General features: G+C 35.6%; 13 protein-coding genes, 1 long non-coding RNA gene, 1 other non-coding gene and 1 pseudogene across 20 annotated transcripts; 9 read left to right on the top strand and 7 right to left on the bottom strand.

Annotated features, from left to right (window-relative positions):
• Positions 1-9,476: 9,476 nt before the first annotated feature.
• On the top strand, positions 9,477-12,618 carry LOC132598889 (transcription factor bHLH18-like). The gene is made up of 5 exons (XM_060312033.1): positions 9,477-9,747; positions 9,846-9,893; positions 10,204-10,782; positions 11,417-11,797; positions 11,958-12,618. The coding sequence occupies exons 3-5, from the start codon at positions 10,207-10,209 to the stop codon at positions 12,030-12,032; spliced, it is 1,032 nt and encodes a 343-aa protein (XP_060168016.1). The 5' UTR covers positions 9,477-9,747; positions 9,846-9,893; positions 10,204-10,206; the 3' UTR covers positions 12,033-12,618.
• A 14,376-nt stretch (positions 12,619-26,994) lies between these two features.
• On the top strand, positions 26,995-27,068 carry TRNAV-AAC (transfer RNA valine (anticodon AAC)). The gene has a single exon. It is a non-coding gene; the product is annotated as a tRNA-Val (tRNA).
• Positions 27,069-27,357: 289 nt separating this feature from the next.
• LOC132598890 (protein TUNICAMYCIN INDUCED 1) lies at positions 27,358-30,227 on the top strand. The gene is made up of 3 exons (XM_060312034.1): positions 27,358-27,636; positions 28,097-28,432; positions 29,235-30,227. The coding sequence occupies exons 1-3, from the start codon at positions 27,508-27,510 to the stop codon at positions 30,057-30,059; spliced, it is 1,290 nt and encodes a 429-aa protein (XP_060168017.1). The 5' UTR covers positions 27,358-27,507; the 3' UTR covers positions 30,060-30,227.
• A 264-nt stretch (positions 30,228-30,491) lies between these two features.
• On the bottom strand, positions 30,492-33,541 carry LOC132598891 (malate dehydrogenase, glyoxysomal). Its single transcript, XM_060312035.1, has 9 exons — positions 33,242-33,541; positions 32,931-33,146; positions 31,975-32,289; positions 31,602-31,691; positions 31,414-31,497; positions 31,257-31,292; positions 31,069-31,158; positions 30,833-30,927; positions 30,492-30,756 (listed from the first exon to the last, which is right to left on the bottom strand). The coding sequence occupies exons 1-9, from the start codon at positions 33,314-33,316 to the stop codon at positions 30,684-30,686; spliced, it is 1,074 nt and encodes a 357-aa protein (XP_060168018.1). The 5' UTR covers positions 33,317-33,541; the 3' UTR covers positions 30,492-30,683.
• Positions 33,542-37,643: 4,102 nt separating this feature from the next.
• Positions 37,644-41,241, top strand: LOC132598892 (receptor-like protein kinase 7). Its single transcript, XM_060312036.1, has 2 exons — positions 37,644-40,395; positions 40,493-41,241. Exons 1-2 carry the CDS (start codon positions 37,827-37,829, stop codon positions 40,882-40,884), a joined length of 2,961 nt encoding a protein of 986 aa, XP_060168019.1. The 5' UTR covers positions 37,644-37,826; the 3' UTR covers positions 40,885-41,241.
• Positions 41,242-41,496: 255 nt separating this feature from the next.
• Positions 41,497-43,370, bottom strand: LOC132598893 (uncharacterized; annotated as a pseudogene).
• A 297-nt stretch (positions 43,371-43,667) lies between these two features.
• Positions 43,668-44,196, top strand: LOC132598894 (DNA-directed RNA polymerase II subunit 4-like). The gene has a single exon (XM_060312037.1). The coding sequence runs from the start codon at positions 43,679-43,681 to the stop codon at positions 44,075-44,077; it is 399 nt and encodes a 132-aa protein (XP_060168020.1). The 5' UTR covers positions 43,668-43,678; the 3' UTR covers positions 44,078-44,196.
• A 1,696-nt stretch (positions 44,197-45,892) lies between these two features.
• Positions 45,893-47,137, top strand: LOC132644660 (uncharacterized). The gene has a single exon (XM_060361261.1). The coding sequence runs from the start codon at positions 45,893-45,895 to the stop codon at positions 47,135-47,137; it is 1,245 nt and encodes a 414-aa protein (XP_060217244.1).
• An 881-nt stretch (positions 47,138-48,018) lies between these two features.
• LOC132598895 (uncharacterized) lies at positions 48,019-57,412 on the bottom strand. Its single transcript, XR_009566719.1, has 2 exons — positions 53,608-57,412; positions 48,019-53,486 (listed from the first exon to the last, which is right to left on the bottom strand). It is a non-coding gene; the product is annotated as an uncharacterized LOC132598895 (long non-coding RNA).
• Positions 57,413-63,725: 6,313 nt separating this feature from the next.
• On the top strand, positions 63,726-66,143 carry LOC132598896 (uncharacterized). The gene has a single exon (XM_060312039.1). The coding sequence runs from the start codon at positions 63,831-63,833 to the stop codon at positions 65,925-65,927; it is 2,097 nt and encodes a 698-aa protein (XP_060168022.1). The 5' UTR covers positions 63,726-63,830; the 3' UTR covers positions 65,928-66,143.
• A 14,061-nt stretch (positions 66,144-80,204) lies between these two features.
• On the bottom strand, positions 80,205-82,404 carry LOC132598897 (putative F-box protein PP2-B12). Its single transcript, XM_060312040.1, has 3 exons — positions 81,876-82,404; positions 81,668-81,786; positions 80,205-81,155 (listed from the first exon to the last, which is right to left on the bottom strand). Exons 1-3 carry the CDS (start codon positions 82,170-82,172, stop codon positions 80,405-80,407), a joined length of 1,167 nt encoding a protein of 388 aa, XP_060168023.1. The 5' UTR covers positions 82,173-82,404; the 3' UTR covers positions 80,205-80,404.
• A 5,429-nt stretch (positions 82,405-87,833) lies between these two features.
• On the bottom strand, positions 87,834-88,991 carry LOC132644661 (uncharacterized). Its single transcript, XM_060361262.1, has one exon. The coding sequence runs from the start codon at positions 88,989-88,991 to the stop codon at positions 87,834-87,836; it is 1,158 nt and encodes a 385-aa protein (XP_060217245.1).
• A 356-nt stretch (positions 88,992-89,347) lies between these two features.
• Positions 89,348-93,271, bottom strand: LOC132598898 (uncharacterized). The gene is made up of 9 exons (XM_060312041.1): positions 92,963-93,271; positions 92,104-92,168; positions 91,836-91,897; positions 90,794-91,735; positions 90,612-90,687; positions 90,387-90,509; positions 90,262-90,306; positions 90,049-90,144; positions 89,348-89,928 (listed from the first exon to the last, which is right to left on the bottom strand). Exons 1-9 carry the CDS (start codon positions 93,129-93,131, stop codon positions 89,578-89,580), a joined length of 1,929 nt encoding a protein of 642 aa, XP_060168024.1. The 5' UTR covers positions 93,132-93,271; the 3' UTR covers positions 89,348-89,577.
• A 4,149-nt stretch (positions 93,272-97,420) lies between these two features.
• Positions 97,421-100,501, top strand: LOC132598899 (uncharacterized). 4 transcript variants are annotated; one of them, XM_060312043.1, is made up of 4 exons: positions 97,421-97,524; positions 98,478-98,655; positions 99,455-99,680; positions 99,858-100,501. In XM_060312043.1, exons 2-4 carry the CDS (start codon positions 98,487-98,489, stop codon positions 100,204-100,206), a joined length of 744 nt encoding a protein of 247 aa, XP_060168026.1. In that variant the 5' UTR covers positions 97,421-97,524; positions 98,478-98,486; the 3' UTR covers positions 100,207-100,501. The 4 variants fall into 4 exon arrangements, with proteins under 4 accessions (XP_060168026.1, XP_060168027.1, XP_060168025.1 ...); XM_060312044.1 differs by lacking the exon at positions 97,421-97,524 and adding an exon at positions 97,572-97,990; XM_060312042.1 differs by lacking the exon at positions 97,421-97,524 and having other exon boundaries at positions 97,572-98,655.
• A 2,496-nt stretch (positions 100,502-102,997) lies between these two features.
• On the bottom strand, positions 102,998-109,220 carry LOC132598900 (DUF21 domain-containing protein At4g33700). Of its 2 annotated transcripts, XM_060312046.1 has the most exons (11): positions 108,632-109,219; positions 107,541-107,617; positions 107,361-107,444; positions 106,510-106,623; positions 106,284-106,370; positions 105,886-106,025; positions 105,704-105,791; positions 104,852-104,925; positions 103,719-103,840; positions 103,365-103,630; positions 102,998-103,241 (listed from the first exon to the last, which is right to left on the bottom strand). In XM_060312046.1, exons 1-11 carry the CDS (start codon positions 108,807-108,809, stop codon positions 103,197-103,199), a joined length of 1,275 nt encoding a protein of 424 aa, XP_060168029.1. In that variant the 5' UTR covers positions 108,810-109,219; the 3' UTR covers positions 102,998-103,196. The 2 variants fall into 2 exon arrangements, with proteins under 2 accessions (XP_060168029.1, XP_060168031.1); XM_060312048.1 differs by lacking the exon at positions 107,361-107,444 and having other exon boundaries at positions 108,632-109,220.
• A 5,562-nt stretch (positions 109,221-114,782) lies between these two features.
• LOC132598901 (probable pectin methylesterase CGR3) lies at positions 114,783-120,186 on the top strand. Of its 2 annotated transcripts, XR_009566720.1 has the most exons (8): positions 114,783-114,963; positions 116,491-116,619; positions 117,725-117,764; positions 118,042-118,080; positions 118,627-119,001; positions 119,200-119,255; positions 119,754-120,007; positions 120,057-120,186. XR_009566720.1 is itself a non-coding variant. In XM_060312049.1 (7 exons), exons 2-7 carry the CDS (start codon positions 116,509-116,511, stop codon positions 119,907-119,909), a joined length of 777 nt encoding a protein of 258 aa, XP_060168032.1. In that variant the 5' UTR covers positions 114,783-114,963; positions 116,491-116,508; the 3' UTR covers positions 119,910-120,186. The 2 variants fall into 2 exon arrangements, 1 of the variants encoding a protein (XP_060168032.1); XM_060312049.1 differs by having other exon boundaries at positions 119,754-120,186.
• The last annotated feature ends 804 nt before the right edge of the window (positions 120,187-120,990 follow it).

Below are 120,990 nucleotides of genomic sequence, written 5' to 3' on the forward strand. Positions count from 1 at the left end.
CTTACAAAAATAATTACCATACTAGTATTGGGATGACACCGTTTGAAACCCTTTTGAGCGAAGGTGCAGATCACCGATTGGTTAGCTTAAAATTGGGGAAGCAGAGTTGTTAGGACCATATTTGGTCTATCAGGCTATAGAGAAGGTCAAGTTGATTTAGAAGCGTTTGTAAACGGCTCAGAATTGCCAAAAGTTTTACACAAATGTGAGATAGAGAGATTTAGAGTTTGAAGTTAATGACTGGGTATTTCTTAAGCTCTCACCTAGGAAGAGTGGCATGAGATTTGGTAAGAAGGGGAAGCATAGTCCCGCCATATTGGACCATACAGAATCCAATGAAAGGTTGGTCAATTGGCTTATGAGCTTGAGTTTCCACATGACTTGATTATTATGCATCCAGTGTTTCAAGTGTCCATGTTGAGAAAGTGTGTGGGAGACTCGTCATTGATTGTCCCGATTGATAGCATAACAGTCAATGATAATTTGACTTATGAAAGAGTCCCAGTGAAAATCCTTAATCACCATGTTTGCAAGTTGAGGATTGAGGAGGTAGCCTCAGTGAAGGTTTTGTGGCGAAGTCAGAAAGTTGAAGAGGCTACATGGGAAACAGAAGAAGACATGAAGTCCATCTATCCCTATCTCTTTGAAGAATTAGCAGAAACCGGTGAAGGTATTATACCTTCCCCTCTCAGATCTTTCCTTCTACAGTTTCTACATTATATGTATTCAGCCTGTTAGACAGTCATCTTAGTAGTTGTTTAGTTCAATAAATAATTCAGTTCAGACCCTTTTCAGTTCAGTTTTCATGTGCTCAAGACAGTTAGTGTGCACATGTCTCGACAGTCACTCTTTATCAGAATCCATCATTCGAGGACGCATGATCCCAAGGGGGAGATAATGTAACACCCCGTATCTTGGAACTAAGTTTAGACTCATATCATTAGAGTTTTAGTCGAAAAACTGAAGATTTGAACGTTTTGCGAAAATGGTTGATAGGCCTACTTCGGGAAGAGATAACTCCTTGATTAGTTGGGAATTCGGGAAAGTACCCTTAATGAAAGTTGTAGTATGTAGAAATACATTTCTAACGATATAAGGACCAAGACAATCAGAGATCGGAGCAAGGAGATATGATCGTCTCAATATGGCTAATAGTAAGGCACTTAAAATTCGATAGAATCGGCTAAATTTTCGATATGTCTGTCTTCCAGTCCAATTTGGTGAATATCCGTTGGGAATTTGAGGAAACTTAAAACATGAAAGTTGTATCCCTTTGAAATAGCTTTCCAACGGTATATTATGGAGCCCAAACAGAGCTCTGTACAAGACGTTATGTCAATTTTACCGAACGCTGTGTAGAACCAACACCCGTAGCTCTTTCAGGCGCGTGGGGGCGCGTGCAATGTCCCCGCATCGCGGGCCGATTGCGCAAGTCTGAGTATTTAGCTGCAGACCATTGCGCGATGGTCCCACATCGCGGACCAATCGCGAATCGGGTCAGATTCTGGTCAAAAAGTCGGGTTACGCGTTTTTAGTTATATCTAAGGTTTGGGGTTTATTTCCCCAGCACCTCATTCACGAAAAATTACCCTAAAGTAAATAAGAACAAGTCCCAAGCCTCAAGAACCATACAAGGTAAGTGTTATCATGATTCTAGGTTGAATTCAAGTCCCCAATCTCTTTCTAACTTGAGTAAACCCTTCTAATCAATAGATTTGTGAGTGAAACATTATTGTTGGGCGTGGAAACCCTAGAACTTGAATTCAAGAGGATTGACCGTCAAAAAGGTAATGTTTCTAGACTCTAATCATTTATAATAGTGAATTGATGAGTTCTTGGGAGAATAGTAAATGGGTTTAGTAAAGAGAATTACACGAACTATAGTAGGGTTTTGAATTGTTGACTTGAGATTGTCATAATGATATGGGTGATGGAGAATGATGTTAATTACATCTAATTGAGATTGCAGAATCACCTAGAAGTAATAGACTGGGAATTGGGTGAAGAAACACCATTAATGGAGATTGTGGAGCTTTATGCCCACTAAGATTTTGATAAAATGCTTAGATGACCAAAGCATGAATATTATTGCTAATATAGAATCTCTTTGGCTTGTATTGATATAGATCAAAGTTGAAAGGGGTGACGAACATTGTATTACACTCAAAGGCTGGAATTAAGGTATGTGAGGCTAACTATCTACGTTAGGGAATGTTCATGATTCTCCCTACGCCTCATTCTTCATACTTGTCAGCAAATTGACTCAGAATATAGTTAGCCCTAGTTTCATGATATGATGTAGAAATGTTATCTTCCAGGGTTGCAGTTACAGAATTCGTTCATGGTTGTCACTTTGAACATCATGAACTCAACACGTAATCTTTATGGACTTATGCATTATTATCACATGAGTCTCAGTCAGTGTATAACCAGTTATTTGCAAGAGTCCCATAATCAGAAACAGTTATCATGCTATCAGCTATAGCCAGTCTCAGTTTTGTAAATTGTTAATGTTGAACACCTGTATCTGTATTTTTGGGCCCTAGGTCACAGTTTATGCATACGTATTGCTTGGGCCTGAGGCCACAGTTTTTGTGCACATTATTTGGGCCCTAGGCCACAGTTATATTTACAATTTTACAGGTGATTCTTCATCCAAAACAGGGAGTACTTCAGCTTCTTGCTTTCCTGTTTAGTTCAGTTTCAGTTTCAGTTCCAGTATTTTATTGCTTCAGTTGCTTTACATACCAGTACAATTCAAATGTGTTGATGTCCCTTTTTATTGCTTGGGGGCCTGCATCTCGCGATGCAGGCAACGATATACAGATTGACGACTCAGCTATTTAGGAGTGCACGTATCAGCTACTGGTGAGCCCCAAATTCCTTCGGGGCATTGTCAGCTATCCAGTTATTTCAGTTTATAGACAACTCTATTATTCAGTACTCTTAGAGGCTTCATAGACACAGTTCAGAAAGTCAGATATTTATTATGTTTGCCTTGTTGGCAGTTGTTCAGTTGTTTTGGTTTAAGCCATGTTGGCTACGTTCAGATATTTCAGATTGTCTAAGTATTTCCGCATTATGATTTCAGTCAGACCTTTAGTATATCAGCATGTGTTTAGTTGTTTCCACATTCAGTTATGTTTTTGATATCACATGTTGATTCAGCCAGCCAGTTGGTTCGCTCGGTCACATGCAGTCAGGCACCGGGTGCCGTGTTACGTCCAGGCCCAGGTTCGGGGCGTGACAACTTTGTTCTTTTGTAAAGTAAACTTCTACCTCCTCCGGCAGACTTGTCTAATTCTTAACACTTGTGTACTTTTTTATTTTGTTTATGAAAATGAAAGTTGCCTCTAACAGCATACTTTGTGCTTTTGCAAAGTGAACTTCTGCCTCCTTCGGCATACTTTTCTAGTTCTTAACACTTGTATACTTGATGTTTTGCTTATGAAAATGAAAGTTTGCCTCTAACAGCATACTTTGTTCTTTTGTAAAGTGAACTTATGCCTCTTCCGGCAAACTTGACTAATTCTTAACACTTGTGTACTTTTTTATTTTGCTTATGAAAATGAAAGTTGCCTCTAACAGCATACTTTATTCTTTTGTAAAGTAAACTTCTGCCTCCTCCGGCATACTTGTTCAAAACTTTGTCTGATTATTTTTTGTCAACTGAAGTTACTGTAATTTCAAGTCTAAGTCATTGAGCATTGTATACTAATCAAATGGAACGTATAAACTAATCAAAATCAGAACAAAGCAATAAATTTGATCAATTCTATGTTGAGTAAAATTATGATTTGCAATGTTGAATCTCAACTGAATACGAGTTGTTTAGTTCATAGAAGATGATTTGTTGTTATTTTCAAATATTAACAAATCTAAACTTAATAAAGCATCAAATTGAGTTAAATTACGTTCAATTGAAACGCTATATATTATGTATTTATCTTTTCCGACGTTGTAGCAACAAAATCAATGGAGATATCTCCGATGAAATGTTGGAACGATGGAACGATTGAAAGGTTTGTTGTTGGAATGATGGATAGGTTTAATTGGATGTTTGGGGTTCGTTACAGACTTTCAGGTTTTTATATGTTATGGGTAGGGGTAGTAACGTCTTTTTCTTATTATCTTTTAGCTCAGAAGGGCAAATATTAAAGACCACGCATTACAGGGGCAAAAATTAAAGACCAGCGCATTTGAAGGGCATTCGCGCCAATTGCCCATTTCCTTCTAACACATTCATCTTTAATTTTTGCCTCTCATATCTGTGGTCTTTAATTTTTGCCCTTGCGGCTTATTTAATGAAAATATTCAGAATTGTTTGCTCGACATGAGTTCTGTAATATTCTATAGGAATTAAGTTATGCTGCTGGCATAGGTTGTGTAGGAGTAGTATTTTTCAGATTATGTTGAGTGTTGAGAGTTTTATCTTTTCCGGCATATACTTGTGTGGATATTATGACACATAAGCAGAAGCTAAATGTAAGCTTTGCCGAGCGAAATCTAAACTTACGTCGTTTTCATATTATGTTGAGTATTGAAAGTTTTCCCTTGTCCGGCATGACTTATAGGATAGTATGATACATAGCCAAAGCTAAACGCTAACTATCCTGGCCAAAATTTAGGCTATGCGGCGTCAAAGTGCTTAAGGGAAAACATTAAAGATCACCAGAAATAGAGATATTTGTGCGAATGACCCGTGATCGATTGGACTGGATTGTTCGGCCTGCTTGCTGTTGAAGGTGGAATGGACTCTTGGCCCTGCTTGTTATTGATGTACAATCTGAGCTTTTATCTAGGGGAAGAAATGGGCTTATTGGGCCTCAATTTTCCCACTGGTCAACCGAAAGTGTGTACCCGGCCTTTTGGTGCTGCCACTTCCCAAGTGTATGGATGTAGTTAACATCAGTCGTTCATTTTTGACATAATACATACGGAGACACCTTAAGTTGCCACGATTTTTCATTTGACACCTCAGGCCTCGTACCGATTGAACATCCTTAGTAAAAGCAGTGACTATCAGAATTTTTCCTCGTTAATCAATGATTATACCTCAATTTCAAACTAGTCGGAGTTTTCGAATATATATAAATCATTTGTCATCTCCACTTGATTCGGACATCTCATTCAAATACTAAATAATTTATCTTCTGACACAAACACTTGCAAGTTTTTTTTTTTTTTTCCCCGTGTATATGGTGCTTTCGGGGAACTTTCAGTACTAAGAATTAGGGGATGGACACATGAAAAGTCCAAGATGTTAAGGTTGGCACCAACATCACAGGTTGTCATTTGAAATGTCAGTATCTTATATAGAATTGGCAGTGGACAACAGTCGCAGATTAATGTTAAATCCTCATCATAATTAGCCCCCACGAACATATTAAAATCTTCTCCAGCTATACCTATCAAGCTATGTTAGAACATCACTTCATTAACCCACTAACTTTCGTCAACAACCTTCTTGTTTAAAGCTAATTGACAGAAAGAAAAAAGGATATGTTTTTTTTCTCAAGATTCTCCCCAACAAAGTTTGAGATTTGGTTGGATATTTCTAGACCTGATTATCGTTAGACTCAACACACCGACATTTTAAAATCCTTTTTTTGCCTAAGTTGTTTCATGATTTAAAAATTGTGCCATATTGTCATAGATAAGGATCAACAAAGGCGCATATAGAGAGGATCTTTTATGGATTATATTTAACTAAACATATTGCTTTTGTTTGTAATGACTTTAAATCCTAGATTTATCTCTACCGCTAAATGCTTCTAATTATTCCAATCGCACTAAGCTAAATGCTTCTAATTATTCCAATCGCACTAAGCTACGCTCTCTCCGGCACCTAATTTACATCTCTACCCGAAGTTAGAAGCTGGATGATACCTGCTCTTACGTATGCCCAACAACATTTTATTGACAAAGAGTGGAGTTTGGACCTGATTTACAAGGAGACAAATGATCCACATCCCTATAGATGTGGAACTCAACACCCCGATGTTCAGAACTAGACATCTAGAGTGTGAATAACGTAAGATGGGATCTCAATATTGAATAATCATGAATTGAGATGTGCCTGATTTTGATACGATACAACATGAGCTGAGAATTGTGAATTGTCGAAGAATGTACATGTAGTCAAACAATTTACATCCCTACCGTGTACCGACCTGGGAGCTCAACATTTATGTTTGGTCAAAGTCTGCCCATGATTCCCAAATTATTTAATTGGGTAAATGGACCTTTTATAGTTTACTTTTGACTGGAAAATATCCTGTTACGTACACATGGTCTATAGTAATGAGAGGGATAACTTTTATATTTCTGCCGAAATTCTGCTAGGTAGTTCATTTCACAGTCTCACTAATGATTCATTTTTTTAATATCGTATTTTTTAATCTGATCGTAACAATATGTTGTTGGTATCGTGAAAAATGGGTAACAAGTATATATATTTCTATTAGATATAAGTGTGGTGGGAGGACTAATACATCATCACCAGCTTGTACCAAAAGCTTTACAAATTGTACATGCAATGAATGCTTGTACTATAAATTATATAACTTGTACACTTTATCCAATTATTTTTTTATCCCACGTGGACATATGTCATAATACTTAATATTTATTCCTTTCTCATGTATAGACGTATGCACTTCAATTTTAATTCTCCGACACATTTATTTCCTCCGTGCACTTTTACTTGTTCACTTTTGACTTTTCACGTTCTTTAAGAATTAATAAATCTCATGTGAATACATGTCATATTACTGAATATTTATTCTCTTCTCAAGTATACACGTATGCACTTCAATTTTAATTCTCCGACACATATTTATTTCCTCCGTGCACTTTTACTTGTTCACTTTTGACTTTTCACGTTCTTGCTGAATATTTATTCTCTTCTCATGCATACATGTATGCACTTCAATTTTAATTCTCCGACACATATTTATTTCCTCCGTATACTTTTACTTGATCATTTTTTACTTTTCACGTTATCTAAAAATTAATAAATGAAGTACTCCCTCCGTCCCACATTACTTGACTTTTCACGTTCTTTAAGAATTAATAAATGAAGTACTCCCTTCGTCCCATATTACTTGGCCACATTACTATAGTTGACTTTTCACGTTCTTCAAGAATTAATACTCCCTCCGTTCACTTTTACTTGTCCACTTTTGACTTTTCAAGCTGTTTAAGAAATAATAAATATAGTGTATATTTTACATGATGCCCCATATTAATTGTTAGAGTAATTGTATTGGATTTGGAAAATGATTTGGAATGAGTAATTAATGCTAAGGGTAAAACAGGAAAAAAATAATTGTCTTATCTTGATATGTAAAAAATGACAAGTAAAAATGAAAATCTATTTTAGGAATAGTGGACAAGTAAAAGTGAACGGAGGGAGTAAAAATGAAGTATTCCCTTCGTCCCATATTACTTGGCCACATTACTAAAAATATATGTCTATTTTATTCTATATTTTCCTTCTTCTTATATATAAACGTCCAAGGTGGACGAACACAACAACAATAAATTGTACAAAAAGCAATTGAAATTGTGCTTGAAGCAGGGACTAACATGTGTACATTTCAGAAGTTGAACATTAATTTTACCTCTTGTGTGTTTACTTTTTAAGTCTCCACAGGTCCGCAATGTCTTAATTGTCCTTTCATTTCCTTCATTTGGCATGTACTCCCTCTGTCTCAATTTAAGTGTCTACGTTTGATTAGACATGGAGTTTAAGAAATAAAGATAGACTTTCAAATCTTGTGGTTCTAAATTAAAAATGTGTATAATATAATAAAATATCCTTTGAATCTTGTGATTATAAACTTAACATGTAGGATGTTTGAATTGTCAACGTACTAATTATAAAAAGAGGCGGACATAACCAAAATAAGACAAACTTTTTATTTTTATTTTTTAACAACAAACACCCAAGTGGACGAACACAGCAACAATAAGTTGTACAAAAAGCAACTGAAAATGTACTCTAAGCCAGAACTAACATGTGCACATTTCATAAGTTTAACATTAATACTACCTCTTGTGTGTTTACTTTTTAAGTCTCCACGTGTCCGCAGTGTCTCAATTGTCGTTTCATTTCCTTCATTTGACATATACTCCCTCTGTCTCAATTTAAGTGTCTACATCTGACTAAACACGGAATTTAAAAAATAAAGATAAACTATCTTGTGGTTCTAAATTAAAAATGTGTACAATATAATAAAATATTTTTTGACTCTTGTGATTATAAACTTGACATGTAGGACAAATTTTAACAACAATTGAGAAATTAAGGGAAAAAATAAGACGAAAAGAAAAAAAATACGGAGACTCACTAAGGAGAATCGCGGTATCTTTTGCAAAATATACAAACCATAAAGACTAACTACATTGAGTAACCAAATTAATTATGTTGAATCCGTGCATCATAGTTTGCTAGTATATATATTTGTGCTTAAAGATAAGCAACTAAATGAAACAACACATATCCAATTGACTTCTAATTTGATTCTTTTGGTTTGTGGAGAGAACTGAGAGGGGGTACACTGTCCATATGAATGAATAAAACAAGATTAAAGAGATCACATAATGAACCTTCTAAGAAAAACTTTGGATACAGAAATAATTTTTCAAAGTATATCTGACAAATGAAATAATATGACGTATTAAAATCACGTATAGTAGACTGACACTAGTAATTCTTTCCACCTCAAAATACTTATTATAATTTCTGTTCTGGAAATGTCAATACAAGGAATGAACACAAGAAAGTGTTATATTATTAAGAGAAGTTCTAGAATATTTTAATGAAATTAGGTGAAATGCACGGTGTTAATTTTTTAAAACAATCAAGTTACTTATTGAGTAATATAATTACAAGTAAATCAATCAATAAACATTAAAATGATAATCTGGTAAAAATAATAACTAACCTACTGTGTCACATGTTAAAATGATGATCTGGTAAAAATTCACTGTCAGTTTATAATCAATAACCTAAATCCTATTTTAATTAATACGTGCACAACATATATATTTTCACTGGTATTAATTAATAGTGTTGCTGTGTCTGCCATGAAAGAATATTAGCTTTTCCTGTAATTATTTACTCTAAATACTTTTTCAACTTATATTTTAATTATTATTATTATAGTCAAAGGTTCTTATCAGTGTCCCGCGAAATATGGAGGATGATCTTTTAGGATAGAGACACAGGTTGTGGGAACATTATGGGGTAGTTGACGTAGCAGCCAACGAAAAGAAAATTGAAAACTAAAATCCAAAAAAAGAAAAGAAGAAAAGATAGGGCTTTGTTGTATAAATTTCAATGGCTAGGTGGAGGAAGAGAAAATATTACAGTAGTACTAGTAGCCCCAAAAAGTCTTTAAAATTCCAAATAAGACAAAAAAACAGATTATTTAAATCTTAGCTTTCACCAGCTTAAAAGCTACCTATTAAGAGTACTTGCAAATTTTTAATGTTCACACACAGTGGTTTGAAATTGAATTAGTAATTATTACTAATATTCTATTGCCAAAAATTAAAGCCAGTTCACATCAACAACCCCGTGAAGACGGAAGAAAAAGGAGACAGCGATACTTATAACACTAGTATATATATGGGGAGAAAATTAGTAGTAGTATTAATGGTAGCCAAAAGGTCTCCAAGTTTAGAGGAGATTGAGATTTGTAAAAGATAAGCTTTGTCCTCTTCTAGCTCTTAATTAAAGTAAGTACCCAGTTCCTCTTAAGCCCTTATATATTCAACCTTTATGGATATGCACTTCACAGCTTAATTAATTTGCTAAACTTCTTTGATCTTTCCAGGAGTTCTCCAATTTGCTTCTGGGGATTACAACAGAAAAACTTTTACAGGTAATTATTTAGTGCAATAAGTTGATTGCCGGTAATTTATTCTAAAACGTCTAATATTATCGGCTATTGAACATTTGCTGCGAATGAATTCCTTTTTACTCGATAGAATTGTCATTAAAATCTTTAACGGCCTGAGTTATAGTGACACATAGTCAATTGCAGGTAAATTGTTTTGCTAAAGACTATTTTTGTCGTAGACAGTTTCAGAGTCCAAACTCTTGAAAACCTAGACAATTTTCGCGTTTTTTTTTTTTTTCAAATTATAATGAAAGATGGAACTCAGAATCGAATCTATATGTTATTTTTGCAGGAAATGGAATATTATGGCTTTAATCAACAGTGGCCTATGAACTCATTTGATGAGCTAAGTGCAATATCTACAGCTGCTTCATTTGGTGAGAATTTGCATGAGTCTTTCCCCTCTCTGCCAATATTAGGTCATAAAAGGCCTATAGAAATGTCCCAAGTTGTTGAAGAAAGGCCACTAAAGAATCCCAAAACTAGTCACAGCTGGAATAATAATAATTCCTATGAAAATGATCAAATTTTGAGCTCACAATCTGTGGCTTCTCCCAACTACCATTTAATCAACTCATCAAATAATTACACTAACCAACAAGTTGTGACAATGAAGCCTAAGGAGGAAACAATTTTGTCATCCAGCAGTATAACTTTTGCAGCTGAACACAGCAATATGGTTTGTCAACATTCTTTTGCCAATCAGAATTACATGTTTAAGGCTAATAACCATCAAGGAACTAATAAGAGTGTTAGTACAAATGGAAAATTAACACAAGCTCAAGATCACATCATTGCTGAGAGGAAAAGACGCGAAAAGCTCAGCCAAAGGTTCATTGCTTTATCTTCTCTAATTCCTGGACTAAAAAAGGTAGAAGCACTTTTCCCTATCAACCTTATGAATGTGTTTGGTATGATAGAAGTCATTTTTCATATTCTACTTTCTCTGAAAATGACCTATTTCTTGAAAATATGTTTTGGTGTATATATGGTTGGAATTAAAGTGAAAGATATTCTGAAAAAAGTTATTTACTAAAGATATGATAATGAATTAGCACATCGTCGGATAACGCTTTGATGATTTCTCTTTTAGTCTTAAAGATTGATAGTTATGTTTACACTACCAGAAAATTGCTACATATCTTAATCTCGAAGGATGTACATTCCATCAAAATTGAAACCCGTTGAAAATGTTACCAACGAGCCAAATTCCTACAAAATTCGTTGGAAATTCCTATAGGGAATTAACAATTTTTTAGTGTGTAATAAGTGTTAGTTGGAATACTAATATTGCTTAGTTAGATAGCTATGAAGGAAAATGATTCCGCCCAAAAGTGAGAGAAAGCATTTTCCTCGAAAAATTATCCGACCAAATATCATAAGATGACTTTTTGAAAAATATTTTTCTTCATTTCAAACACTCTGTATAAGTAATACTTAATAATCTTAATTTCAGTATCTAAGGTTATAAAATATCCATACTAAAAATTTTATTTGGTGAATAGATGGACAAGGCTTCAGTTCTTGGAGATGCAATAAAATACTTGAAACAACTCCAAGAGAAAGTGAAGACACTTGAGGAGCAAACAAAGAAAAAGGCAGTGGAGTCTGCTGTATTTATCAAGAAATATGAACTTTATGGAGATGGTGAAAATTCTTCATCAGATGAAAACTATTCCAGTGGTACTCTACCAGTTGATGAGCCACTTCCAGAAATTGAAGCAAGAATATCTGAGAGAGATGTGCTAATTAGAATCCACTGTGAGAAAAAGAAAGGAATTGTTGACAAAACTGTGGCTGAAATTGAGAAACTTCATCTATCAGTCATCAATACTTGTGCCTTGTCTTTTGGAACTTCTGCTCTTGACATTACTATCATTGCTCAGGTATACATTATTTTGAGTTTAAGTCCTATATATGCATTGGAGTTTAAAAAAAATATTACACAATCAAATCGTTTATAGGTTGCGTAATTATAACTTTGTAACATGGTAATTATGTTGACTAATTTGAGTTAATATAACTTAAAATCTTAATTCCATGCAGATGGATGAGGAATTTGCAATGACAGTCCAGGATCTTGTCAAGAATTTGCGCTCATCTCTTAAAATGTTTATGTGAAGGACGTGTTCGACTGTTGGAGTTTTTTTAATCATAGTGAATTTGGTAAGACGGAAGTCATTTTTCATGAAAAATGTTTTCCTAAATACTTTCTCTTTTTTCAAGTTAATTTCTTGGATGTTTAGGCTTGCGAAGTCGAATTCACTCTTTTTCAAACCATGTCATTTGAAGCTTGTTTGCCGTGGGGTTAATTAATTCATTTTGTAGGGAGGATTTTTTTTACTACTCTTTTCTGCATGGTTAATTTGTTAATTAAGCATGTTCGTTTTATCCCCCTATTGTAAAGACATAGATGACCCCATGGCTTAGGCTTTTTTTTCTCCTTTATACATATTTTTCCACGAGGAAGGTTGAGAAATTCAACGAATACCAAGTGGTCGGAGAAAGGGACAATAGAAGGTTTTAATTTTTTTTTTGAGGGTGAAGAGGCAGGCTGCAGGCTTTGTATTTACTTTCATTTGTCAATGTTTTAGACATCCTCTTGAAATTATCTTTTAATTTGGAGGGTCTCTTTCGTTGTTATTTAATGTCATTTAGTTTATGATATGGAATAAAGCCACATTATTATCAATATCTACTTCTTTGATATATAGAGTTGATTCATGAATTAATAATGCACTTTCCTTTTTTAAGTAATTGTTCTATCTTATTTTACCTCTACAAGACGAAATATATAACGAATTTAAGTTATATACATCATCAGTGTAAAAATATATTATTTCATTAGGTAACATTTATTTGTTATAGCAGGAACCTGACTTATTTTAAAGAATACAAGTCCAACATTTAAAGAGATTTATCTGTAGATATCGTATCGTTCGATCTAATTGTATAAAAAATTCTTTATCACTGAGTACAAGCATGTATATAATTAACGTAAGCTCGTATATACTTTCATCTAATTAATTGTGTTGTTTTTTCAACATTACATTGACAACTATATTCCTCTGATGTGAATAATATTCCTGGAATCTTGCAATTATTGAGATGATTACTCACACTTGAACAGTTGAACTATCTGAAACCTTCTCTAGTTCACTTTATCTGGATATGAACTTCATAATGATTTGCAAAGCTTGCATAATCTGGAGATCATTTCTTATAAGAATTAAATTAAACTAATTCAAAAATAATTCATCAAAAATGAAGTGAAGAGAGCTATATGAATCATTCCTTTCTCCAATTGAAAAGTTGAAAAGGAAATACTCTTTAGGTCCAATTTAGTATGACATTTTTTTTTTTAACGTCGTGACACAATAAAAAAGTGTATGGTGCTTATTTGATACACAAGTAAAAGAAACCTAAGAAAGTTATTTTACCTTAACATCTTAATTTTCCATACTTAGTGAGACATGTCGAATTACAACAGCACTTTAAATTTGTCAGAAATCATGTATAGTTTCATTAATATTAACAAAATATTCCTATGTGAATTTTGCCGAATTCGATTTTCGTGTTCCAAGAACTACCAAACTAAGACCGGTTCGGTTTAATACTGTTAGATATTTTTTAATATTTGGAGGTCTTAAATTAAAAAGATACATCTGTTCATGAAAAGACGGGACTATTCTAAAAAGTCATCTCTGAAATTTATAAATATAAGAACACTCCATAAGTCATCTGCAGGTATAACACGGGTTTTGTTGTATCCTGAAGGAAATTGCTTGTATTTTCCCCAAATTGTATACGGGTAATATCCACGCCTCAAAGCAATTATCTTCTTCGCTTATGTTTATTTATTTATCTTAAAGAGATATTGAATTGAGAAGAAGATACAATTTCTGCAATGGGCGGAGACTTCCAAAAAAAAAACTGATCCAGTGATTGACGAATAGATAAAGAAGACAGCGCTAGATGAATTGGGTTGCCTGACGTTGGATCATTTTTCCACGGAAGATGGGATCATTTACGGGGGATTCAATTTCATTAGTCAACGTAAAGTGCTGGACATCAATATGGACTACTGTGATACAGTACTTGGAAATGGAAGCATCATTGTTTACTGATCATAAAATCCACGGTCAAACAATTTGCTGGTGGAAAGTTTAATTCACCAAATTAAGTGAACGAGCCTATGTGTAATGAAAATGGTCTATAAATCTGATTTGAGAGGGGAAGCATCCATTAGATAGAAGTGAAACGGTGTGAAACCAAATGGTAAACCCACTGACTTTGTTGGCGTGTCTGTGGATACGAAAGAAATATTGACGAGGAAGTGATTTGATTTTTCGAACAAGTCCCGCCACATATTCTCTCATGTACTAACATAGTTTCATAATGTACAACGGAACGAATAAAATGACCATGATACATGAGCAACATATACATGGTCGATGTGATCAGGAAGCAATTGCCTGTTATCAAAGAAAAAAATCGAGTTCTACTTTCTTAACTCTACTTATTATTTCTTTATGAATTTCTACCTTTCTGACTTTTATGAAATTTATTTTCATATGTTAAGGTAGATAATCAGCGCATGATGATCTTGAAATGCATTCTAATTAAGTATAGGAGTAACATATTTGATATGCTTATTATAAATTTGTTATTCTGCACCAAAGAATATTATCATGGCATAACTATGTTGCATAAAGATCATATAAATTTTAGTTTCAGGCTGTGGGATGATATATATGAATTCCTTTATTTTGATGGATAATATTTAGGCTTGAAAGTTGTTAGAATAATTTAAAATCTAGAGAAAAGGTACTTTATTTGTAGATCATTTTGGGTACATTAACGGTTGAAGAGTTTTTGTAATTAACGTCTTCGTATTATAACAAATAAGTTTATAACGGTGAATGCTTTAATTGGCGCCAAAATGATTTACAAAGTAATTCTAGTTCATATGGATTGTGAAAAGGGTAATTTAAAAGACATTTTATATGAATTTGATGTCTTAATATAAAATATTGATACTTTGTGCATTACCATTGACAACAATATGATATTGAATTGTCTAGAATATTTCATTTAAAATGTGGAGGCGTTTGACTTATGATTAAAAGTCAATATTGAATTCAATGTTAATATAATCTTGAAGAACTTGAGACATAAATTGCATAGCTCTTCAACTCCCACAAAATCCTTAGTGGATATTGATATGACAATGAATGAATTCATAATTTTGTCGGTCTTGGTGATGTCTAGTTGATGAGACAACTAATTTGAAATTTGAATATGATTGACCATACGTCTTTTCAGAAAAATTGTGTTATTTTATGAAAGGGTGTCACTTGAAATGTTATGTTCTCTCGGGTAAAGATGTCACTTCATATGTTCTTACTTTTAAAATAAGATTTCAAGTATTTAGTATTATTTGGAAATGACACTTAAAATATTTAAAGTGTGGGGGGTGCTTGGCTTATGATTCATAGCCAATATTATTTGAAGAAGTTTAAGATATAAAATTATTTCTTCAACTCCCACAAAATATATTTTAATTTTGGTATATATAGATATAGTAGTTAGAAATTTACAACTTCACAATTTTTGTGATGATTAGTTGATGGAACTACCAATTTGATAGTTAGATTGTGAGCCTTCCTATAAATGTTGTGTTCTTTCATGAAATAGTGACACTTAAAAGGTATTGATTTCTCATGAAAAAATGTGTCTGTTAGACAACTCTTTGTATATAGAGGTATGATTTTCATGAACACAGGCCGTTTTGGTCTATAAATTTAAGAATCATTTGATTAAATGATAAGGAAAAAAAATCCACTTTAAAATGGACTTGTACCTTGAATGGAGGTGTTACTTTGGGAGTGAAGCCAAACTGTTATTCCACAATATATGAAACGGAAAAGGGCCTAAAATGCCCTTGGACTATCGAATTTGGTACAAAAATACCCTCCGTCCACCTTTTCGTTGCAAGATGCCCTCGCCGTTAACCTTTTGGCTCAGAAATGCCTTTATCTTTAACGGGCTCCTTAAAATAAAATATTTAAATAATTATTTATTACGTGGCCTAATCTGATTGGCCCAAATTTAAACCCTCCCAAATTTTTAAAAAAAATCAACCCATGACTTTGATCCGATCCGACTGAAAAAAATCTCCACCACCACCATGTCAAAGATCCAATCTCTTTTCTTTTAAAAATAACATGGGGTCTTCTTATAAATTGAAGCTTCAAGCTCCATTAATGGCTTCTATGGAGTTTTCAACCTTTTTTTCTCAGGTTCTAAGCTCCAATTCTATGGTTATTCATTCTAACAACTTAAAAAGTAGTGTCACCCAATTGATTTTGACATCCAAATTTACAAATATGGAAATTTCGAGACAAGCTTGAATAGCTCCTCTAGTGGCTGCTTTAGTTCACTTCTTCAATGGAGTTTTTTTTTCAAGTATATTCAATCACACTTGAGCTCCAGAACCAAATTCCAATAGACAGGGTGCAAATCGCCAACAAATCTCGAAATCAAAATTTCAAATTGAGTTGAATGTTCATCAAAGAATATCTAAATTTATGGAGGTTTCATAAGTTTAAAAGGGGTAATTATTTCTTTCGAGTATTCAATTAGATTTCTAACAGAAGGATATGTTCATCGGAGCAAAGGGACTGATCTCCGGCTTTAATTAGGAATTTATCGTTAAATCATTGGGGATTTTAATCGGGGCAGGTACGGGCTATTAGGTGGATCCGGATTTTAGGTTAATAATAAAACTTACCAATAAGAACATGCCACGTATTAAATGAAATTCTTAATTATATTGGTGTGAAAAATAAGGGCATTTCTGAGCCAAAAGGTTAACGGCTAGAGCATTTTGGAGCAAAGAGGTGGAGTGAGGGTATTTTTATACCAAATTTGATAGTTTAGGGTCATTTTAGGCCCTTTTCCGTATATGAAATATTGAGCATACATATGCTAGAAGAGAAGAGAAATGATTGAGAAATGCATATGTTATTAACTGGTGCAATCCTTCTCTTATATTATTTTTATAATGATGCTACATTAAGATCATCCAACAATCATATATGTAATGGAAAGGCTAGACGTATTGGTCTATGACAAGCATATATGAAAGATTTGCTTTCAATCGGTCGCGATAATGATTTATGTTGAGCTTGCAAGATTTATTTAGAAGAAATGCAGTGCAAATAAATTGTGAGGGAGTAAGGCTAAAATCCTTAAATTAAACACAAGTAATGGGAACCCAACTTTGAGTTAGTATACACTCTAACAACACAAGTTCAATGGGTAATAACAAGTTAGACTTAATGCATATGGAGCCCCCTGAATTTGTCCCTTTTTTCCATTTTGGCACCTTAACTAAGTGTTGTTCCTATTGAACCTCTAAACTCGTCCTCAAGTGTGTCTATCAAACACAATCTGACTTACATAGTATTCTATCTTCAATGTAGCAACATGCTAATATATATTCTAATTTAATTATGCCATCTTTTAGCTAAGATTAACCGCAATTGAGCGGGAAAAAAAGAGTAAGCTCCTAATTAAGCTGACAATGGAAGAGCAGAACCAGCAGAAACTAACACATCTATGACCTAAAGAATAGCTTACCACACGTCTAAAATATTACTTCACCTTTATTATCACAGTTCAATTTTTGCTTCTAATAAAAAATAGATTTAAATGGTTTGATAGACACACTTGAAGACGAGTTCAGGAGTTCAATAGGAACAACACTTAGTTGAGGTGTCAAAATGGAAAAAAGGACAAATTTAGGGGGCTGTATATGCATTAAGTCAATAAGTTACTTTGTGTTGCTAAAGCATGAGTCTCCTCATTTAGAGCCTTAGCTTGAATCTAATGTACTGCATATTGTTATGTGAGGAGTTAAGGAGATGTAAAATGCTTGAAATAACAGGAGCACAGTGACAAACTTCACAGTGCAAACTATTACGAGAAGAGGTTGAATTAATTCTTATTGAAATTAGTAAATGTTTGCAGTAACAGGGACATAGTAGCTAAATTTCGCCTATGTGAATATTGAAGTGTTTCCGCTTCAAAGCAAGACTTAAAGTGTTGGTCTTGTAAGTATTCATGAAATCAGGATGAGCACATGGCCATAAACGTGCTAAAGCACAATACTTAGTTTTCTAAGATACTAAATAATATTATGTGCGTGATATTTTTGGTTTTGACACATGGAGCTGTGGTTCAAATCTTTAAAGATACCAATAACTTCGTCAGAACTTTAAAGTATTTGCACTAATGAAAAGTTTAAATCTATTATAAGATATTCTCCAGTATGCATAATATTATAAGAAATATTCAAATTAGTGGGGGATTGTTAGATATTTTGTAATATTTGGAGGTCTTAAATTGAACAGACTCATTTATTTATGAAAAGGCATGACTCTTATGAAAAATCATCTCTCAAATCTATAAATATAAGGACACTTCAGAAGTAGCATAAGAAAAATCTGCAGGTATAACACGGATTTTGTTGTATCCTCAAAGGAATTTCTTATATTTTCCCCAAATTGTATACGAGTAATATCTCTTTAAAGAAAGTCGATTTTTCACACCGCAAAGCAATTATCTTCTTCGATTATGTTTACTTATTTTTCTAACAAATACTTCAGATGCTTATGTTCCGTCTAATATCAATCTCGTAGCTGATCAATTGCAACGGGCTTTTAATTTCAAACTAGTATTATGAATAATCGATTCCAGCTTGTTCGATAAACGCTGATTTTTCAATATAAAGTTTTGAATTTGTGTAATACAAACCTCGCTTCACGCTGACTACAATGTGACGTCTATGCCTCAGCCTTTCCTTGTATCTCATATTCTCATGTCTCCCCCATGAATTATAAAATGTCCAAGTTGACAATTACGTATTTACTTAAGAAGGGCTCTGATTGTCATAGATATTTGAATAAACTACTTACCGACGACGTTTTCCTGCATTTTTTTTGCCGTACTAAATAATCAAGCCACCATTACTTTATGCTAATCAAACTTAACTCGCAGACTAATGTGCAGCCAACAAATGGATAGTTTGCTTAATGAAAAAATCAGTGTTAGAAAATTTGTTTTCTTTAATTATCTTTTAATGAGATTTCAACCCTTACCATTATGCAAATTAAAATAACCATTTTGAAACTATAGCCAACTTGAACTTATAATTAACAAGGAATAAAGTTGGTATATCGATGCGTCCCCACAAGATATCGTAATCTTTCTGGACTCTTCAAGATTCCACGACTTTTGCTTATGTAATGACAATTATTAGGCAGCCAACTGATGAGCATGCTAAATTAAGTGTGGGAAATAATTGTGATACGTAGAAGTTGCTTAGGAGATTTTTTTCATTTTGAACAATTTGTTGAAAATTTTCTAACTTTGATTAAATATATAAAAGAACATGCATGTTGTCATTCGTTTTTGTCATTTTTAGGCAAATGTTGAAAAAAGAACAGATAATATTTGTAGTTGGTTTAGCTAATGACATTCAAGGCAATAATTGAACTTAGGCTTGAAAAACTTGTATGATAGCAGTAATATAATTAAGCTCCTTTTTTTTCTTTTTTCGGTGTACTCTTTTGATACTCTACTATCTAATCAAACTGCTAAAAAAGTAAATTGCTCAATTTTAAATTAATTCCTAAAAAATATGGAAAGCTTGCCTACGCGCAAAGAGACTAGTAGTTATGCAACTTTTATCCCTTCACTCATGGAAGTTTTGTTGGTTCAGCCAAAAGTCAAAACAAAGTAACGTAGTCTTTCTTCATTTTAATTTATCTGGCATAATTTGTAACAATAAACGTTTTTCATTAAAAATAAATGGTAAGTTTATAATTAGATGTTTTCAAACATAAAATTGTGTTATTTTTTTTTTTCAATGGATTAATAAGAAAATAGTATGTATCATAAAAATTAAGACGAAGGGAGTAAATGGTTTCTAATTAAAGAAATAATATAAAGTAGATTTGTATATAATGGTAGTAAAAAGTATTTTTTTGATGTCATAAGAAAGTCTCCTTAAGGCGATTTGGCGTTACTTTTTTTTTTTTTCGAGATTCTAGTTTGATCTCACAAAAAATAGGGTAATCTTTACTTTTGTGTGTTTAGTTTCATCTGTAATACCGTTACAAGTGCAAATTTTGTGCATCACTCCATGAAAGAAAATTATGTTTAACAAATATAAAATGTCAGAAAAAAGTAAAAGAAAAGACAAAACAAAAAAGTTAAAATGTGAAAGAAAGAGATAACAAATCCTAAAACAGCTGTCGTATCAGCTGTCGTATTTAACCATTTACACAAGTCCACGTCCTAGAAGGGCATTCTACACTGATGAGTTAGAACACATTCTAGAAGGTCAAAAACAGCACACATTTGGGTGGAGAACTATGACCAAAAGTTTATACGTGGCAGATTAAGAGAGCTTCGAGTTGAAATTAAACATCTTCCATTTTGGCATTTACGCTGCTGTACCTTTTGTATCACTTTTGACCAGATTTGTGGTCGGTCATTTTGACTGGAAGAAAGCAGGGAATATTATACTGCCATAATTTCAATACAATTTAAGTTATATATGTCAGTGAAATTTTAAGAAAACTTACATGTAGATAGATCATTGGAATTATCTAATCGCGTAAAATTCTTTATACAAACTGTGATATAACTTAAACTCATTTCAATATTCAATAATTTGATTTTATCAAATACTAAGGCTCTTTACAGCTTACACTGACAATACAAGGCATTTTTTTAACATTTAAAATTTCCTTACACTATCAAATTATCAATGATGAAAAATTAAACTTCTTTTTTTACATCAGATTGCACTGAACAGGCTCAGTGGCATGTGCAGAGCGATCACTCAATGTTGGAGATCATGTCGGCTTTGCGCGCATGTAGGGATGGCAATTGGGGCGGGGCAGGGCAGGGCGGGGCGGGGCAGGGATTTCTCTTAATGGGGCGGGGCAGGGGAACATTTAAATGGGGCGGGGCGGGGCAAAATTTATTTTTTGTAAAAAGTTGATGGGGCGGGGCAGGGCAGGGCAGGGCAGGTCAATATCTGGGTTGGTTAAAAAAAAAGATGACCCTGTTACAAAGACAACCTTTCCTTCTCTGCTCTTGCTTTTCAAAATCACGCTATGGCCTCACTATGGCTGTGGCTCTCTGCAATTTGTGCCGGATGTTTCACACAAACAAAAATATAAATTCAGAAGAACTTTACATTATATATAATTAGAACATGATGGTCAGTAAATTAATGACATGCATTTGCTTGTGGAAAAACATAATAATTTTCTCTTGTCAAGAAGTGGTGTTAGAGATTTTTGAAAGAAATTTATTCTTCATTGTCAAGTATCCAGATTAAAAAGCTTTCTCCAAAAGTTGTCCAAATAGTGTCTTAAAAATGATAACAAATCATTTAAAACTTAAAAGTATTGAACTTGGGTAAAAGTGTAAATCAGATACAATTTTTTCTACGTTATGTCATATGTAACTGGCACAAACTAACATGTGGTATTATTTTTCTCTTAGTAATATGCAAGTATACAATCAGTCAGAGAAAAGAATTAAGAATAGGGGTTTCATGGACCAATTACAAGATGTTAATATTAAAACTCTGCATCTACATGGGAATATAAAAATGGGAAAAAAAAATAATTCAGAAAAATTTATTTAGAATACTACAGAATAAAGAATAAAAAAATTATGTAAAAACATAAACGGGGCGGGGTGGGTCAAAATTGTCACGACCCAACCTAGGGCCATGACGAGTGACCGAGCTTAACATGCCCGATAATCCAACTTATGTTACCTGTACTCAAACATGGCATTCAATATGGTCTATTTAACTAAGTTTGAAAGTTGTAAATAGAATACCAAAGTCCATCTGTAACTCAAAACATCTCAAAACATACTTATATATACGTAACATATCACAAGGCAAGCCAACAAGGCTGCCGATACTTCTGTACAACAAAACAATGGCCGGCAAGGCCAAACAGTATCCATGACACCTACGTTGTCCGCAGACTACTAGGAGAGTATGACCGTGCATAAGTGACGGGACAGGGCCCCGTCGTACCCATAATGTATACAAACAAAATTATACCAAAACAGGAACAGTCTCCGAAGCAAGTGGAGTTGTCTGACTCTCAATGCTGACTCCTCCTAGGTGGCTGGATCGTTTAACCGCATCCCTGAACCTGCGGGCATGAAACACAGCCCTCGAAGAAAGGGGGTCAGTACGGAATATGTAAGGCAATATTGAATCATAAAACAAGGAAAAGCGTAACAGTAAGGAAGTCTATAAAGCAACCTGGGAGTAACCTGGAACAGCACTTTGAACCATGTCATAAGGTCCCTTACACAAATTCTAGCATACACAATATAAATATAGAATATCCTACTCGTAGTCGCTTCCGGCTAGTAACACAATAGTCCCTTCGGACGGCCGCTTCCGGCGTAGTCATGATGGCCCTTTCGGGCAGCCGCTTCCGGCTTAGCTAGGGTGGCCCCTTCGGGCAGCCGCTTCCGACTTAAGAATATCATAATCCAGCTGATCAGGTGGAACAATAACAATACATATGATATACAGTATGAATATGTAATGAAGTTACAAAACGTTGCACCCCTTTAGGAGTGGTTTCTATTACAACTCCCTTTGGAAAGATTTTGAGAACAGGTTTTAAAGTTTCCTTCATTTACCATTTGCTTTGTGGTGAACATGTAAGTATAATGTATCGCAGAAGCTTCCTTCGAATTATCAACAAGAGTATAGCATGAACGAAACAAGACATTGGATATCGACTCCAAATCCAACTAAGAATAGAGTACTTATGTTTTACGTTCTTTAGGAGTCATAAAAAAGGGATCATGCCAAAATATGAAAGAAGGGTTAGCCTTACATACCTTATTTATGCCTCAAGCTAATCTTCGAGTCCCTTCCCGAGCTTAGTCAACTAAAATACCATCAACAATATAGGGATTAAGACTAGGCCAACTAGCTTATTCTAACTAATCATTTATTCTGTCGCCTAACGGGATTTGGACAGCATCTCCCCTATAATCCTACCAACCCAACAATTCCAAATTAAGCTAATAACCAACAACAACAACAAATCTAACAATTTACAACAATAATATGACTAAACTCATCTTACAATTCTATCCAAAACAGCCCCTAAACCACAACGCCTTAATAATCGGTATACGATAATTATAACTATATTTCTAACACTTTAATCCGTTAAATCTCCACGTAATAATCTCAATAACAAAGATGAGAAAATAATACATACCTTAGCAGCAGCTCAACCATGAAAATATCATCCCCCAAGCTCAATATTTAGCTTGAAACGACGACGACAACTTGTATTACACTTTATCCTTCACGAGCCTCGGGATTCGGGGCCTCGAACTTGATCGAACCCTTGCTTTATCTCTCTAACTCTCCTCACACTCTCTCTCTAAAATATTCTAGATCTTTTGGCATGCAATGAGGAAGATAATGGGTGAAATTTTTCCTTAAATAGCCAAGGAAGTGGGCCTGACCCGACTTGGAGTCGAGTTGGGCCGAGCCCACTGCCAGTTTGACCTTTCCTCCTTAAAACGTCCATAACTTTTTATCCCTATGTCGCATGAAGGCCCACGACCTATGGTTGGAAAGGTATTTCAATTATCTACAACTTTCATTTTTTGTGTTTTCCCAAATTCTCAACGTATAATGGTGTGTTGGCCTCGTAAAACTAGATCACCCGAAAACGTATCCTTAAATCATCCTTTTGGAGTGCTTATGCTCATATTTGGCTTAAGTGTCCCTCTTAAGACTTTCTAAACTTCCTATGTACTATTCATATAACTTGTCATATGTCTTTTTATAAAATCCCGACATGTGGGCCCTACCTTAACTTACGGTTACGAGGGTTATTTGTCAAGTAACGTATTAACCAACTTACACCATATGGCCTCCACTGTCGTCTATATGCTATTCTTATACATATATAACAGAATCTTCATCCCTAATCCTTGTATATCTTTACCCTCCCCTGAGCCCATACTAAGTCGTCTGCAGTCTTGGTAACACGAATTTTTTTTCGGGGTGTAACAAAAATCTTAGCAGGTCAAGGCTTAACCCGCCCTATTGCCATCTCTACGCGCATGGGTCTCTTCATTTACCTGTTTAATACTAATAAATTTGATAAGTCCCCATTTAAGCGTCTTATTTTTCTTTTTAGTTTGTCCTAAAAAGAGTGTCTCTTTTTATTTTTAGTAAGTTAACAATTCAAACATCCTATATGACAAATTTAAAATTACAAGATTTAAATGACATTTTAGTATATTTCACACATCTTTATTTTAGGATCACAAGATTCTAAAATCTCTTTTTATTCCTTAAACTTTGTGTCAATCAAACTAAGATACTCAAATTGGGACGGAGGGAGTAGCTTATTCTTCTGCTAATCGTAATCTTTCAAAATATACAACAATAGAGTAGATGAGTGTGCAAACATGTAGTTCCAGAGTTATTTGGGTTTTGATGGCCCACGTGTACGATCAAATGTTGTTGAGTCCAGTCTAGAGTTTCCCGTGTAAAATGTGTGTCCCAGCCCAATCAATAGAGCCCCATTATTAGTCTCGGTGAATTTTCAAAGAGCAAGTTTCAAATTTGTCCGGACGGTAAAAAATATAATTACTTTCTCTAATTAAATATACAATATATATATATTATTATATATCAAAACGTATATTTTTTTGAACATTATTCATTAATATATAAAAAATATACATTTAATGAATATTATTTTCATGGATGTTTAGTCAATTTCTCTTTTATAAACGGACTCAATGTTGTGCAGAGGAACCCAGCCCCTTGCTCCGAGTTTCGGGTGAAGTGCACGTTAGCCAATTTTAGGATCCCTATTTAACATATAATCACAGTGTATAAGATTTTGAAAGTTTAGTGGCTTCGAAACAAATTTCAGGCATTTGTAATCAAATCTTTGTGTTTGAAGTATGAAGTTTGGCCACAAACTTCCAACATTTTGCCTTAAACTTGGCATGACAAGACCAAAATTGTTGATATTTTTTCCTAAAGTTGTAAGATAATTGTCAAGTGAAAATGGAATGTGTGAACTTTAGGTATTTTTTGCATGAAGCCATATATAACTGAAACTCGTCTTTTTTTTTTTACATGCAAATATGTTTTAGCATTCATATAATTGATGAGTTGTGGGGGTTAGCTAAAAAAATTGGCAATTTGCAGAATTTTGCCCCTTATATTTGAAATCTTTAAATTTTGCCCTTCGGCTAAAACTCATGGGTTCCAGGTTCGAAGCCCCACTCAGTCAAAATTTTTTAAGAAAATCGCAAGGCAGAGTTTAAATTTCGCTATGCCCCCACCGGCATACACTTGTTAAGGAATTACTAATGTTATGTCGGACCCGACATACTTATGCCTTATGGGCAGACTTGGCATAAGTATGCCGGGTCCGGCATAACTTTGGTAATTCCTTCACAAGTTTATGTCGGGTCCGACATACTTATGGGCATACTTTTAGCTATGCCATAACTAAAAGTCTTTTCCTAGTTATGCCTTATGCCAAGTCTGCCCATAAGGCATGAGTATGCCGGGTCCGACATAACTTTAGTAATTTCTTAACAAGTGTATGCCGGGTCCGGCATACACGCGACCCAAACCTTGCCTTGCATTTTTTTTTAATTTATGCTTGAGCGGGGGTTCGAACCTAGAACCTCATGGTTTCTGTGTGAACGCTCAGGGTTGCAACGCGAAGGACAAAAATTAAAGACCAGCAATATGAAAGGCATAATTTAAAGACCACAAATATGAGGGGCAAAATTTAAAGACCACCCCAAAAGAAGGGCAATCCGAGCAAAAAAATGAAAAAAATTCAAGTTTGAAAGATAAGTACAGTCAGACCTCTTTATAATGGCACCCGCATATAACAATACCTCTCTATAACAGCTAAGATTTTTCGGAACCGATTTTTTATGTTATATTTTACTTCTCTATAACAGCATTTCACCTATAACAGCAACAACCAATTTTATAGCAGTACGCTCTTTGTAAAATTACCCCCCCCCCCCCATTTAACAGCTATCTTCTTTTTTTGGTAATATAATAATTAACCATCTTTATAAAAATAGAATATCTATGATTACCAATAATAAGAGTGGAAATTTTGACCAAATATTTGATCATTTAATACACTATTTATGACAGAAAAATATCATATGAATATATATATTTTCATCATTAAACGATTTTCCTTCGTTAGACAAAGTGTGATTAAGCTTAGAAATTGACAATTAAAAATGAAAATTAGATTTTATGCATCTTTTTTGCCTATAATAGCGAAGTATTATTTAAATGTCAATGCTGTTATAGGTGTATAACAGCCATTCTCTATAACAACCGAAAAGTTTTGGACTCAACCATGCTGTTATAGAGAGGTTTGACTGTATTATAATTTCAGTATCACGAGATTTTATTCTAAGCGATACTTTTCCAAATTTAAGGCAGTCTTTGTTTTTTCAAAAACAAGCAAACCATTACATCTTCAAGCTATACTTATGTTTAACACATGATATTGCTACTACTTTAAAGCAAAATACAACTATGCAAATATGAGTATGGAGTTATATTATTAGGACGAAATTGGAGAGAAATATGATTTCTCAATATCGTAAAACTAGTACAATAATAAATATTAAACACCCAGGGGAAATAAGAAAAGAAAAAGAAGAAGAAGAAGTGGAGGAATAATAGTTTTGTTTGAAGTTGCTTGTACTACAATAACAACATGTCTGGTGTAATCTCACAAGACTAATAAAAGATTTCAGAAAAACTGAATAAACTTAGATTTTTTTTTGCCGTTTGAGTTTTTGATACTAATAAACGAATCATCATCTCTTGCATATCCATACTTTGATTGAATTCGTTTTTTATTGGAATTTTCATAATTAAAATGGTATAGAATAGATGGAGTTCTTCCCTTCAATCACCACAATAGGTTTCGTGGTGTAGTTGGTTATCACGTCAGTCTAACACACTGAAGGTCTCCGGTTCGAGTCCGGGCGAAGCCACTTTTTTTTTTCAAAATCAAATTGCCCCTCAGAACACGGCGTCGTAATATACTGTAGACAATTTTTTTATCCAATTATTAATGCGTCGAACACGGATAAAAGGGTCCCACCATATGAATAGCCGTAGCTATTAAAAAAGCGCCACTTCATTCACCCAATTATATTAACCTCCCACATAAGTTCCTCACTTCTCATTGGTCAAACTGTTCCACGTCATCATCTCTCTAGATTCTCCACCACAAATATCAACCAAAAAATCAGTTAAAACACATCACACCCTTTTTCATTCTAAACTCAAAAAAAAAAAAAAAAAAAAAAAAAAGAAGAAGAAGAAAGAAGAATCAATTTCTTAAGCATTACTTGAGATTTGAGAATTTCCAATTCCATAGCGATCTTCTGAGGAATTAATTTTTTGAATTTCTTGTAAATTTTATCAACAATGGAATTGAGGCGAGCATCGTGTTATTTCTTGGCCATCTTTCTTGTTGTAACCGCTGTTCGATTTTCTCCATCTTCAGCTTTGGTCTCTAGTAAAGATATCAATCCTCCATATCCTAAAGCTATTTCTGTAAGTCATTACCTGAAGTTTTTTTTTTTTTTTTTTTTGTAATTGTTTTCTCAATTAATGAGAGACAAAATCGATTTTGTAAATTTAAGATTTTCTGGGTCTCAATCATGTGAACCGCCGACTCAATTGAGCTGATGGTTCATTTAATTATTCATTTATCAATTTTGCCTTCTCTGGTTATAATCGTAGCACAGATAATGAGAGGCAAAATTGATTTTAAAAATTTAAGATTTTTAGGATCCCAATGATTATATTAACATCAGTTAGGGGTCTAAATTAATTTATTGTTTTGAATTCGTTAGACTGATTGAACTGCTGTTGCGATAATTCCGACTATGCTACCTTAACAATGCAATAAGGCAGATATTTAGACGTGTGATTTGGTTTATGGTTTGTTTTCCGTATTAAAGTTGGAATTGTTTTTGGAGTTTCTGACTTTATTTTCCTTATTGTTTTCTAGGACTTGAAGGAGTCAATTGTAAAGGGGTTAGGTTTCCAAGCTGATGATTTCAAGATATCCGGGTTTGATTTGAGGGATGCTCTTGTGGGTAGGTCGGTGTCGTATGAGTTTGATGTTGAAATTGATAATAAAATTATTCCCTTGAAGCTTTTGGAGGATGTGAATAGATGGGAGTTTGTAGATTTGCCCATTTTCCGGGTACAACAAGGTGAAGAAAATGGGTTGGTTGAAAGGCGGAGATTGGAGAATGAGCTGCCTGTTTTGGCGCCATTTACTTTGGCAGGTCCTATGGAGCTCTGGATCCAGGATGCCAAGGACATGAGAATTTCACTACCTGTAAGTGATACCTTGGCTTGAATTTTGTATAATATTGTACACTATGTTGAAAGTTAGCCTTTTTATTTGATATATTCAGCAACAATTTTGCTTGTCAATTGTAAGTACTAAGTACCCTTTAGGGAACTGTTGAATCTTTCCCTACTCATTTTGCTCTCCTTGTCATCTGCTTTGTTATTAACTTTAATAGCTTAGGATGCAGGAAATTCCTATGAATGTTTAGTTTTCCAGGGGCTCTCTTCCCGTGTTCGTTTTCTTTTGGTGTTTCAAGAGAGTCTGCTGTTGCTGTTTACCCAGAAAAGAGACCCTTCTTTTGCTTAATTAGTAATGGAATGCTCCTCTGTTTAGACTTGTATGCTTTTCCGAGGAAACATTAAGCTGGAAGCAGTTTCTCATTGACAGTATAGGCTTCCATTGTTTCATGTTCAATGATGCTCATTGCTATTATTGATAAACATTAATATGTTGTGTATGACCTTGGTTGTTCCTATCTTTTTGGTGGATTTAGCTGAATTAGTTTGTACATTAGGTTGACGTTTGTATTTTTTTCCCTGGGGAATAGAGTCACTCTACTGAAATCTTGATTCATTTGAAGTTGATGGATGTAGCTTAACTATCCAAAATTCACTTACATTGGCTTACTAAGAGTCAATGTGTTTGATGTGGTGTTTGCCTTTCTTCAGTGAGTTGTCAGCACTACCACTTGTCTAGTAATATAAAAATGATTGTAAGTTATAAACGTTCTAATTCTATTTTCTTGCTAATTTTCATGTCACCTTCTGTTCTCGGTAATTACATGCAGCATGATGTGGATGCTGGCGAGCTGAGAAAAGTGATCTTAGCCGATGGTGCTGTTGTTACAGTCAAAGGTGCCAGATCTGTTAGTCTGCGCCACCCTATAGAACTTCCACTGCCCTTCAACAGAACGACAAATGGATTTGCCTCCGGTCTGTTGGCATTAGCTGAATATTTACGTCAAGCTTCTCTCACTCAAGGGGAACCTCTCCTTTCTCTTCGAATTGTTGGTCCTACATCTCTTACATCCCCTGCCTCACCGTCTTCCCCTTCTGCAAACAAACTTAAGCTTAAACGGCTTGCACCTGGTCTTGTTGAGTTGTCATCAGTGTCAAAACTGAAAGCCATGGACGCGATCTCCACCATCGATCTCCAGGGAGAAGCCACTGCACTTCTTACACCCAATCAATTCACTACTTTGTGGCCTGTTACATCTATCAATGGTTCAAACTCGAACTTGCTCGGTTTTGAGGCTTTGCTTTCTAATATACTGGGTCCTAAAGCAGGTAAAAAGGGCTCTTTCAAGTTACTGAAGGCAGATGTATCAGCCCAGACTTTTGTGAAGATAGGTTTTGGAGTTGAGAAGAAGTTGAAGGAAGGAGATGGGTTCAATTGGGACGGTTATCCAGAGTGGAGAACTAAGCCTGAATCCGTGAGGATGCATTTTGAAGTTCTGGCAAAGGTAGATGGGGACAAAGTTGTGCCAGAGAGAGTCGTGCAGATTGATCCGATAACTATCGAGGACACAGTGGCACCAAGTGTGCTCTTGGGCAATGTCTCGATGTCAAAGACTCCAATTGTTCACCAACCTCCAAATCCATTCACTTTGTAAACTCCTTAGACGGGCTTGGTTTGTGTTGAGCAATATTGTATAGATAAAATTACCTTTTACTTTTGTCCTCTCTTTTCATAGCAATTGCATATCTCAGGTGCTAAGAGACCTGACTTTGTAAGAGTTTATCGAAGAAGTATCAGGAATATATGCCGGATCTTTTTGGTATTCGACACAATTTTTTAGATTCTGTTCATGTTTGCGGTCTTAAAAGTTCACCGATTTAACATGAGAAAGCTTTCCATCAGGCGGAACACAGAAGTGTTTGTTCTTCTTTTACCAAAATTAGCAAACCACACGAAACTTACATTTCGAATAATATTCATTTCAGAGCAAGAAAGTGGAGACTTTATTAGCATACTACTTGACAGACAACCATTTCATTTCTAATACTTACCGGACAACCAGAAAAAGTATTACTGAATTTGGAAATCAACACAGAAGTGTTCGTTCTTCTTTTACCAAAATTAGCAAAACACATGAAGCTTACTTTTCGAATAATATTCATTTCAGAGCAAGAAAATGGAGACACTCTTTATTAGCATAGTACTTGACAGACAACCATTTCATTTCTAATATTTACCAGACAACCAGAAAAAGTATTACTGAATTTGAAACTCAATACTAATTCCTGATGAAGGAAATTCCTTTCTGAATGCTCTCAGCAAGCTCTTTCTTGGCCTTCTCCAGTCCAATCCTGTTGGAAATTACTCAGTCAGAGAACTAACTTATCTAATACCCGAAAATTTGCAAGTCAAGCCTAGCGTTCTCACCTCTCATACTCGTTTAGGGGACCAAGTTGATAGACTTCTTCAGCTCCAATACGGCCAAGTCGTACTTTGGAGGCAAAGAAAGGTAGTTCTGTGACCTGTGTCAAATTGTTATTGGTCAGTCAGGAAAAAATTGACAGAAAAGAAACAATTAGACTTGTTAGGACTTTTGCACTTATGTCTAGCCTTCTGCTCTTGATTGGCTATAAATGGATTAGCCAATAAGTTCGAGAAAGTACCTGAGAAGCTACAAAAGCACAAGCCACCACACCGGCATCTCCTCTTAAGCCCTTGAGGCAAGCATCTGCAAATTTTACAGCTGCATATGCCTATAGGTACGTACCGCATTAAATTCAGTTCTACTCAATATGCCTATATTCAATGTGCAGAAAGCATTAATTGAAATAATTCAAGGAGTAATTCTAACCATAGATAGAGTTGCAGATCCAGCCCCTTTCTTCGCCTGCAAAGATAAAAATTCTTGAGGTTAGCAGTGACAGTTCAAATTCTGTTGCAAGAAACTACCAGTATATGCTGAATTGCAAGTAGTCCACGCGTTGTGCTAGATGGCAGTTGCACAATACCTCAACAACCTCCGTTCCTCCATCTTGAATGCGCTTAGTCAAATATTCTGTTTCCTCCTGTGTGAACGAGCAAGGAGGGTTGACCTACAATGCGTTACAAAGTTCAACATATCAGTATCAGAAGAAATTTCACATGCAGGAAAGTTTCTCTTTGTGTATCTGCTAAAGTAAAAATTTGTTATTTAGACCTGTGAGAGGAGAGGCAAAATTGTCACCCCAGCATGACCTCCAACAACAGGAACTTCTACTTCCCTAGGATCTAGTCCCAGAACTTCTGCCTGTAAGGTTCTCAATCAGATGTAAAAGAGAACCCAAAAAAGAACAAAGGTCTAGTAGTTAGTGGATGGAGCCGCAAAAGCAGTGACAGAATTGTCTGATGAAATTCCATAAGCACGAAAATCGATCAATAAACAAAGCCGAGACTCTTGAGAAGGATTAGAATTATATGCGGTTAGCTGATATAGAGGATACTAAGAAATAAACAGCGAAATCAAGCTAAGATATTGAAGGACAAGGAAAATAGAAGAATGTTAGAAAAAAGTTAAATTGGGAAACACTTACCACAAAAGTATTGGCCCTCACAACATCTAGTGAGGTAACTCCAAGAAGCTTCTTTGGATCATAAGTACCGGCTTTCTTGAAAACTTCAGCTGCAATAGGAACTGTGGAGTTCACAGGATTACTAATCAAATTAACAATAGCATTAGGACAGCACTTAGCAATTCCTTCACAGAGGGTCCTGACAATCCCAGCATTAATCTTAAAAAGATCATCTCTTGTCATTCCTGGTTTTCTTGGAATACCAGCAGGTATGATCACAAGGTCCATTCCTGTAAGTGCACCCTCAAGCTGACTTTGCCCCAGAAAACCCCTCACCTAAATGCAAAAAAGAAGAAAATTTCACAGTTTCAGAAGAATGGGCCATAAGAAGGATTAATTTCACGTAAAATTTCTGAAGTTTGTCGATTATAACAGTAAAGTCACAAAACTATTTTTTGTCACATTAGCTAAGTGAACTATACCCACTGTAACAGTAAAGTAACGAAACTATTTTTCCTCACTACTTAAGCAACTGAACTCTATCTACTATAAGGGGTAGTTTGGTTGCTGGTTAGAGTTATGCAGGTATTAGTAATATAGGTGTAGTTATGCAAGGTTTAGTTATTCATGTATTAGTCATTCCATCTTCTGCCCTGCTTAAAACAATACAGAGATTCCCTCACTTATACATGTAGTAGTTAAGCAAGGTTTTAAACTTGTAACGGAACACCGTACTTGAGTGTTGAATTTTATACATAGCAACTAAAATGCTACCAAATATGGTACTACTAGTTATGCTGGTCTTAATACATGAATAACTCACTTTCTAACCAGCAACCAACTGACCCTTTACAATATAGTTACAAAACTTTACCTTTAATAATAGTAATAAATGATGGATAAAGTCAGTGACTATACGTGAAACTGACCCAACAAAAGTAGAAAAAGAAGTGAAGATTGTGGTGAAAAGAACTCACAACAGCACCAGTGTCCATGTGACTAATATCAGCAGTAACACCAGGAGCATTAACAACATCATAGAGATGAAGAACTGAGACTAAAGGGTTCATCTTCATCAACATTGCAAGTGGCTGTCCAATACCTCCAGCAGCACCCAATATAGCAACCTTGAATCCAGGTGCTCCACCTTTTGCTCTGCAATTTCCTCTTTCCAACATAGACCCATCTCCCATCTTATATTTTTCAAATTAGTAAAAAAAAAAGAAATATTGTCAGGTGTCAACCATAAACATTTCAAGAATTAAAACCCAATAGAGAATGAACAGACCTGGGGATTAGAAGGGTAGAGATGAGCTGAAATTCTGGCAATTCGTTGGTGAACTTCTGCACCTGATGGCTGCATCTTCCTGATTCTTTGGAACACAAGAGAATATGTGTGAGCTTTGTGTTTCTAATTAGGAAGTAGCAGTAATGATATTTCGACTCTTTTTTAAAAAGAGGGAAAAAAATGTTGTGTGGATAAAATGGGAATAATATAAGGTGAACGGTGAAGGAAAGCTAATTGCAATTTAGAGGGTGGTTTTTTCTTTTTTTCTTTTTTGTGGAAAACAAATTTTCTCAAGAATTATCCTGTGCTCTAATGTTTGTGGCACATAAAAATTTGTTTTCTTCCCTACTTGAAGCTATAATTTCTTTGGCTCTTAGCACACCTGGGTGATTCTCAATCAGTATTACCTTATTAGACTGCAACTCATACGCGTTCACTGTTAAGGACTTGGATTATATTTTGATCCAAATGTTTTTTAAGTATGTTGGATATTTTTGCTAGTTTAATCATTTTTTTTCCTATAAAACCAGTCTCATTGATTATTATCTATTTATGATAATCACCATGCAAAAACATATTTTCTTTAACTAACACTAGTCACATATTTCTGAAATAGAAGTGTTTAGATTAAAAAATAAATTTTCAAATACCATTACTTTTTATAATCAGGATCATTTTATTGTCCACTCGAAAATATTTTCAGCCTGAACCATTTTGTGTCCTCACATGGAGGATGCATGCTAAAATCTGATAGAGATTAGAGAATAGAATAATTTAGTTGGGCTGCAAACCAATGGGCCTAAATTCTGTAAAATCTGGGTCCAAGTGAATGCCAAGCCTAAAGAGTTGCCTCGTATTTCCTAGAAGGAAATAGGTCCCCCAACTATTAGGGGGAAATAGGTGAAACTCTTGATTATTTTTGAGAATTTCTTTTCACGTTTGGATCCAGTCAAATGGTAATTAACTTACATTTATCACTTGTCTGATTTGGTACAATTCTACAAAACTTCTTTAACTCTTCAAAGAGCAATGAACTTTCTCCAATTTGTGTCATGAATATCTGTATATTTAATTAAATAATAAGTGTGAGTCCTTTGGACGATCAAAGATATTCGTGTAGCACTTATTTTCATTTTATCATAACTAAAATGAGATAATATTTGAACGCTAAACTCTAAATCTTAAATCCTGAACGACCTCAAACATTAATTGGACTAATTAGCTAAATAATAATACTATATTGATTTATATGTTCTAAAGGTTTGCATATTAAAAAGAAAGTGGCTGAAAGTTTATTTCAAAAGTCTAATGAACCATTTTAATAAGTCTTAACCAACACACACATGCATCGAATCTTTTGATTTCAGGAATAATGATCATCTTGTCTATCTATACCCAAGATTTTGATGCATCAACTATACTTAAAGTTATAATTCTCTCGTGTCAACAACCACTTTTTGCAACTAAAATACAAGGCATTGTCAATACTTTATTCTTATCAACGACTTACTTTGAATATCCCTTAATGATAAGTCAATTATGTGTTATTCTTCATAAAACTAAACATCCACTAGCAAACATTAGTTTTCTCTTTTCCTTTCGTGTGTTTTCTCATGTAATTAACATTAGAGTAGATAAAAATATTATTTCGATTCGAACATGTAACACCACAATTTAAATTGTGATATATTGATCAGATTGTTCTTCTAAGTGTATACGGTAAAAACCGGATGTATGCAAGACCGGGGACCGGAGTTTGGAAGAAACAAGCATGAGTACGAAGTCTTTCCTTCGGACCGGTGGGATTGCACCAGGTGTCGTTGATCCGAGAGAAGTGGAGCAAATCTGTTTGGTCCGGTATTTCCGGACCAAACTCTACATCAACGTTAGTTCGGTTTCTCCATGACCGAATTGATCGTGACCGTTAGTCCGGTTTCTTCATGTCCGAATTGGTCGTGGCCCTTGGTCCGGTTAACCAGTTGCAAAGTTGCCACGCATCAAGACCGTTCTGTCACGTTGTACTGACGGCCGTACGGGTGTCAGACCGTACGGTCCAACCTTATCCTTTCAGGGTTTCTTTATTCTAAAAAGGATTTATGTTGTATGCAAGACCCATAAGGCAAAACTATAAATAGAGGACATCTCCTTACTTTTAGGGGTTGACTTTTGAGGATCAAGAATATTGTAATAGCAAGTATATATAAAAGCATCATTTCTCTCTCTCTCTCATTAGCCCGAATCAGTGGATTTTTGTGGCCTTAGTTTATTCCCCTAACACCATTAGCTTAATCATCTATAGAAACATATTCATTCAAAGCATATATATATATTCGCATACACGTATCAAAACACGCAAATCCATAAATATTTCTCATGAGCACAAAATAGATTAAAATTATCCACATATCCTATACCTCACTCATAAATTCAATTTTTACCCAAATTCAGTTTAAACACTAAGATTTTTTTTTTTGTGTTCTTATTTGGATAAATGTACAAATCTCTTTACCCTGCTTTTGCTTTTAAGGTGACTAAAGATCACTATCAAATGGATGTGTAGACGCAAAGTATTCATCATGTGATGATAAATTTGATAATATCAGTTAGGCATCCGATTCCAATTTATTATTTCTACTTCCATATTCCGGTGTAGTTCTCTCACCTTCGATTATGACATTGCCGTAAGTCCTGTAGAAAATTGAAAATAATCCCATTTGTGTCATAATCAAAGAAATTACTTCCAGGGAAAGAATTATGATTAAAAAACGTTACTAGCTTGCTATTGAATTTTAGCTTATTTGTGATTTATTCAATTAATAAAAGTTTTCACTTGCTACAATAGTTTGTATATCATTGTAGAAGTTTCACCTACCGTTTCCCCTTTTTGTCTAAAGTAGCACATGGTTTTCATGCAAATATGACCCAAAAAAATTCATGTAAAATGAACTACAGCATTGACTAGTATAATATGGATAACCAAGAGTCCAAGGGAGAAGATTAATTAAAACGAATGTGTAGTTTATGAATAGTGCACTACAACAAAGTAAGAATACAATGACATTTTTTAGTCATTTGAAATACATATCGAGAAAAATATTCTCGTCATTTATTAAAAAAAATGTAATAAGTTATGTAACACATAGAAATACACATACAAGACACTGAATCTGCATTTGTTTTTAGGAAAGAATAACAATTCAAGTAATATTTCATATTTATTGATTTGAATTTCTGATTTAGTTCATGCTGATAATTCGAATTAAAAAGAGTGCATTTGATAACCACCAAGAGCTTGGATTGCACTTTAACTAGTCAAGCTGCTGACTAATGTAGTGACTGAATAAAGTTGTAGAAACAAATCATGAGTAGAAAAAGGTAGTAAATCATAAATAGTCACTTATCAATTAGAATTTGCATTTACCTAAGTCCAAAAAGAAAGCCACCAAAAGTCCTACTATTATAGCATAAAGTTTCAAACAACAATAATGTCTTGACGAAAAGAATAAGGAGCCGTGCGAAGATTGATTTGTAGCTGCTAGCCTGCTACTCCCTTTTTCTCAAATATGGCAGCTACAGAGTCAAGCTCGGCGGCCATTATTAGCTTTCGCCATGTCACATTGTCTGTCTGTTGTTGTACTGACTACTCCCCTTTTCAACTTCTTATCATTACCAATTAAAAAGGACAGATCTTATTTCTACAACTAATACGAAGAAAAATGAATGCTTAAGTAACCTTCTCATCTCCTAATTCCTACTTAATTCATGGGGCATGCATATATGATGGATCCAACCATAGGTTCATCGACTTCAAATCGATGAATCTAACGCACCGAGATCGAACTTTATATCTTATGTGCGAAAAAATAAAATATAAAATAGTGTTAAATATGCATTTTAAAACTCACCTTTTTAATTCAGATCACATAATATTTAAATTCTGAACTCGTCATTGTATGAGTATACATAAAATTGAATCTATTTCAAGATTATATTTTTGGGATTAATTTATATTTTACGTTGAATTTATTTCAAGATTATATTTTTGGGATGCATATATAAATAGTGCTTAGATTGTGCCCCGCTGTGATCATTCTTTCTAAATGAAACTACATTTCCTAAATTTAGTTTCTTGAAAACTAAACATACTTCATTTACTAATATTTCAATCCAACTTTTTTTAAATACAATGTATCTATACTGATTAAAACATATACTAGTAAAAACAGAGTCAATTTTTATGTTCATTTTTCTATTACTAGTTCACTTCCAAATGTTTATTCTCAGTTGATTTGACGTTGTTGATTATTCAAGTCAGAGTGATGTACTAAAAGGGAAAATTAAAAGCTTGAAATCAATTGGGTCGGCATAACATTTGACCAGCATGTAAATCTTGCAAATCTGCATGTGAACTTTTGCCAAGTGTGAATACAAAGAATTGGAAACTTCCTCATGGCCACCCTCTTGAGGAAAAATTCTCATACTTTTTCTTTCTCTCGTGCATTTTATGCTCCCACAGATTAAACCAAACGTCAAATATAGCCTACCAAACTTTCTTCCCTAGCTATTCTTCTTACTAGCCAAAAAAATGTCAGCCGGTGACAACTTTTTCAGGCCATGGCCAATTTTATTTCTCTGTTTTTTCATCTTGATGATTTCTCCTTCTCATCAACAAGATGAAATTCAACTCCTTATGCAATTCAAATCCACTCTGAAAACAACACGAAGTTCACAGCTTTTTGACACGTGGACACCTCAGAATAGCATTTGCAACTTCACTGGAATTATCTGTGATTCCACCAGCCAACTGGTTAAGGAAATCAATCTATCTGGACAGAACTTATCAGGGGTTGTCTCTTTTGATTCATTATGCTCTTTGCAATCACTAGAAAAGCTTTCTCTTGGTTCTAACTTCTTGCATGGTAGAGTCACTGATCACTTGAAAAACTGTACAAAGTTGCAGTATTTGGATTTGGGTAACAATTCTTTTTCAGGTGAAGTTCCAAATTTGTCTTCTTTAAGCCAACTGAAGTTCTTGAGTCTCAACAAAAGTGGTGTCTCTGGTTCATTTCCTTGGAGTTCACTTGGAAATCTTACTAGCCTAACTTTCTTGAGCTTGGGTGACAATTTATTTGACAAGAGTCCATTCCCTCTTGAAATTTTGAATCTTGATAAGTTATATTGGATTTATCTTACCAATAGTAGTATTGAGGGTCAAATTCCAGAAGGTATTGGAAATCTAACTCTCCTTGAAAATCTTGAGCTTTCATATAATCACTTGTCAGGCAACATACCTGATGGAATAACCAAACTTACCAAGCTTCACCAGCTTGAGCTCTATGAAAATGGACTCACTGGAAAGTTTCCTGTGAGATTTGGGAATCTCAGTAGCCTTGTTAACCTTGACGTTTCAACTAACTATCTTGAAGGTGATCTTTCTGAGCTCAAGTCTTTGTCTCTTCTTGAATCTTTGCAACTGTTTGAAAACCAGTTTTCTGGTGAACTTCCTATTGAATTTGGAGATTTCAAGTTTCTTACAGAACTATCACTGTACCGCAACATGTTATCTGGTTCTCTTCCTAAAAACATTGGATCATGGACAGGATTTCTGTACATTGATGTTTCTGAGAATTTGTTCACTGGTCCAATACCACCTGATATGTGCAAGAAAGGGAATATGACTGATCTTTTGCTGCTCCAGAATAAGTTCACTGGTGGGATACCTTCAAACTATGCTAACTGTTTGACATTGAAGCGTTTACGGGTTAATAACAATTCACTTTCAGGAATAATCCCTAGTGGAATTTGGAGTTTGCCAGATTTGGGCATCGTTGATCTCACATCGAATCTATTTGAAGGCCCAGTAACATCAAATATTGGCAAAGCAAAGTCTTTAGCACAGTTGTTCCTAGCCAACAACAGGTTCAATGGTCAATTACCAGGGACAATATCAGAAGTTTCTTCATTAGTAGCCATCAATCTGAGCTCCAATCAGTTCTCTGGTGATATTCCAGAAGCAATAGGTGAACTTAATAAGCTAAATACTCTTCATTTAGAGTATAATTTGTTTTCTGGAAGTCTTCCAGAGTCCATCGGATCATGTGTTTCTCTCAGTGAAATTAATCTTGCTGGCAATTCACTTTCTGGTGCAATACCCGCAAGTCTTGGCTCTTTGCCCAACTTGAACTCTCTCAATCTATCTGATAACAGTCTCTCAGGTCAAATTCCAGTGACCCTTTCGACGTTAAGATTAAGCCTTCTTGATTTGTCAAACAATAGGTTGAGTGGTCGCATACCTGATTCTTTATCAATAAAAGCTTTTGGTAATAGCTTTTTGGGAAATCCAGACCTTTGTAGTGAGAATTTAGGTAGTCTCAGGCCATGTTCATCAGATTCTCACACATCTAGAGATCACAGAACCATCATGTTGTGCTTGATAGCTGGAGTGGTTGTTCTGGTTCTGTCAGTTACATGTTTCGCGTATGTGAAGTTTAAGCACGATAATCAGGATACTCCCATAAAGAGACTTGATTCTTGGGATATCAGACAGTTTCATATATTGAGCTTTAGTGAAGATCAAGTCTTAAAGGCATTGAAGCAGGAAAATTTGATTGGTTCAGGTGGTTCAGGAAATGTTTACCGATTAGTCCTGAATTGTGGAAAACAGTTAGCTGTGAAACACATTTTGAAATCTGAATCTAGTGATGAGAAAATTTACCGGAGCAGCTCAGCCATACTGGGGAAGAAGAAGGGCAGATCAAAGGAGTATGATGCTGAGGTGACCACGTTAAGTTCCATTAGGCATGTCAATGTTGTCAAATTGTACTGTAGCATCACAAGTGAGGACTCAAATATGCTGGTTTATGAATACTTACCTAATGGAAGCTTATGGGATCGGTTGCACATGTCTCAGAAAGTCAAGATGGATTGGTTGGTGAGATATGACATTGCATTAGGTGCTGCTCAGGGGCTTGAGTATCTACATCATGGATATGACAGACCCGTGATACATCGGGATGTCAAATCTAGCAACATCTTGTTGGATGAACAGATGAAGCCCAAAATTGCTGATTTTGGACTAGCCAAGGTCTTGCATGTCGACAGGATTAAGGACTCTTCTCATGTTGTCGCAGGGACACATGGCTACATTGCTCCTGGTACATATTTTTCTCTGCCCTTTTGATTTCATTGTCACTTGAAAATAATTATGGCAAATTTTAATTTTTGTTCTTTCTCCATTGTTTGTCACAACAGAGTATGCTTACACAACCAAGGTGACCGAGAAGAGTGATGTCTATAGCTTCGGGGTGGTACTAATGGAATTGGTGACCGGAAAGAAGCCAGTGGATGCAGAGTACGGGGAGAACCATGACATAGTCCAGTGGGTATGTAGCAAGATAAGAAACAAAACTAGCATGATTAACTTTGTGGATTCAAGCATTTTGGAAGGGTTCAAAGAAGATGCTGTTGAGGTTCTTAGAATTGCAATTCATTGCACAGCTAGGACACCAGCATTAAGGCCTTCCATGAGGATGGTAGTTCATATGCTAGAAGAGGCTGAGCCTTGCAAGCTGACAAGTGTAGTTGTGAATTCACCGAATGAGAATGCCAGGAACAAGGACTTGCTAACTAATGGCAAGTTGTGATGTTGAACTCAAGTTCTTGTTGAGAGCAGAAGAATTTTGCAGAATATTGAACTTTGTTGCAAGCTCAGAAAGAATGCATAGTGTACATATGACACTCCTGGCATTAGTAAGTAATGTATTTCATATCCAAATGACTAATAGAACTAAGCAGTTAATTATATTTGATATGAATGGATATTTTCTTATCAGGATTGTTACTTGTTAGCTTTGCACCACCTTCATTCCTATCTACTTACATTTCACTCTTAAAAGAATGCCTCTGTGTGCTCCTATACATCCAGTGCGGGTATTGTATATCTCAAATAATATTCTTGTCAGCAAAGAAGATGGAATTATGATTACCTAATTTTTCCACAAGACCAGTACTACCCTCCCACCAATTTTATTTTTCTCTGGTTCAGCATAAATTAATTTTGCATGTCATCAGTCAAATTCGGTTCTGGCTACAAGAAAAACAATGGCTTTTGCTTTTACCATCAGATGCTAAAAAGAAATATCGACAAGTATTCTATCAGGAACCAACACATGTTTAAGGATCATATTCACACATGTATCACATAGCTATTTTTGTACAGAATTTATAGCATGATGTAGCATTAGGGATATTACATCGTATGGTCATCTTTGATAAAAACACCAGAGTGCCTAGTTTTTTGGTCCAATTGCAATATCAGACAACAGAAATGAAATGATATTCAAAAAACATTTAACTACAACATCAAACTTAAAAGACTTTGGTAATCTAAAAGCCCTAAGCTCTCCTCCTCCGCTTCCTTAGACGATTGTCTCCTTCACTGTCACTACTGTCAGGTTCTGAATCAGAACGAGAACTATCAAACTCACCTGATTAAGAGACAGGCTTTTGTTCTTTCATTATAAGCCTCGACATGTTTTTTAAATGCTCTCGCAAATTTTCAGTTATCCCACCTAGACCAATGGAAGTGAAAAAGTTGATCGCAAACCTCATATTTTTTGGATTATCCTTTGGCAGTATCCACTCAAACGACTGTTGCATAGAGGGGTCATTAAGACGCTCATTCAACAAGCGGATGCCAAGGTGCTCTGCCAACTCTTGGAACAGGATTTGATAAATATACGAGAAGAAGAGGTAGTGTCCTCCTTTGTGAGACATATGTAAGCCAAAACATGCCAAGGAAGTGCATCCGTGGCGAGTAAATGAGCGAAAAACTTAGCCACATTGCGCAGCTTATATGTTTCAAGACGGTGGATCATGGAGTACTGCTGCACAAAGCATTTATCAAGATTCTCCTGGTAAACTTTGTCGATCATACAAAACCGCTGCCCCAAATGTTCGTAGTAACGGTGATAAGTCCTCTCTTGACTGCAACACTCCAATAACATTATGCATAATTCCATCTCCTGACCAGGCTCTAGTTTAATTTTCAATAGCTTGTGCCCTGCTTCTTCAAAATCAACACTTGTCATAATCGTCTGGTAGATTGTCCTTCAAAGATTGATCAAATTTTGTCTCCGTCTCGTCTTTTATTTCCGTTTGCTCTTTGTCCTCTTCTTCATCAGAATCTTCTTTCCCAGATTCTTCACCTAGTAGCATCTTCTTTAATTCTTCATACTTCTTTTCGTTCTCTGCAAAATCAGGATCCGGATTGAAAACATCTAGAGCAATTTCTGAATCTACCTTGTCTCTGAGAGAGATTTCATGAGTTAACTGATCTTCCAGCTCAACTAGGTCAAGTTCTGGAACGAACAGCTGAATATCCCTGAAACTTTGCTTTTCTCAATCGTAAAAGGTTTTTGAGTAAGAACTGAACCCTTTTATCAATTTCTCCTTCATGAAGTATCCCTCTGAACTGCTCAAAAATAACGTGCAGCCCTAACGGACACAGGTCCTGAAGAATCAACCCACATTCAGTAACAAAACTAGCAGCAACCTCAACGCTAACATCAGTAGGTTTGTCCAGAAAAACAGTAAGTAATTGGAGAGCAATAAGTTCGTGGACAACTTGCTGATTCACAAGATGCGCAATGAACTTGACGGATGATAACAACTGAGACTTATTAACAGGTCTTTTCAGTTAAAGTATCAATCTTTTCAACAAAAGATCTCCAATTACTGGGATTTTACTGTTAACGACGCAAACTAACGCAGCAAACACATCAGTGAATATTGGAGAAGCCATTTGGGACTTCATGGCGGATCTACAGAACAAGCCTCTCCCTCGAATTAAATTCTCCGAAAATAATTCAGGGATAACATGTTTAATGTTGATTGCGTTCACCTTATTCATCAAACTGTTGATGCTCTTCCTCAATGCATCCCAACTCAGACTCTTGTATTCAACAACTGTACCTTCTCTTTTCTCCATTTTCATGATCATGGCCTTGTTAATGTTGAGAGATGAAGAAAAAGAACACATATTTAATATGAACATAAATTTGATGGACAAAACACGTTTTAATACACGTTGGTCTTGTTTTCTACTTCCGAAATAGGGTGGGATTAGGATACAAATTATTTCTTTTTTGGTTTCCAAATAAGAAAAAAAGACTGATATGGAAATATTATTTTCGAGCACTACATGTTTTCCTAAATTGATTGGAATCAGGAATTAGGCATAGAAATTTAATAATGGAAGCTTCCAAATACAAATCCTTTTCCTGAAGGGAAAAGGCTAAAAGCTTCCTATCCGAAATCCACTAGGAAAGGGGTTGCACAACTAGTATATATTGGACTCCATACAAACAATAAAGCACCTTCACTTTTGCAAACACAAACATAATAAGCATTGACCAGCCAAGTGATCTAGTCTCAAAGATGTCATGGAAAGAAGAAGAAAACGCGGGCGAGCTCAAGATTGGTGATGAGTTTTTAAAGGCCAGATGTCTAATGAATTGTGAAGTAGCATTGATTCTTGAACACAAGTATAAGCAGATATGTGATGATCCAACGAATCATGTTTCTCAGGTATTTGAAAAGTCACTGCAATATGTGAAGTGTTTCAGTCAGTACAAGAACCGTCATGGTGTTAGACAAGCTCGAGAGATACTTAGTAGGTATCAACTTGATGAATTCGAGCTCTGTGTTGTGGGGAATCTTTGCCCAGAAACAGTTGAGGAAGGTATTGCTATGGTCCCATCTATCAAGAATAGACTTGACGAGGAAGCAATTCAAGAAATACTAACAGACCTTTCTTTAATAAGGAAATTAGAGTAGTATCACCATTGTACTTGTCTGGCAAGAATAGAGCTCTGTAATGCAAATTGCACTCTAGCATTCTGTTGAAAACTTTAGTTGTTGAATTAATGGAAATGTCTCTTTCAAAAAAAGCAAAATCTTTTCCTATCTTAATATAGTTCTTGATTTTGTTCGATCTGATGTTAGAAATTTTATTTGTGTAGGTACTAGAAAAAGCACAATTATATTAATTCATAGAACGATAGAACCATATGCTTTCTGAAAAAGACCAATTTCCGTATTGAAAAATAGAAAGTGATGATGTCTTATGTAATTTTTTGGCGATCAGACGCATATTTAATCTATTGCTTTTGACTAATTAAGGGTGCAAATTTCACACGCATCACTAACTTTTTTACAATCAACAAAAGGGGGATAACTTCCAAAAGTAGGTATTATTCCGATTTAAGTGACTATAGGACAAATTGAAGAAAGGACTACAAGTTACGGCAAACTGAATACTTACTTCTTGCCAAATTTTGGTGTAATTAAATGATTATATTATGAATTAACGGCAGAATCTTACCACTCTCTCCGTCCCTTTTTAGTTGTTATAATTATAAAAAATATTTGGAACATATACTTGTCAATTTAGAAAATCAAAATATAATGAACTTTTTCCCATATTATTCTCAATAACAACAGTTCTTGAAAGCAAACAATATTGATTACATAGCATAGAGACAGGGGCTGATCTACAATAGCAGGTGTGGGTTCCCAGGAATCTAGTAACAATTTCTAACTTCTAAGACCTTGTTATTAGATTGAAAAATTAATTAAATATATAAGTATATATAGATGGGAACCCAGCAACAAACTGGATGCTTGGTTCCGTGGCAAAGAAAGGACTAGCCGAACCGCTTGGGAATCCATTAACTTAAAATCCCGAATCCGTCTCTATATAGAGGAACATAATAGAGTGCAAATTTATTAAGGAGAGATTAGGATAATTTAGTAAAGAAATACTTTTTATTTATGATTTTTTAAGGAAAGCGTAAGAGAAAAACATGACAATTAAAAAGGGACAAATGGAGTACTCATTGTTCTGTTATACATGCCAATGTTATTATTTGGAGTGTTCTAGAATTATTCTGGGATTTTGTGGCCGAACATGACTTTCGGAATTCAACTCCGGAAAAGTAACAAAATATTCATGATAAGGAGACATATTTTGTTTGTGATTTCCCAAGTTATTTTATTTTGTTTTCCGAATTAGAAAAAAAAAACACTAATATGAAATTATATTTCTAAGCTCTAATACACTAAACTGGTTGGAATTAGGAGCGTGAAGGGTATGGAAACACACTTTCTATGCACTAATGCACATTTGCAAATAATCTGTTTTTATGTTGGGTCTGCAATTTATGTCAATAACAAAAATAGAATGCATAAATTAACTATTCTTTTGTATTAAAAAAAAATTGGGCTAATTTCAGAGTTTGTAATGAAATCAGGTTACATCAGTGAAACTTTTGTTATCTAAGCTCAAATTCAAAGGTAGTAGTACATAATTACGTGATTCATTATTTTATTGCTTGGAAATTCCAAAAACTAATCCTTTTCCTGTTAAGAATAGAAAACAATTATGGACGGTTCAAATACAAATACTTTCCTGAAGAAAAAAGGTTACTACAAACTTCAAATCCGAAATCAATTGGGAAAGGGATAACACGGACTAGTTAGTATATATATATTAGATTGCACACAAACTAAAACACATCACTTTCGCAAACACACACACACAAACACAGTTTTTGCAAATTAGAGTTGAAAAATACAAAACACAGTGACAATATGGACATTCACCAACCAAAGTCGAAAACGGCACGTCAACGACTTAGTCGACGTCAAGAATTTAACCAGTCGTTTAGCACGCTGCTAATAGACGATGATTCCATAGAAATTCCAAAGAAGAAGCTCTATCCTTATTTACAAGAATTATTCAAGAAGAAGAGTTCCGCCAGAGAAAGCGCTCTAAGAACATTGGTTGAGGAATTTGAGACCCATGTTCATTACGAATTTGCTGAGAAGAATTTTGTCACTTTGGTACACCGATGCCAAAATTGCTTAAAACGGGGTTCTGCACTGGAGATTGATTTAGCGATACAATTGATAGGATTAGTAGTTCTGACACTTGGTGCGGGTGATAATGCACATGAGGTTTACGAAGAATCGCTGGTGTACCTTCCTCAACTCCTAATCAAGTCCAAATTATCTCACGCTGTCAAGGTGATGGAGTGTTTGGCTATTGTCACTCTTGTTGGTGCCAGAGACTTTTTCGACACGGAAAGATCAATGGAAATTATATGGCAATTCATGAATCAAGAAAGCAAACATCCATCATCTGTGGCTGCTGCAGCAATATCAGCCTGGGCTCTCCTCCTATCAGACATCGATCGGTGGAGCATTAGCCCCCAAAAGTGGAAAGGGTTAATCCCTTATCTTCTAAAACAACTAGAGGAAGATGATGAACATGTTAATGTTGCTAGCATTGAAGCACTCTCTATAATTTTTGAAAACGGTAGTCTTGAGAAATTTTCAAATCAAGCAGAAGAATATGCAAGCACGAAGGATATGAAAAATGGCATAATGGAGGATCTGAAGAGATTATGCACTGGAACTAAACAAGATGCTTCAAAAATTCTTGAGGATGATTACAATAAGACAACCACCCTCACATTAGGAGAAACAAGACTTACCTTTAACACCTGGTCAGAACTGAAGCGGATAAGTTACATAAGAAGATATTTGGGTTACGGTTTCACAAATCACATGATGGAAAACGAACACCTTCACAACGTTTTTCACTTTGTACCAGTAGCGAAATGTAGTGATTTAGAACTGTACAAACCTGAATTTGAAGAGGTGGGTTTTCGAGTTTTTGTACCTGAAGTAAGAAGAGAAAATTGCGCAAAGAGGATGCACATGTCCCCTAGTTCTCTGCTGAGCAAAGGAAGGACTAAGTTGAGGAACAAGTACAGAAGTCTTGCAGAAAAGACTAGGGCTGGGCTAAACATTGATGATGAAGAGCTTGACTGAAATATTGTTTGCACTTCATGTAAATTCTTGGCCATGATGATAAAATATATAAGAAATTTAGGCATTTTTTGTTTCTATCTTCATTTAGAATGATTCTCTTTCTTCTTGTTACGAAAAAAAAGGTTACATGATTGTATTTTGAGAACTCAAACTTGAAAATTTGAGGAAAATATGTCCTTTTTCATTGACTTAGCTTTCACCGAAAGAGCAATCAAGCATCATAATTGATCTTATGTTAATTTACTCAAGCACACATAACACCTTAGGCCACAGTATTTTTCCATTTTTTCACCAGTATCCTGTAAATCAGAAGTATATGCAGCACCAAATTTTCCGTTTGTATAACTTAAACGACTATAAGTTGCAGCCTTTTATATTATCTTATCTATACTTTATAAGAGACATGAAAGTGATGTATCATTAGCAATGACGACAAGATAAAGATATATAGCAAGTAGAATTTTTTTTAAGAACAATAACTGAACCACGGTCTCAGAAGAGATGTACAAGTATTCCTAGTAGCACATTTGATTACTTTAAAATAGGAAGACAAAAAAATGGATATGATCGTGGACAAGTCCAACTTATGATCCATAATAAACATGTATAATCCCACCCTTCTCATTCTGCAACTTTTTCCCTTAATTATTGCTTATAGAGCAACTTGTTGCCTTAGCATCCAAGAACCAAGCATCCTGCTAATGAAGTAATTCAATAAATACAAGGCAGATTTCAACTAGACCCCAATACAGATAATCACTCTTAACTAATCAGTTCAATAATATCAGCGCGCAAGTCAACCTATAGCCAATAACAACCCCATTCCCAAGAAAACATCTTTAAAACAAGAACCAAATGGAAAACATCATATAAAGATTAGGTTGAGCAGTAAGTATGCATGATTGCTTTCTGAAACTTGTCTATTAATCCAAAAAAAACTCTTTCGTCTTGGCTACAGATTCCAAGATTAATTGGAATTACAACTTCTGTTCAAAATAGGGGGAGAAACAACAGTCCCTTTAACAAGCTAGAGTTTTATGTACGCTTTTATTTCACAACATAACAAGGTTATTAACATGTCTGAACATATGTTTCATGGTTTACGTAGTGATTTTTCAAATATTGCTTACTCCCACACTGAACTTTTTATCGCGGAACCCGCTTCATCATAACAGGGATAAATGCAACCACTTTTCATCTCGCACAGTCTCCAACTATCAATTGCATGATGAGTAAAATAAACACAGTTGTTTCAGCTGCCAACTTGACTTGCCGGCACTGACATACAACAATTAATCCCCGCAAATAACGTTGTATCTCCGAGGTTGTCCAGCTTTAACCATGACAAAGATTCAATCTGCAGCTTGAACACTTCCACTTTGTCGACCATCCTGTTTGATCTTTCTGAGATCCCAAAATGAGCAAGATCTCTCCATTAGATTCAAGAAAGTACTCTATGAAATGCTTTGAGTAGCTTGAAGGAATGGCTCGCCTTTTACTTAGCCGCGTGACTAGCCGCGTGACTTGAAACTGATGTTCAATTTCTTCTATAACTGTCAGGGTCCCTTGTAAACTTAGTGCATAAAACTTCCCTTCAAAGATAATGGCATTACAGAATTGTATCAATTGCTCCTTAGGATCATTCGGATCTATAATGCCATTTTGACAGCTTTCATGTTTCATATGCTTTTGGTTTTGCCCCAATGCATAAACTGCAAAAAGTGGGAAGCAACAACAACCCCCACAATAAGGGGAATAGGAAAGCTATGATGATCTTTTGATGTGGGATGAGTGAATAGCCCAATGAACATTGCCTCTGTTATTGTTCTAATGACAGTAATCAATTCGAATCGTCTTTCCTTTCAAGATAAACCAAGGTGAGCAGTAATGAAGATGCTTCCAAGGATCATAACGTGCCCTACTTCTACCGTGCCACCAATAGCCACCACCTCCTTCAAATGAGCTGTCGAAGGTGTGCTGCTGAGTCTTGCAATAGCATTGAGGTTTATTTGAAAGCTCAAGCCACGGTGATTGTACGATGGAATCACATTTCTTGGATGCACATCTCCATGATTTAGACACACCAGCAGAACCTATGAATTGTACAGTGAAGCCACATTTCCTGGAGAGACCTCGCCTTTTGAGAAAGTTGAGTAGCTTTTCAGGAAGATCTTGCCACGGTTCCACATAAGAAGATTATTTTTTAGATGAAATTTTCTGTTTTCTCCTATCATTTGGAGCCATGTATAGATAGATAATGGACTAAAGGAACAAGGCCTAATTCTGGAGCTTGTCTCACAATTCAAACAAAGCTTTTATAATCTAATCTCCGAGTTCCAGCTGTTTATTTTATTAGTCTTAGTGTGATGACCCGCCACATCATCATGCCACCTAGCTTATATGAGAAGGTTCTAGAGAAATATGGAGATTTCTCACAGAAGACCTTAGAACCTTATGGAATTGCATGGAAAGTCCTTAGAATAATCTAGTTGTGTAGAGATTTCTAGAATAGGGGTTTATTTGTAAATGTGTAGGCCCTTGTATAATAATTATTATTTACATACTAGTCCCTAGGTGAATAGTATAAATAGGAGGGTCATTCATTTGTAAACCATCAAGCAAAACAATTCAAGTTCTCTCTAATAAAAAACTTCCTTCTAGCAAATTTCTCGTCTTTCTTAATTACTATTCCCTTAGCGATCTTGAGTGTAGTAATCTAGGCTGACTTGGCATAGCAAGATCGTGAGCAAGTTGTGCAAGAATGTGAGCGAGTTGTCAAGTGCCGCACGTGCGCTTAGTTGAAGACTAAGGACGTGACAACGTGGTATCAGAGCGAAGGTTACGACTGAGGGAATGGCAAACGACGGAGAAATCAACGCTGCTAAAACCCAAGCCAATGTCATCCAGGATGCTGCTGGCAAGAAGGGCCTTAACAAAAAGAGGAATGACACCAACAAGAGCCAAGAGGTGCCGCCAGAGGTTGTGCCAAATGAAGGGCTTATATCCCAAGAACCATCTACCACTGAGGCGAGCGAGGATGACGTGGAGGTCCTGTCCGAGGACGTCTCGCTCGGTAAAGAGTGGGTTATGAAGGTTAACGTGGGGATGGACGCCATCGACATATTTGGCCAACGTTTGGGCAAGGTGGAGGGAACTCTTAGCGTTCTTGAGGGGCATACTCTTGAAGAGATTGAAAGCATCCGAAATGACTTGGAAGGGCATATGTAGGCTAAGATTGAGGTAAAGCAAACTATCACTGCCTTAGAGTGCAGACTCATGGAGGCGTTGAGTACTATCGATGCCATGAAGGCAAAGATAGTGGCACTCGAAGAGCAGGTCAACGTTGGTGTGACCGAGGCAGCCAACAGTGTTGTCGTGACGAGAGAGGCTAAGATCGAGGCTCCCAAGCCACCAGTGTTCAAAGGGGTTCGTGATGCACAAGAGGTGGAGAACTTTCTTTGGCACTTGGAGAACTATTTCAGACATGGCAAAGTGAGGGATGATGAGGCCAAGATCAACACCGCTGTGTTGTACCTAACAGAGACTGCCATGCTATGGTGGAGAAGAAAGGTCGTTGATACTGACAGAGGTCTATGCACAATCAACACGTGGGATCAGTTCAAGAATGAGTTCAAGCGACAGTTCTACCCAAATAATGTCTTGTACGAGGCAAGGCGCAAACTTAGAGAGTTGAAGCAAACAGAGAGCGTACGCGACTATGTCAAGGAGTTCACCACTCTTACGCTTCAAATTCCTAACCTCACTAATGATGACTTATTGTTTCACTTTATTGACGGGTTGCAAAATTGGGCTAAGCAGGAGTTGCAACGCCGTCGAGTCGCAGACATAGACCAGGCCATAGTGGAGGCCGAGTCTTTGATGGACTTCAAGCATGACAAGCACGACAAAGGCCAAGGCAATGAGTCAAGGGGTAGCGATGCCAAAGGTGGGGGAGACCGTGGCGAGAGCAAGGAGTCGCATCAACAATACTCTAAGACTCAAAATGAGAACAAGTTCGATGGCAAGAAGTCAAGTGGTCGTCAGGGCTATGCTGAAAAGAAGGCACAAAACGAGAAGAAGGGATGCTACTTATGCGGAGGGCCGCACAACTTCAAAAATTGCCCTGACCTGAGAAGCCTTAGCGCTATAGTGCATGAAAGAAATGAGCAAACGCAAACACAGAGTACGAGAATCGCACAGTTGGGGACGATTAGACTATGTGGCGCTATCGCGAAGCAAGATAGTCAAACTAATGATAATAAAAACCAGTACGTGGATCTCACCATCTATAACAAGCCCGCTCGTGCACTGGTAGACACTGGAGCGACTCACAATTTTGTGACTGAAGCTGCAGCGAAGAGACTAGAGTTGAAACTTGCTCCAATTAACGCCCTCGTCAAGACCGTGAATGCTAAGCCAGAAAATGCTCGTGGTGTAGCTAATGGCGTTAGTGTCAAATTGGGCAATTGGAAAGGTATGACAAATTTTACCGCCACTACTATGGATATTTTTGACATTGTTTTGGGGCAAGAATTCTTTACACATTGCCACGCGATGATCGATCCCTACCTCCAACATCTCTTGGCCATGGAGCGAGAAGGCGCTTGCATGGTGCCTACAATGACTATGTCGCATGAACAAGGCGATGCACAACTTTCAGCTATGCAGCTTGTCGAGGGGCTCAAGAAAGAGGAGCCAACATTCATGACAACCATTACAAGTTTGGAGGAAGATAATTTGCTCGAAGAAAACAAAAATGGTATTTCCAAAGAGCTACCTAAACGCTTGCCTCTTAGGCGTGAGCAGGATCACAAGATTGAGTTGGAGCATGAATCGAAAAAGGGTCAAGTCATACACCGATTACCGTCACCGCCTCACACAATAGAGAGATTAAAGCTATCATTGACTACCAGGCCAGGTGGAAACAAGGGCAAGAAGCCACTGCCATTTTTCTCGTGCATTAGAAAGGGCAATCACCGGAAGAGGTCACATGTGAACGATACGAAGACTTGTGGCAATTTAAAAACAAGAGTCAAAAGTTTAAGCAGCAGCAGTGCGCCGTGGTCGTCGCAACATCAAGTGGGGGAGAGTGTGATGACCCGCCACATCATCATGCCACCTAGGCGCCACGTGAAACTATTTTTGCCATGTAGGAAGCTTATGTGGATGCTTACATGGAGAGGAGGCTAGCTTATATGAGAAGGTTCTAGAGAAATATGGAGATTTCTCACAGAAGACCTTAGAACCTTATGGAATTGCATGGAAAGTCCTTAGAATAATCTAGTTGTGTAGAGATTTCTAGAATAGGGGCTTATTTGTAAATATGTAGGCCCTTGTATAATAATAATTATTTACATACTAGTCCCTAGGTGAATAGTATAAATAGGAGGGTCATTCATTTGTAAACCATCAAGCAAAACAATTCAAGTTCTCTCTAATAAAAAACTTCCTTCTAGCAAATTTCTCGTCTTTCTTAATTACTATTCCCTTAGCGATCTTGAGTGTAGTAATCTAGGCTGACTTGGCATAGCAAGATCGTGAGCAAGTTGTGCAAGAACGTGAGCGAGTTGTCAAGTGTCGCACGTGCGCTTAGTTGAAGACTAAGGACGTGACATTAGGCTCTAAGAATCAAGATAGTTGACTTCTTCAAAAATTATTTTATCATCTACTCCCTCCGTTTGGCGCGAAGTTTAAACTGAACATATGTCGAATGTACCAAAATGTCATTTAATTTTGTTGTCTTAGACATGCCATATGGAAAGTTAGATTTGAGGAGTTGCCAAAAAAAGGAAAGAGACATTTTTTTAAAAGGACTAAAAAGAAAAGTAAGACATTTCCTTTAAATGGAGGGAGATAAAAACATGCGATAAATTGTAGGGATCAATTGTGATTTGAAGGAATTCTTTTTGTAGGTTGAGTTTTCATTCCTTCCAACATATTTTAGTTTTTATGTTTTCATTAAACGAAATCGCACTTCACCGTCAAAGGGTGCTAAACTTGAAGATTACGTATTTAATGTTACTTCCGACTTATCTTAATGAGTGAGCCATAGTTTAAGCTTTTTGCAGACTCCCTGCTAATTTTGTTAATTAACACAATTCATTTGCAAAGGCGATCCTCAATATACTATGAAAACAAATATTAAATGTCCATATGGGTGGTACATTAATAAGGCATCTAAATAGTCAACTCAAATATTTAATTGAAAGAAACTACTACTAACCTTGTGCTCCAAGAGATCAACTACCTTGGAGACTACATTTACTTGGTGGCCACATCTGATCTTGATCATTTTTAGTCTGCCTCAAGCTGTATGCACATACCATTTCCTTCTCTAGCTCCCATTTTTCTACCAAAAAAAATTCAACATGGTTCAAAAAGTCAAGGAAAAGAATCAAATTTCACCAAATAAAGAAACCAATACTAGACCAAGGCCATGGCCCATGGCCAAATTTTCCCAAAGAACTCACCAGCTTAATCTCAAGTGAACTCAGTCTTATGGTAAACATTAGCTTTGGTGGTGTCACCAAGTCATGGAGATCAGCAAAGTCAAAAAATGTGACCCAATAGGGAAGTCCCATGTGCGACCAAGTTAAGTGATAAAAACATATGCAAGCACATCACTGATTTGGAGTAGCTATTATTCTCTCTCCTTAAATTAGTTGTCGTGGTTACTAAAAATAATTATTTTAAATTATTTATCATTTTAAAAGTTCAAGACATAATTAATTTTTTTTTCTCATTTTACCAGAATTTTATCATTAATTAATGAAGATAACACATAAATAGTGTAAAATATTCAGAGAAATTATAACTTAAATATAAATAAGAATAAAATAGTCAAATATACTTATTAATTAATGTTATTTCTTAAGGACCGTGTAAAAAATAAAAAATAATAATAAAAAAAAAACAAATAATTTGACACGGCGGTATTGTTATACCCCGTTTTAACCGGGTTATAATTAGGGTACAACATTTTGGTGATTCCTATTTTATTTTGTTTTAAGGAGTCGCCACCTAATTAATTTAACGGTGAATTAGGACACCTAGATGTTAACTAAGGTAAAGTTAAAACTAAACCTCCGTTAATAGTCTGCTTAACCAATGTGATTCTAGGTAAGGGCTCTATATTATCCTAAAGGGAAGGGGTTAGGCATCCTTTAGAATCCGTTAACTACGGTTATCCGGCCAAACTTAAGATTAGATAAGATTTAAAAGATATGTTAAGGCTTTAAAAAATACTATTTTAAGAATAAGACTTGCAAAATATAATGATACGCATATAAATAGAAGCTTTTAAGAAAAGACCTAGCCAATTTAAACTTAGAATAAAATTACATCATATGAGTACAGTGGTGTAGAAAATCATAGACTTATTTTATAAATAGAATGCAAAAGATGATGAGTTTTCTTTTCTTTTTAACTTTATTTAACTATGCTCGGCTAAAATATATATAATTGGATGAATCTTGAAAACAATGTTTATAAAATATACTTGAGTTTATATCTGTGTATTAGTGACACTTTAGAAATGTCTATGACAGTAAGAATAAAATATGATTCGCTTTACTTAAAATATATAGTCATGTTATTTTGCAAATCAAGTGTTCCAAATAAAATAAATATTAGACATTATAAATAGTTTTAACATGGAAAGAAGAGAATAAAACTTATGGAATTAATTGTTAGTTTCCTTGGATTAACTACCCATTATTAAAACTAACCCCACTAATTTGCTAAGGTTCATCTAAGTTAAGGAAATAACAAAGTAAAGTATTAGTTACACAAATACAAACCAAATGTATAAAATGAAATAAAGGAGCGAGTGATATTAAATGGGCTCAGCCCATTTTAGGACTGCTGATCTGCTGTTGTTGTCTATTGGGCTTTGGCCCAGAAACTTGTTTTCTATTTTTTCTTTGCTGCGGCAGGAGGGCTTGGACAGAGAGAGGTTATGTTGGGTTTTTAGCCCAACTCCGATATGCGGGGGGAAGGCGAGTCCCTTGGACTCGTATACGATGGTCATGCATAAAAAAAGAAAGATAAGGATTAGTATCTAATCGATGAGTAAAGTTAATATGCAACATACAAATTCAAAACAAAACAGCGGATTATGTATATTCTATGTATATTCGAAGTATACCTCATGTATACATAGGTATACAAACCTCACGGCCTTAACAACATTAGAGCATTTATAACATATTAAGGCACACAATCTGCCCAGCAGTGGCAGTGGACATTGCAAGAAAACTACGTAAGATACTAAGGCAAACGGCATCTGCACAGCCGTGGCAGTGAGCAACATTAACTACAAAACATGCTTAGACGATAGCAGCAGTTAGCGGTGGCATTGAACTTCACCAAATTGACCACAGGGCAACACTCGAACGTAGGCAGGATCAACAGTGCAATGTTTGTCGTACGTAGACGTACGTAAAGCTTGGACAGATGCAATAGCACATAATATTCAGAGCATACCTGGTATACTTGAAAGGTATACACTAATATACGACCTCTTGTATACAAGGGTGTGCACTAAGGTGTATATACTGTGTATACTTTGAAGTATACCATACCACAGAAAAATCACATGGAAAGGGGACAAGCCACACGAGCAGATTCAAAAATGCAGAAAAAGAGGAAAGGAAATTCATGGGCATCTCATATAATCCAAACCAAAACAATCATATCAAAGCAAGCACAAGGCACAATTACATGCATAGCCAGAAAGAATACCCAGATATCTTGACATGTTTTCAAATAGGTAACCAAACGAACATGCATATTTGGGCATTCCCATTCCCCGATGTGCAAGAAAGTAATTTATAAGAAGATTATCATACTCAGCAAAACAGTCAACCAACTGTCCTAGAGGGTTCATATTAGTCATATTATACACTAGCCAATCCGGAATAATAGAAATCATACCAGAAACAAAGAAGCCGCACAGAAGGAGATGCAAACAACATTCAAGGTCACCAGTTTAGACAACAAGGGCTAGAGGTAGATGGTCTTTAGTGTACACTTAAAGAATAGAATGTTCCACATAAATCCAAACAATATGCAAAGGGAACAGCTTATTTCAATTAGACCCCGAGAACTGAATACACTACCGATATAAGGCATATTCCTCAAGTTTAAATCAGGTAACAGTTTGTTTAGCAAAGAAACACTACAATACCATGTAGGGCCAGTTTGGACATCTTTCGTCTTTTGAATTTACTATCCATCAAAAAGCATGCTAAATATAAGTCTATGTTTAGATGGGATGAGCTTAAGTTAGACTGATAATGGACTTCATGTTTTAACTAATAGGCTAACATATCCTTTAAGATTAGACGTCGTTAGGTTATCAGCTATACACTACTGTCTTAAACAAAATCAGGTGATATCGTTCAAGAGTACTCAAGCCATCATTGTTAAGTTTCTGTAACTGAATATCATTACACTAAGGGGGTTAGATAGCTAAACGATGATTCGAATATCGGCTAGACGACGTTCAAACATGGTCATGTTCATACCCATAGATCATCACTCTAAATCTATTATTCAAGTAAGCACATATCAACACACATTGAGGTTAAACTAACCAACTACATTTATGCACTCAACATATATGGACCTATGCAAGCCAAATCTGAGCAGACACTGGTACTATCATTCATCAACATTAACAAATACCAGAACAAACAACACAGAACAAACAAGCCTAAAAACACAAGAAGACGCGAAGGGGAAAAGGAAAATCACCTGCTTCGGGTGCAGCGAAGTGAGGCCTCGAATCTCCGATCTACCTTGAAACACCACAAACTCTTGAGTGGGTATCACTCGGAATTGAAGCAGTAAAAGAAAGGAAAACGTTGTTATACTTTAATCGACATTAATCGATACTATGACTGCTAAAAAAACAAAACTAATTCAGCGGCTGAAGAACTCAATATTTTGGGGATTTTTGCGACTGAAAAGAAGACCTAGTTCTTGGGGAATTTCATGACTCAAAACCGACTCGGTTCTTGGGGGGGATTTTCCAATCAAAAATCCTCTCTCTAACCGATTCAAGATCGGAATATTTATAGGGTGGATTGGGGTTTTCGTTTGAGAGGAAGAGAGAGAGACGAGCGGGGGGACAAGAGGGAGTGGGTGTGGCAGAGGAGCGTGGGGTGGCAGAAGCGTGGGGGGACAGGGCATGGTGGAGTGGCAGAGGCGTGGGCGTGGAGGAGAAGTGAGGGAGAGAAGGAGAGAGAAGGGAGCGGGAGGGGGAAGCGGCGCAGGTGAAAGAGAAAGAGAAAGAGAATAGGGGGGGGGGGGGGGGGATTAGGTTTTAGGAAAACATTTGGGCCAGTCGGGTCGGGTAATAATTTGGGTTGGTCCGGTCCGTTTTGAAATATTGGGCTGGTATTTGAAATGTGGATTGGGCATTAAAATGGGTTGGGCTGAATTAAAATGGGCTGGTAAATTAAAATGTGGACTGGTTTTGTGAATTGGTCCGAAAACAGTATGAGTTGATTGAGCTACTACATTTAAATAAAAGACCTATTTAAATAACTTGTGTTAAAATATTACTCAATATAAAATATGCAATCATTAGTGCTCAGATAATAAAAAATGGCATCGTAATAGCCGCGTGATAAACACTATTATTTAACTAGTGAAGTTATCCGCGCTTCGCGCGGTCACTAAAAATAATAAAAATTTATGTATTTGTTAATAATTAATTTTGCTTGTAAATCTAGACAAAGAGAAGAATTAAATTATCATGTATATAAATAATCATTTTAACGTCACATTTTTCATTGAAGGGTTTCCCCACAGATCAGAGGGTTAAGGCTCTCACCTTCTTTTCAAATCAAAAAAAGAAGAGCCCTTCGATTCGGGCCCTTTCCCACCTCCTTAGTATGAATTTTTTGATCCTTTTTCTTTGTTGCGTACTTAACCTGAACCATGTCTATGAGTATAGCAATCCTTTGAATCTTTCCTAATCCGCTTTCTTTTTTTCTTATGCCTTGGGAGCCCAGTCTTTAGGAGAAGCAACTGCTCACTCGTGACAATGGATGCTAGCGTAATAGCTAAAGGAAAAGGCTATGGTGATAGACCCCAAAGAAGATACCCTTGCTCACACTGTCTACGTCGTCGAAGAGATGGTCTTGGGACCCCATTTCCCACAGTAGACATAAGAATTTTCTTATTCCTATTAGATATGAGATAGCTCTTTATAGCCTCTATGGAAACTTCTCTTAAAAACCTCGGTTGTCACCCCCGAATTAGCAAAAGCAATGTCTCCTTGCATAATATGGATTCCAAACAATGACACTGCCTCAACTCCCTAAATAGGAATAGGGGTAGTTTACAAATGCGGGTAAAAATACAAATCGAATATCGTTCATGATTCTATCGTCTCTTTATAATTCTTTTAACATTCTATATAAAATTTTGTCTGGAAGTATTTGTGGAAAACATTTCAATATAAATATAAACCAATTATAATTGGCTATTTAAATATCAAAAATAAAAATTGATGAAACATAAGAAAGAGATAATATTGAAAAGTTGCGGGATAGATGACGTCTAATAATTGTTGTTACCTGTATAAAGAATGGTGTTACCTTTCATCATGACCATCTTAACATTTTAAGTTTTAGGTAACTTATATTTGAAAATGAAAAAAGGAAGACAGCAAAGATAAGAAACTAAATACTATATTAGGATTCATGCAACAAAAAAAAAAAAGGTTAAATTGTAATTTTTTAAGAAGAGATTGATTACCCTTAATTTTTATTTATAAGCATATGCATATTAATTCTATAAGCTTTTTTTTCCCGTTATAAGCTTATTATCACAAATATAATATTTTACTTTGTAGACAACCTGATTAACATAGTGATATTGGCTTTACAATGTCGCTGAAGTTGTAACCTCTTCATGAATAGCCTTTGTTAAGAGGTCGTCTATATGGCTTAAAAAGTTTGAGCTTCTGAATTTATTTAACCTATATTACAAAGATTAATAATTAAAAAAAAAAAAAGGTAAGGCATAAACAACGGATATCCTTAACTTGACCACAATTGACACTCAAAACTTTGAGAATGCACATTTAGACACACCTGAAGTGACACATAAATTTTGAAAGTGTCTGGATGATCATTTTTTAAGCTAGAGTGTTCAACTGACAGTGGAGAAAGTTGAGGATATCTACATGATCTCCAAGAAAATAATCAAATTATAAATAAAATCAAACTTATCTATGCATTCGTAAGTAATCTAAATCAGATTCTTGACCTCATTTGTATTAAACAATGTAGCCAAACAAACTATTCTGCAAAAATTAATCAGGAAGTGCCGCGTTAATAGTTTTTGAAGAAAACTTAATAAGGCGATTTCAGTCGTGACTTATTGGCAAGTGAGTGCTGAACCGCATTCGAAGTTATACCTAATGACCACGCACTATGCTTTTGCGCAATCGTTCTCTTAATAGAAGATTCTACTAATTAGTTTTTGATATTTCTGCAGCTATTCAATATTTCTGCAGCTATTCCCTTTGTATTTCATTGCCATTAATTTAGCAATGGCCGGTGATACTCATGCGTCATGGTGCGAGTATAAATCAATATATATATATATATATATATCGGACAAAGACGTGATTTATTATGCAAAAACATAAGAATACAATTTTTTTAGCTCTTAAAAAATCAAACCACAAATTGATTAGGAACATATCAGCTTCACATAAATAAATCTCAATGCATGTAAGAGATAATAATTTTACTACCTGAAAATCTAATACCACTTGCAGTAAGTTTAGCTGCTTCACTTACCACGACATCAACTATAAAACTTATAGCATCACTGCTTACACCTGCACCAAAGATCCTAAGCTTCATCAAAAGTTAGGATTGAGTAGATATCAATATTTTAAATGAATACAAATGAAATATAAACAAAATATTGAATATAAAAACACATACATAGAGAATGGATGGAGAAAAATGATGAGGCTCAGGAGGATTCAGAACATAGGAAAATGATACTGTGCACTACTTTGGCAAGGGAAAAAGGACGTTACAGGTTTGGTCCATTAAAAAGGTGACTATTGGACTTTTTAACATACCACATAAATATGAATATTTTCTACAATTAGTGTGGTTTAAAGAGCATAATAAAGGAGGTAACATAAAAAGTTAGATGAGCGTGAATGGCTTGGGAATTGTGAATTTACTAATACTAATTAAGAGTAAAAGCAATGAAAATAAATGGGTGTGAGTTATGGAGATGACTTTTAAAATAACATAATTGAATAAATGATATAAAAAGCCAAAAAAAGGAGAAAAAAGATAAATAGAATCCTTGGTCATAGAGAGGTGCCACATCACCTTGTCTATGCCTAGCTTTATATTATATATAGATTATGCAAAGATAAATGCGATGCGTGTGCGTAAGCTGGTAAAATGCTGAAATGATAAAAATTGTGAATTATAATAATAATAATAATAATAATAATAATAATAATAATAATAATAATAATGGCTAGTAACTGTAATACAATAATGAAACACCGGTATTGATAAAAGACTAATAATTATAGTAAGATATAATATATATATATTTTTAATTTCTCAAAAATGTTAGAAGCGTAAATAGATATTTCGGAGGAGGAGCGGGATAAAATTGAGTCTCAACGGGTATTAGGTGGGATGTGAAGTATTATCTCCACGTGCGACCATTTGTTGATTGCCTGGGAAGAAGCGTGAAGCCTAAGACGCTGATGGAGGATTTTGTTTATAGAAGCTCTAATATATCTGGGTATCAAGGGCAAAATCGGATCTAATTCCACTACAATTAATGAGAATAAGGACCCATTATGGGTGAGTGTAGTGCTAAAACTCAAGGAGTAGATAAGGCTTGAATCAATATATCTAATAAAATTGGGAATGGACATGATGACGTGACACCTCTCATTGATCAGGAATGACATTTATCTTTTTTGTGATTTTAAACTTTTTTTCTCCTAATTTTTCTGTTGAACTTATTCTGAAAAATATAAAAATGGCAAAATAATTATTTAATTAATGAGGAAAACGTTTTTAAAATGATAGCTGGCAAGACTTTAATCCTCTAGGTCTCTTAATACTAACGGATTAAATGCCTATTTCCCCTAATTAAGCTGACAATACTTTGCTGAACCTAATAAAGCATAAAAAACCCTTTGCCTTCCTTAATTAGTAGAGAAGAAGCCCATAATATATTCATTAAATAAATGAAGGTTTAAATGCCCATTTTTTCCTAATTAAGTATTGACAGCCGTTTCTTTTACCTAATAAAGCATGAATAACCGTTTGCTTAATTTCCTTAATTAATAAAGAATTTTCTTGTGTTACATAGGTTGGAGAGAACAAAGCTTGCAAGTTGTAACAACTTTTCACTTTCAATTTCTTCATCCAATTTACTTTTTGCATATGATAGAGTAATTTTATTTTCTTTTGTTCTCCCAGCAATTTGAGGGAGTGATATTCTTTTTTTCCCCCCTATTGAGATTGTTCAGTGTTACTAGGTTACTGTTTAATTTGTAATATTGGTTTGATTTGTTTAATTAAGCTCCTTTTATTGATTTTTTTTTTTGTTATTGTGAAATTTAAATTGTACTACATTCTTTTTTTCTTTCCCTGCACCGACAAATATTTATAACATGAAAAGATCAAGTGATTTTGAGATGAGAATTGAAAATTATTAAAATTATGTTCAATTAAATATGTTTTAATTTCTTCTATCCTTTATCAAAATATAGATACAAGTGTATAATGAAGGGTGCTGCTGCATGTGCAGAAATGACAAAATCAAAGGAGTTTGTGATGGGATTCTTTGGATGTACTGGTAAGATAGTGGTGTCATATTAAATGACGACGTGAGGCAAAGAATATCAAATTAAGCTCACTTCTTGAATTTATTTTGGAGCTTTTCTACTTATTTTTCTATTTTATCTGTGAGTACATGTATACTAACATGTACTCATTAGTCTGGTAATAAGTAATTAGTCATTAGTATATTCCTATAATTAACATTTGCATAATTGAGATGGAGAAGGAAATCATAAAATCAACAGATGTTTCAATGACTCTTCGACTTCTAACTCTTATAACTGCCAACAGATTAACATATATATTTTGAAAATACTATATCTAAGTCTTAACAAGAGCGTTTTAGTTTTACATTAAACATATTTAATTAGTGGTATGACATCATGGCATGAGATTTCAAGCACGGACAAGAGTGTTTGTGGCTATCGATCTGTGCCTAAGTCAATAATAGGGAGAAATTTAGAGTAAAGAAAATTGTTATACCAAAAACATTAACTAGAGATTGTTACGCAGTTTTCTGAGATTTTAAGACAAATTGGGAGCAAAGAGAGTAATTGAATTAAATATTAAAGTGGTAGGGAGAGAGTGAAATCAAAGGACAATAAACAGATGAAATTAAATAGTATAAGAAGATAAAAACGAAAGAAAGAAAAGAAAGAGGAAAGACGGGAAGAGAAGAACTGCATAAGGAAAATGGTAGCAGGATTAGCACTTGATTCCGTCACTGAAAAGTGGCCTAAATTGGTGGGCTTTTCATCATTTGTTATTTTCATTCGAATATTCTTCTTTATTTAAACTTTTTATCAAGACTTTTGTGAAGCATAAGTTAACTACCAAATAAAGTAAAGAAACATCAATCTTGCGCGAAAAGACAAGACCAAATAAAACACATTATAGAAATAAGAAGAAAAAAAAATTCCTGAAAAGTACTTTCTATTATTTCCATTTTAAGAATCAAGGGAGAGATAAAAATGTTATTTCACCTACACGTACTATAAAAATAATTAATGAATTATTGATTTAATTTATTTACTATCTCATTGTGCACACTAATGAATTAGGAACATTAGTTTATGTCATGGTGCTTGAAGATTAGAAATGACTATGGCATGTCGCGTTTTAAGAGCTTTCTCAAAATTGATTAGAATTTGCTTTTCAATAGGAATCTTTTCTACATCAATAAAATAGATATATGTGTGCGTGCAAATATAATAAGATATACTGAAATATTATAAAAGTATATGACTAAAAGTTAAGTTGAATTTTTATTGTACTAGACTAGAAAAATCTTTTTAGTACTAAAAGTTTTGCTGGATGCTTTGAAGCAAATGCTTCAAGAATATTCTGCCAATACACCTTTATTTTAAGAAGGGAAGTATATATTTCTTTTAATGTATTGAGAAGGGGCTAAGCAAGTAGTCATGTTCTTCTTTTATTCCTTTTCCCCTTATTTTTATAGAAACTGTTTTTGATATATACAGAAATGAAAACTTTTTATCTCTTATATGTCAATATATTTATAAAAATATTATTTTGCTTATCTATTGATGTCTTTTAAAATTTCAGCTGTCAAATTTACTAATATAATAATATTTGATTATTATATAAAGTACATAAATTTAATGATGCTTCGCGGATAAATTATTTAGTTATTAATACGTGAACATGTGTCCAACAACTTTACTATAATATCTGGAGTGCAGTTTTGGACTGTGTAGGAACAGCCACCGACTAAACAAAGCTAGTTGTCTTCTTCCTTTGGGATAAGGCACTTCTATGTGACGTGTCCACTTTACGTTCCCATTGATTCAAAACAAAATAAAAGAACAAACTTGATGCCTAACATGAAGCTAACTACCCACCTACCTACTGTCCGTCGCCGTTTTCAAGCACTACATTTGCAGCTGAGATTACTCTATAATAATAATAATACTAGAATTGCAGAGCACATCAACAATACAATTATGGATTCAGAGTCATCACCACATCCACCTGGTTCTATTATCTTTTCCACCGTTGGCAGAACCAATTACGGCTTCGATATCTTCTCTCTCAAATCTCCCCTTACTTTCCTCAATTCTCCCCTCCATACTTGTCAATATCCCACCGAGCACCGCCTCACTGACGGTACCTCCGTTAATTACAACGGCCACTTCCTTGACGATGATCAGACACTCGTCTTCGTCTCCGAGAGATCAGGTGCACCTCGCATTTACTTGCGACGTGTCACCTCCCACCAGCTACAGATTGAACAACTTCTTACTCCCACTGATAGCCCATTTCTCGACCGTCCATTTCTTCGAAACAAACAACTCTATTATACTTCAGCTCACCAGCCGCCGAAACAGATTTTCACCAGCTGGTCCGCTCTTTATTCCACCAATATTGATGATGGTAAAATCACCCGCTTGACTCCGTACGGCTGTGTTGATTACAGCCCTGCGATTTCGCAGTCTGGAAATCTCATCGCGGTTGCATCCTATGGAAACCGTCGTTGGCCTGGTGAGTTCAATGATTTGACTACTGATATTGTTGTTTTCCCTGAATCAGACCCTGAAAAGCGGACAGTCGTGTGCAAACACGGCGGCTGGCCTACTTGGTCCGGTGATTCGACTATCTATTTTCATCGCCAAGCTGATGATGGTTGGTGGAGCATTTTTAGAGTCAATTTGGGAGCTGATGGTGATCCGGTTCGAGTCACTCCTCCTGGTGTGCACTGCTTTACTCCTACGGCAGCCTCACATAGAAATATTATTGCTATTGCTACTAGAAGACCGGGGAAGAGCTATCGCCACATTGAGATTTTCGATGTGGAGTCGAACAAGTTCTATCCGGTGACTGAGTTGCTTAACCCTACCACCCACCATTACAATCCATTCTTCTCTCCTATGTCTACATCTCTCAGTTATCACAGGTTTCAGGGTGAATCAGATACAACAACAATTCCTCTTTTGGATGAAGTAATTTCTCTGGAAAAAGGACTGAGAATGTTGAGGCTTAATGGATCGTTCGCTTCCTTCTCTCCCTCGGGTGACTTTGTTGCATACAATCACGACTTTAATGCTAATTCAGGCCTCAAAATCGTTAAATCAGATGGTTCCAAGAGATGGACATTGTTCAAAGGTCGTACGTCTTTCGGCAACTCCTGGTCTCCAGCTGAACCCAACGTGATTTTTACATCAATTGGACCTGTATTCGACGCTGTAAAAGCAACTGTTCAAATCGCACGAGTTTCATTCAATTCATTAAACTGCGAAAGCGAGGAAATTGATCCTGTTGAAATTAAAGTTCTCACAAAAGAGGAGACTGGAAATAATGCCTTCCCTTCTTGCTCGCCAGACGGGAAGCATGTCGTATTCCGTTCAGGCCGTTCTGGACACAAAAATCTGTATATTGTGGACGCCATTAAGGGAGAGCTGGAGGGGGAAGGAATCCATCAGCTAACAGAAGGGCCATGGATTGATACAATGCCAAGCTGGTCACCTGACGGAAAGCTGATTGCATTTTCTTCCAACAGGCACAATCCAGATAACATCAATTGCTTCAGCATTTATGTCATTCATCCAGATGGCACAGGTCTGCGGAGGATCCACGTGGCTGGGCCTGAGGGATCCGATGAAGTGGATAAGGAGAGACTAAACCATGTATGCTTTAGTAAGGACTGTGAGTGGCTTCTGTTCACGGGTAACTTGGGCGCAGTAACAGCAGAACCTGTATCGCTGCCGAACCAGTACCAGCCGTACGGTGACTTATATTTGGTGAAGTTGGATGGGAGTGGGTTGCGACGATTGACTTGTAACTCATATGAGAATGGAACTCCGGCGTGGCACCCATCGGCTATGCCTATGACTACTTTGGACGTCGAAGGGAAAGTACTAGTAGGAGAGAAGTTGAGGGGTGAATTTGATGATGTACTATGGATGAATTGTTGAGGAAGAACAAGTAGCTAGTCAAGAAAAAAAAATCTACCCAAACTTCGAGCAGGTGCTTGATTTTTCTTTTTTGACTATAGTACAAATAAGAACAGAGGGTATGTCCTCTTTCAGAGAGTTTAACATAAGCAGACTCTTGTTTAAATGTTGAAGATTTTTGTTTCCTCCTGTCTTTTGGAGCCATCTATTGTGAATGCTGGAGAGGATGTTGACTTTTGGAGCTTGTCCAGAAAAGGCATTTATAATCCTAGCCTCCTAGTTCCAGCTGTTTATTTAATTAGCCGTAGGCTCCAAGAATCAAGCGTACAGCTGACTTCTTCAAAAAAAAAATTATCATATTATGTTTTCTTAATCAGTTGGATGGATATATGTAAATATGCAATAAGTAGAGAGATCAAGAGTCAATTTGAAGGAATTCCTTGTTGACCAAGTTGGTTTTGAGCTAGGTTATTGATGAGTAGCTCATTGTAAACGATGGCATTGAACTGAGACCACTTAGATTACAATCGAGCAGTGTGTGAATTGTCCTTGATACCGACTTTGGGAGGCATGTTGAAGAATTTGATGCATTATGTTGGTACATGCAGGACATCGTTACTTCTACTTGCTATCAACCGTGAACCTTTTTGAAACAAAAACGAGGATGCTATTTGAAAAATAATTTGTCTTGTGAATCTCATAAACAATTGTTCAAACTGGAGACATATACTTTATGGAATTCTTTTTTCACAATGAGTTCTATATGGGTTGTAGATTAATGAGGCATCTAAATGGTCAACTCAACCATTTAATTGAGAGAAACTACCACTGACCTTATGCTCCAACGGAAATCCCTATGGCCACAACTCACTGAAATTCAACAAAACAAGAATCATTCTCACTGCTTCAATATCAGATTTCATAGGGGATATTATTGGCCTTATGGTAGAAGATCGCGGACATGGAAGGACCCTTGGATCTATTTCATGGGTCATTCCCATGGAGCACTAATAGCAGTTGGACGCTATCCATGATATCTTTTTGTGGACATCCTACAGAAAGACTTACTGTCAACTTCCAACTTGGGATACCCGGATGCCATTCAAGTTTGCAACTTTATCTACATTTCATCCCATAGGTCTCAAAGATTACGGGAAAACCTGTATAATATTGGTGCTAACAGAAGCTTCTTCTCCAGCTTTTGTGTTTTGTAAAAAGGGGGCCGGAAAAGAATGTGTGTGGACAAAACAAGACTGTAATGTCACTGATCCTTTGGCTCAGGTGAACATTTTCAGTCCATAAATGCCATTGGCTATAAAGGGAAATTCTTCGCCTTGAGTTTGCAGGGGACCCTTGCAGTTATTGAAGAAATTGATTCTAGCCTTAAGAATCACTGAGATCAGCTCAAGCAGGGCTGTTCCTTCTGTTATTTCAAGGCAATTCATGGAAATTTTAGTTGAATCAGATGGGGAAATGTAACGACCCGTTTTGTCATTGCCGTGCTTATTCCGTTTTGCCCTCGTTGACCTGTTCCTGAGTCTCGTTAGAACTATTTTTGACCCGAGAAGATAGTAGTCATGGTTTCCTAGGCGTCGTTTGGAGTTTTGGAGCACCCTTTAGAAAATGTGGCTTTAAGCGATAACCGTTTGACCGGTGGTTGACTTTTGGGTAAACAGATTTTTTTCAGAAATCTGTTGATTCTGAGAGGTACGGATGATCATTTGTGACTGATTGGTGGGCTTGGTTCGGTTCCCAATGCACCCGTTTGCGTTTTGGGACTTGGGTTGGAAAGTTGATAATTAGGCCATTGGGGTTGACTTAGTCAACGAAGACTCCGATGGAAATTCTAAGGCCACGAGTGTGTTTGTAGCGCGTTTTTTGTATATCCACATATTTGATTTGTATATTTCGGGCCTTGGATGAATGTCGAATTTCGGGATGAAATTGTGAGACTTGGAAAATATTTTTGGAGTGTCCGTTGTAGTGGCACCAGGACCGCTGTAGCGGTGTGGTTGCCGCTGCAGCGGTGAGTTGATTTCTGGCCTTGACCGCTGTAGCGGCTTGCTCAGCTGCTGGGGCGGTACCGCTGGAGCGATAAGGGTGACCGCTGGAGCGGTCAACGAGCAGTTTTAATGAGTATAAAACCCCAAAATCCTAGTCATTATATCTATTTTGACTTGAGAGCTTTGTGGAGGCGAATTGGGGGGTTTTCAAGTGATTTCTGCCCTAAGTTAACATTCTTACCTTATTATGGTTTCATTAACCTCTCTTAATCATCTAGCATAATCTAGAATCCATAGAATCTAATGGGTCTTCAAATGGGTTCTTGAGTTGAGCTCTAAATTATTTTTGGTTCCTAGAATCTTCCTAAATAGTAAGATTAATGTTGAATATGCTTGAATATGCTGGGCACAAAATAGCTAGATTCATATTTTCCATAAAAAGCTTAAGATTAAAAAAGGGGTTTTTATGGGTTTTCTTCCTAATGGGTTTTTGTCTTTGAAATCTTGTATTATTAGTTGAGTTAGCTTCATTAAGCATTAAATTGATGATTATAAACTATATAAACAGGGTTCTTCCATTTTTAGAGGTAAAATTGTGTGAATTAAAGTTAGGTTTTTAGACCCAAATTTGGGGGTTTTCATATTAATGATGATTTTTAGAATTAATTGAGTATTCTTATGATTAAAGTAATGGGTTTTGACCTTTTAGTATTGAATTTGGTAATTTGGTCATAAAATTTTCCGTTTTGCCCTTGGGGCCCGTTTTTTCCTAAATTAAGGGTTGAAATTTGACCCGAATAGAAAGTAGTCAATATGGGTATCATTATTCATGGTTTCTTACATAGAATTCATATGTGATAGAGTTTTATTATTTGGAGACGCTTCGAAAGACAAAGCAACGTGTGGATTCGTAGCACTTGTTCGGCTGTCAGGTAGGTTATGGCTTTCCTTTTTGGTAGACTCTGGTTAGTTTTTCATATTTATGTATTAGAAGGAACGGAGAATGCATGTATAGAAATTAGAGATTTGGGATGGAATCCTAGGATGGTATTGATGTGTGATTGTGTGTTCGGGCTTGTGGCCTGTAGATTTCTTAGGTTGTTTGATGTGGTTTTTCTTGAATATCGGTGGATTTATGTGACTTGAGAGTAGCGGACGAAACTTATTTTGTGCCTAATGATGAAATTTTTTAGTAATATGTGATTTCTTGTGTTATGCCATTAGTAGTAAATCTAGTGGATAAATGGGAGGATAAAGTGTACCAATGATTGTGATTGAGTCTTAAATGAGTTGTGACGAGGGATTTTGAGTGTTACACTCCATAATAGTCCGGGCTACTTGTATTAAAACAAGAAAGAATGAGTTAAGAAGGTTCAAGGAAAGTTAATCGAGTTAGTAAGAATATCGTTGTATATATGGTTTCCTTAAGTATCCCAAGGTGACATGGTTACCTAAAGGATTTGAAATCGCGCTATGAGTATGTATATGAGGTAATGCGAGTGACCTTTTAAAGTAATCGAGATTATTAGTAATGATATAGAGGATGGACGAAAGATATGAACATACTTTTGCGATTGGAGTTTCGTCAAAGCTTTGTGAGTTCTCTAGTTATGATTAAGGTTATTGTGATTCTCTGGACCCTTCGAGATGTGTATATGGATTTTTATTGATGTATATGAGTGTGTATATGTATGTATAAGAGGTTACATGAGGTTGGAAGAGGATTAGAAGTTAAACGAAATGAATCGGAACAACTTCAATAAAATCTCGGACCAGATTTTTAGCCCATATTGTTGGAGGCATATCTCTTTGCATATGAGGAGTTTTAAGGTGTTTCAAAAGGCTAAATTAAGTTCATCGAGTCTAGTTTACAACGCAACAAACCGCTCTTCAAAATAATATCGGGATAAGGAGATATGGACGATGCAAGTTGAATTATTAAGTGGGGATTAAGACTTAAATGTACACAAATTTTGCACTAGTGGCCGTGTGGGGTCCACTAGCACATAACAAATCTGATTTTTATCCCATGCTTGAGTTGGGGGACGTGTAATACCCCCATTGGGCAGCAAAATGTCTAACTTTGTTGACCAAAAGTTGCATGCCAACTCATTTTCCAATCCCACAAATTAACAAGAGAGAGAAGCTCTCATCTTCTCCAAATGAAGGAGAGAGAGAGAGCCACGGTTTCCATGGCAGCTCCACCACCATTGCACGGCCAGCCCTTCTATTTTTCTTACCATTAAACCCCTAAAGTGTTCTACACATTCACCATTAAGTTTCAAGTGAAGAAGAAACCATAAACATGCCATTCATGCTCCTATAAGCTCACGGACAGATTTGGGTTCTCCAAGTAGATTCAAAAAATATATTTTCTTCAAGTGTTTCAACCCTTATAAAGGTGTATAGCAATGTGTAGTAGTTGTTGGAAAGAAACAAGGAGGTGTAGCACCTCAAGAGGGTTGAAGATTCGGCCAAAGTGAAGAACAAGTTGTAAGGTAAGAATGTTTATTGTTCTTGTGTTGCATGATGATTTGAATGTATAGTTCATGAAGGTTGTTGTTGGATTGTTGTTGTAGTTGAAGTAGAGAGTTAGCCGTGAGTATTGGTGAAGTCATGATTGATTTCATTTTGCTTGTATTGTTGATGAATTGAATATGTATCAACATAGGTAAATGAACAAAGATTGTAGAAGTTTGTTTGTGATGTGGCATGTTGGGTATTGGGCTGTTTCTCTTGAATTTGAAATGAGCCGTGTGTTGTAGAGATAAATGAAATCATGCTTAATCTTCTTGTACATGTATTGGAAATGGATTGAATGTGTTGTAAGTATGGATAAATGGATGAAAATCATGAAGATGTTGTAGTTGTGTTGAAGCCGGTTAAGGGGGCTGTTTTAGAGGAATTTGTGGACTGTTTTGTGTCACATTTTGATTGTTGTTGTTATGGACATTGTGGTGTATTGTATGCATGTTGAAAATGTGAATTGAGGTGCCAAAGAAATGAATTATGTTGAAGCATACAAGCAGTCCAAAACAGTGGACTTTTTTAGTGCTAGAGGTGAAATTGTATGTGTTGAGTGTTGATTCTTGTTATGAACGTTTAGTGAAAGTGAAGCATAATGATTCAAGTTGAAATTGAGATGAATTGTGGGCTGTTATAAGAATGGAAATGATGCTAAAACAGTTCCAAGAATCATGAAAGTAATGTCATTAAACATGTTGTTGTCGTTGTAAGGTTTTAGTGTCGACAATGTAGCTATTTGTGTACGAATTTGGTGATATATTTATCGTGTGACTGCTGGTCGTATTTTACTAAAATTATATGAAATGAAGACATGAAATAATGTGTAAGAATCATATGTGGTTTGCTTGGTATGTTCGTAAACGTTCGCAAGAATTCCGGGCACCTTTATGTTGTTGGTTAGGGACTGTTTTGGGCGTGTTGTTGGTTAGGGACTGTTTTGGACGTGTCGTGGTTAGGAACTGTTTTGGACATGTTGTCTTCTTTAAATTGGAAAGACTAATGATAGTTAAGAATATATATTGTATTTACGTTGTTTGGGTTGTTGTAAAGTTGCTACACGAAAACGTAAAGGCTACGGATTATTAGGAGTAACTTGAGAATGTAGTAGCCGTATGTGAATCGTTATGGAATGTTGTATTTGGAATGTTATGTGGGCTGTACGGATTGGTATTGAACATATGATTATTGACGTTGGATCGGTTGTATGTAGTTGGTTTGAATGCGAACGAAACGTGGTCTAAATGTTTGAAAGGGATTGTTAACGTTAAAGTACGTATTGAATTCCCTCGTAGACTAATTGTAGCTCTTGATATCTTGATATAGGATAAGTGTTATTGGGCAGCAAGTACAAGTATAATACGACTAAACGCTAAAGGTATGTAAAGCCTATTCCTTCTTTCTTTTGGCATGTCCTAGACGTAAGTATGAAATGGTATGAACCTTGGGGTAAATTCTATTCTCTAGTTCCATGCATGACTTATGATTCTATATTTCCTTAATGCTATTGTCACGAGCCTACTATATGATTGACTAATGAATGATGTATAGAAGTTCCTACTCTTAAAAGAATGGCATGAATAGAAGCATACTTGACTTTCAAAAACTACATCATGGAAGTTGATACATGTACATGAAAGCTGAAACGTTCCTTGCTATGGCTTGTAATGAGAGTTGAAAAGAATTGAATATGATTATTATCCTAATACTTTAGAGCTGGTTAGTTGCTTATCTATTGAGTCTCAAAAGATGAATCGCATATATGTGGTTGCTTATTATTCTGCTCGTGCTTATCACTATATCCTTCACTGAGTCCCGGGCCAGGACACGTTTTCGTGCGCATGTTTACTATATTAATCACCGAGTCCCTCACTAGAGGGCCGGGACACGTTATATATATATGATGATATGATGATGTGATGATATGATGATATGATGATATGGAGATGGTGGCCAGGAGGGCATATATTCCTTATTACCGAGTCCCTCAAGAAAGGGCCGGGACACGTCTATGTTTATGTTTATGATGCTATGATTTTAATTATCGAGTCCCTTATTAAAGGGCCGGGACACGTATATGTTTATGTTTATGATGATATGATTTTAATTACCGAGTCCCTCATTAAAGGGCCGGGACACGTTATATATGTTATACACAGAATGATTTTGCAGCTTTGATTACAAAATTATACATTGATATTGATATGAGAATGATACAGATGAAATATGTCCAAAGGCAAGTTTTATAAAATTCTGTTTGTTGCATTGGGTCCTACACACCTTGTCTCAGTATGAGTCTACTTCTATATTTCATGCTTTACATGCTCAGTACATATTCCGTACTGACCCCCTTTCTTCGGGGGGGCTGCGTTCATGCCCGCAGGTACAGACGCTCGTTTTGGAGATCCGCCAGCTTAGGATACCTATTCAGCTATTTTGGACTGCTCCTTTGTTCCGGAGCCTAGCTTGTGGTATAACTCCCTTATGTTGTATCTATAAGTGTTTATTCGGGGTACGGCGGGGCCCTGTCCCGCCATATGATACGGTCATTACTCTTAGAGGTCTGTGGACATCTGTGTGGGTCTGTATATAGTTGTTGTTGCGTTGTATGAACATGACTTATGTTTGGGGCGTACCCATTCGTGATGGCAGCCTTGTCGGCTTGCATATGTATGTATGTTTGGAATGTTGCGTGTAGTGGCAGCCTTGTCGGCTTGCGTATATATATATATATATATATATATATATATTGTTGTTGAAAAGTTTTAACTCCTCAGAAGACATGTGCATATGACATACAGAATTGTGACAGCTTTAGAATAACATCCTGTCTTTTCTAAACAAATGAGTTCATGATATGCTAGCTGTAAATGACTATAGTTAACAAGTGACATGAGTGTCCAATTCGGGCACTAGTCACGGCCTACGGGGTTGGGTCGTGACATTGAGTGTACGGTGAGATTTGTGTTACTGATTTAAGAAAGTGGTAATAATGTATATCGATTGATTGACCTATTGTGTGTGGGACTAGCCAGTCTGTTGTGTTGTGTTTGACTGTTTTATTGTGTTGGCTTGATGCCATGAGTTGTTGATAGAGATTAAATCCTGTTATCCGTCTTGGTTGGATATATGATTGGCATGTCCACTGTTGGTATTGGGATATGATATATTGTTGGCATACCACTGTTGATATTATGATATGATACATTGTTGGCGTACCTCATTGTTGGTACTTGTGATATTAAACTTGGTTGTTGATGTTGATACATGCATTGCATACATCCTTACTCATTCATGATGCATGGCCGATATCCGATGATGATCTGGTATCGTTGATTGGCATACTCACTGTTGGTATTGTGATATGATACATTGTTGGCATACTCGTTGTTGGTATTGTGATATGATACATTGTTGGCGTACCCCATTATTAGTACTTGTGATATTAAACTTGGTTGTTGATATTTATACACGCATTGCATACATTCTTACTCACTCATGATGCATGGCCGATATCCGGTGATGATCCGGTATCGTTGATTGAGTGAAATTGGTATTTTGATAAACTCTTTTACTTGAGTTATTGTGCGAAGGCCGATATCCGAGATTCAATTCCGGAATCGTTGATTATGTGAAACTGATATTTGACACTCTTTTACTTGAGTGATTGTGAGGTGGCCGATGTCCGATGATCTATTCTGGTATCGTTGTTGCATGGTCGATTCTAATGATATCCCGAAATTGTTGTTAGTGCATGGACTCCGTGGGTCCCCCAGAGTGGTGTCGGTGAGACTGTCACGACCCAACCCCGTAGGCCGTGACTAGTGCCCGATCTGGGCACCCAGACACATCTATCAAATGTTATCTCAGATTTTATTAACCGCATTCCAGTATATAGCATAAGCCGACAAGACTATATTTTAAATTTAGATAATTTCCAGAAAAATTTCGGCAGAGTTTCCTTTGTTTTACGGACTATCCAATATACCCTGCGCACAGAAAATACCAACAAAGGCCACACAGGACCAACAAAGCAACATTTAAACATATGCGGACCGGCCGTCGCGGCGAATGGGATCGCCCAAACACAACATATACACGCATTCATACAGGAAGACCCCCAACCCACAAACATGTCCACAGACCTCTAAACAGACCGACAGAATCATATGGTGGGACAGGGCCCCGTCGTACCCCTGAGTGACGTACATTTATACTATAGCAGGAGACTGTACCAAAAATATAGGCTCCGGATAAGAGAGCGCCTTAGAATAGCAGAATAAGATCCTAAGCGGGTGGATCAGCGAACCTGTCGTATGTACCTGCGCGGCGTGAAAACGCAGCCCCCGAAGAAAGGGGGTCAGTACGAAATATGTACTGAATATGTAAAGCCTGAAGTAGAGAAACCAAAATCATAACCGGAAACAGAACGAACAGAAAGGAATGCAAAAATCCAGAATACCAAATGCATATTTCAAAACATAAGGAATGTGTACAGAAACATATGTCATATCATGTCCGGCCCCCGCCAAGGGACTCGGTAGGCAGAACGTGGTCACCCTCCCGACGCTGGTGCCACAACACATAAGGATCAAAATAGGGGATAACCCCATAACATAGCATGTCATGTCAAATGGCCATATCGGATCATATCATATCATATCAAAATAGTGTACATGGCACAGCATACTCCACAACCCATGTACACGTATACCTGCCCCCTCACCATCGAGGCACGGCGAACAATGCAGAGGAATACGCTTGACAACATATCCTGGCCCGGGCTCAGTAAAGGAAACATTGGGACATCCACGAGTGGAGTAGTGAGAAACTAATGCAATATGAGACATAATACATTTTACAAGGACTCGATGGAGTATTCCGAACAACAACCGTATTAATGAAACCGCACGATAGTCACGGTGCGTATATTTCGGATAACAAAAATAGATTATGTGATAATAGTCTTCTTGGGATCATTTTCATATTCCAAAATAATTTATAAGACTCAATAGAATAACTTAAACAAGTGTCATTTAGTAGTCAGAAGAGTAGTTAAGACGTTTCCTTTAAAACTTCTCAAAATAGGTTAAAATGCAATAAGAGTGAAATCGAGCATAGTGGGCCCACCTCGGGTCAACTAAAGTGATAGGCTCAATTTACGTATATTAAGTCTATAGAGTCATCCCTGGAGATCTTCGAACAATCTCCTAACTTTCCAAGAAATTTGTGTAAACTTACCAAATTCTTTCAACAAAATGTACTTATAGGATTCAATTCTATTGAATGAAAAATGAACATTTTCAGATTTAGTTTGCTATAAACAGAATATCCCCCGAGGTTCAATTTCAAACCTAGTACATCTAGGACATGCCAAGAGAAAGAAAAGGATAGCTTTACAAACCTATAGCGTTTAGTCGTATTATAACCTGTACTTGCTGCCCAATGGTACTTATCCTATATCAAGATATCAAGAGCTACGATTAGTCTACGAGGGAATTCAATACGTACTTTAACGTTAACAATCCCTTTCAAACATTTAGACCACGTTTCGTTCGCATTCAAACCAACTACATACAACCGATCCAACATCAATAAGCATATGTTCAATATCAATCCGGACAGCCCACATAACATTCCAAATACAACACATTCACAACATTCCATAACGATTCACATACGGCTATTTCATTCTCAAGTTACTCCTAATAATCCGTAGCCTTAACGTTTTCGTGTAACAACTTTACAACAACCCAAACAACGTAAATACAATATATATTCTTAACTATCATTAGTCTTTCCAATTTAAAGAAGACAACATGTCCAAAACAGTTCCTAACCACGACACGTCAAAAACAGTCCCTAACCAACAACATAAAGGTGCCCGGAATTCTTGCGAACGTTTACGAACATACCAAGCAAACCACATATGATTCTTACACATTATTTCATGTCTTCATTTCATATAATTTTAGTAAAATACGACCAGCAGTCACACGATAAATATCACCAAATTCGTACGCAAATAGCTACATTGTCGACACTAAAACCTTACAACGACAACAACATGTTTAATGACATTACTTTCATGATTCTTGGAACTGTTTTAGCATCATTTCCATTCTTATAACAGCCCACAATTCATTCCAATTTCAACTTGAATCATTGCACTTCACTTTCACTATATGTTCATAACAACATTCAACATTCAACATACACTAATTCACTTCTAACCTTAAAACAGTCCACAGTTTTGGACTGCTTGTATACTTCAACCTGATTCGTTTCTTTAACACCTCAATTTACATATTCAACATGTATACAATACACCACAATGTCCATAACAACAACAATCAAAATATGGCACAAAACAGTCCATAACTTCTCCTAAAACAGCCCCCTACACGGCTTCAACACAACTACAACAACTTCATGATTTTCATTCATTTATCCATACTTCAACACATTCAATTCATTCCCATCATAAAATTCATGACAACAACCATCAAAATACCAAGTAAAATCAGTTCACTATTTTCCACAAAAACAGTCCACTACACGGCCATACTTCAACAAAACAACAACATGTTCATATCAACACAACTTCACCTCTAAAACAGCCCCTTCGGCTATAACCATATTTCAACACCAACATTCATAATTTCATACATGAAATGTTCATTTACATATTCACAACACCTCAAAATTCGTCCTAAAACAGTCCACACGGTTCAACTTCATCATCAAACACATAGAAAATGATCAACTCTTACCTTAACAAGTTGGCTTCTTAACTTTGCTAGAATCTTGTGAAATGAACTAATACTTGTTCTTGTTGCTCCAATGGATACTCCACGTTGCTATACACCTTGATAAGGGTTGAAACACTTGAAGAAAATATTTTTTTTGAATCTACTTGAAGAACCCAAATCTGGCTGTGAGCTATAAGAGCTTGTATGGCATGTTTATGGTTTCTCCTTCACTTGAAACTTAACGGTGAATGTGTAGAACACTTTAGGGACTTATTGGTGAGATAAAAATAGAAGGGCTGGCCGTGCAATGGTGGTGGAAATGCCATGGCTGGCCGTGGCTCTCTCTCTCCTTCACTTGGTGAAGATGAGAGCCTCTCTCTCTAAGTTCACTTTGTCTAGTTGGGAAATGAGTTGGCATGCAACTTTTGGTCAAAAAGGAGACCATTTTGCTGCCCAATATAGTCATACACGTTCCCCCAACTAAGCATGGGCAAGAAAATCTGATTTTGTTATGTGCTAGTGGACCCCACACGGCCACTAGTGCAAACTTTGTGAACATTTAAGTCTTAATCCCCACTTAATAATCCAACTTGCATCGTCCATATCTCCTTATCCCGGTATTATTTTGACGAGCGGTTTGTTACGTTGCAAACTAGACTCGATGAACTTAATTTTAGGATTTTGAAACACCTTAAAACTCCTCATATACAAGGAGATATTCCTCCAACAATATGGGCTAAAAATCTGGTCCGAGATTTTATTGAAGTTGTTCCGATTCATTTGGTTTAACTTCTAATCCTCTTCCAACCTCATGTAACCTCTTATACATACATATACACACTTATATACATCAATAAAAATCCATATACACGTCTCGAAGGGTCCAAAGAATCACAATAACCTTAAACATAACTAGAGAACTTACAAAGCTTTGACGAAACTCCAATCGCAAAAGTATATTCATATCTTTTGTCCATCCCCTATATCATTACTAATAATCTCAAATACTATAAAAGGTCACTCGCATTACCTCATATACATACTCATAGCGCGATTTCAAATCCTTTAGGTAACCATGTCACCATGGGATACTTAAGGAAACCATATATACAAAGATATTCTTACTAACTCGATTAACTTTCCTTGAACCTTCTTAACTCATTCTTTCTTGTTTTAATACAAGTAGCCCGGATTATTATGGAGTGTAACAGAGACTCCCTCTGTGAGCAATTAGTTAGGGTCCCGTATGTCTGTTGGTAAAAAATCCGAGACGCGTGGGACTTAGACTTCGCGAGTCACACTGGGTTGTGCTACCGAGACGTCAATATTTCCGTCTGGAGTACATGTGTACACCTCATTTTCATGGCATGGCATTGCATTGATACATCTTGCATTGCATTGCATTATGGCTGGGTTGAGATGATTTGGTGTTTACTTGTGATGATTGGATTCAGATTGATTTATTCAGACTTGGCACGTTTGGGAATAGATGTTTTACTTAGGCAATGATGTGTACTTGGATCTGGATTTATTGATTGAACTTGTTGAAGTATCCCATAGACCGTCCGTAAGATTAGTTATATATTTGGTCTCTATGTGATGTAGGATAACGGGTGTCTTAATGATGAGTTCACTACTAGACTGAAACCATCGATTTAATGATATGTGAGTTCCGAGATCGTTATGAGCTTGACTGGTGAATTATTATAGTGAAATTAATGCTTAAGTGTATTGATATACAGTGTGTGGTAAATGGACGTATGATTTGATTTAGTGATTATCATCGTTATCTATGAATTCTTTGCCAATATGTGTTAGTAACCATTGTCGGCCTATGATACTTACTCATGATTATCATCGTTATCCGTGAATTCTTTGCCAATATGTGTTAGTAACCATTGTCGTCCTATGATACTTACTTAGTACGCGTGGTTTGTACTAATATTGCACTTGCTACACTCTTTTTGGGGTGTAGATTGTTTCAAGTATCTGATTGATAGTGACCGGAACGTGCGGTGCCTATCTGGGAGGCCTCCTCCCACTTCATTTTGGGACGGAGGTTGAGTCGTAGAATGTAATGGTGATCTGAGTCAATAGTCGCTCTAGTACTAGTCTAGACCAGGTCATGGGAAGTCGGATCGAGTCTGTAAATTGGAATTATTGTAAACATATAGACCTTTGTGTTTATTGAATATATAAATGGAATACCGTTGTATGTCTTAACTGCCTAATGCTTAAAATGGAATATTTCGTGATTGAGGTGTTATATAAATGAAAGGGTTCGCCTACCAAGGTGGGAAGGTAGGTGCCTGCGCGATCCTAAATTGGGTCATGACAGGAAATCTTATTGATTTTCTTAATCTCTAAAAGATCCAGCAAGAAAGTGGATGATGTTGAAATTTATAGGCTTGATATTCAAAAACTGTTGCGGGTCAACATGGAAAGCCTTGGGCATAGAACATTGTTCGTCGAAGAGAAATGTTGTATGTGGATTAATTGCAGCAAGCTAGGATGCAGGAGCAATTGCATATATTTTACTCAGCAAATAAGTGAAAACTGGTGGCTATTTGACATGCAAGTAAAAGCAATATCACCAGCTCCTCAAAGCAGCGTTTCCGGTATTGAATCTTTGATGAAGAATTGATCCAGGAGGAACCTGTTTTTTTTTTGTTGAAGTCTTCTGTAGTTTTCTTCTTTCTGATTTAAGCACTATCACAGTCAATTTGCCTCAATGGTCATTTTGTTTTAACACAAGACTAAATATATGTACACTTGTTCAGATTCTTATGTAAATTATTCTCTCAATACAACCAAGCAACTATGACTCAATCCCCCTTATTTAATTTAGATTTTGCCGCATTATGCTATACACAACATAGTGTTGCTACCTAGTATAACTGTGAACTTCTTAAAAGTAAAACAAGGATGATTCTTGAAAATTAATGTCTTCTGCACCTTATGCTTACAAACATTCAAACTGAAGAACCAACCTGTCATCTTACACACTGAGCATTCCACTAATAATTGGCAATTTTTTTGAAATGAAAAGTGCAAGCCTAGGTTTGCCCGCTTATATGATTATGAATCTGAAACAAAAGGTCCAGTATGAGTTTATAAACAAGAAACACATTCACCATAGCACCAAAACATATTTGAAATAGAGTGCTCCAGAAAGAAACATGTTCTATTCGGAACACATGGTAGCTGTATGGCAAAAATATTAAGATGTGGTACTTGAAGGCCTTATCTCAATTCCTTCAACAATAAGGCCTTCCTTTTGAGATACACAGTCTTTCACCTCTTTCAAACTCATCTCTATGCAATCATCTTCATTTTCAGTATAAAACTCACCCAACTTTACCTCAAACCAGCCATCGTTTCTAAGTTTGGGACGTTGATTATAAGCAACCGCCATGAAAAGCTGCCCCCACCCATCATGATCTGGTCGCCTGGGCTCGTCCTCTGCATCAAAGGGCAGAATATACAGTGACTCCTCATAATCATCATCTGGTTGCCCGGGCTCTTCCTCTGCATCAGAAGACGGACTATAAACTGACACCTCACAATCATCATCCGCTAGCCCCGGATCGTCCTCTACATCAGAGGGAAGAGTATACACGGACTCCGCATAATCATCTGGTTGCCCGGGCTCGTCCTCTGCACCAGAGGGCAGAGGATACACTAATTCCTCATAATCATCATCTGGTTGCTCGGACTCGTCCTCTGCAACAGAGGGCGGAGGAGTATAAACTGTCCTACCCTCCGGCACCAGAAATACAAATCGTTTGTCGAATTCAACCCCAGAAACTTCAACTGAAACCTCTGAGGGTTTATGATGAAACCCATATTCATCTTCCAACTTGTAAACAAGGTAAGATGTGTAGAATGTTTGTGGTGACAGAACACCAGCTCTTATTGTGCCACGAATTTCAAGTAACCAAACACTTATGAGCTCAGCCACCTCCCGAAACCTAATTTGAGAAGAGGAAATACACAAATGTCACCTAAATGCATATATCTGTTCCAAGAAAAGGATACTCCCTTTGTTTCAATTTATGTGAAAGGAGTTGAGAATATGAGGGTCAAAATATGAATCGGATATAGATTCTTCTATTTCTTTTAAAAGGAATAAAATTTACGTATTGGAAAACTATACCCTCTCTGTCCCAATTTATGTGACCCTTATTACTTTTCGATGCAACAATTTAAAGTATAACATAAGAAGAATTACATTTTTGTATAGTTTATTAATATCTAAATTTTAATTTTAAAATGTTGAGTTGATCTAGTCTAATTTACTTTAAAAATTTCTCAAATTGACTCTGGAAAAGTGTCACATAAATTAGCGCAAAGGAGTAGGAAAGTATTACTACAAGTCTAACATAGCTAATAGCAAATTATAATCAAAGAAAAAATTTGTTTAAATCTCCAAACATTAACAACAACTTCACAAAAGTAAATATCTGCTGAAACAATGGCAAACCTGGACTCTGGTAGTGAAGTCCATTTCCAATGCTTTGGTATATCACCCCATGTAATATTAAGATCCCTTGCACCTAAAAAATAGCATTTCTTTCCCGTCCATTTGTCCAGTGAGAAAATCTGTTTGAACAGTAACATAAAGTAAGAAACCAACAACCAATGAAAAAAAAAACATGTAAAATAAATAATCGGTTTTTCTCAGTTTTCACCTTGCGGGCTCCATCAATTAAGAGAGGATTATGGCACAGATAAACAAAGAGATCCTTCTTTGAAGGAAAATTGGCAATGGGATTCAGTGATGCGTCAATAATTGACTGATAATCAGACGGCAGAAATTTTTCCCAAACGGAATCAGAATCAGCGATGGATTGAACTGATTTAGAGACGAGGGAGAGATGGCAAACATCCAGAGGGCTTGTAAAGGCAAAGATCTTAACCGTACAATCCTCTGGTAACATCAACAGACAAGTTATAGTCCTCTGATATTTACCACTCAAATTCTCCATTTGGAAACAAGAAAGATAAATAAATCAAGAATTTTATTGGCGTTACAAATGAGTAAAGAAAACTTGCGATTTTTACTACTATTAAGAAGAGTGAGTGAGTTCCAACTCACTTACTTTCCCGTTATAGGAAGAAAGTAGAGAACTTAGTGACCAAGTATTGCTTTTAATGTGTTACTGATTATGCAGATTATGAAGAAAGTAGAGAACCTTAGTGACCAAGTAGAGTATTGCTTTTAATGTGTTACTGATTATGCAGATTATGAAAACTACATTTAATATGCATAATCAGACTATCTTAAAAAAAATTAGGCTCTTTAAACAATTTAATTTGCATAAATCATACTCTTTTCGTTATATACTATGTGTCTGACTAGTTTCACTAGAGCATAAATCATACCCTTTTTGTTATAATTTATGTTAGTAAATCACACTCTGTTCGTCATAATTTATGCGTCTGACTAGTTTGACTAGAGTTTAAAATGCCAGGAAATTTTTAAATCTTTTGATCTTAGATAAAAGAGTTACTAATTTTTTTAAAAAAATGATATTATTTTTTAAATAGATTAAAAAAGAAAGTAAAATACACAAATTGAAACACATAGAAAGTATTTTTTGGTTACTGTGGTAAGACCAATGATTATTTTTGGAAAAAGGTAGGATTTCAGAAAATAAGACTCCGTTGAGTTAGTTGATTAGCATCAAGAGTCAAAAAATATTATTTGATAGTAAAATTAATTTTAACCATGATAGGTCATCAATCTGGAGCTTGAACACTTCCACTTTGTCCAAGTTCTAAGTAGGCGATTGGCCATGAATTTTCAAATCAGCGTTTCAGTCATGATTTGAAACCATGGTTTCAAATGGTTTCAACTTTTTAAAATATAAAATTTAATCCATAAGTTTATATTTTGTAAAAAAAGACTCATAAGTTGGTAGCTATTTTTAACAATTACCCCCATCAATCATTTACCAATCTCATTAACTTCCACCAAATTTTATTTATGTCTACCAACCTTTTAATTTTGTAAAAAAAGACCCATAGTTTAATTTTATTTATTGAACTAAAATTTGATCAATTGATGTTGTATTTTTAGAAAGGTCTTCTAGTATTAATTTTGAGCTGGTTGTTATGAATTAGCGTATTAATTTTGTTATGAACTATGACTTGCTCATTTGGTAAGATTGTATAAAAATTGAGAATGTTTTGATAGTTTTCACAACTTGTGGAGTTTTTATGTGTATAAGAAAAAATACTCCTTAAAATATCCAAATAGCATGTCCAAATATGGTTTCAAACCATGTCCAAACGAAGCCTAAGTTGATTGTTCTGATATCAAGAAAATCAACAGCATCTCTCCATTGGACTCAAGAAGATAATCCGTGAAATGTTTCGAGAAAACTGATGGAACCGCCCGGCTTCTGCTTAATTTAGTGACTTGAAACTTAGATTCAATTTCTTCAATAACCGCTAAAGTACCCTGCAAACTTATAGCATAAAACTTACCTTCAAATCCAATGGCATTAAATTGCATAAGTTGACTTTTTGAGCAGTTAGGCTCAAGCAGGTGCTTTCTTCTTTCGTCCATTTGTTTTGATATCATAGATGAGAAATCATGAAAGATGGATTGGAACATCCTGTTAACACCATCAAAGAACAGCCCTTGTAAATAGTTGTAATTGTTGGAAGGAGATGGAGACAGAGTTGCAAACTTGAACGAATTGTGGTGTCCCGAGGGGTAATAGTCCAATAACTGTTTCATGGACCAGGAATCAAGAGACAGGACTCTTCAGGATCCCTCCCTCCAGCGATAATCAATCCATGTGAACAGCCATGAAAGCACGTACAAGGATTATCCTGTGGCCTTCTACCATACCACCAATATTCACCTGGTCGAAATGGGATGCTGAGAGTATGCTCTTGTTGAGTCTTGGACTGGTAGTAATCTTTGTCGGTACGTTCAAGCCATGTTAATCGTGCGTTGGCACTACATTGCTTAGGTCTTACTTGATGGAATACTGGCATAAACACTGAAAACAAATAGTCAGGATTGAACTTGCATGTAATATAGACAATACATAATTACATATTTTAATCAAACATATAATCGATACTTATCTCTTGAAACGTGATGATGATTGAATATTCAAGATTGAGTGAGTATCGTCGACACGATCATCCTCCAGTTCCACATACTACAGTCTTCTGCTATGTAATCTAACTAGCCTTTGGACAGAGAATACTCGTGTGGGCAAATGTTATGGATCAGAAATACCTCTTAGGGCTGAAAAATATTCTATTATGGTAAACCTAGTCCCAAAACTTGGAGACTACTTTTTCTCCAAGAAACTTATTTTTCACGTCCACTAATTAATTATGCATAGCAGGAACCACAGAATAAATAACCCGGCTTTCATTTGCAGCATTAATTCGAAATATGAATGAATTAATCCTACCACAATAAATTACAGATTATTCCACTAAAAACCTGTAATTGCACTCCTCAATTTGATTTCGAAATCTTTCATTAAATCTTATTTAACTCCCTATGTTAAAATTACAGATAGCAATCAATTAAATTAAATTAATGACAATTTAATTTCATTGATTAATTAAATCTTTTATACTTCCGCTTAACTTATTTCATGTGACGAATAGAAAATCCACCAACAGGGTTTTCACATGAAAACGTATAAACTTATAATCTATCAACTAATTATTTCACAAATGTACTTTGCCATTATCCAATTTATTGGGAATATATTGACTCGCAATTGAGGCGCACCTTTTAATAAATCAAAATAATGAATAAATCACATTGATCATAATAATCATATCAAGATTAAGAGTATAAGTACATTTAATGAGCAAGAGATATTGTTTTATATATTCAGTACAAAAATACTTATCTCCACTTGGTCCGTTCAATACATATAAAATGTACTAGCACAAGAAGTCGGAACTATACCGCTCCGATAATGAAGATAATTATATTTAATCTTGTGCTACAATCATACCGATAGCTTTGTCCAATTTCTATCTTAGATTGTGAACATAAAACTTTATATGATTTAATCTTCCGTGTATAAGCAGAACTCTACACACTAAATCATCTACTATATAAGTAAAGGACACACATACTAGTGCATGATCTATTTAACTCTTTATTAAAATTAAATAAATAATTGTTCTATAATATACTATATACAAACACATGATTAATAGCATATATCCCAACAATCTCCGACTTAAACCTTTAACCATGACACTTTACTATATGTAATAAGTGGCAACGAAAAGATTTTATCGTCCTTGGTTCCATTTGAGTATTTGGTTGTGGAGTTTGTTAACCAAAAGTATTTGCTTTTACAAAACTACCCTTATATTTGATATTTATTGCAACATGTATCAAGTAAGTTTCCAATGAATCAAAAAAATTCCAAACCTTTTTGGGTAATAAATGGCCCCTTAGTTCAACTTTTTGAATGTACAATAACTTTTTTTATGTCATATATTTAGCCGCACTTTATTCCTTTACATAGGTAAGAAAATGATAACTTTGAAGCACTCATTTGGTATTAGAAATTGCTTTGTAGATGATATTTTCATTTTGTACATTCTAAGATTATAGTTAAAATTCTCCTAATCTTATATCTTAATAATCATTTTATTTTAAAAATATAAATTTAAAATAATCATTTTATTTTAAAAATATAAATTTAAGTACAATATTTTAACATAATTTTGTATAATAGAAAACAAATTTCAAAATCTATCCTTTAAAAAAGGGGAAGGAACAAAATTATTAGGTACGTCGCTACATTAAGACATGATTTAATTTTTTCATTTAGTAGACTCTAACTACTTGAGACTTATAGCATAATTATAATATTATTAAGATGTAAATTTTACAAAATAATATTCCACTTAGACTAAGCAAAAGGAAGAAATATCTTACATGCATTTTTTGAAAGGAAAAAGAAAGTCGAAAATAAGAAAAGTAGTTATTTTTTATATTTTGTATGATTTAACTAGAATTAGCATATATTAATATTAGTTTAAAGTGTCAAATTTTTTATTGTTAATGTTATTTTATTTATAAATAAATTCACTAATTTCTCAACAAGAATAAATGTAAAATGTAGTTTGATGTTTTTTACTTGAACCAAATTATATAATTATTTTGAAAACCGTAATTATAATTCATAAAACATGGTTGTTATTAATCGAGCATATGAAATCACAAGTCCGTCTAGAAATTTTTCTTTTTTAGATCTTACGTTGAATCTTACATTTTTTTGGTGCACTAACTTTTAGTACATTATGGTATTAACACTTTTTAGGAATTAATATATTAAGATCGTTGCAAATAAAAGAAAAAGAACTTTTAAATTTTATTCAGTCTGTTTAATTAAGTGGGGGTGTGTGTGTGTTGGGGGGGGGGGGGGGGGGGGGGGAGGAGGAGGAGCAAAAGAGAAACGGATATAACTGTACTTACTAATGTGTTGCTGATTACGCAGATTATGAAAATTACATTTAATATGCATAATCAGACTATCTTAAAAATCTTTTTAGGCTCTTTAAACAATTTAATTTGCATAAATCATACCCTTTTCGTTATAATTTATGTGTCTGACTAATTTGACTAGAGTTTAAATCATACTCTTTTCGTTATAATTTATGCATCTGACTAGTTTAACGAGAGCATAAATCATACTCTTTTCGTTATAATTTATGTTAGTAAATCATACTTTTTTCGTTATAATTTATGCGTCTGACTAGTTTGACTACAGTTAAAAATGCGAGGAGATTTTTAAATCTTTTGATCTTAATAAAAGAGTTACTAAAAATTAAAAAAAATGATATTATTTTTGAAATAGACTAAAAAAGACAGTAAGATACATAAATTGAAACAAATGAAAATATTTTTTGGTTAGTATGGCAAGACAATTGATTATTTTTGGAAAAAGTCGTATTTTCAGAAAATAAGATTCCATTTGAGTTATTTGATTAGCATCAAGAGTCAAAAAAAATATTCTGAGATAGTAAAATTAATTTGTCAATAAGCAATTATTGCATAGAAGTGTTGAAACAACTAATAAGCTCTCAGAAAATAAGATTCCATTTGAGTTAGTTGATTAGCATCAAGAGTCAAAAAAAATATTCTTAGATAGTAAAATTAATTTGTCAATAAGCAATTATTGCATAGAAGTGTTGAAACAACTAATAAGCTCTTAATGTGTGTAGAGACAAAATTCTTTAAGGTCGATTGGGTAGGAAGAGGCCTATAACTGTGCACAAATCGAACAATATTTAACGCAAACAGTATTAAAATGATCAAAGTAAAGAAGACAATAAGTAAAAAGAAAATGGAATGGAACTCATAACTGTCTTAATTCTATGTTTTCCGTTCTTTTTATTTTCTCAACATTCAAGACTAACGGGAAAGTACAACCTGTAAATCTAGCATAGGGCGTGGATGGAATTGCGCATAGTGAAATGGTTTACCTTTTAGAAGTTGTAAGTTATGGCTATTGGAAGACTAAGTTGAATAGCATTATGGTGCTCAAGTATATATCAATATGGTAATACAACAATTTAATACAAGTGCAATTATAATTGACACATACACAAGTGAAACTGGAATTGACATATTCTTCATCTTACAAGAAATTGCTCTTCACTATTGGCACTTCCCATACTGGACTTCTTGTTTGACAACCATAATCATCCAAACAGGAAAAAACAGTAGCACTTTCCATTTCATTGTACTGCCAAGTATTAGTAGCAAGCTCATTGAAATAGACACAATTGCTTCTGCAGCCCAGTTTACTAGCAGTGACTGACATACAACAATTAGTCCCTGCAAATAATGTTCTATTTCCAAGGTTGTCCAATTTTAACCATGATAGGTCATCGATCTGGAGCTTGAACATTTCCACTTTGTCCACCTTCCTAGTTGATTGTTCTGATATCAAGAAAATCAACAACATCTCTCCATTGGACTCAAGAAGATACTCTGTGAAATGTTTCGAGAAAACTGATGGAACACCTCGGCTTCTGCTTAATTTGGTGACTTGAAACTTAGATTCAGTTTCTTCAATAACCGCTAAAGTACCTTGCAAACTTAATGCATAGAACTTACCTTCAAAGCCAATGGCATTAGTAAATTGCATAAGTTGCCTTTTTGAGCAGTTAGGGTCAAGCAAGGTGCTTTCTTCTTTCATCCGTTTATTTTGATATCCTAGATGAGAAATCATGAAAGATGGATTGGAACATCCTGTTAACACCATCAAAGAACAACAATTGTAATTGTTGGAAGGAGATGAAGACAGAGTTGCAAACTTGAATGGAATTGTGGAGTCCCAAGGGGGAATAGTCCAATAACTGTTTCTTGGACCAGGAATCAAGAGACAGTACTCTTCAGGACCCTTCCCTCCAGCGACAATCAACCCGTGTGAACATCCATGAAAACGCGTCCATGGATTATCCCATGACCTTCTACCGTACCACCAATATTCACCTGGTCGAAATGGAATGTTGAGAGTATGCTCTTGAAGAGTCTTGGACTGGCAGTAATTATCTTTCTCGGAAAGTTCAAGCCATGGTAATCGTGCGTCACTACATTGCTTAGGTCCTGCTCTCCATGATTTTGCAACACCACGGAAGCTGATGTTTTCCATTAGACGATCGGTTTCATCGGGATGTTGCCTTCCTATAAAGTTGAGGAGCTGTTGAGGGAGATTTGGCCATGGCTCCACAAAGCTTTTAGCCTTTTCTTGAGGTTTGACAAGCTTCTCCTTCCTTTTTTGACAACCCATGTTTTGAGATACTCTGGAACTTAAAATATGCACCTTTTAATAATAGCTACCTACATGTTCCTGCTGTTTTTTTTATATTAAAAAACACCAGAAACCGTAGCCTCCAAGGTAGTTGACCTCTTGGGACACAACTTTTTTGGTTGTTTATATGACTCAATTAAATAGTTGAGTTGACTTGACCGTTTTAGATGCTTGATTAAAAAACCCACCACCATATGGAACTCACCATCTAAAGTAGTTAAAAAGTATTAAGTGCAGAAAGAAAGCCACGATCTAGATTCTCCAGATAAAGAACATATGTCTGTTGCAGCCTTGTCCTCACACTTTCAGTGAGATTTCCAGTGAGACCGGAGATGGAATGTTGGAGAAGATGGAAAAGATTTAAGGTTTGACTCGAATGAGTCATTTGAAGTACATACACAACTCAAGAATTAAATGAATTCACTTCCAATATTACAAGGGTGCTGGTGCTTGTTACGCTAAGTTTCTTTTGCAACTTCTGTGCATGCATAAGTCAAAAGTTAAGGTTTGACTCAAATGAATCATTTGAAGTACATACACACAACTCAAGAATTAATTGAATTCTTTACAAGGGCACTCGTTCCACTAAGTTTCTTGTGCAACTTTTGGGCCGGTGCGCGGTGTGGAAGTGCGGCTCCTTCGGGATTGTCAAAGGCCTTCTTCCACGAGATAACGTTCTGGAAGGCGTCAAAGCTTTAGCTCGGGGCAGGGTTGCCGAGCCATTTTCATGAAGCTTCCCTTCTTGTATTACAGAGAGTTCCTGACCTTGTCTCAAACATGAACCCATGGGAGATTTAGCATTTCTTAAGTTGGTTGTTTTTGCTTGTGTAGCCTGAGATCTCTCTGGTGTTATACTTGATTTCCTTAATCTCACTTTCCCGTCTGAAGTCTTATTGCTTTTTATGCCACTCTCCTTCTGCAAATTATTCGATATGACGTGGTTCAGAAATATTCCTACCTCTCTAGCCAATTGATTCTGGTAAAACATGAAACATGCTAACAAATTAAAGAAAACCTCGAGATACATGACACTTACGGATAAATCATTTCGCAAGCCCTTTGAATCTCTCGCATTGCCTTCAGTACTATCTTCATTACATCTGTTTTCTTCGTCATGATATTCTACATTGCCCTAAATACAAGAAACAACATATTCAAGAGAATATTTAGTTACCGTGGTGACAGAATTCCTGAAGAAGATGGTTTGCCTAAGTTGCGGAAATAAAAAGATCAATTGAATATCAGTTACCTGTTTTTTCCTTTGTAGGTCAGCTTCCCTAAGAATTCCCCTTTCCTGAAAATCCATTACTCTGTTGTAAGCATTCAAGAATACTTACTATTAGATCAAGTAAACTAGAGGGTAGAATTGCCTACATCAGTTCTTAGCCTGAAAGGTTTAGGATTTGTAGGCTTTGGCTTCTTGGGCTTCATCCCTGAAGCACCAGCATTTGTGGAAAGTAAACCCTCTTTAAGATTCTTGGCCACTGGTTGAGCATTCTGTACACATCAATCATATCACACACTGGTCATAACATTGCATTCATAGAAATTATCTCATTTGAAGGCTAAAGCTAAAAGTAATAGAAGAAAAGAAAATACCTTCTTGATGACTTTTTGCATCTTCTGTACACCAAGAACCTTTTGACCAGCCTGGTTTATATTGTTGCTGAGACTTCTGCAATCAAATTTGACACACATAAGCACCAATGTGACAAATGGTTGTGTAAAAGATAGTTTGAAGAGATTTTGGATTAAGAAATGTCAACAAAAGCAAGCTAGACCTGTTCTCATCGGGAATTGAAACATTCTCTTTGTCATCATTGTCCATGCATTCACTATGGTGATGTGCTGCACCTTCTGAAGTATTCATTTCAGTACCACTATGATCCTCTCCACTAGATAATTGACTTTGTGGCTGATCATTTCCAACCAAATCTTTGTGATCAGCATTGCAGTTCAATTCATCTGTCACGGCATCTGATGCCAAATCCTGATTTTTGGTTGATTGTAAAGCTGAGCAGACATTAGTTTCTGGCTGTGTAGAATCTTTGTTACCGTATGCCAACGCTAAATCAGTCTCTGGCTTGCTGCATTCATTTGCTGCCATGTTCTTGGAGCCGCACGGCGTATCCAATTTAGCTTGGCACTGAATGTTAGTTGAGTGTACAGGTCTGTCTTCCCTTGGTACTCGAGTTTTAGACTTTCCAGTATTCTTGGGGGTCTTGCTTTTGTCCTTCTGAGTATTTTTGTTCCTCAAAGGATCTCCGCGATTAGGTTTTGTATCCTTTGACTTTCCGGAGTAATCCATTAGACGCTTCTTTTGATCTGTAATCTCTAGCTTCTTGATTCCTTGACATAATTTGGTTAAGGGAATTCGCAGTTCCACTGATTTCTTTAAACTGATGGCTTTCTTCGGGGAGTTGAAGACCAAAGCCTTTGCTATGGTTCTATTCTTTGGAACAGCAAGAGCTGCAGGTTTTGGATTTTGCACACTACGAAAGGAATTCGGATTTGAGATGCACTTTTTGTTCCTAGGGGTAGTAAGATACTTGGCAGCAACTTGCTTTCCTCTGATTTTTGGAGTGGAAGTTGGCTTTGAAGGATGACTAACCTTCTCGTTGTCGTCAATCAGTTTTCGAGAAATGTTTGAAACAGCAGCTAACTTTGAGAGTCTAGACTTGGAAGATTTTGCTGGCACAGTGAGTGGACATTTTATATTCTTCCTGGGACATAAAAATTAAATTGGCGTCAATTGTCAAGTAGGGAACAATGAGATTTAACTTTTAACTTCAACTGTAGTATTATTTGATCTACTTCACATACCCTGCAGCACGTCTGATTAGTGCTTTCTGAAGTCTTACATTGGGGCTCCTAGCAGCCATTACCTGAGTCGAAAGAAAATAGCATTAGATTAGAATTTCAGTACAATATCGATAAGGCTATTAGTCATTATATACAACTACTACTACGCCTCAATCTCAAGCAAACTGGGGCTAGCTACGTGAATCCTCGCTGCTCATATCACTCCATTTAATCTAAGCTCATGTTAGTCATTATATCAAGAGGGAAAAATTGCTAACAAGGAACTTACTCGGAGAACAAAATCCTTGTAGATTTTCTCAGAGTCCATATCTTCTTCATGTTTTTGGTCGCAGCCTGAAAACAGAAAAAGGCATACTTTTGGAGTTTGGACAACTAAAAAGTTCTAGAAATTGTTAACTAGCATTCCTCCAACCAACAACTAATAAGTTACTGAAATCGTAAACTCGCCACTAAAATTAGGCTTTCTAAGGTTGAAATACCACTAAAGTAAGTGTGGTGCTATAGTCTGCATCAACTAACTTAAAATCCAATATCCTACTCACTATCTCCACTGACTTGTACAATAATATAGAAGCAACTACCAATCTCATACAGTACATCTTTTTGAACAATCTTGACTAGTTAGAGTATCACAAATTCCTACTTATATTTGACTTCCGCAGGTAAAAAAAAAAAAAAGAGAGAGAGCAACCCAGTGCACCAAGCTCTCGCTATGCGCGGGTTTGGGGAAGGACCGGACCACAAGGGTGTATTGTACACAGCCTTATTCTGCATTTCTTCAAGAGGTTGTTACCACGGCTCAACCCACCGTGACCTCCTGGTAAACATGGCAACAACTTTACTAGTTACGTGGCTAAAACTAGGACTAGGTTAAATTCATCATAAGATAGAAGACTACAAAATTTCAGATCAGATTGACAATCGCAGTAAAAATATGGACAAGAACTAGAGCTACTGATATCTAAAGAAACTTATGAAGTTCAATCGTAGCTCTTAGTTAAGAGACATGAACTCAAACTAACAGTCAATCATTAAATGCAAAAAAAAAAAATAAGTAAACAGTAGAGAGTTTAATTAAGGACCAAACATTTAATATTATGGACAATAAAGAAGGGAAGTTTACATACCAACACGCAAGCAGAACCAGTAACGATCATCGGGGCAGTAGTGGTCGGGAGTGGAGAAGTCTACAAACTTTGGGGCTTCGATTCTCTCGTAAAAAACTTCATCGTCTTCTCCTCCTTCGTTTACGTCCATCTCCGGCTCGATTTCAGGCTGATGCTTCACTTCTGCCATTTTCACAAAACACTGGAGCGTCAATTCGAAGACAGAGAAACGGTAGGAAAGAATGTGGGGTTCGTTTGTGTGTTTTTCTATGATGACAAGCGAGAAAGGCGGTCTGAGTTTTAAACAACTGACATGTCTGTAAGTAGCCGTTACGATTGGCATTTTGGTCCCCATCCAGGGTTACATTTGTAACTTCTCATAACTTCCCCAAATCAAGAATAAAATTGAAGATGTAAGTCAAATATTATCTGGGGAAAAGAAAGGATAAAAGGTTTTAGGGTGTGTTTGGTATAGAGGAAAGAGTTTCTGGGTTTAGGATAATACTTTTTACTTATTTACCGAACACTAGAAAATAAATAAAAAATCTATTTTTTCTCAGAAAAATATCAGTAACATGAACATTCTCCTTCATACCAAACACAACCTAAAGTCGTATGCAGTGCAAATAATTATTACACTTCCTTGAAGTTTAACTGGTAGTAGGTTATTACTATATGTTTCATATCATCATGTCAAATTCACTATGGGGGTTATATGTTGTTGAAGGTATTTACCTATATTGCCAATTCGAATAGCTAAAATTCTTAAATTGTCAAGTTGTCTCAAGTTAGTGGTAGGATGTGAATTTGATTTTCTTTTTTAATTTTTGATATAATTATCAAATGAACTAGCTTTTGAGATGGCGTAAATCCCAAAATCTATACATTTGCGTATATTAATTATACTCTCGTTAATCGCTTAGTCAAAATTAATGTAATACCCGCTTTAATTGAATGAAAGAAATGCTTATTGTCTTCTTTCAAATTGATGAACAAATAAACGTCCTGAAAATGTTAACTGAGATAAAGCTAGGAGTTGTTTTTCTTTGGATTTTTAATCATTATTTAATTGGTAATTCTGATAAAATCAGTTTAATTGGTCGTAAATTGATGGTTAGTTTATTATCACATAAAATTCACTTCTTAAACTACCTCATAGCTAGTGAGAGTCATAAATCTATATCTATATATAATATAAAGCTACGCATAGACAAAGTGATGTGACACTTCTCTATGACTATCATTCCTATTTATCTTTTATCTCCTTTTTTTGACATTTTTTTGCATCATTCTTCTCATTAACTATAATTAAAAGCCTATGTAAAGGCAATAAATAATCTATCTATATAATAAAAGCCACTATATTAAAAGACAACGAAGTCTCTACTGCATAAAAATAAATTCCTAATTTTTCCATTTATGTGATAAGTTTTATAACCCATCCGTTGCCTCATTTTTTAAAACAGAAATCCCATCAGTTGCCTCATTAATTCATAAGCAATTACTCATTAAATATCTTTGCTAGCCTCCGACCCAAATACAAATAACTCTTGTAAGTTATAATCTTCCCCTCTTCATGTAACAGTTACAGATCCCATTCCCCATTTTTCTTATAAATTTGCAGCTTTCTGAAATTGTGGTTCAGTGTAACCTGCTCTTTTTTTTTTGCTTCTTCTCCTACTTTCTTTATTTTAGGTAGATTTTATAGTTTTTTTATATATATTTGGAGACCTTTTCCAATGTAAATTTTATATGTATTTGAGACCAGTTTTTTCAACTATGAGCCCGTTTGGATTGGCTTATAAGTTGCTTATAAGTTATTTTCAGCTTTTTTGAGTGTTTGACTGGCCAGCTTAAAGTCATTTTGTGTTTAAAATAAGCTCAAAAATATAATTGGACTCATTTAACTTAGCTTATCTAAAACAGCTTATAAGCCAAAAAAAAAGTTAGACTACCCCAACTTATTTTTTTTAGCTTATAAGCTGCAAACAGCTTATAGGCATAAGCCCATCCAAACAGGCTCTATAAATACTTAATATTAGAATAGCAATTATCACTCTTTCTTCCTATCTTAATTGATATTAGTTGAAAATGTTGTGCTTTAATTTTTAGTTGAAGCTTTCCTGTTGGAATTACTGAAAAGTGAAAATCAAAGTGCTTAAAGCGTTAGATTTTGGTGTTTCTTTCTTCCCTTTATGGTTTAGTTTTTTTTTTTCTTCATATTCTATTGATTTTAGGTTTTTAATTTTTTGCAGGTTGATCAGTATATAAATTTGGATTTGAATTATTTTGGTTTTAATTTGAAGATATCGTTAAATTTGAAGATATTGCTGAATTGTATACGAACACTCTGTAATAATAATGGGCCAACCGTTTATGTGGATGATTATCACAAGGTAGATGGAGTCGTTATTCAAGTTTCAACTAGGAGCTTCATTTCTTGGTGTTGCAAAGGTTATAGCCTAACCCTCCTTAGAAGCTCTCGAAATATATGTAGAACTTGATGACGGATACTAATCAATTATGTTTTTGTGCTAACGGCTTTCAATATATAATAGAAAGAGGGGGGGAAGAGATGATAGGAAATTCTATCATAAAAAATCTTCTTCATTTTTTCAGTTACCGCCAACGGCAAATATCTTTCAGTGACAGCGAATGAGACAAGCAATAGAATCGGGTTTCGATTCTGTTTAATTTTGAGTTGGGAAACGAAGAGCTTGACGGTTTGGGGTGCTTTTTATTTTTATATCTTCATTGTGTTATTTTGGTGGATTTTGATATCAGCAAACTTTTTTTAGGCTCAAATTTCCACATCATATTTAATATAAAATTGTAACTTGCTAAACACCATTTTTAGATGTTTAAATTAAATATACTTTTCATAATAATAGTTTTTTCGTGATATAGTCCCCCTATTTTTATAGGGTTATACTTGCTATCCACTTATAAAAAACTTTTAGCATTTTATAGGATTATATTTTCCATTATACCCTCATTCATTTTTGCTTGCTTAATAGTTTACATTTAAATTTCTAGACAATTTAACATGTAATTCAATTAGCTTACAAATACAGATATTTTCACTTTGCTATGGAATGTACGGATCCACCTGCTAAGTTTGAACATTATTGAACGTTTATTTGCATGATTTTCTCTTTTTTTCTCAACATCCTTTATTATTTTGTTTGTCTATTTATAGTTTTCGAAAGTTGTGATTTTACATGTTCTATCTCAAGATCATGAATTTTCAAATTAGTATATTTTTTCAATTAGACTGCTTATTGAATTACTCATCAGTTTATGTCGTCAAGAAAAAAAAAGTAGTGTTACTCACCACTTTGTGTGATAAGTCTTATTGAAAGATTTATTTTTTTTAATTAATTAAAGTTGCTTCATTACATAGATTATTTAACAATGTAAGTAATTTTTCTTCTCAACCACGTAAAGCGCGGACATATTCACTAGTACATACTATCTTTTAACCCGTTTTTATTAGCCTATCCATATTTTTTTAATTGTAAACTTTATACCATAGTAATTGCGATGCACTGCGGGCAATTCGCATGAATGCCCTTATTTGGGGTGGTCTTTAATTTTTATCCATCAAATTGAAAATCTTTAATTTTTGTTTTTCGCCTAAAACTTTTGGGTTTCGGGTTCGAACCCCGCTCAATCAAAAATTTAAAAATTTTCGCAAGTATGTAGAGTGTGCCTGCAAAACTCTAACTCAAGGCAGAGTTTAATACTGTACCTTAAGGTAGAGCATGCATGCAAAATTCCGCCTACCTTCAGGCATAAGACAAACTCTACCTTAAGGTAGAGTTTTTTTTTTTTTTTCAAAATTATTTTATTGCATAGGGGGTAGGGGAAGGGGGAATGGGGGAGGGGATTACAATGTGGGGATTCAAACCTTCACCAACAAGGTTTGAATCACCAAAAAAAAATGATGCACCGCCGGCGAGATTACTTCATTTTTTTGCGCTGATTGTCCTTCTTTTGGGATGGTCTTTAATTTTTGCCCCTTAAATTGGTGGTCTTTAATTTTTGGCCTTCACCTAATACCCCAAAATTCTGGGTTTGAACCCCAGCTCAGTAAAAAAAAAGAAGGAATTTCGCAAGGTAGGGGTTTGGATTCGCAAGACAGAATTTTGCCTTCAAAACTCTATCTTAAGGCAAAATTTTGCCTTTGCTAAAGCATAGTTTGCAAGCAAATTATGCCTGATCAAACTTTGTCTTTGCTAAGGCATAGTTTGCGATAGGGCAGAGTCTGTAGGCAACCTCTGCTTAGCGATTTTTTTTTTAATTTTCGTCTGACAGGGGTTCAAACCCGGAACCCTGAGGTTTTAGGCGAAGGACAAAAGTTAAATACTTTCATTTTTATGGCCAAAAATTAAAGACCAGCCCAAAACAAGGACATTACTGCAAATTTCCCAGATTACTTCACTGTTAAAGTCTAATGAAAGGAGTAGGCCCAATGAATTTCACAGAGAGGCCCAAAACAGTGACTCCCAATTGATTTCTGAAATTAGGGCACTCTCTTTTCTTCTAGGAAATTCCATCTCTCTCTAGGCCAAGTTCTCGTTGTAAGTTCCCCTCTTTCTTTTTTTTCCATTTTCTACTCTCCTTCCTTCGTCTACGAAATTAAAACCCTAATCCCCTTTTTCATTCATTTTTCGTGTTGAAGCGCTTAATATCAAATTCCTATCATTATGAAAAATAAATTTGAGGAATCTTGAAAATTTTATTTATTTTTTTCTTTCTTTTTTTGTGATGATATTGTGATTGACGAAAGTCTCAAATTTCAAGTCTTTTTTGAATTCCATCTAATTATAGAATAACAAAAACATCCTGTATGAATTCCATCTAATAATTTTATTATCCGTTGGTTTTTCATCAATACTTGATAATCTTGTATATTCGTTGTGTAAAGATGCCATTTTTCTGTATACTGATACATGTGGTGGGGCTTGTATAGCTCATTGACTGCCAATTTGGAATCCCTTGTAGTTATGGTATCCAATAATTTTTCGTATCACCTATAGATGCAAGGTACCTTCAGTTTTAGAAATCCTGGTTTATCTTAAAAGACAAATTATTGAGTATTAGAGTGAGCTTTGCCTGAATTGCGGAACGGATATAAAGGATTCATGTAGCCAAACCCAACTAGTGTGGGGCTGGGGCGTGGTTGATTTATTGATTGTTATCACGAAGAGAGAAGATGTTTTTATTGGGCCGTTTACGGTTTTGCATAGTTAAAACAAATATGTTGTCTTTCAGACAACTTACATTGATAGAAGCCATCATTGCCTTCCCACTACGATTATGGGATCCTCTAATTTTATATGTCACCTACAGATAGAGACAAATCTAGGATTTAAAGGCAGTTTTTGCATCACTTAATATATATACAAAATTCTTCTTAGATTTGGTAAATATGTAATCTGAGCTGCTTATATTTTGCATCTGCCTCTGCTTGCAAGATGTCTTTATTTGACCATTTGCGGTTTTGGGTTTTGCCTCATGTGTAATGTTATAGGGGCTGGATATGGATTTGGAGACAGAGAATAGAATTGCGACGATTCTTTTGAAAGAGGCTGCAGAATTGCGGCGGCAAGCAGAGTCAGAGGGTGCACTTTCTTATCTTCATCGGCCTAATGTTAGGGGCCGACCAAATTCACGGTTTTTGACAGCAACTGTTCGTGGAGTACAACAAGGCAAGTATCGCTTTTATTTCCCTTCTAGTTCTAGCTTTTTGTTATGGTCTCATCCATTATTTCTCATTTCCGGTTTTTAAAATCTCTTTCATGCAAAGTACCATGATACCTGGCTAAGGTTACTTTCTCTAGGCAGAAATTTGGTGTTAAGTGCTGCCAGCTTCTCGCTGAGCTAATTTAGAGAGTAATGACAATAAATGTGAAAGCTTAGACTAGCCGAGTGGTGCAAAAGATTATTAGTCAAAACAAATTATAAACGCTTAGAGTAAGGTCTATTATTGCTTTGCATTTTGGGATTCTTTAACCTAAAACTGGGAGCTCTCTAACAATTTACTTCTGTATGGCAGAGTTGAACAAAGAGACCACAAAAACATAAGCCTAATTGCGAAAGAATTTAAACTGAATGAAATAGAAGAAGAAATAGGAACAGGAGCTTCTTACTATAATTAGAGAAGAATTAACCTAGTCAAAGACTATTAGGAAATCAAGATACTACATGAGCTAAATCCAAATTGTGTACAAGATAAATATAATAACTACTCCATGCTAATGCTTATTTGCTTTTTCCTCGATTTGTTGTGTGAATGTTTTTTGCTGCCTTAGTAGGTTGTGTAGGACTCGATTTGTGAAGAACCTACATGAATTATGGTATTCATACCGGAAAATGTGAAAGTATGGTTAATCTGAAGGGCAAATTAGTCTGCACGTATAGGACACAAGGCATTTTCTTTCTCGGACAGTTTATATATTAGTGCTCTTAGTTGCATCTTTTGTGGCTCTGAAATTTTACCAATTGCAGCTAACCGGGCTGTTGAAGTAAATGAAATGTGGAAGTTAAGGCAGAAAGAGCTGGAGCTTGAAAACAGCCTCAAAGGGAGTTATGGTACCTCAGAGAGGAGGTCACGTGAGAGATGTGATACTCATTCAGGCACAAGTGGATCAAAGAAAAGAGAGATACAGGATTCTCATTCAAGTGAGGATGAAGGCTTCAGAGATGCTGAAATTGAGGAATTTTTACAGTCAAGGTCAGTCTTTCTTTCAAAACATCTATTCACGCAACGACAAAGGAAAATGAAGATGGAAATTGGACCACGTCTCTATGTGGCTGCATACATTGAGTCTTATACTTCCACTTCCTAGTCCTTTTGGGTGTCACAACTCTCGTTGTGCCTCACCGAGCTAATTGAACATCTTGTTATTAGTAGGGTCAAGCGTGGAAGGGGAACTGTTGGGTCACGGATGGATGAAGCTGGTCCGTACCTTCCTTCTAGTCCGGATCCCAGAGAAAGAGAGTCAGCAAGTCCAGATATGAAGCTAAGCAAAAGACAGGGATATGATGTTGTCATTGGTCCAGAGAAGCCTGTCTGGCTGAATTCCCCTGGTTCTTCAGAAAATGAATCTTTATCAGATGATAAGATAAAAGTCCAAAAGAAGGCTAAATCAAGTAAGCACCATCACCGCTGTAGGAAACATGGATCAAAAAAGAAGTCCAAGGACAAGGAGGATAAAAGGAGGAGGAGAGAGGAGAAAAGAGTCAAACGTCACAAATAGATATTGGCCGCCTGACCAGTGTAAATTAACTTTTTTGTTCTTTGTTGATTCAGAGGTTGTTGATTCAGAGGTTCGTTCAGATGTTAAACGGCACTACTTCTGTTCCTGCTTCGTGGAAGTTCCATTTATTGTGTAGTCTTGTTTGGTTTGCACATTTCTCCTGTAAAGATGACATTTCATTTCTCACCTCCCCTTCAACCAAAATCAACGTCACCTTCAGCAAGAAACAGTGTCCGTATAACTCGTATATTGTATTTTGAGAGCATGAATGGAAAACTAGTTAATTTGACCTCAACTCGCCTGTCTCTGCCTCTGCTTTGTTTGGCCTAGCTCTGCTAGTTTGGCTCAGGTTCGAGCTTTGGATCTCAACTAACTCAAATCGTCTTCTTTTTCAACACTGATGTACGTTTTCAGCTTTACCTGAGCATTGTTCATGTCAAAGAAAGAAATGAATAATAGCGATGGGCTTTGAATTTTGGTTTGTTCTTTGACTGTACTAAACATGAGAGGAACAGAGATTGACAAGGTCTCAGCAAGCTTGGACTAGTTTGTGAAGATGTTCAAAGATCCAAGTAAGCTTCCCTCAAAATTTAACTTTGACATTCTTGCTGGATTGTACAGCCATTACCATCACTTCCTAATGAGCCGCAACAGGAATATTTTCATGTTCTAATGCTTTTAGGTTGCTGCTCTTGAGTTTACAAATTCAGCGAAGGTGTTATGGTATACTTACATTTGAGATTGTTGATAATTTTTTTCCTTAACCCCATCTTTTATGAGGTTAATTTAAGATTGTCAATGGTTATTGCAATCGATTATTCCATATTGCATTACGATTCCCAGTGTCTATAGGATTTTGAATCCATGAAATGTTGTCATAGACCAAAATGGTGTATTGGTGTTCATAGAACTGCTTCATTTCTCATCTTCTGTATCGCTTCCCTTGGGACTGGTGGATGACTTAACTTTGGTACAAGTAGCTAACTATCCGCTTATTAAGTTATACTGTATTTCAAAAATATTCAAAAGTTTGCCTTTTTAATGCGAAATGCAATTTGGACTACAACTCCTAGTTAAAACATAAAAAACTTCAACACAATGTACCAGTGTTTGAAACTTTTGCATGTAACATGCTGGAGTTCGAAAAAATTTCTGGAGTTTGGGATGTGTAATTCAAACTATAGGAAAAATTCATGAAGTTTAAACGGTCTCTTGGCCAAAGTTCATGACATTCTATACATGTATATACTGGCTTGTGGAGAACCAAATCAAATTAAGAAGCAATATGTCCATCTAGCTATAGAACTTCAGGAAATCAATTTCGTGATTAGCGAATATATTTGAACGAAAAATTGAAAAAAGAAGCTGTGTTTGCAAACTATAGTTTTTTGTTCCTAGTTGGCAAACAAGAAAGTGTTCAGGTTATAACTTAAATGATATGCCAAGTTAAAACAGAAAAGTGGGATGCTAAAATTTAACCCGCCCCTATTGCTTCTTTGGTTGACTAATTACATTATCTTCATCAAGATAGTTAACTAATTTAACTACCATTAGATTAAAGGTTAGATTTATATCTCTCTCCTTAATTTTTTTTTAATTTATTTATTAATGATACGCGGTAGGATCAATGTCAAACCTCACCATCTCATTCAAGTCTTTCTTCCATAACATCAATTCGCCCAACGACATAGGAAAATGAAGAAGGAACTTGAGCCATGTCTCTGTGTGGCTGAAGTCCCCTGGTTCTCTGTCAGATGATAAGATAAAGGTCCAAAAGAAGGCTAAATTAAGCAAGCACCATCACCAGTTCACCAACGTAGGAAACATCGATTAAAAAAACAAAGTACAAGGAGGATAAAAGGAGGAGGAGGAGAGAGGAGAAAATAGTTGAACGTCACAGATAGATATTTTCCCCCAAGTAGATGATAAAATATGCTAGGACAATGAAGACGTTACCGTAAGCATTATGACTTATGTGCACAGAACCTTACCCAGAATGATCAATTCAAGCTGCTAGTGTAGACCCTAAAATATTACATCCAGTTCAAAGGAGGAGATGAACCAAACATGCACGACAATCTTGCAAGTTAAGAAATCTTTATACAATTCTCCCTCTAGAATGCTTTTAGCCATTGTCCACCTAAGTTTACTAAACAGTATGCTATACAATTTTGAAAACATGACTAGAAAAGCAAAAAGAAAAAGAATAAAAACACAGAATATTTGATGTCCGTTTTTTGAAATATATAAAGTACAAAGGAGGAGAGAAGATAGGTCAAAGACGATTGGATATCAATGCACCAATTACAAGAAAGAGAAGCACGCAAAAGAAAACGAAAAAGAACTCTGGCTATTTAAAGTCAGGGGGGCATCAATGGGTGAATATATCTAAACGTATTGACCAAGAAATTACATGTCACAAGTCACAATTTCAGAAAAACTCAGGAACTAATAAGAGAACAAAAGCTCGACCCTTGAGAAGAAGTCATTTAACTGTAAACACCATGTTAAGTTGTTAATCGTTGAGAGCAAACAACAATTTATACCATCACTTGAAAACTGAACAGTAGGCCAATATTACCAGCTCGAGTATCCCTTCAAGATTCCTATTTCCAAATACCATCTTTAGGTAGTTTACTATGATACAAGCTATTTTTGACTCCTATCTACCATCTTTAAGTAGTTTAATCTTGAAAACAGCCAATCTGGAAAATTTAACACATTAGGCCAACCGCGAAGTTATACACGGCAAAACTCAGCATTGTACCATAAATTACTCCAATACTGACTATTTCTCTGGGTGCCAACTCAAACCATCTTATATCAGAAAGAAAATTTTTGTCACTTTTTGAGGCTACAGTTTTTCAGTAGACAAGAGTTGCACAAAACGTCTAGAATGTTCTACTATAGTTGTTCTGAAGTCCGCTAAAGCATATTTCTTAAATAAGACATCAAAATTTATAATTATACTGTGTATAACATAACTACGGTCATGAATCCTCCTCATGGTGATCCGTCTCATCAAAGATTTCCTCCTGCACAAAAAAAGGGAGGGCGGGGGGGGACAGAGTTCACATTTAGATACCTTCAAGCTGCAAAAGTCAAGGAAGCATTAAAACTTTAAAAGCTCTACATATAGCAAATTTTATTCAGTTTACCTGTAAAAGCTCTTCAATAACATCTTCCATAGTTATTATTCCAACAACCTCTTCCTCTTCTGGGAGTTTTGGCAGGGGATTTCCATCTATTCGCAGAATGTCCGAATACATATTTTTTGTCCACTTTTTGCTCCTAGTACTTTTGAATGAAGCATTTCCACCATTAGGAAAACTCTTCCACTTCTGCAATGATCGCTTTGTCTTCAGACTCTTCTCGGGTGTAGTCTTTTCACCATCAATGTCTACCCTGACATCTTTCACGGGATCTGGCGAGCAAAGAGAAGGTGTGGAGTGTCCAGATTAAAGAAGGTTTACATGTGATAAAAGCAAAATAAGTTAGCAACCAGAACGTACTCTCTACAGGGGATTTGCTAGCATCCATATCCTTGTTGCACTGTCTTACAACCACAGCCATATGGCTATGACCTTTCTGAAACTCATTCAGTATGTCATCCAAATGCATAGAATCTGGGACCCTGCACCATAAGAACAGAAATCACGAAGGTGTTTTATGAGGAATATTGAAAGCATAAGAAGAATCATCATACATTGTAATTGCAACCTAAAATGGATGCAGCATCCATGACACAAACCAGATGGCCTTCCATTCTTAGATGACATAAAACACAAGACAAAAACATTTTTATCTTGAATACACATGATAATATCATTGACAGCATTTAAATTGTCCTGTCTACATTCTAGTTGAATGTCATGTTCACTTTCATGAGCCAGACTTTATCATTACAGTAAATGCATTTTTAAATATTTTGAGAAGTGAAATCACCCATTTTTCTTTTAAAAAAATAAACTTTTTTTCGAATTAAAGTAAATCATGTTTTTGATTTCACTTGGGATACCAGTTGAACCAACTCTCACTGAATGGAGAAATGACATTCAATGTGAAACCACATAATTTTCAACTGTCCTATACTATCTGAATAGATGCATACAAGGGATCTGGAAAATCTTATCTTTACCCCTTAAGTTTTAGAATTAATTGAACAAAACCTCAAACAGAAATCCTTCCACTCAAACTTTGTTTTTAAATTAATTGAACATACATCTTTATTAGAGGCCTGTTACACTCGAATCTTTAAGAGAAATTTTGGGGAAACCAGTTCTTTCCCACTTCTGACTATTTAGAGGCTCACACGTCAGGAATATGCCTAAAACTCCTTGTAAAATTGACAAGCCAGTCACAATTCACAACACAAAACAAGTTTAACTGAGTTTCTGGAGATTTTTAGAATCACCAACGCCAGGATGAACAGACTATGAAAAGGTTACATGCCAAAAGAACCTGAGTTACTGGGGAAAAAAAGCCGGTGAAAAGAACTTGCATTTAAATATATGCTAGCAACGGATACAAAAAAGGTTAATATATGCTAGCAGCAATCACAAACCAAAGAAAGCATAAGAGTAATTTGCTTTTGCAGCCATGTAAAGCCTTAATAGTTCTCCAACACTTATGATATAATACATACCTTGGGATTCTTCGGATGGTAACGTTCTTCACGGGAGTTCCATCTTCTGGATGGACGGTCAACAAATTCTTGACCTACAATGTCATAAAACAAGTAGGCATTAATGGAATTAATGACAAAAATGGAACATAGACTTGTTTATAGATGGTTGGGCGGATGGTGGATGAGTACAATTAACTACACATATGAAAAGACAAGGCAAAAGCAAGCTTAGCTCTGAGAATAATCTTTGAGGAAATTGAAAGTTTTGAACTATGTGGAGAAGTCATTATTAGTATAAAATCTGGTAATGAATACAGTTTTGTCTTGGGTAAAAATGAATTAAGAAATGATACTAGGGAAAAAGATATCGGAAGCCCTAAAAGTTCCAAAAGCAGCCACCATTCCTCGGGCCCCATGTAAGCCCTTGAACGTCCTAACTTGGCCTTATATGGCCATTGTTTTTAACTTTTGTTAAAAGAAGGTTGGTTTCTAGGAGGAGATTTTCCATACACTTTCAAGAAGTGGTGATATTTCTCTCCTAACAAAGTTCAACAGTCTATGGGTTCATAGAAACATACCAAGTCACTACAAAGTCAAAATCACGATTCAAGCGGAACCATGATTGAAAGTAATAGTTTTTTGGGTTCATAAATCATAGAGACAGAGTCGCCACAAAGTTGGCAACATGCAGGAAAAGAAATCGAAGTTCGTGGAGAGGAATTGTTTTATTTTTGTGCCGAAATTAGGCAAGAAGATGCTTCCAACTACGTGAGTTCGTGGAGAGGAATTGTTTTATTTTTGTGCCGAAATTAGGCAAGAAGATGCTTCCAACTACGTCGATGGAAACTGCACAAATGATTTAACAATTACCAGAATTAGCCCTATTATGTTTGTAGGTTGGTCATAGTAGACCGGTATCCTGCTATGCCCTTTCTCCAAAATCAAGTTCATCAGATTCCTGGACATAAATGGGGGAATATAGAGTATCAAGCAGCTGAAGAAGCAATGATACATAAATCTATAACTTATAATGACCTCAAAAACATAGAAACCTGTCCAGCTTTGCATTAATATCAATGGCAAAGATTTCAGATATCGGGGTCATCGCATCATTAGCTGTTTTGTCATGCAGCTCAAGAGCACCAGCAATTATCGTTGTTTCATCACGTGTAAGTTCTCCGCCTTTACCAGCCTGTTTACAAGTCATGGTATTAGAAATATAAAATAATCAACACATGGTAAGTAAGAATCCTAATTCAAGTGGTTTAGCGGTATAGAGAATGTAGAGATTCTCTAGATCGAAAAACAAGTAGAATCCAAATTCAAGTGGTTTAAATGAAGCCATAAGTCAATTAGAAGATATGGGAAATAAACACAGCTAGATCTATGTGGCAATGTGGTAGAAGCACAAGCACGTAACAGTATCAACAACATAGCTTCAACTACTTACCTCATTCCCATGCAAATTTACTAGAGTTTTCAACTCAGCTCGTCGGAAAAGAGCTTTATTTCCATGTCCCAGCAGAAAGTCCAACAGCTGGAAATCACAACAAAATAAGCTAGTAATATAAAACAAACATGCACCATCCCAAACCCAACATTTGATAATCCAATTTGGAATACAGTTGGCACTCAATTCAGAAATTAACCTAAAATCATTGCATAAAGGAGTCTACCTTGCTTATTGGATATGCAATAGGAAAACAGATCCAAACAAGAACACGAACAATTGGGGCTGTAGCTGCACCTATTGCAAGTCCATATCTTGAGCAAAGAGATTGTGGTATGATCTGCACAACCACACAATAGAAAGCAGCACATGTAAATTCATCATGGGTTTCACCAAACAGCTTAATTCTTTCGCTTCTAAGGAAAATAATACATATGAACTCTTGATAAGTTGTGTTCTTAAGAACAATACATTTTTGATCAAATTAATCCTTCATTAATCAAGCAGCATAGAATGAGGAATAACAAGCATTTTTCACTTCGGAGCTTGTTTACATGCCACCCAGACTGTCCAGTAAATTAAATGGCATCTTAAGGTAACAACCCATGGATGGTAATGAGGTGCAGAGAGTAAACCCCAACACAGAAACTCGTTTGCCCGTTTCACTAATGCTGCAGAAGTTTCTTACTATATATTTCCTTCAAAAAAAATTAAGAGAATTGATTGCACTTATTTGAGTGAGAGGGAGTGACAGCAATTTCACCCCCAATTATCAAAATAATCATAAAGCAACTTAAGAGAAAACTTAATGAACCCTATTAACAAAGGGCATTGACTATCCTAAGAATCACATCACGTAATTAATGTAAATTCGGCCCCATGTGTATAAATCCGGGGTAGATGAAGCCATAAACGGCAGAGAGGCGCACACACCATATGGGACCCTATTACCTTCCTATCTGGGTGGGTGCAAGGGAATGCCCAGCCACTGATGCCACCCAACTGTCATCCCTAAATCCATATGTCCTGATTTAGTCAGTTTTCAAGCTTATATTCAACAAAAAATAAAATCCTCACCTCACCAAACAGAAGAATCAACGTGACAGAAATCAGTATAGCACCCCAAGCCGTAACTAGGCCGTCAAGAAAAATGGGAAGTGTCTGAAAGGATATCACACAATTTTTAAGAGCTAAATAAATTTTCAAATAATGCAAGAATTTCTGTTGAAACATAAAATCACAATCTTGCATATATACCTCCATCGCAGCAGCATTGCAAATAAGCAGGGTGCAAAGCAAAAGATGCTGATTTTTTACAACAGGCAAGATCTTCTCTGTTAAGACAAAAGCAAAAAGTATACTTGTGAAACCATAATTCCCGAAATAATCACTGTGATGGGGTGCTGCCAGATTATCTCAAAACTTTAATATAATTTTTAGTATCATCTACTTCTACAACCTATTGAGACAGCAGATAAAACTTGCATGACTAGCTCTCTCGCTCTCTTTTCATCATTCTCAAAAATCAAAATCCCTCTTTTCCGAATCGTCTAACTAAAAGCAACCACAAATTATACATGGAGAAGCAGAATCACAACAAATTAAAGTTTGGCATTCAAGGTTAGTCAACTTGTACTGAAATTACTTATGAGAACTCCTAATTTGCATTGACAAATTATTTAGTACCGAAATGCAATAAGCACAAATTGAACAAAGTTGATACAGAGGATCCATATAGCAGACCCCAACTACTTTTGGATTGCAGCAAAGATGATTCATTGATTAATTCAAATGTTACTCAAGAAAGAAAAAAAATCATTTCTGCCAGATAGTTAGTCCCTAGTCCATACAAAGTCTAAGAATATTGACTGCTACTCTCTCTTCTCTCAAAGAGAAGCTTATTAAAATACGTAAGCTGAAGGAAACAAAATTTATTGCTCAAAGATTTTGCATTTACCAACAACAACAACAACAACATAACCAGTGTAATCACACAAGTGGGATCTGGAGAGGGTAGAGTGTACACAGACCTTACCCCTACCACAGGAGGTAAAGAGGGTGTTTCCACTAGAGCCTCGGCTCAAAGAAAAGTAAATCAAAGTAGTCCAAAAAAGGAAATAACAGAAGCAAAAGAAGCCAAGGAAAAATACTAAATAGAGCATGATAAAGCAGCCTGAGAAGATTTTGCATGTAGCATATAGAAAAATCCAAGAACATTCATTAAAATAGACATGATTTGCTACTGTACAAACTAACAAAATCCACTTTCATTAAATAGCATAAAAGCAGCCGAACTCAGCAAAATTAACTTAATAACAGCCTGGAAAAACGAAACAAGTAACAATTACCAGCATTTTTACGATCAGAAGGAGTTCCAGACTTTGCAAGAACTTCCAGATCAACTAAACTGAGGGACATAAGTCCTAACGTAAGACCAGACATCAACCCAGCAAAAGCTACCAGAAATACAATTATCACAATATGTATAAAGAACCCTGTCTCACAACATCTATACTCCACCGCCATTCAAAATATATAACCCTAGAAATCCTCAAAAAGCTTAATGTTAGAGAAACACAAGCCAGTACACAATCATCTCCATTCTCTACGCTCCCTAAATTTAAAGTTTCCCTGAAATAACTTCACACCAAAAATGCTTTCTCACAAAAAACTGTAACAGCTTTCTCGAATCAACAAATACACTTCAGAGGTCACAATTTCCTCGTTTTCTTTTTACTAGAGATATATTTGTGTATATAGTATATACTCTATTTTTTTAAAAAAAATGTGTATTTATAGGACAAGTGGGATTTGCCGGCGGTGAAGAACACGGCAACTACAATGGAGATTATCGAGATAGGAAGGTGAAGTAATCGTGAAGGTGACGTGTTAGCTTGTAAAGAGAAGTTGATAGAGATGCAGCTGATCTGTTTGCTTTGTCATTATATATAGTCATGGAAATAAATAAATAAAAAATCTTTATTTGTTGGCATATGACTTTCTCTTGACGATTCTATCTAACTTTATTACACCTCTGCTTTTTCCTTACAGGATCTCGCAAAGTTATTACCCGAATATATTCCTTTTGTTTCACTCTATTTCTTTTTCTTTTTTCTCAATGCAATAAAAGAAAAAGCTCCTTTCTAATGGTAAGTTGATTTTTACTACTATTATAAATTTAATTATATTGTTAATAATATACATTAGCTTTGCTAACATTCCACTTGCGAGTTCGATAGAATGCGAATAACTTTGGCGCAATGATAAAAAAATCAACTTAATATAGGAAATATTTTATACATTTGGATTGGAACTTGTGATATTTGTATTTGAACCTTCTCTTGCTCGCTTTATTGGTCCTTTTATACATATACTTCTTTGTCTTAATAATCTTCTCATTCTTGCTTGGCCAAAACTTGAACACGTGTCCCTGTTTAACTATTTACACAAAGCAAATTAGAATTTAGGCGCATGTAATATAGTCATTGTTATTTCAAAAGAGAAATATGTGCCGACTTAAATATTGTTGTGTTGAATATTTATGTCAAAGAATCGTGATCGTAGGTTGATTTTTTGTCTAGATGATAGAGACAAACTAAGTATAATTTTTTAGTGTAACCAAGCAAAGAATATTACCTTAAGTTTAAGTGGAAATAAATGGAAAAAGAAACATGTGCATCGATTAAAACCAATTAGACTCCCTAATCAAAATATATGGGTAAAATTTTGAAATAATCCCCCCTTATCTTAACTTTCAAATATTAGAGGACTTTGTTCGAAGACAAATATATGATCATATATTGACGAGAAAAATAGAATAAAAGCATATATGTTCGTAATGTTATCAAGAATTCTATATCACTTAACTAATTACGAATTTCCAATCTTATTAAATCATCTTTATGATGCTCAGTATCCACAGATTTACATGCATCCTTAAAAAAAAATAAAAGTACTGTGGTGGGGTATAATATAGGCTTAATACCTAGATGGACCCTTAAACTTGGCATGTTTTGTAAGATAGGCATATAAACTTACAAGGTGACCAGATAGACACTTAAACTTACTCAAAGTGTATTTTTCAAGTTTTCCAGTTATTTTGAAAACAAAAACTATATTTTTCAAACACTCACAATTTTCATGGTCAAACAAGCCCTAAATATATCACAAAATATTTTTTTTTAAAATGCAAAAATAAGGCAAACGCATATACATGAGACTATAAATGTGCACTTAAACCAATAAATACTCGTTAATCGCAATTTTGCACCTTTCAATTAACTCAGTTTTTTTTTTTACACTTGAATAATTAAAAAACAATAACTTTAACCAATAAAAATCCTTAAAAAAAGAAATTTCAAATTAAGAAAACTGTAAAGCCGAGAAGAAAATCCTTAAAAAAAGAAATTTCTTAATTTGAAATTTCTTTTTTTAAGAATTTTTATTGGTTAAAGTTATTGTTTTTTAATTATTCAAGTGTAAAAAAAAAAAAACTGAGTTAATTGAAAGCTGCAAAATTGCGATTAGCGAGTATTTATTGGTTTAAGTGCACATTTATATTCTCATGTATATGCGTTTGCCTTATTTTTACATTTTAAAAAATATATATTTTGTGATATATTTAGGGCTTGTTTGGCCATGAAAATTGTGAGTGTTTGAAAAATATAGTTTTTGTTTTCAAAATAACTGGAAAACTTGAAAAATACACTTTGAGTAAGTTTAAGTGTCTATCTAGTCACCTTGTAAGTTTATATGTCTATCTTACAAAACATACCAAGTTTAAGGGTCCATCTAGGTATTTAGCCTATAATATACTAGTATAATTAATGTTATCCCTGCTACTGTCCCATTCCACACGAGTTCGGATTCACTATTTGTAGGATGCGGTTTCATTTATTTAGTGGTAAGTACCATATTAGCAGGAGGATTATTTTATTATCTTGGCCAAATCCTAGCACCTTAAAACCTTGTATTTTCAATTGGTCTCGTGGTAATGATCCTCTGACAGCTGCGGCCCAACTACGTAAAAGTACATAATATTGTATTATTGAACAACATAATAAATTATACACTGATTTCATCCATAATTAATTAACAATTAAGCTAAGTATACGGTTAAGAATGTAGTGTACGCGCTTAATGGTCATTGTCATTTGTCACTGAAAGCTGGATCCTTTCTGGTGAGACTAGAGAAAAGTGTTGGGTCCACGTAATGTCTGTTAAGATTTGGTTTTATACTAGTCAAGTGGTAAGTTATGAACATGGAACATGATCTATTTAATAATTCAGAACGGACAACCTATGCTAGCCTGAAATGCCCACTCCCTTGTTTGGTAACTTGCCAAATTTTATATTTAAGGGGAGTAAATTTGTTACTATCTAATTTTATAATTCTAGCTTGGTAACTTTTGATATTTCAACTTTTCAAGGTCAACACATGCTGATTTTGCAAAAGATGTTTTCCTTAATACATGCTCCCTCCCTTTTATTTATCCAATTTGCATATTGCATTCTCAGAGTCAGAAAGCATTAAATAGGTGATTATTTTATCCCTACCAATAGTACTTTGAAAATTTAGATTTGACTACTAATATTCTAATTAGTTCGGAAAATAATTACTTGAAGACAGTGCCAATTTTTTTTTATTTTTTTTTTAAAAAAAACTTTATTTGCTAAAATGAACAAGCAAAAAAAGAAATTCGAATATAGTGGATAAGTACTAAAGATCGGGGGAGTAATATTTAGTATTTTTTGATTTTATAAATACATGTATGTATCTACTTCTATATTTTTAAATGATTTTAAGGAGATTCTGGTTGATACCCAGTTTATACCATACATTATTAAAAAAATGGTACTTGTCTTAATTATTTTTTGCCTCACATTAAATCTTTCACTTAATTAATACATCACATATTCAAACGATACGGATACATTTAAGAAAAGAAATACTACTACTACAACGACAATAAAATATTCAGTGTAATCTCACAAGTGGGGTCTAGAGAGAATAGAATATAAACAGATCTTACTTCTATCTTTATACGGTAGAGTGGTTGTTTCCGATAAACCTTACCTCCACCTTTAAGAAAAAAAATACTAAATGCCTTTTATTGTTTGAAATATAAAATATTTGAAAACAAATTTAATTTGTCAAACGCCTAGTATTTTGGCTAGACAGGCTATAAATCACTCTATTTTTGTCAAACGGCTAACATCACAGTACAAAGTTACTCTATTTTTAGAATAACTCAAAGTCTTGGGCTAAATGTCATTTTGAATTTTGCGCTACGCAGCACAGCATTGACAATTTGCAAATTGCAAAAATTGCTCGTTGGCTCTTTCCCGAAACAAAGCTGCACAACTTTCATTGAATATAATCTTAAAAATACGTAGAGTCATTGAACAAAGTAAACAACCCGCAAATTAAGCGCTTTTATCTTTTCACAAAAAAATACATAAAATAAAAAGATTGTTTTATACTTGTGCTACATATTGTATATGCCTCCGGTTCAAATTATTTGTTGTCTTTTGCTTTTGGATATTCAAACAATGTGAATTTTGACCGACATTTAAAATAATTTTTAACCGTATAAATATAAAAGAATTCCAGCTTATAGTACTTTCGTATAATTTTGAATATCTAATATTTAATTTTAAAATATTAAATCGACTTAATTCAACTTTTGATTCAATGATTAGTCAAATGTACTACTCGCATCTCTTTTTCTTTTTAGTTCTACTTTTCTGCATAGTTTAGTTTGTCAATCTCAGGCCATACAAAAGACCAGAATGTGAGAAATAGGTATGTGGAGTCTAATAGTCGATGCATGATACTCCAGACCCTGAATAGGAGTAATAAATAAGTTGTTGGGGGCTCATCAATATCATTAATTGTGATTTACGCGGTTCGTGACGAAGTTAACACTAGATTGAAGGTTTGGAGATAAATTCTAGTGTCTAAAAGGTTCAGGTTGAGCAGGACCAAATCTAAGTACTTGATGTGCAAGTTCAGTGATGTAATGCATGGGTTTGACATGGAAGTGAGGCTTGACACACCGGTATCTTGGCCCTGGGGGCTTTAATTCAAGGAAATAGGAAGATCGATGATCATGTCACACGCCGTATTGGTGAGGGGTGGACGAATTTACGCTCGCAACCTGAGTCTTGTGCTATAAGAATGTACCACTAAAACTTACATGTAAGTTCTACAAAGTAGTGGTTAGGCCGACTGTGTTATAGGGAGCGGAGTGTGTATCAGTTAAGAACTCTCATGTTCAGAAGATAAAAGTTGCGAAAAAATGGAAATGATGATGTTGAAGTGAATTTGTGGCGTACTAGGATAGATAAGATTAGAAATCAAGATACTGTGGACAAGGTGGGAGTGACCTATGTGGTGGACACGATAAGGGAAGCGAGACTAAGATGGTTTAGGTATGTGAAGAAGAGATGCGCAGAACCCGAGGTCTGGGAGGTTGGCTACGATGGTAAGGTAGGCCAAAAAAACATTGAAGAAAGGTGATTAGACATGACATGACGTATATCCAGCTTACTAAGGACATGACCTTAAATAGAAGAATACGGAGGTCGCTGATTAGGGTAGAAAATTAGTAGGTTGTTGAGCGTCGTCTCGCTTTTCCGCGGGATAGGTTTCGTGGTAGTTGGAGTATGAAAAAAAGCTCCTCATAACGACTTTTCTCGATGCTTTAAATGGAGTAAGAGGAAGAACAACTACACAAACAGAAAAAAAGCGGGACCATCAACTCCATTGTAATGAGGGCAATGCATCCAAAAGCTCCTAGATAGCAATTGTCCTGGTGTTTCAAAATTCACATGGGAAACTTCACGATAATGTCCTTAAATTTCACTTGTGAAATTTTAATACCAGGATAGTAACTTATTTTACAAAACAAAGTTGAAAATTGGTTAATAAGCACTATTTCTACCAAAAGAAGGTATAACTTGGGGTTTTTTTTTTTGCGCGGATTTCCCTTCATTTGGGGTGATCTTTAAGTTTTGTCCTTCGCCTAATACCTCGAGGTTGTGGATTCGAGCCCCAACTCAGTAAAAAAATAAAAATAAAATTCGTAAGGCAGAATTTTGTAAATCTGTCCATGCAAGGCAGAATTTGAGCCTTAAGGCAAAATTTGCATGGCCAGAATTCTGCCTTAAGGTAGAAATTTGCAAATTCTACCTTTAAGGACAAAAGTTAAAGACTACCATTTTGAGGGACAAAAATTAAAAACCACCCCCAGCGAAGGACAATCCTGCAAATTCCCCTAACTTGGGTGTATAGGCCCATCTTCGAAGCTCGGTGTTAGATCCAATCCAGAAAAATCATTAATCAAGGCCCAATACTGGGCCTACAATTCCATGGGCCTACAATTCCATGGAGTTCTGAACTGTTCAGCCCAGAAATCCTAATCCAGAAAACGATCCACACCGGCCCAAAACCTCTCCATATGTGAACAAATTAATTAAATAATGTAATACGGAGAGAGAAGAAAAAGAAGCATTATCTGCGACACAAAGTTTAAGGAGTATTTTATTTTTCCCTCTAAAAGATTCCCCGAACACAGACGACACAGTTACAAGTAGTAATAAACCCAAAGCAAGCAGATCCAGATCCCAGCTTCATCCTCAAGATCTCGATCTCATTTCCACTGATCTTTCAACCCAGGTAGCTCTATAACCTAACCCGACAAACCCACCATTGTTACCCACTTCATAAAGTTTAAGTCTTTAGTTTCTATGTTTGTGTACGTTGTGCAGTAAATGTAGTTCCCGTCTTTTCAGTTTCAAGAACTGGTTCATTTATATACTTTATTGTTAGTTAATGTACTTTGATTCTTTGTTGATATTCTTTAGAAGCACATGGAACAGTTATACTATAGTTGAAAAGTTGCAATTTAGGATAACTTTGAATTACAATTGCAAAGTATAGAGGAATGGGTGTAGTATTTCGTTTACTAATTTTGCAACCTTTCCTTGTTTAGTTATAGACTTAAGGATCCTCCCCACTTTTTTTTTTTTTTTTGTTTTTTTTGTTTTTTTGGTGGATGTTATTATGAATGAGTTACTATATAAGAAACTACTGCAACAAGTTTTCTTGGGGTTTATTACTAAGTTAGAGGATTATATTCCAATGTCATAATAGACATGTTAAAAAAGAGGCGGATCCAAAACCCTCAGGGGTTGGCCTGGTGGCAATTGACTTGAGCCTTGGGGTGCTCCCTTTCAAGGTCTCAAGTTCGAAACCCGCTGGGTGCAAACAATTTCTGAGGGCCATCGGACTGGGGAAACCCTGAAGTACCTGTGGTGCACTTGCGGGAAACTCCTTGCCGAGGGCCTGTGCACCCCCGGGATTAGTCGGGGCTCAAAGAGACTCGGACCACGCGGCGCTAATCAAAAAAAAAAAAAAAAAGAGGCGGATCCAAGATTTTAAGTAACTGTGTAGAGTACTTCTGCACCAATTTCTAAGAAAATTCAGCTCTATATATGGTTCAGGTAGCACCCTCTGCACAAATATTATGTCCGCCGCGCACAAATAACTGTAATGAATAGTATTCATCTTTGGATCAAATAGATATGGTTTTAGTAGTATGTTGCTTCTTTAAGTTGAATGTCCTTTATGAACTTTGAACATTTTCGAAGCCAAGAAAGTTGAAGTTGAAGAGAGAATTTTTAGCTATAGTCTGTTTCCATCTGCTTATGTATACTGTTATGACGGACCAAGTTGTTGTGCCTGAATTTCTACCAAATGATAAAGTATCTTGAGATAGGGGAGTTAATGTTATCAGGTCGTTTCCACTGTCAAGTTCTTCTATGGCAATTTGTACAATATATACAACAATTTTTTTCATAAATGCAAGGTAAGGCTGCGTACAATAGACCTTTGTGGTCCGGCCCTTCCCCGGACCCCGTGCATAGCGGGAGCTTAGTGCACCGGGCTGCCCTTTTTTTATACAACAATTTTTTTACAACAATTTTTTTTCATAAAATGCATATTACTGTTCCAATCTTTTAGAGGACATTGACTATATACTCCAATCTTTTCAGAAGACGTCTTATACCTCACATCTCTTTTTTGCCTGGTTTAATAGTATCAATTATATTGCCGTACTCATCTGAATCAAATGAAATAACAATACTTCGAACAGCAATCATAACTTATTATTAACTGGTATTAATGTTGGATATGCTTCAGTTATTACTACTCGACAATATGTCAAGAAGGCCAACTCGCCGTCTTGCAGATAATGGGAGCATTCCATTTGTGGGCTCCTTACACCCCAAATCACGTCCATCTCCTTTATTGTCCTTGGGACTTCTTGTGGTAAATGTCCATCTCTTTTGTTATTATTTCCCTTTGATACTGTGCTTATTACTAATAAAGTTTGACACTTTTTCATATGAAGGGGCTGGCTATGAAAAAAGTCATAAGGAAATTAATTTCATGATCAGAGCAAAGTAAAAACAAAGAATCTGCAACTTCACAGTTTCCTTTAAAAGAATTTACTTCCCTGCAAGCACGTTTTTAACTATACTGTCAAACAAAAAAGTCTTCAAAAACTGTCACACCCTCGAATTTGGTAGGACAATGGGCTTATTATAGTTTTTTGACCAACTGAAGGAACTTATTATGGAGCAATGCAATTACTGGGGAGTTACTCATAAACATGCCTTTAATGCTTATTTTCTTTTAAGCCTTCCTTATGAGTATCCAATCAATTCATCCCCAAAACAGAGAAGATAAAGCAGAAATGAAAGAATAGGGTCTGAGAAGCCTCTAAAACTGAGGGATAGTCTTGCATGATTTAGGTGTAAAGCAATCTCAGGAGGAACTAGCAAAATCCCTTCAATGACATACTTGATTTAATTGGCATAAGGTTCTCAATCTCCTATGCTTAATACCATTCAAATTAGATGCTACCTTACTGCAAATATATCTATCTTACTTAGATATATTGTTATTCCACATATATAATTTTGTTTCCACTCTTCTTGAATTAGCATGCTATCTATAATTCCATTCATGGGCCTCTTTACCATAATGAGAGCTCATATTTTTTATTGGTTAGGCGATGTCCTTTTTCTTTTCTGTGCTACTCTTCTAAGTATTCATAAAATGTTTCTGTTTGATGGCATGCAAGGGCGGAGCTACAATATTAGATACGAGTTTGGATGAACCCAGTAACTTTTGCTTATACTCTTTTTTTTTTTTTAATCAGAAAATTCATTAAATATGTATAATTATTAAATTGCGAACCCAATATGTAAAACGAGCTATGTTTTTGGTGGCAATACAAAATCCATAAACTTCAAGTCCTGGCTCCACCTCTGACGTTGTGCCAATCTTGATTTTCTTAATTGTTGGATCTTGTTAAATGATCCCAATCCTATAATAGCCGTTGATTAGATCACTTTTATGTAAATTTCAGGGTGCATTGCTGATCATTGGTTACGTATATCATGGTTCAGGTTAGTAGCCATATATTTCATTATAATTATCATATGCTGGCTAAGCAGGTCTTTATGCTATCATATAATCTCCCGATCATATGATTCTGGATGACGATGATCTCTATCTTTATTTTCTAAGATCATTGCAGATGGTTTTTCTTTTATTTGCCTTTTTTTTTTATGACATGGGAACCCGCAGCCGCTACCCTTCGGGTGCGCACAGGGTAAACCCAGCTCCTGTGCATTCTTTTATTTGCCTTCTGAATTGTGAACTCTTTTCTGTTTTCTCTGATAGGTGGAAGAAGCGCAGCAGATGCTCTTAGTAGACTTGAAGGTAACCATCTATGACAACTGAATAAAGTTTTTGCGTTTTTTCTGCCATGACAAAGTATAACTCAGCTGCTAGATAATTTTCGTACTTATGTTGGCATTATAAAAAAAAGATATTCGTACACGGAACTGATGTAAGAGACTTCAATTAGAGTTATCAAAACAACAAAAACAAAAATGAGGAGTCTGTAATTAGAGTATAATGATGATCTTGCTGCTGTGGTTCGTCTAGGTATATTATTATGTGGGATGAATAACAATCTTAATATTTTTCCTTTCTCTTGAATGCTTAAAGTCTTTGGTTGCAAGTAGATCCATGACAAGGTATCCGTAAAAAAAAGGCCTGATTTCTCATTTATATAATGTCTGCTTGGTGTAATTACTAGGAATTTGTTAATGTTAATCTTACTGGCTGTTAAAAAGATGCTTAGCGAAATACTTTTTGTTAGTCTTGCTGGTCCTTAATTGTTTTGTTCTTGCTGGCAAAGGAAAAATTCAGTTATTTGCTTTGGACTTTATATTGTTTTTGTTTTGCGTACAATTTCTTTAGGTGGTGCTTCATGCACAGCTGAGCTTCACAGAGCATTACCTGTACTGAAGAAAGCATATGGGGATAACATGCGTAAAGTGTTGCATGTAGGCCCTGAAACTTGTTCAGTGGTCTCTAAACTATTAAAAGAAGAGGATACCGAAGCTTGGGGCATTGAACCATATGATTTAGACGAAACCGATAGCAACTGCAAGGCTCTTGTTCACAAAGGGATTGTGCGAGTAGCCGATATTAAGTTTCCTCTTCCCTACCGTTCAAAGTCGTTCTCTCTTGTCATAGTGTCTGATGCAGTGGATTACTTGTCTCCAAGATACCTTAACAAAACTCTTCCAGAGTTGGCAAGGGTGGCTACTGATGGTTTAGTTATTTTATCTGGTAAATACTAAGAACTTTGGCCATTTCAATTTTCTTAAATAGATCAGCTGATATACATTTTGGAACTGGTGATGTAAAACTGAGGTAGGGTTACTCTGTATATTATTTGCTGTAAGAAGGCAGTTACTTTATGAATACTTTTGACCTTTTAATAAGAACCATTCGACATTTATCTAAAATATTGGATTGCTTTTTTAGGTTATCCTGGTCAGCAAAGGGTTAAAGTGGCGGAGCTGTCAAAATTTGGCCGGCCAGTAAGTCAATGATTTTGTCTTTGTAGCGCATAGTTAAAATGTGATAATGATATATTCATCTATCCATATGTAGAATCTGTAGATTTAGCATTCATCAACAACAGGACATCTTTGGTTAAACTACAGCTAAACGTTGTGTATGCTATACTCAGACCTAATTCCCCACTTCTTTCTCTTTTTTATAAGTACCTAACTCCCTTGCTCTGTGTCATGCATCTAGACTTGTACACTATCTAAAAGGTTTTAAAAAATTACAGCTACTGTAATTGATGTTTCCTATAGATTGAATACTGTTGGTTCGATTGCAAAATGGTGGAGTCATGATTAGCTATTTAAAGAGTCTTGGCTTTTGATTACATGGGATCTTCTATTTGCTGATAATGCTCTAACTGTTCAGTCTGCTCTCATTCTAGAGAGTGATGTTCTCAGCTAATTTTTAACCCTGTTCTCTTTTGCAAAGCATGAAAACTTAACTTGCTTATCTTTCTCTCTATGTAGGCCAAATTGCGGAGCTCATCCTGGTGGATTAGATTTTTCATTCAAACCAGCTTAGAAGAGAATGAAACTGCAACTAAGAAATTTGAACAAGCAGCAGCCAAGAGGTCTTATAAGCCAACCTGCCAAGTTTTCCACCTCAAACCACTTCTTCGTTGATAATAAAACACCTCTCTGTTAAAAAGATGCGAAGTGTCTTCAGCTGTATTAAATGACATGCTCCAAGTGTTGAAAAGTTGACAATTTTGTTGGAGGAAGTTGTTTCTGTATGATAGGCTTCACGAGTCTTGTATAATAGGCTAGGAGCTTGCTGTCAATCGGTAAAGCTCCTTGTAGCTGCAAAAAATAGCTGCTTTACTATGTCCAGACCAGACATTGTTTGAGAATTGAGTACTGTATAAGCTAAATCAAAAAGTAATTTATGATTCTTTTGTCATATTGTGTACATTTCTTTTAAATTAGTCTTGCTTGGAATTCTGAGTTTCTTACTGGTATTAATATATGCGACGCAGTTTATGTGAAAAAAATTACTTATTCCATACTATTGTACTGAGAGGAGTCATTTAATTTCTATTTTGGGGGTTGGGATTTTATTGATTCTGCGAATGTTCTTATGCCTCATGTAGTATTTTCCTCAACAACTATTTTATATTTCAACTTATCTATTTTATCATTGTCACATTGATTTGCTGCAGATTTGTTAGGCATTTTGGATTTTTTACCTGGGAGGCTGACAATAGCTAGGAACCCGACGGGACATCCACTGTGAAATCGACAAAAAACTTTTACACCTCCGTGAGGGCAGCGTTTATTACAATCATCACAACTTTTCCCCGACAACATAGGCGCTTCCAAAGCATGTTAGAACAAAATAACTGAAGAGGCAAAAACAACAAATACAACATATTGTGTGCGAGCGTATGTATATATTTCATACTATGAACTAGTGAAAAGTTAAAAAAATAAAAATAAAATAAAGAACCTGCAAATGAGGCTCTGCTAAACCTCTTCTAATAGCTTTGGTGTAAATTTATAATTGTGTTAAAAATTTACTTAATATGTATAAATAGTTTATCAAGAATCTAATAACCAATTTTTTTGAAAATCTAAAACCCATAAACTCAAATCCTATATCCGCCTTAGTTTCAATGTGATGTTAAGTTTAAAGTCCACAAATGCATTAAGTGAAGGACTTTAAAAGTGAAGTATGAATTGGGAAATGGAGGGAAATGAAAGTTTG

This window comes from Lycium barbarum, chromosome 6 (genome assembly GCF_019175385.1).
Source record: "Lycium barbarum isolate Lr01 chromosome 6, ASM1917538v2, whole genome shotgun sequence".
NCBI lineage: Eukaryota > Viridiplantae > Streptophyta > Magnoliopsida > Solanales > Solanaceae > Lycium > Lycium barbarum.

Excerpts from the sequence above, each read along its gene's own strand:
- LOC132598889 (XM_060312033.1), top strand. The coding sequence starts at position 10,207 with ATGGAATATTATGGCTTTAATCAACAGTGGCCTATGAACTCATTTGAT. Across the intron at positions 10,783-11,416 it reads TAATTCCTGGACTAAAAAAG|ATGGACAAGGCTTCAGTTCT; the intron begins GTAGAAGCACTT and ends TTTGGTGAATAG. Across the intron at positions 11,798-11,957 it reads ACATTACTATCATTGCTCAG|ATGGATGAGGAATTTGCAAT; the intron begins GTATACATTATT and ends AATTCCATGCAG.
- LOC132598890 (XM_060312034.1), top strand. The coding sequence starts at position 27,508 with ATGGAATTGAGGCGAGCATCGTGTTATTTCTTGGCCATCTTTCTTGTT. Across the intron at positions 27,637-28,096 it reads CATATCCTAAAGCTATTTCT|GACTTGAAGGAGTCAATTGT; the intron begins GTAAGTCATTAC and ends ATTGTTTTCTAG. Across the intron at positions 28,433-29,234 it reads ACATGAGAATTTCACTACCT|CATGATGTGGATGCTGGCGA; the intron begins GTAAGTGATACC and ends AATTACATGCAG.
- LOC132598891 (XM_060312035.1), bottom strand. The coding sequence starts at position 33,316 with ATGCAGCCATCAGGTGCAGAAGTTCACCAACGAATTGCCAGAATTTCA. Across the intron at positions 33,147-33,241 it reads TCTACCCTTCTAATCCCCAG|ATGGGAGATGGGTCTATGTT; the intron begins GTCTGTTCATTC and ends GAAAAATATAAG. Across the intron at positions 31,498-31,601 it reads TTTTGCCTCTCCTCTCACAG|GTCAACCCTCCTTGCTCGTT; the intron begins GTCTAAATAACA and ends AACGCATTGTAG.
- LOC132598892 (XM_060312036.1), top strand. The coding sequence starts at position 37,827 with ATGTCAGCCGGTGACAACTTTTTCAGGCCATGGCCAATTTTATTTCTC. Across the intron at positions 40,396-40,492 it reads ACATGGCTACATTGCTCCTG|AGTATGCTTACACAACCAAG; the intron begins GTACATATTTTT and ends TTGTCACAACAG.
- LOC132598894 (XM_060312037.1), top strand. The coding sequence starts at position 43,679 with ATGTCATGGAAAGAAGAAGAAAACGCGGGCGAGCTCAAGATTGGTGAT.
- LOC132644660 (XM_060361261.1), top strand. The coding sequence starts at position 45,893 with ATGGACATTCACCAACCAAAGTCGAAAACGGCACGTCAACGACTTAGT.
- LOC132598896 (XM_060312039.1), top strand. The coding sequence starts at position 63,831 with ATGCCTAACATGAAGCTAACTACCCACCTACCTACTGTCCGTCGCCGT.
- LOC132598897 (XM_060312040.1), bottom strand. The coding sequence starts at position 82,172 with ATGGAGAATTTGAGTGGTAAATATCAGAGGACTATAACTTGTCTGTTG. Across the intron at positions 81,787-81,875 it reads TAATTGATGGAGCCCGCAAG|ATTTTCTCACTGGACAAATG; the intron begins GTGAAAACTGAG and ends CTGTTCAAACAG. Across the intron at positions 81,156-81,667 it reads ACTTCACTACCAGAGTCCAG|GTTTCGGGAGGTGGCTGAGC; the intron begins GTTTGCCATTGT and ends TTCTCAAATTAG.
- LOC132644661 (XM_060361262.1), bottom strand. The coding sequence starts at position 88,991 with ATGGGTTGTCAAAAAAGGAAGGAGAAGCTTGTCAAACCTCAAGAAAAG.
- LOC132598898 (XM_060312041.1), bottom strand. The coding sequence starts at position 93,131 with ATGGCAGAAGTGAAGCATCAGCCTGAAATCGAGCCGGAGATGGACGTA. Across the intron at positions 90,145-90,261 it reads ACCTACAAAGGAAAAAACAG|GGCAATGTAGAATATCATGA; the intron begins GTAACTGATATT and ends TCTTGTATTTAG. Across the intron at positions 89,929-90,048 it reads GCTTGCGAAATGATTTATCC|AAGGAGAGTGGCATAAAAAG; the intron begins GTAAGTGTCATG and ends AATAATTTGCAG.
- LOC132598899 (XM_060312043.1), top strand. The coding sequence starts at position 98,487 with ATGGATTTGGAGACAGAGAATAGAATTGCGACGATTCTTTTGAAAGAG. Across the intron at positions 98,656-99,454 it reads TGTTCGTGGAGTACAACAAG|CTAACCGGGCTGTTGAAGTA; the intron begins GCAAGTATCGCT and ends TACCAATTGCAG. Across the intron at positions 99,681-99,857 it reads GAGGAATTTTTACAGTCAAG|TAGGGTCAAGCGTGGAAGGG; the intron begins GTCAGTCTTTCT and ends TCTTGTTATTAG.
- LOC132598900 (XM_060312046.1), bottom strand. The coding sequence starts at position 108,809 with ATGGCGGTGGAGTATAGATGTTGTGAGACAGGGTTCTTTATACATATT. Across the intron at positions 106,624-107,360 it reads TGATTCTTCTGTTTGGTGAG|ATCATACCACAATCTCTTTG; the intron begins GTGAGGATTTTA and ends GTGGTTGTGCAG. Across the intron at positions 104,926-105,703 it reads ACATAATAGGGCTAATTCTG|GTCAAGAATTTGTTGACCGT; the intron begins GTAATTGTTAAA and ends ATGACATTGTAG.
- LOC132598901 (XM_060312049.1), top strand. The coding sequence starts at position 116,509 with ATGTCAAGAAGGCCAACTCGCCGTCTTGCAGATAATGGGAGCATTCCA. Across the intron at positions 116,620-117,724 it reads TGTCCTTGGGACTTCTTGTG|GGTGCATTGCTGATCATTGG; the intron begins GTAAATGTCCAT and ends TGTAAATTTCAG. Across the intron at positions 119,256-119,753 it reads TGTCAAAATTTGGCCGGCCA|GCCAAATTGCGGAGCTCATC; the intron begins GTAAGTCAATGA and ends CTCTCTATGTAG.